This window comes from Pelobates fuscus, chromosome 1, assembly GCF_036172605.1.
Source record: "Pelobates fuscus isolate aPelFus1 chromosome 1, aPelFus1.pri, whole genome shotgun sequence".
Classification (NCBI taxonomy): domain Eukaryota; kingdom Metazoa; phylum Chordata; class Amphibia; order Anura; family Pelobatidae; genus Pelobates; species Pelobates fuscus.
This window is the reverse complement of record NC_086317.1, coordinates 167,297,400-167,428,898: the sequence shown is the minus strand read 5'-3', so window position 1 is coordinate 167,428,898 and position 131,499 is coordinate 167,297,400. Positions and strand designations below refer to the sequence as shown.

At 41.9% G+C, this 131,499-nt stretch overlaps 1 protein-coding gene across 3 annotated transcripts; it reads right to left on the bottom strand.

Moving 5' to 3' along the window:
* Positions 1-14,464: 14,464 nt before the first annotated feature.
* SLC6A17 (solute carrier family 6 member 17) lies at positions 14,465-131,200 on the bottom strand. Of its 3 annotated transcripts, XR_010090772.1 has the most exons (13): positions 130,885-131,200; positions 87,249-87,613; positions 70,897-71,054; positions 43,157-43,283; positions 40,522-40,703; positions 35,684-35,794; positions 31,484-31,725; positions 29,608-29,800; positions 24,443-24,635; positions 20,027-20,186; positions 17,104-17,266; positions 15,918-16,518; positions 14,465-15,543 (listed from the first exon to the last, which is right to left on the bottom strand). XR_010090772.1 is itself a non-coding variant. In XM_063451982.1 (12 exons), the coding sequence occupies exons 2-12, from the start codon at positions 87,529-87,531 to the stop codon at positions 16,150-16,152; spliced, it is 2,181 nt and encodes a 726-aa protein (XP_063308052.1). In that variant the 5' UTR covers positions 87,532-87,613; positions 130,885-131,200; the 3' UTR covers positions 14,465-16,149. The 3 variants fall into 3 exon arrangements, 2 of the variants coding, with proteins under 2 accessions (XP_063308052.1, XP_063308063.1); XM_063451982.1 differs by having other exon boundaries at positions 14,465-16,518; XM_063451993.1 differs by lacking the exon at positions 130,885-131,200 and adding an exon at positions 129,921-129,952 and having other exon boundaries at positions 14,465-16,518.
* Positions 131,201-131,499: the final 299 nt, after the last annotated feature.

The window sequence follows — 131,499 nt, the reverse complement described above, 5'->3', positions numbered from 1 at the left end:
CAGCACCCAGTATACAGAGGTTACAACAGTAGAGCTCTGATAGGCAGCACCTTTATGGGGCTTCAACCCAGGGAGCACAGGGAGCACAGGGAGCCCAGGGAGCACAGGGAGCCCTATAGTGCACATATACCACAGGGACTGTCTGTGGGGACCCCTGCCTGGATGAGAGCAATGTTAGTTGATAGCAATCTGAAATAGTAAGGGGATATGAATGAACAACTGGATGTGACAACAGGCGGATTAACATAAACCTGAGCAGAAAAGGATATAAATATTTATGCTTACCTTGGAGATTCAGAGTAGATGCAGATCTCAGCAACCGAGTGTGTATGAGGCTCCAAGATGGCGGCCGCGGGTCTCGCGATTCGCGAGATCCAAGATGGCCGCCGTCACACTGAAAGTGTGGTAAAGTAGATCCGGTCCCCGGCCGGAGCGTTAAAATGCGCGGTTAGGCGGCCGGGAGTGGAAAGGGCTGTGTAGGCAAGGATTCCCTAGTGAAAGGGGAGAATAAAAAACGGCGAAAATGCCCGGAATAAAACGGAAACCGGGAGGAATAAGCAGGGTGCCCAGAGTAAAAAGGGGCAAAGGTAAACAAGGAGCCCCAAGCAAAATTAGAAAATCAGAAAAAGAGGTAAGAACAGTTAGGCAATAAGGTATAAGCAGTGTATACAGTAAATAACAAGGTTATAACAAAGTCAAATAAAACAAATAATGAATAAATATGAGGAGCTCAATATTCTGACCTGTCTGCTGATGGAGCAGTAAAGAAAGAGGGGGAGGAGCCTGTTCACTGGGAATACTATACCTCCTACTGTTGTTTGATTGGTTATTATTATCACTTTCTTTACTGCTATGGAGTTTTAGTAAAGAGAGATATGCAAAATACAAAGCCTCCTGTCATGTAATAAAATTGATAATATAGATTGACAGGCATGTAAATGGGGTCATTGACAGATTGGTATGCAAACAGAAAGACAGATAGATTCTGTTTAACAAAAATGTACGTAATGTAAGTCAAAGAATGCTACCTTTCAAATTAATATAACTAATGATGCGTAAAATACTGATTTACGTTAAACAATGTATTTGTATTAACACAACAGGATGGGATATTTACTGGTTATATAGATTGCAAACCACTGCCCTCTTGTGTTCATTAATATTATATATTGTCTAATATTAGTATTATGTGCTTTGCATAAAACATTGAAGATCACTTAAAACTTGGGTTAACCAATTTTTCGTGAGATGTGTTTTCATTTAAATTCAAGATTTTTCAAATTACATAATCCAATTCAGACAAGACAAAGCCAGGGCAAACATTGCAAATCTATGCAAAGGAATTATTGACAGGAAGCTAAGGTGGAGATGCCAAGATAAACAGGTGTCAAATGTCAATTTCTACATTTAATTTTATTTTTCATATTTGTTAAATATATGGAAAATAAACGATTTAAAAATCCTGTCAAGTGGTATCTATTGAGGGAAGTGACTCACTTGTATTTTGAATGAATTTTGAAAAAAAAAAAATAGATATTGAAAATGCAAGCATAAATTAGAGAAATTGTCACTTCCAAATAAGTGACAGTTCCCTGTTACTTCATCCCAGTAAAGGCAGTATTTATTGGGGAGAATAAAAAAATTTCAGTACATGCATTGCTGAGATGTTATAGTAATAATATCGCTTGTTCTGTCTTGATAAATACCCTAAAATGTGTTCACTCAAGCAGATTACAATTATTATTTTCTGGTCTGATATTTGCATAATGCTTTATTTGCATTTTTTAGATGTGGTAGATATTTTTTGCAGATTTTGATCCTTTGCTAATTTTACTTTACTGTCAGATTTTCCTGAGCAGCTGCTAAGTGCCTGTAAGTCAATACCCATCACGTTAATTTGTGGAATTATTCAGAAACCATCAGCCAGGACCTCTTTCATGCTGACATCTCACAGAGAATTGCACTTTGTTTCACAAATTTGACAAAATAAGGTAATCTGATACATTTATTTAACACATACACGAGGCAGTGATGCTGTCTGCTTCATAATAAGCATAAACAGTTCTTGAAGAAAATGTATATTTAAACTCTCGTGGGGCAGACTGAACATGCAAAACTAAACACTCTTGGGAACAGTTGACATATTTACAAGATCAATAAATAACATTACAAAAAGGCTGATTGATGGATACACCATCTTAATTACAGACATGTCAGAGTAACAATGCAATCAGAAATCCATCACAATGGCCTAGTCCAAGACGAAATGGCTGCAATTTTATACATCTCCTCACAAGGACCACTGAATCTAACACAAATTGTAAAATAGTTTTATTTAAAAACACCTCACCTAGGCAAAAAATAATGGGGGTTTAGTTACATTATATGATCATATTATTGACATTGTGGCAGGCTTATGCAATATATGATCATACAATGTAACCGCATTTGTGGAACGTCCTCCCGCACAAATTAAAATCTTCCCTAAGCTTAAAGTCCTTTAAGAGATCCCTCTCTACATACTTGGAAACAGAATGCACCTGTCATTGTTGATTATATATTTCCTACCTGTTCTGTTAAATTTTGTATATATTGTATATTAATATTGTATTTGTATTTTATTGTACACTAACTGTAACAATGCAATGATTTGTGGACCCAGGACATACTTGAAAACAAGAGAAATCTCAATGTATCTTTCCTAGTAAAATATTTTATAAATAAATAAATAAATAAATAAACTAAACCCCCATAATTTTTTGCCTAGGTGAGGTGTTTTACAAACTATTTTACAATCTGTGAGATTTGAAATCATTGTTTAGTGAATAAGCGAGTGCGCTGGATTGTGTATGTTGTATAAATTGGCCCCAGCAGCACCCTATAATGTATGCATGTTCAGGTGAGTGCAGCCCACTTGGTTTCAGGTATAAAGGAAAATGTATTCCTACTTACCGTAATTTTTTTTTCCTGGTCATAGGCCATGGCAGCACAACAATGGGTAGCTCCTCCCTATCCCTAACCAGACAGGAACCTAATTAAAACAGAAGGTATAAGTAACCACTCCTACCCCTCCCACCCTCAGTCTTGTTTCCAGCAATATCCCAGGGCGGGATCTTTGTACTGCTGTGGCCTATGACAGGGCCGTCTTTAGCGCGGGGCAAACGGGGCAGCTGCCCCGGGCCCAGTTGCTCCTGGGGGGCCCAGAGCAGCTGCTCCGTGGGCCCCGCAATTTGGGCAGCCCCCCTTGGACCCGGTGGTGCGGCTGCACAGAGCCGCACCATCCCGCATGCTAAAGAGGGCCCCCGGGTGGCCCATGCACTAAGGGCCACCCGGTGGACATGTGCCAGCAGGGGCCCAGTCGGGCGCTGTTACGCTTAAACAGCGCGACCGGGCCCCTTCCTGTTCGTCAGCCGGCTGGGAGGAAGTGAGTGCCGCGCGTCACTTCCTCCCACCGGAGATCAGAGCCGCACAGGAGGAGAAAGGCAGGGAGGAGGGGAGTTTAAGAGGAGAACTCCCAACTGCCTCAGCCTGCCACTGTTCCCCAGGGAAACCACCCTCCAGAAAAGGTAAGGGTGGTTGGAGGGTGGCTAAATGTATGTCAGTATGTTTGTGTGTGTATATCTGTCTGTGTTTCAGTGTATCTGTGTGTGTATGTCAGTATGTCTGTGTGTGTGTCAATACTTCTGTCAGTGTGTGTGTGTGTGTGTCAGTATGTCTGTGTGTATGTCTGTGTGTCTGTGTGTGTGTGTGAATACTTCTGTCAGTATGTCTGTGTGTGTGTGTGTGTGTGTGTGTCTGTGTGTGTGTGTCAGTATTTCTGTCTGTGTGTGTGTCAGTATGTCTGTCTGTGTGTGTGTGTCAGTATGCCTGTCTGTGTGTGTCAGTATGCCTGTGTGTCAGCATGCCTGTGTGTGTGTTTGTGTCAATACTTCTGTCAGTGTGTGTTAGCATGTCTGTGTGTGTGTGTCAGCATTTCTGTCTGTGTGTGTGTCAGTATGTCTGTGTGTGTGTCAGTATGACTGTGTGTGTGTCAGTATTTCTGTCTGTGTGTGTGTCAGTATGTCTATGTGTGTGTGTGTCAGTATTTCTGTCAGTGTATGTGTGTGTGTTAGTATGTCTGTCTGTGTGTGTCAGTATGTCTGTGTGTATGTCAGTATGCCTGTGTGTGTCACTGTGTCTGTGTGTATGTCAGTATGCGTGTGTGTATCAGCATGTCTGTGTGTGTGTCAATACGTCTGTCAGTGTATGTGTCTGTATGTGTGTCAGTGTATGTGTCTGTGTGTGTATGTATGTGCCAGTATGTCTGAATGTGTGTCAATATGTCTGCCAGTATATATTTGTGTGTCAGTGTATGTGTGTGTCAGTATGTATCTGTGAATGTTTTAATATGTCTGTCTGTGTGTGTGTGTATGTGTCAATATGTCAGTGTGATTGGGGGTTGGGCGTAATTGGGGGGTTGGTGGATTGAGAGGGTCGCAGGGCCGTGGGGGTCCAACAAAATTCTTTGCCCAGGGTCCTATTCATATTAAAGACGGCCCTGGCCTATGAGCAGCAAAATAAATTTACGGTAAGTGGCCATATCCATGGCAGCACAACAATGGGTAATACCAAAGCAATAACCAAGGGAGGGAAAGAAGTACACAAGACTTCCAAAATATGAATGCAAATTGACAACACACACACACACACCTCATAAGGACATTGGAAATGAAAAACTGATTGCCCAGTAATGGCACATTATCAAATTGACCAACTCAAATGTACCCAAAAAAAATTTTTTTCTGAAAATTGATTGAGGACCAAGCAGCCATTTACCTACACGTTCCAGGGAAGCTTGGCCACCGATGCTCAAGAGGGAGAAATGGCTCTAGAGCAAACATACCTTTAAGTACTGTAATCCCTAGGGCTTAGTAGCCTAAAAAACAGCCAAGACTATCCATCTGTTGATGGCTTATATAGAGGCTTGAAGACCTTTATGGTCTATTAGTAAAGATAATCAGAAGAAATCCAGAAAGCGTATCTATAAAAATAGATCTTAAGGCATCTATCTAGGACAGGAGAAGAAAGTGTTATTATGGACTCTAAATTCTATGCAAAATAGTGCTTGAGGATCTAATATCCTTCAGTCCATGCCAAAGTCACCGATAGAGCTAACTTAGTATTAAGCAATTGTGGAGAGATATACTCTCATGGTTAAAAGGGGTGAAGATTTCAGAGCCCTAAAAAAAATAAATGGAAGAATTCCACGGAGAGCAATAGATAACCGTGGGATCATATAAATACAACCAACAGAAATTTAGATACTTCCATATTAAAGCCCTTTCACGAAAAGAGAGATCAGAGAGTGCTGAGACATATATATCTGAGGTGATGTGGCCAATTCCTAGATAAGTCCTGGATTGAAGAACTTAGAACCTTTTTGGAAGAATGAATTTGAATGAAAATCTAATTAGAAATAGACCAGGAAAAAGGCATCTCAACTCTGTAAAGGTAGCCAAGGATATAAGTTTTCCATGGCCCTCAGAAGGGTATTAATTAATGTAGTTCAAAAACTCTTATATTTAAGCCCTTCTACATTATCAAAACCTTCAGAATGAGGAAAGTAGCACTGGACCTGATGGAAGAGGGAAGAACTATTTTGGGAGATCCCATGGAGGTACTGAAGAAGATAAGTAGAAGTGGAAACCATGGACTGGGTATTAATATGGAACTGTCAGGATGATTGATATTGGCTCTTGCAACCTATGCAGAAGAGAAATGTTGGATGTTAAGGGTGTCTCTTTCCTGAACATATTTGAATTTGGAGAAAAGTTCCTCAACCCCAGTGGATGGTATTCATGGTTATCACTGGCCAAAGGATTTCCATAGGTAAGTTAACCTCCGCCCTGTGACATCTTATCAGATCTATGGTGGAGGACCTGGATCAAAACTCTCTGTGCTGGGGTAATATGCTAGTCTGAAAAGAGCTGTACCGTGCCATGGACCATGCTGAACTGTATTCCCAGCTATACCCTGAACTGGGAGGGAGCAAGGTGACTACAGCAGACATTCATCTTTCACCACGAAGATGTAAAAATAAAAGTGATGTGAGGCAAAGGATACATGGCAATAAGCATCCTGCAATTCTATAGACATCATCCAATGTACTAGGAATACTACCTTAATATATAAGAATGTTCAAGAATCCTGTAAATTAGAATGGATCTCCAACACCTGTTAGAAACAGATTCTTTGTATTCTAGTTGCTTTTTAAAAAAATCTCACAATAGCTTCCTCTAATTGAAGGGAAGCCATGAGATTTACAAAGCATCTCTTTTTACCTTTTCTCTTCCTCTGGTAGAATAATGACCACTTACATCAAGGTTGAGATCTACCACACTCTCTTCCTGGTGTGAAATACCTTGGTCTGAGAAGGAAGTTAATGAGAATCTTTGGATCGAAAGGGTCTCCTTTAGGTCTTGAAGTAGACAAGCTTTCCTGCCCTCTTGATCCATTACTAGAGGAGGATGCATCTGTGGACCAGGTACTAAGCCAAAGAGCCCAGCTAATAGACACAAAGAAAGTCATATTTCTGGCTAGAATATAATGCAACCTATGTAGACTTCTTAGCTGAAGACTATTCCTGGATTAATGACTTGTAAATTGTCAAGAGACAAAGGAAATTTATCTCTGATATGCTCCACCAATTTATCCATACCAATCTTAGATCCTTAGAGATTGAGGTAAAACCTTTCAGCAAGATGAAAGCCTGTGCCAGCTGCCACATAGGCTTTAGAGAGGAGCAGGACCATGTATACTCCATGGAGTTTCAGAGAGATCCCGCATTGTTTACAGGCAGAGAGGAACATTTAGCCAGTCTAAGGACTGCATTTACTACTTAGGAGCAGAGCCCCAGGTACTAGTGTCTGAAATTCCAATGGATGAAGACTGAGATACTCCCTTGTGTTGAAAACCTCTCTCGGTGTAGAACCATTAAACGATCTTAAGGGGACCGGGAACTGGAGTTGTCTGGGTGCCCTTAGTGTCCCTTTAAGCACACTCTCTGACAGACACACGCATCCACTGACACACACTGGCAGATACACACTGACAGTAACACACACACTCAATGACAAACACACAGATGTCACTGATTTGACACACACACATTCACTGACACACACTCATTCATTGACAGAGAGACACACAAACACACTGACAGACACACACTAAAAGTCACACACACTCTAAATGACAGACTGTCACTGATTTGACAGACAATCACAAACATACACTAACATAAGCACATACACACATACACATGCATACACTAACAGAAGCACATACACTCACACACACATGCATACACTAACAGAAGCACATACACTCATACACACACACGTACATACGCTAACAGATGGCAATACACTCATACACACACACACTGACACAAACACACACTAACAGACATACACACACACACACATAAACTAACAGACATACACACACATACACTAACAGACACACACACACATACATACATCAACAGACATACACACACAAACACTAACACACATACATACATACACTGACATACACACACACACACACATAAACAGACATACGCACACACTGACATACACACACACATACACATACACATACACATACAGACATATATACAAATTATTAATATTATTAAAATTAACATTTCCCACCCAGCCTCCCTACCTTTTGGGAAAGCTGGCATGGACTTCAGTGAGTGGGACTTCAGTGAGGCAGGCAGCTGTCTCCCTGTCACATGTGTCGAGGGAGCTGTGTCCTCTCTGCTCTGCTCCCTCTCGCCGCACGGGCTGTCTACTGATGTTATGAGCCGGAATATGACATCATATTCCGGCTCCTGGCATCAGCAACGGCACGCGAGGCAGCAGAGCAGAGAGGACACAGCTCCCTTGCCGCGTGTGACAGGGAGACAGCCGCCTGACGGCAGGGTCCATCAGGTGCCCCCCCCCCCATGAAAGGGGGAATACAGGGCATTTGGGGCAGCATTTTTTGCCGCCCCCTGGTTAGTGCCTGCAGGGGAACAGCGTTCCTGCTGTGAAAAAAAGTGCAGGAATGCCATTCCCACGTGTTCCTCGAGGACTCAAGCCCTGGTTATATGCAAATGCATGTCTCCTTAAAAAAAATCCGCTCTGGCCGGCAGAGCTTGACCATCAGCCTGCACAGACACCATGCTTGTGAGCTCCTCTACACAAACACAAAAAAACGCAAATAACCCAAAAGTGAGAGCCCATCCTGACCCCAAAAGCTACAACAATCAACGACTCCTGAGGAGATAGATGCCCTTTTTTCAACAAAAGACCCAGCCAAGACGGAAGCGGAAAACTGGGGCCTACCCCGCGTTGTCCCTCCCGGGCCTGGAGACGCTACTCACGCGGCAAGTGAGCAACAACTACCCTCAAATCTTGCCCAACAGCCTGGACCACATGCCAGCTATGGGCCGCCGCTCGCAGAAGACGACGGCGATGGAAAACAGGGATATCGGGACTATGCTCCAACGGCCAGCACCACCCCAACCCGCTCTTACGGAGGCACCATGGTCTGTCACTACCCCGCGGCCTAATGCCCCCACTCACCCAAATGAGCAAACAGGGGCTGAACAATCAGTAGCCACTCACCCGATGGCGCCCGCAGATCCCACCGACTGCACACCGACGACCAGACATGACCTGAAGGTCCTATTGTCAGACTTCCACAAAATACTAGCGAATGAACTCGCTCCTATTAAAACTGACATAAAGGCCATCACAGACCGGGTACAGGCCTCAGAGAGGGACATTGCAGATGTCCAAACGCAGATGACTGAGCTCCAGAACACGGTGCAACAGGTCTGGTCCCATCAAAGGGCCATCACTGCTCAAATCACGGCCATGGAAGACCGCCAACGCCGCACCAATATTAAAGTAAGGGGCATCCCGACGACAGTCACGGTAGACGAACTACCCCACTATGTCAGACGATTGCTGACCTCCATCCTGTCCCATGCGGTGGCCAAAAAACTAAACATTGAAGGAATTTACCGCTTACCAGGGCCCACGGAGGCAACAACCACGGCGACGAGAGATGTCATTATCCGATGTGCCACAACCCATGACAAAATACTAATAATGTCGGCAATTAAGGGAAAAACACCCCTACAATTCGAAGAAGCATCCCTGACATTCTATCAGGACCTTACAAAAGCAACCCTCCTGTGGCGTAAAACGCTCACTCCTGTGACCAGCATACTTCGCTCAGCCAACATGAGCTACAGGTGGGGAATGAATGGATCCCTGACAGTGACCCGAAATGGCAGCCTACATACACTCACCTCGGTGGAAGACGCAACTCCGTTCCTGACGGCCCTGGGCCTGGAGCATTTGCCAGACAACACACAAGCGAGAGCGCCCATCCCCACTTCCACTTGGGACCCGGCACACGCACCATCCTTCGTCCCGAGGTCGGCAAATGCGGGGGCGGCGGTACCAGGAACAAGCTCAAGGGACAACCCGACATGAAGCACTACCTACCAGACCGGAGACCTACTTGCCTGGCCTGCCGGCCCTAAACTCATGGGACTGTCTGTCCGGGACTTTACATATGGCTCTCAACCATTAATGTTTACCCTAATGTTATCCCTATCTTTCCCTTCCCCCTTTTTCTAACTTACTTTTGCGCTTTTGTACACCATTCACACAAACACTGGGGCAACGACAGCAACCAGGCACAACAGCTAAGGTTGGGGACCCATTAATGACGAACCTCCTCACAATAGGGAGCGTTAATCTACCACCACGCACAGACCCTGGGGTAACCCTGAACCTCCTCACACACCTTCCTTCCCCGCTACTCCCTCGGTAAGGAGTAACCAAACCCAATACATAGTGTGACTGGACATCCCACGACCACCAGACCTTAGATTATCCCCAAGCGGGATACACAGCATTTAGGCCAGCACGACATGTATTTACCATAGCCACATCACACGTCGGTACCTTTACACAAGCTGACCACTCCAGCCACAGGACCCTCTGATCACAACCTCAGCGTATTGAAAACTCACGCACTTGACAGCAAGGGTACACCGCACCTGATCACCCAACATCCCTAGGCCGACTCACCAGCTGTCAGGACTTACACAAACACGTTTAAAAAAAAAAAAAAAAGTGCGAGAGTCTAATGTGAATCTGCTTATACAATAACTACATGCACCTTACGCTCAAGCGTAGTATTGCTCCCATTCAAGCACGCTGTATATTACTTTATTTTGTTTTTCAATTTGTTATCATCTACTGTCTGTCTAGATGGCACACCCTCGAGTAGATATGTATGACCTGCATAATCTAGACCGGTACCTATAGCTTGTAAACTAATCCTTTACTATAACAAATGTACACAGTATACGAAACCTCATTGTCTGATTAACGTTTAAAAAAAAATGTGCAGTCCTATCATAAGCCACAAATCTCATGCCTCTTGAGATGCCTGTTTTTTACTGTCGTGGCATGAAAAAACCTGTATGTTTGACTCTTGCACACAAAAAATAAAGAATTTAAAAATTTTTTTACAAAATCCGCTCTTTTGTTTGCTTTGAAGCCCTACGAGCGTGAGCATAGTGTCAATTAGGCAACTTTTTTTGCGTTTGAATAAGAACGTTCTGTTACACCGCATTGCTCTATATATTGTGTGTCCTTGGCAGTGCATGATGTATTATCATGGTAAGTTTACTTGCACACTACTGACTAAATAAACAATTCTAAAGAAACAATAAATTGCTTTTATCTCTCCTGGGGAGATATACCAATGTTTCTTTACTATTTCTATTTATTACTATTATTATTCTGCATTGCATTGGACTGGGTTCAGGATATACTTCTCATACATGACGAACTTTGTGCGCAATCACACACATGTACTTCGTAGCCCTGCTGCATATTTCTCAAAATAATGCCTAACTGTATAAAACATGCAAAGCCTAGTACATAATACGGACACAACTCAAGAACCACTCTACCAGCTTTTTATACTTACCCCTAACTTTACCTGAATATGTAACTGCATTGACCAGGACCTCATGATGCTTAAGCTTCACATTTACGGCTCTTGTTAAGTAACTCCACAACCTCCCACACCCTTATAATGTATATGAAATGTAAAAACTATACGTACCTTTAAAATTCCGTCTTTTATAATATTCTTTTATCAGCCCCAAACTCTTCACACAATTCACCTCCTGTATTACATACAATTGGACTTAGAATAAGTGGTAGCCTCTCTCACCTATCCTGCATTTTCAAACACATTGCATGGTTTTACTAATCACTTAGCCACAGTTACTTTCTCTGCTGCAACTATTTACAATATTATTAAAACCATAATCGGTTGGTATACTACTGGAGTGGTCTGGTAACATGGACTACTACATTTCTGTTTTGCAGTTCTGGAAGACCAAATGGTTTGTTCCTTGATTTCCAGTTTATATGGATTTCAAAACCAAAATATATACTAAACGCGCTCTCCATTGGTATCTGTTAAAAAGATAGGTGCTGGATCCAAATAAACAAACTCTACAAGTGTCACCATAAAAAAAAAAAAAAAAAAATTTTTTTTTAAATAGGGATCCGTAGGAATAGCTTTTTGTACTTTTTGTAATTCCCCTTTATGATTTTCCTGCATTGGTACCCTGTCTCCATTACAGATATCTTTCTATCACAGGGATAGATGTTTGAGACTACACCTCCCATGATGCTTTGCCAGCATTATGTGTGTAAGAGCATTATGGGGGATGTAGTCCACAACATCTGGAGAGCCGAAGGTTGCCTATCCCTGTTCTATCAGTATCCTTTTGCATGCATGTTTTATGTGTGCACATTCCAACTTAAAAAAAATAAAATTGATTTTGACCTGTGTAATTATGCATTGTGAGTTGGACTCCTCAGTATCCTGACACTGTACTAAAAAACTCGCAACAAACTGATCTACGGCATTTGAAATTAGCAGCACACCCAAATAGCAATGTACCAAAAGCCACGTTTCATGAGGAATACACAAGGCCTTGGTTTAAGGGGTTAAAGCCAAACTGTCTTCTTTATTAAAAGACTATCTGGCAAAGCCAAGATCTGGGGCCAAACTAATGCATTTTGTGTGTGCTTGCACACTTTATCATTCCTAAATACTTTTAATGCTAATGTTACCTCCCCTAACTTCCAACTTAACCCAACCTTACCCTTATCTCCCCCTATCCCTACCTTTACCCTAAACATTCTCTCATCACCATTTATATTCTTCAAACCAGTCATAGGGGTACTCCTAAAGATTCAATTTACTATTTGCTGTATATCTTAGAGGATATTTTATATAGGATATTGTATATATATATATATATATATATATATAAACATTCATGCAAATAACAGAAATAATTTTAAAGGGAAAGCATCATTAGAACACATGGGCTTTTTTTTTTTAAATTACTTTTATAGTGATTTAATAGGCAATGTGGTCCAGTTTACATTGATGTTTACATGTTCAGGTTTGACCTTCTGGAAAGCTACTCCATATTGTCACTTGATGCTGCATCCCACCAGGTAATGTTTAGCGATTCGGGTATCAGCTGTTCAGGACTGAATTATTATTTTTTTTTAACTATTAAAATCGTTTTGCAAATAAATAGATCCAAGAAAACAACGCAGCAAAAGAGATTCTTGTGTGAACAGAGTTTTATTTTATGTACGTCAGGACTGTTCAATCTATTATACACAATGTTTTCTAAGCTACAACATAGCACAGATAGGAGAGAAAACTTCTGAGAAAGGAACACACAATGAACAGGGTTTTATAACCGAATGCAGGTATACAGATTGTGCTACACCAGTAGTGCAGGTATACAGATTGTGCTACACCAGTAGCTATACTGCAGATTTTTCAAGCATTTTGAGGCTATAGCAACCCTGGAACATACACTTTCCTGTGGGAGAAGTAATTTCACAGAGCAGGAGAACTTTAAATAAATGGCTATATGTCCCCTTTAAATAACTAACACATACCCAAATACGAGTCTGTGGCATCCCTGGGTAGCAGTAATGAAATGAATAGTTAAGAAGGTATACTCTCTGATATTATGTAGATTACCTATCAGTCTACATACATGTGCGATTTCAAATAATGGCATTTATCACAATATAGTAAAGGGGCTTTGTGCATTGATCCCAAGCACAGGGCTTCAGGAAAAGGTTCAACTTCAAAGCAATGTGTCACATTTAGCAGCCTCTATCCGATTATCACTATAAGCAGAATATAATTTTGTTTTCTACATTATTTCTTCATGGCTTTTACCTAATATAATTAATATACAGAAAAGCATATTTTAGATATACACTAAAAAAACTACTTCTTGCGCTTATTGATAAGTTCTTTTTAGTACAATCTTCTATTGCCTTCTTACATCATGAAGCACAGTTTGTTAAATTATTGCTGAAATGCCTCTTTACCGTAATTATTCAAACTATGGGCATTAGACCCAGAGTTGCATTATTGCTGCCCCGATACGGTCCTTGCTATCGAGTTCCTCGAATGAGTTCTAATAAACAGATCAACTAACTTGTGCTATTTTTCTGGTGTATTAGTGCACTTCCATCTAGACACCAGTGTACTTTGCAACTAGCGAGAGCGTGGCTCAACTATTTTCCTCTTTGTGCTTCTCAGATTAAAATTATGTGCTATTTTAAACCTAGCTTTTCTTGGGGCGGATTTGATATGGTTTGAAATTCCCTTTAGAGACAGATGAGGCATTATATTGTGATATGAAAAAAAGCATCTAATTGGCCCATTATACAGCTTGACTTTCTCCCAGGCCATTCATTTCATGTGTTTGAAGAATATCAGGTATCAAAGATGCGACTGGAACATTTTCTTTTCTAAAGCTTTTGAAACGGGTTTAATGTTCTTTCTGTGTGCACCCTGATTCTCCTGCTCTCGGAGAGAAATTTTCCAAAATGGCCTAAAAATGGAGGTGGCCATACAGGTTAATCTAACTTTAACACACAGTGTTAACTAACCCTAACAGAAGCTTAATATGTAGTTACTAATTGATACACAAAGCCAATTCCACAAAACTACATATAGCAGTTCTTTTTCCGAAAGCGGAGGTTACATTCACATACATTTCACTAGAAAATTATAGATATTTTTTACATTATACATTGCAAAGAGATTTATACAAAATAATAAGAAGCATATGTAACGATTACTTGAAGGACATAATTTACACAGACATGTACAATGGAATATACAATATACACAACAACATAATATATAATTATACATAGAGTTCATTATTTAGAGCATTAGGCCTTGTCAGGTGTCATTGACTTAAATGATCAAATTAATGCTAGATTCTGAATTCCAGACAAATTTAAAAACGAAAAGTAACAAAATAATAATTTTATAATAGAATTGGGTTACTAAACCCCGAGCAGCAGAACAACAGTTGTCAGTTAGTTTCCTTCATGAGAAGTTCTAAAGCATGCAGTGATTACGATGGCCAAGGGAACTCAAACATTTCCATGTAAATTTGACGATTTCTCAAAAGAAACTTCTTAAAATTAGTTAGATAGGTTCTCTCAGGGAAACACTGCAAATAATCAATAAACTACTGTAAATAGTGTTATCAAACATCACAAGCCCACTTTCCACAGTATGTATATTTTTATGGATTTACAAACACAACATATCGACCCTGAGTTGAAATATTTCCACCTCCACTAAAGTGCATGGCATATTTTAAATAATCAAAAATAATAAGAATTATAAAGAGCTTTGATTGCTATACCTGGAGCAGATAGTGCTATTTTATGCCATGGCAGCTACTGTCAGTATTTTGCTATATTATAAATAAGATTATTTCAAGGAAGCTTTTACTACCCCAAGTCTGGTATAAAAACACTGTTTTACTGTCTGTCAGAATTCATTCTGTATGTTGACGTCTACATTGAAAAATATATTGGGAAACGCCGGAACTTGAGTTAATTTAGACATGTTGATACTGATTCAATAACATATAGCATCATAAATGTGTTGGCATGGCATAAAATGGTACCACTGTAAAAGTATAGATTAGAATACATTCTTAGTACAAAGACTAAAGCTGGGGTGTTATGGAAAGACAATAGAAATGAGCACAAAAAGTCTGTAATTTTTGTATCTTTTAGGAAAATGCCAATTATTGTCTAACTTTAGTGACAATTGCAGTGATTGTAATTGCAAAGTGTATATTGATAGGAAAGACACAGTAGGGGAAGTTACATATGGCAATCATCTCTAGAGATACGCTTAATTTTGAAATAATGTGGTGCACCTGTAACCTTAATTATAACTGAACACAATTCAAAGTCTCATGGAATTATATTGCAATTAACCCAAAATGAAAGGGTTGGTCACAATGTATGCAATGTATTCACTCCTGCATAGCAGATTCATTTGTTCTCTCTCGATTGTCAGGCTCCAGAGATTCAAAATAAAAATTGCCTAAAGTAAGAAAGAAAAAGAATACTTGTACAAAGCTTTTAAAAACCTATAAAATGCTTGTGTCTAATGAATCACAGTTGAATTAAATTGGCTGGTCTAGGAAGAGATGGCAGTAGGGTCTTGATCAAATCAAAAATGTTTTGTTGCCATTTCTAAGGCTGCTTAAATAATGAAAAAAAATGTGTTTTAAAATGATTAACCTTTGTGATTTGACACATGCCAAACACGAATGATAAATAGTGGTTTACAACCATATCCTGTTCTGTGTTTTAAAGCTTGATATACTGTGCAATCTAATAGTCTTCGTGACTTAAATACTTGTGTAAATTTACATTATAGCAGACTGTAAATGTTTACAAAGTAGACATTCTAACCCAAGTCCGGGAGTATCTTGAAGTGTTCTTCAGAGTTATGAGTTGTGCCATGGAGAAAATTGGTTTTCTGATTCCACAGAATCTTAACATTTGTGAAATTATAACTCTTTTTAATCAGCCTTTGCCAGAAGGTGTCTTGGAAGGTTTCACAAAATATATATATATATTTATAAATAAAATAATCAATCTTAATTGCATCTGACAATGTTGTAAGGATAATCAGAAGAACGGATCACAGTTCTGACTCAGGGGTTGTTGCCAGGACATAGCCACTTCCGTAGCGTCCATTAGATGCTCCTCCTAAATCTAAAGGACAAGCATTTTCAGGACCCAGGTATGAACGATGAGAGGGCATCGGAGATGGGGTTTCACTAGGCACTTTGCTCAATATAAAGCGTGTTTCATCATTCTCCTCCAGGTTGGAAATATCCTTCATCATACGACCTTTTTTATACGACACAGATAGTCTATTTGATCCATCAGGTAGGAGTTGAAATTGCCACAGGATGAAGATAACGGGGAATGGTAGAATAGCTAGTATTATAAGGCAAATAAGTAATGAAAGTGCCCATGGAGGGTACAATACATATTGTTCTGTTGCCTGAAAAACAAAAATAAAAATATACATCTGTAACAAAGGGTATACGGGCACCGGTTACAGTTCGTAGTCATGCGATTAGAATAAATGTATATTATATGTAATGGTAACAAACCATGTATTGAGGAAAAATAATACCACTGACTTGGGAGACATCATCATTAATCACAAAACCGAAGCATTGTTATCCTATAATAAGCTGTTCATTGAACACACATGTGCGAAAATGCGTTTAACCAATCAGTGTCTTCTTGTGATTTTACTGGCATACAACCTCACAGTATTCTCCCACAGTACTGTATACTAAAATTCAAAGAGTTTTAAGGAGAAAGACAAGACAAAGGAACAGAGGGATGTTGGTACTGAAAATAAAAATATACAGGATTGCTACAAAAAGGAAGTAGGAGAATGGAAAGAATAAAGACGTGGATGGGTGTACTTTGTTGTAGCAGTTTAGATGTAATATCGGAGGGTTAATAATCTTAAAAGAAAACACAACTATTTAGAATGTTATCACTATAGTTCTCAACATTTACTCTTAAATTAGGCATACCATGTTTAAATAATCTGTAATTAGGTTTCACGTACCAGTTCTCTGATCCATGCACTGTAACCAGGGGGACTAATGCCAAGTTGAATGACACTTGCCGTCAGCAGGATAGCCATAAAGATTGGTGAAACATATTTCCATGAGTAAAAGTAGTAGCTGTAAGGTCGAAAACCAAGCATCTCTGTAAGCTCCTGCATAAACCTAGATGGGCAGAAAGAACTAGACTTGTGTACGGAGAACTTAAATAAAAACACAGAACATTCTTAGAGGGTGCAGCCTATCTTACCAAGGATAAGACCCTGTGAACAATAGCTTAAAATAGTATTTTTTTAAAATTGGGGAAAAAAACAAAACAATGTTTCTCTGTAGCAAAGACTTAATATCTTTTTTAATCTTCCGATTACCAAACCCATAATTACTATGAGCTTGACGGCATGTTCCCACACATAGAAGCACACAGCAATTATATGTAAAATTTAGATGATTATCATCCTTCTCTGACACGGTAATAGGTTTGTAGTAGGGTGGTGTCTCAAATAGCTCTCTTCTTGGTGTCACAGACACTGCAATCCACAGGGAAGTGAATGAATACAGCCTGTGATTTCAGATAACAAGCTCTGTTAATCAGTTTTCAAGCTATGTGGTACAGTTATCTACTTAAAAGAAGAATGATTCAAAGCTTGCTTGATGCAGGGACTATGTCTGCAGTTCACAAGTTTTAAATATTCAGATCTTTCCCGTAACATGTGTCAGAGTTTTTGATTGTCTTTAAAACATTGGGAATAGGCGTACTTAAATTATTTGGTACCCAGGGATCATCTTTTGGTAATATATCCCAAATTATATTTTTTATTTGTGTTGTGACACTACTGGTATGTCTCTCTGAACCCAACTCACCAGTTATGTTACTCACATCCCCCTGGTACTCTCTCAGCCCCATTAACCATTGTGTCTCTCATAACCCCCTTAATCCCTGTGTGACTCAACTCTCCTAATCCATTTATCTGTACCTCCTCTGTTGCTAATTTATGTCTCTTTCAAACCTGTTCGTACACCCTGGTTTCTCTCTTAACCCACCTCTTGGGAATTTTGTGTCTCGTAAGATCCCTTACCCCTTACGTATCTCTTAATCCCTCTGTGTGTCTTTTACACCCCTACCCTTATCCGTCCACCTGCTGTATCATGGTCCTGTGTAACAGTGGTAGAAGATCTTTATGTTCCTTTGCCCGGCTTGACAGTGGGCCTTTTCCATATCAGAACTTCTTGACTAAATTTGAATTTCAGTTTTCATTCACTACAATTTGGCATATATCCCAAGATATATGGCTTTATATATATATATATATATATATATATATATATATATATATATATATATATATATTACGTTATGTGAATCTTCATTCTATCAGATTGGAACTACTGTGAAGCCTAAAAGAATATGAAATCTAAACCTGAATTAATCAGCAGACCTTTAGATTTACAGGGAAACTATACTTAGATTAGTTCTTCTGTAAATTGCAAACGGTGTGGTATTATATGAAGAAAGGGGTAGATTTATCAAATTGCGCTGTTCTAAAAAGTGTTGCGAAATTTAATGGAATGTGCCTGCTAGCTGCACTAGTTTATATAGTGATTACTCCACTTTTAATTCTTTAGACGACTTTTTAGAATGGAACCCTTTGATAAATATCCTGCATAGCATGAATAGTGAATTGCTATATAGACAAACCAAAGCATTTTCGTTACATTGCAAGCTCTGTACAGACATTTTATTGTAGTTCAAAAACTCTGCAGGATTCAAAGAATCTCTTCTACTATTGCTAGAATGTAATCTTCACAATCTATGCCTCATCATTTAGATGGCAAGCTATGTGTATACTTTTTTCTAGTACTCTGATATACACATTGCTGTGATCTTAATGAATCTCCTTGCAGATTGTAAGATCTGTTGCTCAAAGTGTATAGCAATTTTTTCAACTACTTTTTGATTTTACAGCCCTTGAATATGTTTCCATATCTCCCATGAACACTGAGTAATGTTCAATAAATATTCAAAATCGTATTTCTATTTAAGATGCAAGTGTTGAAAGTTTCAACCCTACTTCTTTTTTTTTTATACAGAGCTGCTCTTGGCAAAATAAAACAGCATATATTTGTACAAGATGAATAAGCTTTAGTACTTAAACTTTGTCTTAAAGGGTTACACAAACTAAAACCAGTGTCATATGAAAATACTGGTTCCCCGGTCAAAGTTTAAATCAATAAAATAAAATACTGCTTGCCGCTATATCTGAGCTTAATAGGAGAATAAGGACACAAGTTTCACTGTACAGCCTGTTCAAAAGTGCAAGGTCACAGGTTCATATTCCGGCAAGGTCAACTTAGCCCTTCATCCTTCTGAGGTCGATAAAATGAGTATCATCAATTGGGTAATAATAACCTCTATTACTATTCAGCTGCCGATTTGGTTAATTCCGAGAGCGTGCGCTGAAAAGCGCTGTGAGTCCCACTGGCAGAAAGGTGCTATATAAATACTAGTTATTATAGAACATTAAGTCATATAAACCAGTACTTTAAATCGAGTAGTAAATTCCTAAACTATATAATTCTCACTCTTATGAAAAGTGAGAGAAAGAGGAAAAAAAGTAAGTCAGTGAGAGAGACAGAGATAAAAACATATAGGGAGGGGAGAAAGAAATTGAAATTATAATGCCAATATTTATTTTACCTGTGAACCTAATTCAGATTAAGATTTTCATAAAATATTTGCTCATTTTAAAGAGAGAAACTTTTAAGTGAATTTCAGAAACTGCAGTGCACTGTTGACATAAATCTGTATACCTGATAGGACACAAGAGAACGACCATACAAATCAAGAATAAAAACAGTCCAAACTGGAGAGAGAGGAAAGGTCAAGGTTTGAGGTGAATGACAGACATGGGGTGGTTAGATTCTTACTTCTTCGTGCCATAAACCCAAGCTACTGCAATGTTTTCCAGGATGACCACAATGGTGAGTGGTAGTGTGGCAGAGTAATCATCAAACATGTTGACGAAATAATTCCCCGAACGCTGAACAAAGATCAAACCCAGCAGGAAGGCAAGGATGCAACAGCTGACTACAATTATTAGCAGAAAGAAGAATTATATAGTGCAATGATGTGTATGGCACACAGGTGCAACAGTATAAACGTGCAAATTATCCATGCAACCAGCATGAAATCAGTATTAACATTCCTTCACTGCAGATCCATTAGATATTGCTGCACAAAATACGTTAGCAGAGCTTAAGAGATCGAATACATCACCGATGTGCGGAGCCCCAAATTCGCATTTCATATCTGTTTCTAGCCTCACATTGAAGGCAGTTAAAATAAATAATTTTTAAAAAATTCTAAAGAATTTGTCTAATGCCAAATTTTCTTAGTATGTTTGAGTTCCAATTGTAGGTTTAAATTTGTTTGAAGTTTAATTGATTTATTTTGACTAAATATTTTTGTAAATGCGGATTTTTTTGGCATGTCCACAAAGTGTTCCAAAGGGATCATTTTGACAGAGTCACACATCTTTTATGAAAATGATGGTTACATTTTAACCCCCATGCTTGTTGGCTTGGATATGAAAGTTAAAATCACTAGCTAGCTGAGAAATATTTCTATGATTAAGCTTGGACGTTTTCTCAATTAAGTTTCAATGAAATGGATGACCTGCTCAGGAAAATTAGTACAATCAGTGCTAATTTCTGGATACATTTCAGGTAAACACATATGGTGACTGGACATTATCCGACTGCATTGGTACGTAACTATAAAATTGCCAGTATCAGAATAGCACATTTAAATTGATGGTGTTTCCTTTCACCTCTGCATTATTTTAAAGCCTTTTATATTGGCACTATTAAAATATCAACTGTCAGGGTGTGGATCTTACAGATCTGATAGATGACCATGCCAATAATATTTTAAAAACACTATAGAGGACATTTACTAAACAGGGAATTGTAGACTTTAGCTCAAAATAGATTTTGTAGGTACGATCTACACTGTATAAAAAGTTTTAAAGAAATCTTACAGTTTCTTACAATAACCTACTAGTACCATAACCACTACATAATTTAAAAATGTTATGGTGCTAAAATTGTCATTTTAATTGCAGATAAGGAAAATAAACAAAGATGTAACACTAACCGGAAAATGTGTCCAGAATGACCAATTTTACCTAAATCTAATTCCTTTTGTTGACAATTCTCCACGATTTCCAATTCAGTGAATAAACCATATTATGATGTGCATTAAAAAAACAGCACCATTACAGTAGTAAATCAGTTTAGACAGAATTACTGATTGCTTATGGATTGGTTTCTACCATTGTGTAAGTCATCACAAATGCATTTTGGAATACATAGTAATTTATAAAAGTACCAAATGTTGTCTATAAAAACTACCTTTAGCGCAAAAGTTAACCGAAACATACAGCATTAAATTAAAATGCACACAACTTTTTATCAGTCTCTTGTTATCGGTCTTCTTCTAATTTGGGGATATATAAGTCATTTGTTTTTCTGAACAAAACAATTCAAATAAATGTTATTTAATTAACTACATATGGTTTAGCTTTCATACTAAACATCTATTACACAGACACCATTCTTTATTTATATGATAATATAAAGCATATTAAGTACACTATTATCTGCTCTAGAATGTGTTTGGCCTATGCAAATCAGTAGTATTATTATAACTGGTGTTTGTATTTAATTAAACTGTGGCTGCCTGAATATGTTATTATCTTATCAAGGACATTACAAAAATGGCTCAAGAAAAGACAAGTGAGATGATGAAGGAGCAGAGGGAAACAATCAAGATGAATGCACAGAATGGAAAAAACATGAGATTAGGTAATTGCTAATGAAAAGTAAGAAAGCGTGCTATGTGTGATTGTTGTGGTTGGACAACGCATGGACAGAAAAGTGAAGTAGAAGACTGTGGCAAACATGTCTATGCCACGAGCTCCTGGAGAAGCGTGCTAGCTAGCCTCTTGCCCAAAGACTATGGACCGTATCCGGAATCCCCGTTTGGGAGTAAACCTGCCCGGCCTCCCCATGAGACTTCTTCTCGGTTCCCCTAGTGTTTTAGCTTCCCTCTCCCGAATTCACCCAAATGCTCACTCCCTGGCAGTCGTTCGGACGTATGAACCCGCGAACAGGCTTCGCTATGGAACCCTTCTCGGCTATGTGACTTTGTGGTTCCCGGTCATCTTGACTCGGTGTGATGACCCCCTCGCCAACCTGCCAGGAGAGCACTTTTTGGAGGAAAGGTGCCTGAGGCTGTGTGTAACAATCGCTCCCTGACAGCCAGGAGGAGCACCCTTTAGTTTGTTTACAGGAGCCCCTGACAGTTAACCGGCCAAAGTACTAATTGCTCTGGAACGCTTTTGGGCATGGACCACGTGTATGGCCGGTCAAAACTTTACCCCACTGGCATTTGGTCATCTCTCCATGGATCTAGGCGCTACTTTGACAGATTGGGCACTCGGAGACAAGCTATCCGGGGATATAGGACATATGGGGTTATATAGTTACATAGTTACATAGTTACGTAGCTGAAAAGAAACTTGCGTCCATCTAGTTCAGCCTTCCTCACATTCGTTTTTTGCTGTTGATCCAAAAGAAGGCAAAAAACCTAGTTTGAAGCACTTCCAATTTTGCAACAAGCTAGGAGAAAAATTCCTAGCTTGCTTTACTGTACGTATTGTTTTTTTTTTTGTATGTTGTACCTGTGTCCTGTAGATAATTAGGTTATCGGTTATCAACTCAATTATCTCCGGGACATATGCCTGGGCGGGGTTATGTGGAAAACAATGGAGACCCCATGCTGATGGTCTGTGTATAAATTCTGTGTGCCCTACCTGAATAAAGCAGTTCTTATTCACCTTTCACTCAGTCTTGGCTAGTGTTTGGGTGGGCCAGCTATACTCTATGCAGGAGAGCATAATCACTTGGAGCTGTACCCAGGACCCTGTTCCAGTACGGGAAGCTATGGAGAGACTACACCCAAGCTGAGGCAGCTAGGGGCTAAATCACTACTCTAGGGGCTGCAGCACTACTGGTCTAAGAAGTGTGCTTAATGGAGGTACCCAGTCGGGTACCTCCATCACAATCTAAGGGGACCAGAGTAAAATAAATACATATATCACTGTGAAAGCTGTTGAGAGGCTATAGGGTTAAGAACAGCGAAGGGGAAGATAGAATAAAGGGGGGGGGGAGGTGGTGGAAGGAAACAAGTATGAGAGCAGGGGAGGAAAAAAAAAGACTACACAGCATGAAGATGACTGGGATAAGGTATATATAATGAAAGTTGGGATGTAGATGAGTAAGTACAAAACCAATATGTTTAGGCTTTGCCTATTGTCATTGAGACAAAATTAGCATTAAATCCACACAATTCCCACTACATGTTTTCCTGTACATATGTTTTAACATAGTGTGCTGGTTAATACACTTTTGTTTGAGGACACATTTGATGACTAATGAAGTAGGAGATGAGCCATTGTATGCTTACAGCCCATGCATGTGACCTGCTTCCTACTAATACACTATTTTTATCTTGTCACAGTCACTGGTACTGAATATGCTGTTCATCAACAGCAAGGGCTGGGCATCAGACCTGCACAAGAAAGCACAATGCAGCTGAGGATAGTGCCAGGTATTAACCACAAAATAATTCATGTGAGCACAAGAGGTACTAATGGGATGTATTAATTCAGTGAATTTATAGTATATGTACAGATCCTTAAATAAACCACTAAAATCACACAAGCCACTTCATCTCATTGAAGTGGTCTTGGTGGCATGTCCATTTCCTTTTAACCCTGCAATGTAACTCACTGTAGTCATGGAGACACAGCAGGGTTAAATCCACCTCCAGTGGCTGTTGCACTAACAGACACTAGAGGTGTCTCCACGGCACTGACCAAGTAAAAATAGGAAAGTACTTATTCAATATTTTCCTGTATGAAAGCCTGGATAAGTGCATGGTGCTCACCGCACATGTGCATCAGGTCCCCGATGCTACTCTACAAGCTGGAGGAGGACATGCCTTCTTCAGGTCATTGTGGGAGGGGGAGCAGCAAAAAGTACAGATGGCACTTTGAAGATAAAAAAGGGTAAGTAAAACATTAATATTCTACAATGTTATTGCATACAGGGGAAAGAGGCACTCAAATACATATAGGGATAAGAACACTAGAACATAAGGATACAGGTTTGTATCCCTAACGTTTTAATGTTCCTTTAATTTAGGGTAAATACATTTTCAATTTATCTATAATACAGAATATACAGCAAATATTATAAATATGGTGGAAGTGTACTAACCTGTCAGTATTTCTTTTCGTACTTTAAATGTGTCTACAAGAGGTGTGATTATGCCAGACATTGTGCCAATCATACTTCCTAGCCCAAGGTTAATCAGCATGAAGAAAAACATAACAGACCAGAATGGCGAGGCAGGGAAATGAGTCATGGCCTCTGTAAATGCTATGAAAGCCAACCCCGTTCCTTGAACTGCCTGCAAAGAGAGACAATGAAACCCCTGAGTTGGCAAATATTACCAGTATATCAAAAGCTTCAAGAGAAAAAAAAAACTCACAATTTTAAATAATAATTAGCAACACCTTGTGTGTAATGCACTTTATAGTCATTCAGTTTAATCAATATTGCACAATTATTATTGCAAGCACTTTATTTGATATATTGTGCACTTTTTATAAATTCTCTGGACTTTCTGCCTGAGTTGTCAGGCAGGTCCTGCAAATTGTAATTAATAAAATGACCTAATTATGTAAAAATATTACATAAATATATACGTAGAATTATATATACAATTTTGTAAAAATATAGTGATATATATACATATATATTTATGTGTATATATATATATATATATATATATATATATTTCGTTCTAAGTTTATTTTGATATCAATATATATTAATATCAAAATACAGTTAGAACGAAATAACACATACATATATTTTTTTATTATTATTTTTTTATTATTTTATTTTTCATAAAAATAAAATTGGTCTTGAGGCCTTGAGAAAAGTCCCTGGAGGACTGAAACGTTGACACCATTTACTGGAAATTTGATGCTTGAATAAACAGCATGATTTTTATATAATTCGAGTCCTGTGAGTGCACGTCAAACAAGGATTTATATATTTGGAGATCGAAGTTTGCACCTGGGCAACAGACAAAACCGGGAGCAGTGAGTGCAGGACATTACGTTTTTTATATATATATATATATATATATTAATATTAAAATACATTTAGACAGTGTATGTATGTGTAAGTGTATATATAAATATATACATATATATATATATATATAATCTATATATATATATACTGCCTTGTGTAAGTCCGAGTTTTAAAAAGTTTCCTACTGCCAACCTGAACATTGTTCAGATCAAGTACAGCTGGACCACTGCCTTATGCAATACTGGACACTGTAATTTTATTGTATTTTAACTACTTGTATATTTTTAAAACAATGTATCTTTAACCACTCTTTCTTTGTCATTGTAACACACCTGGGTGTGCTTGTTCTTTATTATATGTGTGTATATGTTTGTGTATGCATATATATATATATATATATATATATATATATGTATATGTGTGTGTACATGCTTATTCATACATATATTTTATAGTTTGTCTCGTTCTGCATGCTAAAGCTAGTTGTTCCCTGCCCTACTCATCATTGTTGGTTAGTTAACTTAAATGTTATTTAACTATTTGTTTATCTCTAAAGACTTTCTCTGTTATTTCTGCTCCCCCCCCCCCTTATTTTATTGATACCCAGCCGAATGGTCTTGCTTAACCAATCCTCACCTTCTTGCATCTCCATTCCATAGGTTTATTGCAGGCCTTTTTTGACCCTATCCTCTCTGTCTTCCACAGTCTGTGTTTTAAAAAGTTTCCTACTGCAAACCTGAACATTGCTTGATCTCCATCATTTCTCCACCAAACTGCAAACTCTCCTTTTACCCATCTCAAATTTAACTTGCCCTAACTCTGCAACCTCACTCTACAACTGCACTCTCTCCTCTTAACTCAACATCATGGCACCTCCTACAATTAAATGCAGCAAGTGCCCCCAATTAAAACCCTGGCACAGCAAGCTGACCCGTTACCTCCAAAATGTCCCAGAACTGCTGAACGCTGCTGGAGAAAGTCTCACTTTGCATCTTACTTCCTCCACTATAAATTTATGCTGCGCTCCTACAGCCTGGCTCTTTCCGCTGCAAAAGTAAATTACTTTAACACCCTCATAAGAACATTGTCCCACCAACCGAAACACCTATTTCACACTTCTTTGCTCTTTTACTCCCTCTCCTTCTACCACCTTGTTCGCCACAAACTTTGCATCTCACTTCACTGAGATCTCTACAATCAGAGAAGAGATCTCTAGTTTATCTCCTTCCCCTACCAATAGTACCACTCCCTCCACCATTCTACACTCATTCGCACCTGCTACAGCAGAAGAGGTTTCTGCTCTGCTCCGGTCCTCCCGCCCCACCGCCTGTTCCCTCGATCCTATTCCCTCGTATCTCATCCGCACTTTGTGTCCCTCTCTTGCTCTTCCTCTCACTAAAATTTTCAATCTCTCCCTTTCTTCTGGCACATTTCCCTCACCCTTCAAACATGCAACTGTAACCCTGATTCTGAAAAAGCCCAACCTTGACCTCAACTCCCCATCCAACTACCGCCCTTTATCGCTACTGCCATTTGCCTCCAAGATCCTCAAGAGAGTTGTGCACACCAGATTGACTAACTTTTTCGAATCCAACTCTGCTTGACCCACTTTAGTCTGGACTCTGTCGAAGGTGACCAAAGTATCCAACAATTTAATTGCTGTTAAATCTCGCGGCCATTACTCTATCCTAATTCTTCTTGATCTTTCTGCTGCTTTTGACCCTGTTAATCATTAACAGCTTCTTCGCATTCTCTGCAATTTTAGTCTATGGGATACTGCTCTCTCCTGGTGCTCTTCCTAACTCTCCCTGCGCTCTTTCAGTGTTTCTTTCTCTGACTCTGCCTCTTCCCTCCAACCACTCTCTGTCGGCATCCTTGGTCCCCTACTGTTCTCTATCTATACTGCCTCCCTTGGTAAACTCATCAGCTCCTTTGGCTTCCTTTATCATTTCTATGCAGATGACACGCAAATCTACCTGTCCTCTCCTGATCTCTATCCACCCATCTTGACTCATATCTCTGACTACCTCTCTGCGATTTGCAACTGGATGACTGCTCACTTCCTTAAACTCAACCTGTCCAAAACAGAACTTCTGATCTTTCCTCCCTCAAGTGTTGCTACTCCCGTGTCTGTCTCCCTCCAAGTCACCGGCGCTACCATCATCTCTACCTCACAGGCTCGCTGCCTGAGTGTTCTTTTTGACTCCAACCTGTCCTTCACCCCTCATGTCCAATCTATCGCCAAATCCTGTCGCTTCCATCTCAAAAACATAGCGCGCATCCGCCTCTATTTAACGCCGCATGTGGCTAAGGTGCTGGACCATGCTGTTGTTCTCTCTCGCCTTGACTACTGCAATCCCCTTCTCAGTGGTCTTACGTGTTCTCAGATTGCACTGCTGCGATCTATAATGAATGCGGCGGTGAAACTCATATTCCTGTCCACTCGCACCTCCCACGCCTCCCCGCTCTGTCAGTCCCTGCATTGGCTTCCAGTTAGATATAGGGCTCAATTTAAAATTCTGTTGCTTGCTTACAAGTTCCTACATAATGCTGCTCCAACCTCCAAGTATGTCCCGTCAATGCCCCTACGCTCTGCCAAAGACCTACATCTATCCTCTGTCTGTACTTCCACCTCTGATGCTCGCCTCCAAGATTTATCCAAGATTTCTGTGGAACTCCCTTCCCTTCTCCATATGACTTTCACCCAGTCATTCAAAAAATCATTGAAAACTCACTTCTTCAAGAAAGCATATCTATTAAACAGGTTTTTATCCCCCACCACCATGACTCCTCTCTTGCAACTGTCAAAAATTACCTACTAAGCCCTCAGTGAATACTTTTCTCACAACCTAATTCATACCTCTACTTTTACTCTTAGTGTCACTATAACCCACTCCCTCTAGCATGTAAGCTCATTGAGCAGTGCCCTCCACCCCTCTGTTCCTATACATCCAGTTGTCTGGTTACAATTACATGTCTGTTAGTCCACCCATTGTACAGCGCTACAGAATATGATGGCGCTATATAAATAATAATAATAATAATATGATCTAAGTATATATTATTTAATTTAAACTGTGTTTAAACTTTATTTAACGCAGCAGGGGGACTACCTGTCATTCCAGGCACTTCCCCTGCTGGCACTGCTATGGACGGCTATTCTGTCCATGTGATTGTGAGGTCCTTGCAAGGACCTCGCGATCACATGGCTGGGGGGGGAGGGGGCGGATCAGCCGCAGGGCGACTGCCTGGGATGCCAGGCAAGTCCCCCCCATCGCGATCGCCGGCGTGGGATCGCCAGCGATCAGGTAAGTGAATAGGATGGCGGGGACATGCATATATATATATATATATATATATATATATATATATATATATATATATATATATATATATTTCCACCCTGCTGAATTAAGTTTTTTAGGTTATATTTTCTAAAAAAAGTTCATGGTTTAGACATCAATTATTATCTTAAATTTGACTTTTCATATAATATGTGCATTTTCAGCTGTTTATGCGCCTTTGTATATAACAAGTAAAATTATAATATATTTATAATAATACATTTAACTTGTATGTATAATAATGTTCTATTGTTTCTACTTGTATATATTATGTATTATATAGTTATATTCTGTAACTGTTGCTTTAGCTTTATTTGGTTTTGATTTCTGATAAAACTCATAAAGAATAGTGCTGCATTATAGTGCTGTATTCATGTTTCAAATTACTTTTTAGTAGCATAAATTGCTATTAGTTAGTTACCAAAACCACCCACACCCCTAAAAAACAAAGTATCCATATCTTTGTCCATTTGAAATGTTGGAAGGTATGCCATAAAGTATGTATAGAATCATGGAAGTTGTAGTTCAGCTGGAATGTATCTTTTGTAAAACACGTGTTTTAAAATTTTGTACACACTTTTCCCTTAGTTTCATTACATAGTTACATAGCTGAAAAAAGACATGCATCCATCAAGTTCACATCTCTTTGCTGTTGATCCAAAAACTGGAGCACTTTCCAATTAGGAAAATATTCCTTATTGACTCCAGAATAGCAGTCAGATCTCTTCTTGGATCAAAAAGCTATTACCCCACTAATTAAAAATGATATTCCTGTTTTTGCAAATATTCATCCAATTGCGGATTAAACATCTGTACAGACTCTGATAAAACCTATATTGGCAAGACAAAGTAAGTGGAGGTAGTACTGGAGTATTAATGACCATTTGGTTGATAACATGACACAAAAGTTGAGACAATGTTTATCATGAACACCTTGTTAAGTTCATCCTCCAGCAAGCAGGCATCAAGATGCAGATCTTGAAAGTGATCTTCTTTTACTGTTTTGATAACTTGATACATTTCAGCATAGTCAGCAGTCGTCAGGTGAGAGAAATTCACATGCGGTGGTATAAGATCATAACTTAGTATGTGAGAATTCAAATACCCAAGGATTTTCTCTGCATTACTGTGGGAGAATATAAAACAAGTATTACACTGTGGAAATTCAACACATTTAATTGGTTTTGTAGCTATCCTCTAGATAGAATTAAAAAGCTTTCAAGAAACTCTATAGTTTGTCTAAAATATTATTCAGCAGCTCATGTACATACCTGGCAGCCATGGCAGAACTAATGAATAGAGGAACTTTGGGTGCAAGAAATATTTTCAAAATGTTAAGTAGGTGTGTCTGAATGTTTGTGTTTTGAGTGAGGTGCCCAAAATAGAACCCAGGGCTGCCCTGACAATGGTGCATGTAGTGCTGCGCCGAAACACGCGTCGGGCTGTTGAGTTCGGGTTCTATTTTGGGCACCTCACTTTTGGTCTATTCACTTGTTTGGGATCATGTTGATTTAATCATTTCATTTTTTTCTATTCTATCCTCCTTTGTCTGTCTAGATAGTTTTGAAGAGAGAGAGTCTGTGTTAATCTACCTTTGCCTTACTTGTATAGGCATTAGAATCTTTATTCCCTCTTTTTCTCCATACTTCTAATACCATTTGGTAATTTGTATTTTACTTATATTTTAGTAGCCACTACTAACACATTGATACATTGGATTATTCATACATAGGCCATGTATAATAAAGCCTATTTTTTTAAATTTATTAATCTTTCAGCGTATCAGTGCTACTTGCCACTTTGCTACTGGCTTAGTTGTATTTCAGACATAGGAACTGCCTTATAAGGCTGGTTCAACACACTATCGATAGACTTTTTGTTCTTTGCCTTGCTACATGTTATTTACTTGGCATTTTTATAACATTTAAGTGTTACTGTTACTGCCAGGCAGTACATTGGTTTCACTTTAGGTGAACCAAAGTACTTTTTTCCTTTTTTGATACTTGTACTGCAGTGTGAACTAGAACTATTTCTTGGGCTCCGATACATTTGCCAGCAAATGAGCCTTACTGCAGCCCTGCCTCTATTGTGCGTCAGGAACTCTAGCGCAAGCAGGAAGGGCCCCATGGCAGCAGCAATCTAATTCTTGTGGCAGATGGCAGCAGGTTTGTCTTGGGTTCCAGGTTTAAAGGGGCATTAATATAAAATTGTTCTTATAGTCTTTTTAAACCTTCTGCTAACACTGAGATTCATTGAGTAAACCAGGAATTTTAGATAATTTAAAAGTTAGTGGCTCCATCACTTTCAGGGTCCATAAAGGGTCCAAGAATCTTGGAGATACTATGCCACCTTTATGTGCAGTAGTAAGGGGATAAAACTAATTGTATATGTACACACCAAAGTTCTACTTCACTGGCACCATCTTCATTAGCAAAGGCTCTGAGAATTAAGAAAATGTATAGGCAGAATCTCGCCTTTTGTCAACTTCTGCCTATTGACTTTAGCATAAAACAATTTAGTCCATGAACTGTATCAAGATACCTTTTGATTAAACTGTAATTTTAATGAAATTCCAACATAGCAAACATGTATTTTTTCCAACATTTTCTTGTTTAACAAAATAGTTTAATAAATAACCTCAGTTGTTTAGTTAGAGACATATTTTCGAGGATACTTTGCGTTCGATTAGCTATCTTGAGTAAAATAGATTAGGATATGTCATGGTAAGAATAGGAATTTGCAGGTTAGAAATAAAACCACAATCATGTATTGAATGCGGAACGTTACAGATCGGATTAGATATACTTACTGGACCACACATTTCTCATTCATCACATTGGCTTTAAAACCAAGAACAGCAAACACCACCAGAGTAGCCAGGACAGATGTGAAAAAATTTATGAAAGAGACAAGAGCTGCATCAAACTGGCAGTTGTTATCCTGCTTGTTGAAGCTTGAAAATGCAATGACCCCTCCAAAGCCAAGTCCAAGGGCAAAGAAAACTTGGGTGGCTGCCTCTCTCCACACTTGTGGATCCAACATCTTCTCAACCTAAAGAGGATAATGATGACGGAAGAAAAAAATACATCAAACACATCCTTCTATTTGCAATTGTATTTAGGACTGAACATTTTTTTTACACATGGCCACAAAAAAATGTCCTCTGCCCTTTTCTATGTTTTGCAAACTAAACTTTTTAAACTTTTTATAGTACATATGTGGTTGGAATGACTTTTGCACATGCCTCTAGTCCAGTTTCACACTGTTCTCCCTGCTCTGTATTGTCCTTATAACTTTAAACCATATTGTGTAGACAGCTGTAGACATTGTTCCCTTTACTTTGTGATGCATTCCAGTTTCCCTTGTGGATTTAGGTCCTTGGATATATCCTCCACATCCTAGCAACCAGAGGCGGCTCTAGACTTTATGAGGCCTTAGGCGAAACGCAAACATGAGGCCCCGCTAACAAAAAAAAAGTGTCACATATACACATTGATGCACTGTCTACCTGTGTATGTGCCTGAGAGTGTGTCTGACAGAGAGTATCCTTGTGTGTGTGAATGTATGTCTCTGAACATGTTTGCGTTTTTGTCTGAGACCCTATGTGTATGGGGTAGCTGCTTGAAGTGTGTTGTGTGTATGGGGGGGAGAGGCGGGTGATGGTGAGAGGGGGGTGATGGTGAGAGGGGGGGTGATGGTGAGAGGGGGGGTGATGGTGAGAGGGGGGGTGATGGTGAGAGGGGGGTGATGGTGAGAGGGGGGGTGATGGTGAGAGGGGGGTGATGGTGAGAGGGGGGGTGATGGTGAGAGGGAGAGGGGGGGCGTGGTGAGAGGGAGAGGGGGGGTGATGGTGAGAGGGAGAGGGGGGGTGATGGTGAGAGGGAGAGGGGGGGTGATGGTGAGAGGGAGAGGGGGGTGATGGTGAGAGGGAGAGGGGGGTGATGGTGAGAGGGAGAGGGGGGGTGATGGTGAGAGAGAGAGGGGGGTGATGGTGAGAGGGAGAGGGGGGTGATGGTGAGAGTGAAAGGGGGGTGAGGATGAGAGGGAGAGGGGGGTGAGGATGAGAGGGAGAGGGGGGGTGATGGTGAGAGGGAGAGGGGGGGTGATGGTGAGAGGGAGCGGGGGGTCGATGGTGAGAGGGAGCGGGGGGTCGATGGTGAGAGGGAGCGGGGGGTCGATGGTGAGAGGGAGCGGGGGGTCGATGGTGAGAGGGAGCGGGGGGTCGATGGTGAGAGGGAGCGGGGGGTCGATGGTGAGAGGGAGCGGGGGGTCGATGGTGAGAGGGAGCGGGGGGTCGATGGTGAGATGGAGCGGGGGGTTGATGTGAGAGTGAGAGGAGGGATAATGTGAGAGTGAGAGGGGGATAATGTGAGAGTGAGAGGGGGGTGAGGCTGAGGGTGGTGGGAGGGTTATGCTGAGGGTGGTGGGGGGGTGATGCTGAGGGTGGTGGTGGGGGTGATGCTGAGGGTGGTGGGGGGGTGATGCTGAGGGTGGTGGGGGGGTGATGCTGAGGGTGGTGATGCTGAGGGTGGTGGGGGTGGTGAGGCTGAGGGTGGTGGGGGGAGGTGATGCTGAGGGTGGTGAGGGGTGTGATGCTGAGGGTGGTGAGGGGTGTGATGCTGAGGGTGGTGAGGGGTGTGATGCTGAGGGTGGTGAGGGGTGTGATGCTGAGGGTGGTGAGGGATGTGATGCTGAGGGTGGTGGGGGGTGATGCTGAGGGTGGTGGGGGTGATGCTGAGGGTAGTGGGTGGTGAGGGATGATGCTGAGGGTGGTGAGGGGGTGAGACTGAGGGTGGTGGGGGTGATGGTGAGGGTGGTGGGGGGTGGTGAGGCTGAGGGTGGTGGGGGTGAGGCTGAGGGTGGTGGGGTGATGGTGAGGGTGGTGGGGGTGAGGCTGAGGGTGGTGGGGGGAGGTGATGCTGAGGGTGGTGGGGGGAGGAGATGCTGAGGGTGGTGGGGGGAGGTGATGCTGAGGGTGGTGGGTGGTGAGGGGTGATGCTGAGGGTGGTGGGTGGTTAGGGGTGATGCTGAGGGTGGTGGGTGGTTAGGGGTGATGCTGAGGGTGGTGAGGGGGTGATGGAGGGGGTGATGGTGAGGGTGGTGGGGGTGGTGAGGGTGGTGGGGGGTGGTGAGGGTGGTGGGGGGTGAGGCTGAGGGGGGTGGGGGGTGAGGCTGAGGGGGGTGATGCTGAGGGGGGTGGGGGGTGATGCTGAGGGGGGCTGGGGATGAGGCTGAGGGTGGTGATGGTGAGGGTGGTGGGGGGTGGTGAGGCTGAGGGTGGTGGGGGGTGATGGTGAGGGTGGTGGGGGGTGAGGCTGAGGGTGGTGGGGGTGAGGCTGAGGGTGGTGGGGGGTGAGGCTGAGGGTGGTGGGGGCTAGGGGTAGTGAGGCTGAGGGTGGTGGGGGGGTGATGGTGAGGGTGAGGCATGATGGTGAGGGTGGTGGGGGGGTGATGCTGAGGGTGGTGGGGGGAGGTGATGCTGAGGGTGGTGGGGGGAGGTGATGCTGAGGGTGGTGGGGGGGGGTGATGCTGAGGGGGTGGGGGGGGTGATGGTGAGGGGGGTGATGCTGAAGGTGGTGGGGGTGATGGTGAGGCTGAGGGTGGTGGGGGGTGAGGCTGAGGGTGGTGGGGGGAGGTGATGCTGAGGGTGGTGGGGGTGATGCTGAGGGTGGTGGGGGGTGATGCTGAGGGTGGTGTGGGGTGATGCTGAGGGTGGTGGGGGGATGGTGAGGCTGGGGGTGAGGCTGAGTGTGGTGATGGTGACTGGGGGGTGAGGCTGAGTGTTGTGGGGGGTGATGGTGAGCCTACCTTGATTTCCCTGGTGGTCCAGTGGGCTCCCTGGTGGTCCGGTGGCCACGCAGACCGTGTAGTCTCGCGAGATTTCAGAGCGTTGCCGTGGTAACCCGCGGCAACGCTCTGATTGGCCAATTCTCGCGAGTCACATGGTCTGCAGCTCTGCACACTGCGGAGCTGCAGACCAGTGTCTGCGATGGTGGCCGGGCAGCCAGGAGGGGCCTCGCACCCGGCGGCATACCGGGCAAGCCGCCGGGCCCCCTCCTGGTGTCAGGTCCTCGGTCACGGACTGAGGACCTGACACACACTGCCCACAGGCGGTTTAGGCGGCCGCGAGGCCCCAGCCAGCGCGAGGCCTTAGGCGGACGCCTAAACCGCCTAATTAGAGATCCGCCTCTGCTAGCAACATCCCTCAGTGACAGCACGTGTAGCTTGCGATGCACACGATGTCACCATTACCATGTGACTCCACATGACAACAGCGCAATGGTGGCAGAACACTGTAGATGATCTCTTATGGACTTTGTTTTTTGGGGGGAGATGCTGACAGGGTTGGGTTTACCCTCCTTGCTGCACCAAGTACAGTTTCCTCACTGTACCCTCCGCTATAGATATATATATATATATATATATATATATATATATATATATATACACACATTTGACAAGAAGCACTTGTCTGCTACTTAGCCTCTTAATTTCTATGGAAACAGTAGTAGATCTCCGGTTGTATTTACGTAGTTTTAAGAGATGCTAAGGAACAGATGATTGTTATTACGTCCAGATATGTAAAACCATACAATTCAAAGAAGGGGCAATTTATATAACAATGACTGTATATTACCCCACAACACACAATTAATTTGCAGGCCGATATGTGTGCTTTATGTCAGCTGCACGTAAGGTTTTTTTCCTGTGAATTTTTATTGATTTCCTTTAACTGCTGCATGCAGTACCTATTATCTAGCTCTTTGTAGCAGTTTTCAGAAAGAAAACAAACCATGCCACTGTTTTTGTGATTCTAACAATGAACATAAAATGTTTACAGGAGTTCCACAACAAGGCAGAACTTTGTAAGTCTGTAAGGACAGATCTTGACTTAAAAGTGGGTTACAAGAAATTAAGGGTGACAACATCCTTTGCACAAGGTGTAAATCTTATTCAATGAATGCCATGAATCAATAAATAAGAGGAATTAATAAAACCAACAACTTACTTTTGGTGTCAACATGTGAAGAATGCCATCCACAGATCCACGTAAGAGCAAGCCACGGACAAGGAAACATATCAATACCACATATGGGAAGAGAGAACTGAAGTACATCACCTGGGGCAGATCACAGATATTTATGAGTATTTGCTCTGCAGACAACACTACCAGTATCATGGCATAATATGATTAACACTGAACAATAACACTTGGCCCACACACTTTCTTTAAAGTTTAGTTCTAAAAATATTTTTTTTGCTTTTTGTTTTTTCTTCAAATTAAACAAAGCACATGTATCAGATCCAAGATATGTAACAGGGTTGATGTTCCAGGAGGGATAAGCCAAATGGCAAGTGATTTAGGTCAACTAGAAAAATGGTCAGAGTTGTGGCAACTGACATTTAATGTGGATAAGGTAAAAACCCAAGGGCAGAGTACAGAATATTTAATAGAGTCCTAACCTCAACATCTGAGGAAAGGGATTTAGGGGTGATTATTTCTGATGACTTAAAAGGTAGGCAGACAATGTAATAGAGCAGCAGGAAATGCTAGCAGAATGCTTGGTTGTATAGGGAGAGGTATTAGCAGTAGAAAGTGACATGTGCTCATGCCATTGTACAGAACACTGGTGAGACCTCACTTGGAGTACTGTACACAGTACTGGAGACCATATCTTCAGAAGGATATTGATACCTTAGAGAGAGTTCAAAGAAGGGCTACTAAACTGGTTCATGGATTGCAGGATAAAACTTACCAGGAAAGGTTAAAGGATCTTAACATGTATAGCTTGGAGGAAAGACGAGACAGGGGGGATATGATAGAAACATTTAAATACATAAAGGGAATCAACACAGTAAAGGAGGAGACTATATTTAAAAGAAGAAAAACTACCACAACAATAGGATATAGTCTTAAATTAGAGGGACAAAGGTTTAAAAATAATATCAGGAAGTATTACTTTACTGAGAGGGTAGTGGATGCATGGAATAGCCTTCCAGCTGGAGTGGTAGAGGTTAACACAGTAAAGGAGTTTAAGCATGCGTGGGATAGGCATAAAGCTATCCTAACTATAAGATAAGGCCAGGGACTAATGAAAGTATTTAGAAAACTGGGCAGACTAGATGGGCCGAATGGTTCTTATCTGCCGTCACATTCTATGTTTCTATGTTTTGCCTTCTATTTGATTTTACGTCCTATTGTTTTGTAATCTGCTAGACAGCCACTGGAGGGAGCTATTATTGACAGTTTTTTTTTTTTTTAGCAAGTTGTATGTATCTACAGTTGCACACCATTGATCAGGGAAATATGAGTTTTTTAACCAAATTGTCAGGTATCCACCTCTAGCCATCATTGGTTATCCACTTGATGCAATGCAGTGCGCAATTCTCGTAGAATTTGACACACTGTTTATCATCATGAAAATGACATAGAGCGCATCAAATATTACTCAGAATGTCTTCAAACTAACCAACATAGTAACAATGATGCTGAGCTTCATTCCAGTTTCAAGATTAATATTGTACACTTTACTCATACTTCCTTATATAGCTAAAATGACACAAACATGGCGTCAATCCAGAATCGCTCTTCCAGAACATCCTGAAACCATTCTGGTCATGTCAGACGCTAGCCCTATATAACTGAGTCCTCCAGAAAGCCTGTTCCTTGTCGTGGGCTTTTATAGCCCAAGAGTGCATTCTGTATTGTACACCGAACATTGTACAGCTCTCCAGTCCTGACTTTAGCTTGCTTGCTTGGCATTGTCTCTATTCTGTTCTCATTAGACCTTTCCCTGTTCCTTGACTATTTGATTTCTCTATATTACAGACCACCTTTAATGACTGAGAATACATACGGTCCTTTGTGCTGTTCTGTATATGCGTGTTAGGACACTATAACTTTAGTACCTAAAGACTTAAATCATTATTCCTGACCCTTTTGACTACACATTGTATATTTTTGCATTTGATGTTCTCCAATGTTCACACCTTGGAATTGGTTCCTTTTGTCTTGTTCAGTTAATTTTAATGGAATGATCAGATGACTTCCAACTCTTGCATGTTACTTACTAATGTGTGAATTGTAGGGAATGTAATGTGAATTTAAAAATGTAGTTAAACTGAAAAATAGATGACTTGGATAATTATTTGTATATGATATAAAAGAATATATATCATATACAAATACTAATATTATATATAAAATTGTTTGCCATATACATATACACACACAGCCACTACAGTGGAGCCATCCAGCCACAGGAGGTAAATGATTGTCCTAAAACAAGTCGTTTAATAGAATATTTCCAACAACTGGTCTTGACAATCAGTTTGGCTTTCTCTTTTGGCCAGAACAATAATGAAGTGCAGTTTGGTTGTGGTGGTAATGCAGTAGATATTGACTGACTGACATTCAATGATAACACTTTTCTATCTAAGTATATAGTTCTGTGAATGGAACCTTACATCATTATTATTATTATTACTGGTATTTATATAGCGCCAGCATATTCCATAGCGCTTTACAATATTATCAAAGGGGGGAGATTTAACAATGAATAAGAAAGTTACAAAAACTTACAGGAACAAAAGATTAAAGAGGGCCCCGCTCAAGCGAGCTTAAAGTCTATAGGAGTTTGGTTGTGGTGGTATTGTCATAAATATTAGGTATGATTTCATAACCGGCAGCCATTTTATAATCAGCAGCCATTTAAGTCAACTGGCATTTCATAAGCATTAGCCATTTTAAATATGATTCTATTTGTCTAGTGTATTGCTAAAAAGCTGTTATTTATTTAAAATAGCTTTTAGAAAGACAGAATAAAATATTAAGTATTATTTATTTGTTAATTAAGGTGTACTGTTGCATCTACAAACAGATGTTCTCTAAAAGGGGAGTATATGTCCAGCAAGATACTTTGAGGAGGTAACAGAAATATATAGTCTGCAAGATGATCAAATATGTTATAAAACAATGTCTACAATTAAACGAAAGGTGTACAATTATATTTTTAGAAAGTAGTGATCTGCCATCTTATCAAGTGATGTCTAGCTTTGGCCATGACCTGTCTACCTTGTGATCATTAACTAATTTTTCTGTCAATGATCCAAAATATTTGCTGAATTGCTGACTCTGTGTAATATGACGTAGTGCTAAATAATCATCTGCTATTTTTTCATAAAAACCCTGACTGAAGCCAATAAACTTTGAAATATGATTTTAGACATCCTGGTCTTGGTCTTTGCCTGTTTGTCATGTCCCCTATCTGTCTATATGCCATTTTCTGCAGTGTAGTTTTCCCAGTGTTCCCAGGTCCTGGAAAAAGCTTTGGTGGAGCCTCATACTCGGGCTGTGAGTATGTCCATGAGGTGGCATTCTTTGATCTTGTTAATCACTGTGGACATTGGGGGGGGGGAGGGGGGGTGTCTGGTCATAGCCAGACTTGGGCCAGGGCCCTTCTAGCTGCTAGGGTTATTTTATTAAGCAGTTGTTGGTCCGGTCAAGGCCAGTTGTCTAAGGGTTTGGCCAGCAGGAATGTCCATGGGTTTAGCTCTACCGGTCTGTCTAGGATTTGGGATAGTAGTGTTTGAATTTTCATCCAGAAAAGTCTAATTTTAGGGCAATACCACCACATGTGGGGGTATGTCGCTTTTTCTCTGCGGTTTCGCCAGCAGAGGTCGGTAGGTGTCTTTTTCATGTGGTATAATTGAACCGGGGTAGTATACCACTGGAACATCATTTTGTATGACTGTTCCTGCATTGTGACGCAAATGGAAGTTTTAGCGTTGGCCTCCCAAATGTCCTGCCAGTCAATGCCTTCTAGGGTCTCCCCTAAGTCGGTTTCCCATTTGTCAGTATAGTTGAGGGTGCCCCATTCCCGTGTGGTGGAGCAGAGGTGGGAGTAGAGTTGGGTGATCATGCCCTGTTGATATTGTTCCGCTTGGCAGATTTTTTCAAAAAAGGTCTGTTTAGTTTTGGCGGCGTAATTTCTAAGCTGCAGGTACCTAAAGAAATCTGAGGGGGTCAAGGTTCTGGATTGTACTGGATTGTAGTTCCAGGAAGGAAATTATTGTGTCGCCTATATACAGTTGGTGGACTCGTTGGAGGCCAGCTCTCTCGAGGCCTTTGAAGTCCCTAGGTCTCGTGCCTGGGATGAAAGGCCTGTTTCGATATATAGGGGTGAGGGGGGAGGTTGGGGATGTCAGTTCATATTTTAGGGCAAACTTGTCCCATATTGGATAGAGTTAGTGATGGCCGGGCATGTTGTTCTTGGGAGTGCTCTGTGTTCTCTCGGGGTCCAGATGTAGAATTGTGGGAGATCTGATTTAATGAGCAGTGATTCCAAGTCAACCCATCTTCTAGTTTCTGGGGGGGTGTGCCACAATGCTATTTGTGCCATTTGGGCCGCTATATAGTAAAAGTATAGGTGAGGAAAGCCCAGGCCTCCTCTCATTTTAGGGCGGTAGAGTATATTGCGAGACACTCTATGTCTCTTGTTCTGCCATATAAAGCGGTCAATTGTTCGCTGTAGTGGTACTAGGTTGTGCTTCGTTATGGGGATGGGCAGGGCTTGGAACAGGAATAGGATACGGGGTAGGACATTCATCTTAATTGAATGTATTCTCCCGATCCAGGATATAGGTTTGTCCGCCCAGGTCTCCATGTCCATTATGAGTTTAGTTATCATGGGTGTATAATTTAATCTATGGAGCACCGAAGGGTCCGCTGGTAGTTTGATACCAATGTATGTAAGAGAGGTGGGTGAGATGCGTATGTGGTAATCTGATGAGATTCGGGTAACTTATCAATAGATTTTAAAACTTTTATTAGTGTTTCTCTCTCACCTTGCCTGATGATTGGATGCCTTTTATCATCGCCATTCCAACAATGCTCCATGCAAATAACAGACACAGTGTCATTTTCCAGTTAAGACCCCCTCCTTCGGATATAGAATCTGAGATATCTAAGGCTTCCCGATACCAGAAATATGTTGTAGCTGAGCTTTTGTCACACTCTGGTTCCACCACTAAAACATAGGAAGAATATATTTATAACATGCATCTGTATCTTTTTTTGTATACCTTATATCCAAAAAAGTGATGTCTTAGTACTGGTCTTTGTGCAAACAACATAAGATCAATGAAACAGTTAAAGGCACACTCTAAGCTCCAAAACTACTACATCTTAAATGAGTGGTTTTGGTGCATTGTCCCTGTTCTTGCAGTCTAACAAAACTAAACATGTTTTAATACTGTTTACAAGGAGGTATCCTTCGTGATAAATGTAAACGATTTTAATGGTTGAAAGTCTTCACATTAATTCTCTATATCCAATGCTTCTTTGTTGTGTATATGGAGGACTGTTTGTGGTCTTGATGGTTTAATAGCGACACTGTGTTGTGTGTAGAGTTACTTTGTGTGTGTATTAGAGTTGCTGTATTGGGGGTACCTCTTATTAAGGGTGTCTGTGTGTACGACTATGACTGGATTTTCTGTGGGTGCAGACCATTTATGATGCACCCATTGTGGTGCCGGCTCTGTAGTCTGGGACCCCAAAAGTGACCAATTACTAACAATATTTGCCACCCAAAAACAAACAACTAATTTAATTTGCAATATTAAAAACCATGTACACACAATGTCAATGTATTGGTGCATACCCTGGGAGTTTTGGATTTGGTTGAAACTGATATTGCGGGTAAATGAAAGAACCTCCCATATTGTGTCAAACCATCAAAAAAATCTAATGATACAGGACTGGGTGATAGCACCATAACCATCAAATATAACTGTAGTGGTATTGGTGCTTAGAGTGCCAATTAGACTTATAGTAGGCATTCAATACAAAATACAAAATAACACTCAACAAGTATATGATAGCATGAAATCTTATTTTTATATACATTTTCCTTCCCCCGATTGTTAAAATCCGGGCTTAGAAGCTTTAAAAAATGTTAACTATTTGCATACTGGCACAACTAGGGCTGGCACGTCCATAAGGTGGCACAGGCGGCCGCCTTGGGACCCACCAGCCAGGGGCCACAAATGTCTGGGTGGCCGGCAGGAGGGAAGCGCACAAAGCTCCTATCCTGCTGGTCACTTCTCGTAGCATGGCTGAGCGCCAGCAACGCCATCCAGCCTGCCTTCCACTCTGCAATGCCACAGACTGTGTCGAGGGGGCGGGGATATGAACATGTCATATCTCTGCTCCTTCTGTAGCATTCAGCGCGGCTGGCGCCCAGCAGGGGCGGAGCTAACGCTGGCCCACTTATCGGCATGGGAGGAAGTGATCTCCCCTGAAGAAGACTGGAGCAGGAGAAGGCAGAGAGGAGGGGGGCTGAGCAGGCCCAGCTCCAACTCCCAACTACCTCAGGCAGCACTCTGGATCCTAGGTAAGCCACCCTCCTGAACCCATAAGGTAGGAAACAGGAGGTTGGCTATAAAATTGTATATTTTTGACCAGCATGTGTGTGTGTGTGTGTGTGTGTGTGTGTCTGTATGTCTGTCAGTGTGTCTGTGTGTCTGTGTGTATATCTATCAGTGTGTGTGTGTGTGTGTGTGTATCTGTATGTCTGTCAATATGTATGTGTGTCTGTATGTCTATCAGTGTGTATGTGTGTGTGTATCTGTATGTCTGTCAGTGTGTATTTGTGTGTCTGTATGTCAGTGTGTGTTTATCTGTATGTCTGTCAGTGTTTGTGTGTATCTGTGCGTCTGTCTATCTGAATGTGTCTCGGGAGAAGGAGAGCCTTTGGAATTGAAGCATTTTGCTGATTTTATCATTTTTTGTTGTTTTATTTATGGAGGGAAGAGATCAAAGGGAAAGACTTGTGTTAATACATAACTCTCTGGAAAAAGACGAAGGGATAAACCACGTTTGGGAGAGAAAATGGATTCTGGGACTTGTAGTTTATGACTGCAAGAATCAGCCTTAAAAAGAACAACAGCCAAGGAGGTTGGCCCCTCTCCTCTCCGCTCTCCGTCTCTTTTGAAGAGGACAGCACAGCAAGCACAGGTGACTGTCCCATACTACCAAGATGAAGGCGCAAGGGGAAGATCTTTATTTAAATGTCTAAGTATTGCCCTTTTATTATGCATCATTTGATTATGTACTGGATATGGTTATAATGTGTATATCCCTTTTTAAATCTGTAACAGTATCCTAAATCAATATAAGAAATACATTTTATTATACACTTGTGTTTGTGTCTTATTTGTCACACATTCCCTAAAAGAATATCCTTATAAGAGGGTCATAATTTCTTACACAGTGATGGAAAATTGACAACTGACAATAATTAAAGTTAGTCACTCTAAGACTGTTTTTATTACTCTAGCCTAAACCATTTGCAATTTGACTCTTGATGTGTTAATCAGATGCAATGCACTGTTTAATGAATAAATCCCTAATGCATAAATCCCTTACAATTTTTGTTTGAAAGCCTGTTGCTTTGAAATAAGTTTCAAAGAAAGTACTTACTAATTACTGTTTGGTTTTTTACTGTTGGACATTCATTCCAAGGTAGAGGATACTGGAACGACTGGAAGAAGTAAAATATGCTCCATCCAATGATTACATTATAGTAAAGGCCGACGAAGAAGCAGACCTAGGAGAACACAAGGAGACAATCACAAGCAAAACCAGAACATACGCCATGAAAATTTTAATTAAAATTTACACTTGATTCATATTGTTTAATGAAATTAGTGTTGTTAAGTGTTGATAAAAACAAAACTACTAATTCACCTCACACAAGCAATTAAGGACGGCAAATTCTTCCTGCATGACAATGCTGATAAGTAGAGCACAGACAACAGGAAAAAATATCTTAACCATTTATGGACCAAGACCACCATATGTCCTCATCAAAGCATGGTCCTGACAGACCCTATGATGACACAGCGTACTTATATAGCATCACAGCTCTATAGATTGCTGTTAAATTTCTATGAATACAAAATTACACATCAGAGGAGGACATTTAAAGCCATAATATTATCAGGACATAAACAATCTTTTGGGTTAAGGCGACCTGTTATGGTCCCTTTATGCTGAAAGTGGGCAACCAGGAAACAAAAGTAAGATGTCAGACCATTCTAAAACAGTTTGAAAATTACCCTGGGAGGGTGCCAGGGAACTCCTGGTACCATAACCACTACAGTGGGATGTAATAGTTACAGTGCTTGGAGTAATAGTTACAGTGCTTGGAGTAATAGTTACAGTGCTTGGAGTGTTCTTTCCATTTTTTTTCCCAAGTGTTTTTTAGGACTTTTTCCCCCTTTCTTAAAGGGATTCTATAGTGCCAGGAAAACAAAGTCTCATGCCACCCCTCCTGCGATGCTGAAGGGGTTAAACCCCCTTCAGTGACATACCTGAATCCAGCGCCGATGTTCCTCGGTGCTGGGTCAGGCTCTGCCCACACTCCTCGCCCGCCAACATCAGATAGCAATGGCCGCACTCGCATTAGGATTTCCCCATAGGAAAGCTTTCCTATGGAGAAGAATATGACGCTGGAGGTCCTCATGTGTGAGGACGTTCAGCATCAGATAATGGACCAAAGGTCCGTTTTAAATCTGGAAGTCTCTCTACTGGCTGTCTGGTAGACAGCCTCTAGAGGAGGAGTTAACCCTTAGAGGTAATTATTGCAGTTTCTCAAAAACTACAATAATTATCACTGCAGGGTTAAGGGACATGGGACATTGCACCCAGATCACTTCAATGAGCTGAAGTGGTCTGGGCGCCTACAGTGTCCCATTAAATACAGTTTGTTGTGATTTAATTCTCAGCTAACGGCGTGCCAGTAAAAACAGAACTCACACTGCTGAAACTGGTATTTCTGGTGCTTTTTATGAACTCAAACCAAGCGTTGTGTTATTGGCCTAAGTGTAAGTGTATTTTATTTACAAGCTTTTTTTCTTTACTTTTTTTTTATAGATGCATCGTTGATTAGTGATGTTTCGAACATAACATTTTCAGTTCGCGAATGACGAACGTGAATTTCCACAAATATTCGCGAACGGGCGAACCGGGCGAACCGCCATAGACTTCAATAGGCAGGCAAATTTTAAAACCCACAGGGACTCTTTCTGGCCACAATAGTGATGGAAAAGTTGTTTCAAGGGGACTAACACCTGGACTGTGGCATGCCGGAGGGGGATCCATGGCAAAACTCCCATGGGAAATTACACAGTTGATGCAGAGTCTGGTTTTAATCCATAAAGGGCATAAATCACCTAACATTCCTAAATTGTTTGGAATAACGTGCTTTAAAACATCAGGTATGATGTTGTATCGATCAGGTAGTTGTAAGGGTTACGCCCGCTACACAGTGACAGACCAAACTCCCCGTTTAACGCACCGCAAACAACCGCAAACAGTCCATTTGCACAACCGCAAACTCCCCATTTGCACAAGGCTGGATACCATTGAAGGTCTCTTCCTCCACCCAGCCACGTACAACACCAAGGGTCCCCGAAAGGTGACAACAAGCCCCTTGTATTTTTTTTTTTTTAAATGTACACTACTGTTACACCAGATATGAGTTGCACTCGTGTGACACTGTGCCCTGGCAGGCCCTGAAACGCACACGTGTGAAGGAAACTGACTGCTATTATTTCACTGTCAAATTTCTAGTTTTTTTTTTAATGTACACTACTGTTACACCAGTGATTGGCCCACGTCATGCCTACGCCCCCAAAACGTTCGTGTGTGGGGGTGCTGGAATGACGTGGGCCAATGGGAGCCTTGTAGCGGAGCGGCAGGCGTCAATCCAAGGGCTCTCCGCTGGTACTCAGGATTCATCATACAGAAGGCAGGACACACAGCATAATTTCCATTCCCAAGGACCACACGACACATAGCCTGGGAGTCAACTGACAATTTTTATTCACGGCTCCAGGAGTTAACTGTCAACTGTCAACTTTTAAATGTTCTGCAATGCAGTAATAGCAAGACATACACAAGGGAAAACCATCACAGTACATATTGGAGACACAAAATATAAAACCAAACCTCTAAATACTCAGGGGACATGGCACTTAGTGGCGATGTCCCGCCACATATCTCCCCCTTGTCCACTCCCAGCAGCCCCAGCCTGACTCACACGGGTCAGCTGGCTGCTGCCCGGAGTGGACACAGTCTTTTAGTGCCATGTCCCTCTCCATGTCTTCCTCCATTAATTATATTATATTACATTTACTGCCCCCTCTCCATGTCTTCCTCCCTTAATTCTATTATATTACATTTACTGCCCCTCTCCAATAGTCCTTGTATTACACACAGTATATCTGTATTACACACTGTATCTCTGTATTACACACAGTATCCCTGTATTACACACAGTATCCCTGTATTACACACTGTATTCCTGTTTTACACACTGTATCCCTGTATTACACTCAGTATCTCTGTATTACACACAGTATCCCTGTATTACACACAGTATCCCTGTATTACACACAGTATCTCTATATTACACACAGTATCCCTGTATTACACTCATTATCTCTATATTACACACAGTATCCCTTATTACACTCAGTATCTTTGTATTACACACAGTATCTCAATATTACACACAGTATCCCTGTATTACACACAGTATCCCTGTATTACACTCAGTATCTCTGTATTACACACAGTATCTCTGTATTACACACAGTATCTCTGTATTACACACAGTATCTCTGTATTACACACAGTATCTCTGTATTACACACAGTATCTCTGTATTACACACATTATCCCTGTATTACACTCAGTATCCCTGTATTTCACTCAGTATCCCTGTATTACACACAGTATCCCTGTATTACACTCAGTATCCCTGTATTACACACTGTATCCCTGTATTACACACTGTATCCCTGTATTACACACTGTATCCCTGTATTACACTCAGTATCTCTGTATTACACACAGTATCTCTTTATTACACTCAGGTTACTGGCTATGGGAGGATAATGTATAATAAACACAGGTTACTGGCTATGGGGGATAATGTATAATAAACACAGGTTACTGGCTATGAGGGGATAATGTATAATAAACACAGGTTGCTGGCTATGGGGTTTAATGTATAATAAACACAGGTTACTGGCTATGGAGGATAATACACTTACCTCTTAAATGAACACTATAAATGAACACTATCTCATCGTCGTAGTGAGGCTTCCCATCAAAGCAGGACATGCGAAGTAGATTCTGCCAACCCTGCTGGTCCTGCCTGAGTGCTGCAAGACAGTCTTGCTCCCCCATACTAGTAGGTCTCGGAACCTGATGCTGGGACTTTCATGGCGGGACTCTGATAAGCCCCTTCATGGTAAAGGATGATCTCTGGGCTGGGACTGGGATTCTCTCTCATTATCGCACTCCTTCTAAGCACACTGTGAGCAGTACCCTAGTCTTACTTTTTTTAACTTCATTATGGCTTGTGTGCTTGAGAAGTCGATGTTTTATGTTTAAAAAAAAAATGATACATATGTTAATTGCTGTTAAAGATAATAAACGGATTATACTTATACTTATGTTAGGTATGTCTTGATTTCAACCTAAAACAAAAAGAAATCCATAGCATAATACTGTAACATTTAAAAATAAATAAAATCGGAGGTAATGGGTCACTCACGATCTGCAGAGCCTTGGAAAGCAGGCTCTAGCTATAAAAGCATATGAATAATAAGCTTATTCCAGCTATCTCCACCGGTTCCTGGTGATAGGGCACTTTTTCACACCAACAGACACCACAGCGGAATATTTTAAAGTAGAAAAAGTTTTACTTGATAAAAAGTGGTATAAACAAAGGCACAACGCGTTTCGACCATAACAGGTCTTCCTCAGGTGCATAAACAATATACTACATTGGATTCTAATTTATACATACTTATTAATTATACAATCACAAACATATGTTGATTGGAGGACCATATAAGGTCCTTCCGATCAGCCTCCGCCATATTGGGAAGGTCAAAATTTACAAAGCCTAAAAAACTTTTACAATCTCCTACAAAACATTTCAAAATAAAGTTAAAAAGCCATTCCACATCTTATACTACATGGACATTAACATTACATAGAGTAAATGTACTTAGCAGGGCTCCAAATCTCCTCGAATTTTTTCTGTATCTTCCTTCCGGGATTCCAAGATGGCGGACGGATGTCTTCCGGTCTTTCTGACGTCATGACGTCGGCGTGATTGGTCCGGCGTGTCATGTGATCGAGAGTTTCCTCTTTTCACTTTGTAGTGTGGGCAAAAAGTCCTCTTTGCAGAAAATTGCCATAATGGAAGCTGGCATAAAGTCCACTTTGACAAAATATATTTGTAGAAAGCTTACTATTAGATAAAATAAATATAATAAATGTCACAGTGTTATTAATCATCTCCCAACGTACATATTTAAAAAGCCTATCACAAAGAGAGGTTAAACATCAAAATAGAAATAAAAATAAAAATAAAATTGGTTATTAGTGTATTTGGTTTGTATTTTGTCTTAGGGAAAAAGAGGTTTCAAATACCTTTAATGTAATAAAACTAAATTAAAGCTGCCATTTCAAAATCCAAGTTGAGCCCACCCGGAGATAGGGTTTCCAAATTGAAGATCCATCTCATTTCGCTACGATTAAGGGTGGACTCAACTTGGCCCCCTCTCCAATGGCAATTAATTTGTTGGATGGCAAAAAAGATAAGCCCGGTGGGGTCTCCGCAATGTACCTCAAGAAAGTGGGAGGACACATTGTGTTTTAGAAAACCTCTCTTTATATTGTATATGTGCTCACGTATCCTTGTCTTAAGACTTCTAGAAGTCCTCCCTACATACTGCAACCCACAAGGACACGTGAGCACATACACCACATTTTTAGTATGACAAGTAATGAACGACTTAATTCCAAAACTCTTGACACCCCTTTTAGACTTGAATTCTTTTACTTGTTTGGGTTTATTTTTAAAGTTGTTACAACCCATACAGGCTCCACAATAGTAAAATCCCTTCTTCGATGTTTTGAAATTACTCAAAAAATTGTCTTTTTGTTTGGGCACATCTAAATAGCTGGAGGTTAATTTTTGCTTTAAGTTTTTGGCTCCCCTAAAGATTAATTTTGGTCTTTCTTCCAAATAGGGTAGGATTTCTCCATCTTGCTGGAGGATGTGCCAATTTTTTGTTAAGACTCTTTTTAATGATTTATGTTCCTGATTATAGTTGAAAATGAAAGGTATTTTATCCTTATTTTCTGTGGGATTTTTTTGTTGGTATTCCAATAGGGGGTCTCTATCCATTGACCTAACTTTTTGAATTTCTTGGTCTAAATCTTCAGTACGATAGCCTCGATTAACAAATTGACCTTTAAGGAATTCCGCCTGAGAATCAAAAGTCTCCAGTTCAGTGCAGTTCCGTCTCATACGGAGAAACTGCCCTCTAGGTACATTGTTGAGCCAGGGATGAAAATGGCAACTCTCTTTGTGAATGTAACCATTTACATCCACTGGCTTAAAGTAAGTCTTGGTAACAATATTAGAGTTTTTAATAGAGATTTCCAAATCGAGGAAATGGATACTCTCTTGGCTAAACTCTTGGGTCAAATGGACATTCCACTGATTGGAATTTAAGAAATTAAAAAACTCTAAAAAAGAATTAGAGTCTCCTCTCCAAATAATAAAAATATCATCAATGTAGCGCCTGTATAGGGCCAGGTTCGCGCTCCAGCTATGTTGGGAATAGACATATTCTTTTTCCCAATATGCCATAAACAGATTGGCATAGCTGGGCGCGAACCTGGTCCCCATAGCAGTCCCCCTACATTGCAAAAAGAAATCCCCCTCAAACCAAAAAAAATTGTTCCGAAGGATAAACGAAATACCCTCCATCACAAATTCTACCTGGTCCATAGGATATAACATGGAATTTTCCAGAAAGAAACGGGTGGCTACACATCCGATATTGTGCTCAATACATGTGTAAAGGCTTGTGACGTCGCACGTAACAAAGAGGAGGTCACTTTCCCATTTAAAGTCTTTTAACACATGGAGCAGACTCATAGAGTCTTTAAGATATGAAGGGCTATCCTTTACTAAGGGTTGGAGGAGAGTATCAATATACTTTGATAAGTTGGACAGAAGAGATCCCACCCCAGAGACTATAGGTCTCCCTGGGGGATTAAGGATATCCTTGTGCAACTTAGGAAGTATATAAACAACAGGTATTTTTGGAGATTTGATATTTAAAAAGTCGTACTCTTTTTTATTGAGAATACCTTTGGTAAAACCTTTGTCCAGAAAATCAATGAAGTTTTTCTGGATATCGGCTTGAGGGTTTTTATTAAGTCTTTGATAGGTTTCCCTATCTTCCAATTGTCTATAGATTTCCTGTGTGTATTTTTCCCTGTCCATAACGACCACTCCCCCCCCCTTATCGGCGGGTTTTATGACTATTTGGGAGTCTTCTTTGAGGCTCTTAACTGCCAATATTTCTGCTTTAGTTAAGTTTCCCTTTTTGTTCAACTTGATCTTTCTAATGTCATTAATACACGCTCGTTCAAAGACTTTCATGGAGTTGGACTTTAGATAAATAGGAAAAAAAGAAGAGGGGGGTTTTAGATCTGTGTGAATGAAATCTCCTACATCTTGTTTAGGTGGATCTTCTGTAATTGTTTTTTTATCAAAAAAATTTTTTATACACAGTTTCCTCATAAAGCGGTTGATGTCTGTATAGGCATCAAACTGGTCTATGTGGCAACTGGGCACAAATTTGAAACCCCTTCCCAATACTTTCATCTGATCTTTATTCAAAGTTTTTACTGAGAGGTTAAAGATTTTTATCTCCTCATTACTTTTTCTCTTTGGTCTTTCCAACTTCTTTCCTCCCCTAATTCCCCTTCTTCTACCTCCCTGTACCGTCTTTTTAGGGGAATCGGGGTTCTTACAGATGATTCCTCCCATCCTTTCTCTAAAAAAGGAACAGTATTATTGGTGTCTATTTGATTGAGAGGTTCATATCTATTTGTAGTAGGGATCTCCCTGGTCTGTCTACCAAACGGCCTACGATCATTATGAGGATATCTGGACCCCTGGTCCACATGGTTAGTTCGATGGTTTTTTCCATCGTAGCCTTGGGTCCTGACATAATCCCCTCTATCCCGGCCATAGAATTTTCCTTGAGTGTTCATTCTCTCTTTATGTTTGGGTCTTGTAACCTCGGTCCACTCTGATCCCACACTCTGTCTCCTTTGTGGTCTATTAAAAGGTTGGTTGGTGATAGATGATTGTGTCTTATTTCTCTGATTGGTTTCATTTGATCTAGTTTTACCCTTAATGAAATCATTTGGTTTTCTGCGGACATTGTTGGTAGCATAGTCATTGGTGTCTCTTTGATATTTTTTCTTTTTATTGGTAATAATCATAGATTCTATTTTGTCTAGTTTCCCCATAATTGGACCCGATATGGATTCAAAATCTCTAGTTCCAATATAGGGTTCTAGTTTCATACGGATTTCACCAATGATTTTATCCAACACTTCCAAATTTCTTTTTCTCTGTTCTACTATGATTTTCATCATGGTTATTGAGAAGGATTCCAAAGCTCCCTCCCATATATCCATGAATCTCTTATCATCCCTGTCAAAGGTAGGATATTTAGTAAATCTAAGACCCCTGGGGGTTATTTGGTCATTTAGATATTTCTCCATAGTGAACACTTCCCATTTAATCCTTAATTCTTTAATCAATAATCTTTCAAGGAGGGAGCTCATTTCATCTAAATTATCAGTTATTTTATATTTTTCTGATGTTTCTATTTCAATTTCTTGAAAAATCTCAGCAGTACATTTTTGCATTCTAGTTCTTTTTTCAAAGATATTCATATTGTTATTTAATAGCAGCCCACACCCGGGTGATTTTAGGTATAGCACGTGAAAACAGTTATTTTCTGGAAAACCAGAAAATATAGGTGGGTGGATTGGCGCTACTACTGAAAGATGCAACAACTCCCAAGTGCTATATAATCACCAGAAAAGCACAACAAGCATACATAGAAAAATGGCAAATTGGATCCGTCCGCCATCTTGGAATCCCGGAAGGAAGATACAGAAAAAATTCGAGGAGATTTGGAGCCCTGCTAAGTACATTTACTCTATGTAATGTTAATGTCCATGTAGTATAAGATGTGGAATGGCTTTTTATTTTTATTTTGAAATGTTTTGTAGGAGATTGTAAAAGTTTTTTAGGCTTTGTAAATTTTGACCTTCCCAATATGGCGGAGGCTGATCGGAAGGACCTTATATGGTCCTCCAATCAACATATGTTTGTGATTGTATAATTAATAAGTATGTATAAATTAGAATCCAATGTAGTATATTGTTTATGCACCTGAGGAAGACCTGTTATGGTCGAAACGCGTTGTGCCTTTGTTTATACCACTTTTTATCAAGTAAAACTTTTTCTACTTTAAAATATTCCGCTGTGGTGTCTGTTGGTGTGAAAAAGTGCCCTATCACCAGGAACCGGTGGAGATAGCTGGAATAAGCTTATTATTCATATGCTTTTATAGCTAGAGCCTGCTTTCCAAGGCTCTGCAGATCGTGAGTGACCCATTACCTCCGATTTTATTTATTTTTAAATGTTACAGTATTATGCTATGGATTTCTTTTTGTTTTAGGTTGAAATCAAGACATACCTAACATAAGTATAAGTATAATCCGTTTATTATCTTTAACTGCACCTCCCTAAATCCAATTTGCCATTTTTCTATGTATGCTTGTTGTGCTTTTCTGGTGATTATATAGCACTTGGGAGTTGTTGCATCTTTCAGTAGTAGCGCCAATCCACCCACCTATATTTTCTGGTTTTCCAGAAAATAACTGTTTTCACGTGCTATACCTAAAATCACCCGGGTGTGGGCTGCTATTAAATAACAATATGAATATCTTTGAAAAAAGAACTAGAATGCAAAAATGTACTGCTGAGATTTTTCAAGAAATTGAAATAGAAACATCAGAAAAATATAAAATAACTGATAATTTAGATGAAATGAGCTCCCTCCTTGAAAGATTATTGATTAAAGAATTAAGGATTAAATGGGAAGTGTTCACTATGGAGAAATATCTAAATGACCAAATAACCCCCAGGGGTCTTAGATTTACTAAATATCCTACCTTTGACAGGGATGATAAGAGATTCGTGGATATATGGGAGGGAGCTTTGGAATCCTTCTCAATAACCATGATGAAAATCATAGTAGAACAGAGAAAAAGAAATTTGGAAGTGTTGGATAAAATCATTGGTGAAATCCGTATGAAACTAGAACCCTATATTGGAACTAGAGATTTTGAATCCATATCGGGTCCAATTATGGGGAAACTAGACAAAATAGAATCTATGATTATTACCAATAAAAAGAAAAAATATCAAAGAGACACCAATGACTATGCTACCAACAATGTCCGCAGAAAACCAAATGATTTCATTAAGGGTAAAACTAGATCAAATGAAACCAATCAGAGAAATAAGACACAATCATCTATCACCAACCAACCTTTTAATAGACCACAAAGGAGACAGAGTGTGGGATCAGAGTGGACCGAGGTTACAAGACCCAAACATAAAGAGAGAATGAACACTCAAGGAAAATTCTATGGCCGGGATAGAGGGGATTATGTCAGGACCCAAGGCTACGATGGAAAAAACCATCGAACTAACCATGTGGACCAGGGGTCCAGATATCCTCATAATGATCGTAGGCCGTTTGGTAGACAGACCAGGGAGATCCCTACTACAAATAGATATGAACCTCTCAATCAAATAGACACCAATAATACTGTTCCTTTTTTAGAGAAAGGATGGGAGGAATCATCTGTAAGAACCCCGATTCCCCTAAAAAGACGGTACAGGGAGGTAGAAGAAGGGGAATTAGGGGAGGAAAGAAGTTGGAAAGACCAAAGAGAAAAAGTAATGAGGAGATAAAAATCTTTAACCTCTCAGTAAAAACTTTGAATAAAGATCAGATGAAAGTATTGGGAAGGGGTTTCAAATTTGTGCCCAGTTGCCACATAGACCAGTTTGATGCCTATACAGACATCAACCGCTTTATGAGGAAACTGTGTATAAAAAATTTTTTTGATAAAAAAACAATTACAGAAGATCCACCTAAACAAGATGTAGGAGATTTCATTCACACAGATCTAAAACCCCCCTCTTCTTTTTTTCCTATTTATCTAAAGTCCAACTCCATGAAAGTCTTTGAACGAGCGTGTATTAATGACATTAGAAAGATCAAGTTGAACAAAAAGGGAAACTTAACTAAAGCAGAAATATTGGCAGTTAAGAGCCTCAAAGAAGACTCCCAAATAGTCATAAAACCCGCCGATAAGGGGGGGGGAGTGGTCGTTATGGACAGGGAAAAATACACACAGGAAATCTATAGACAATTGGAAGATAGGGAAACCTATCAAAGACTTAATAAAAACCCTCAAGCCGATATCCAGAAAAACTTCATTGATTTTCTGGACAAAGGTTTTACCAAAGGTATTCTCAATAAAAAAGAGTACGACTTTTTAAATATCAAATCTCCAAAAATACCTGTTGTTTATATACTTCCTAAGTTGCACAAGGATATCCTTAATCCCCCAGGGAGACCTATAGTCTCTGGGGTGGGATCTCTTCTGTCCAACTTATCAAAGTATATTGATACTCTCCTCCAACCCTTAGTAAAGGATAGCCCTTCATATCTTAAAGACTCTATGAGTCTGCTCCATGTGTTAAAAGACTTTAAATGGGAAAGTGACCTCCTCTTTGTTACGTGCGACGTCACAAGCCTTTACACATGTATTGAGCACAATATCGGATGTGTAGCCACCCGTTTCTTTCTGGAAAATTCCATGTTATATCCTATGGACCAGGTAGAATTTGTGATGGAGGGTATTTCGTTTATCCTTCGGAACAATTTTTTTTGGTTTGAGGGGGATTTCTTTTTGCAATGTAGGGGGACTGCTATGGGGACCAGGTTCGCGCCCAGCTATGCCAATCTGTTTATGGCATATTGGGAAAAAGAATATGTCTATTCCCAACATAGCTGGAGCGCGAACCTGGCCCTATACAGGCGCTACATTGATGATATTTTTATTATTTGGAGAGGAGACTCTAATTCTTTTTTAGAGTTTTTTAATTTCTTAAATTCCAATCAGTGGAATGTCCATTTGACCCAAGAGTTTAGCCAAGAGAGTATCCATTTCCTCGATTTGGAAATCTCTATTAAAAACTCTAATATTGTTACCAAGACTTACTTTAAGCCAGTGGATGTAAATGGTTACATTCACAAAGAGAGTTGCCATTTTCATCCCTGGCTCAACAATGTACCTAGAGGGCAGTTTCTCCGTATGAGACGGAACTGCACTGAACTGGAGACTTTTGATTCTCAGGCGGAATTCCTTAAAGGTCAATTTGTTAATCGAGGCTATCGTACTGAAGATTTAGACCAAGAAATTCAAAAAGTTAGGTCAATGGATAGAGACCCCCTATTGGAATACCAACAAAAAAATCCCACAGAAAATAAGGATAAAATACCTTTCATTTTCAACTATAATCAGGAACATAAATCATTAAAAAGAGTCTTAACAAAAAATTGGCACATCCTCCAGCAAGATGGAGAAATCCTACCCTATTTGGAAGAAAGACCAAAATTAATCTTTAGGGGAGCCAAAAACTTAAAGCAAAAATTAACCTCCAGCTATTTAGATGTGCCCAAACAAAAAGACAATTTTTTGAGTAATTTCAAAACATCGAAGAAGGGATTTTACTATTGTGGAGCCTGTATGGGTTGTAACAACTTTAAAAATAAACCCAAACAAGTAAAAGAATTCAAGTCTAAAAGGGGTGTCAAGAGTTTTGGAATTAAGTCGTTCATTACTTGTCATACTAAAAATGTGGTGTATGTGCTCACGTGTCCTTGTGGGTTGCAGTATGTAGGGAGGACTTCTAGAAGTCTTAAGACAAGGATACGTGAGCACATATACAATATAAAGAGAGGTTTTCTAAAACACAATGTGTCCTCCCACTTTCTTGAGGTACATGGCGGAGACCCCACCGGGCTTATCTTTTTTGCCATCCAACAAATTAATTGCCATTGGAGAGGGGGCCAAGTTGAGTCCACCCTTAATCGTAGCGAAATGAGATGGATCTTCAATTTGGAAACCCTATCTCCGGGTGGGCTCAACTTGGATTTTGAAATGGCAGCTTTAATTTAGTTTTATTACATTAAAGGTATTTGAAACCTCTTTTTCCCTAAGACAAAATACAAACCAAATACACTAATAACCAATTTTATTTTTATTTTTATTTCTATTTTGATGTTTAACCTCTCTTTGTGATAGGCTTTTTAAATATGTACGTTGGGAGATGATTAATAACACTGTGACATTTATTATATTTATTTTATCTAATAGTAAGCTTTCTACAAATATATTTTCTCAAAGTGGACTTTATGCCAGCTTCCATTATGGCAATTTTCTGCAAAGAGGACTTTTTGCCCACACTACAAAGTGAAAAGAGGAAACTCTCGATCACATGACACGCCGGACCAATCACGCCGACGTCATGACGTCAGAAAGACCGGAAGACATCCGTCCGCCATCTTGGAATCCCGGAAGGAAGATACAGAAAAAATTCGAGGAGATTTGGAGCCCTGCTAAGTACATTTACTCTATGTAATGTTAATGTCCATGTAGTATAAGATGTGGAATGGCTTTTTAACTTTATTTTGAAATGTTTTGTAGGAGATTGTAAAAGTTTTTTAGGCTTTGTAAATTTTGACCTTCCCAATATGGCGGAGGCTGATCGGAAGGACCTTATATGGTCCTCCAATCAACATATGTTTGTGATTGTATAATTAATAAGTATGTATAAATTAGAATCCAATGTAGTATATTGTTTATGCACCTGAGGAAGACCTGTTATGGTCGAAACGCGTTGTGCCTTTGTTTATACCACTTTTTATCAAGTAAAACTTTTTCTACTTTAAAATATTCCGCTGTGGTGTCTGTTGGTGTGAAAAAGTGCCCTATCACCAGGAACCGGTGGAGATAGCTGGAATAAGCTTATTATTCATATGCTTTTATAGCTAGAGCCTGCTTTCCAAGGCTCTGCAGATCGTGAGTGACCCATTACCTCCGATTTTATTTATTTTTAAATGTTACAGTATTATGCAATGGATTTCTTTTTGTTTTAGGTTGAAATCAAGACATACCTAACATAAGTATAAGTATAATCCGTTTATTATCTTTAACTGCACCTCCCTAAATCCAATTTGCCATTTTTCTATGTATGCTTGTTGTGCTTTTCTGGTGATTATATAGCACTTGGGAGTTGTTGCATCTTTCAGTAGTAGCGCCAATCCACCCACCTATATTTTCTGGTTTTCCAGAAAATAACTGTTTTCATATGTTAATTGCTGTATATTAATCTCCTTGTTGTTAAAATTCTTGCTAAGGTGGGGGCGGGGTCTGACCACCACGCTGAGCGGTCGCACTGTCAGTATATTTATATCGGCAGACATTTTTTGTGCTAAGATAGAAATTAAAAGTGTTTATTGCCAATCACACTTAGAACATAGGTGACTCCATATTGGGATTTCCAGACTGAGAAGATACAAAATGTATATCTGTAACTCTAGTCACAAGCCTGAGCTAAGGAATGTGTTATGTAAACAAGATATGTGATAAGGAATGAAGTCTCACAGCAAGAAGGGGGGTGGAATACAACCCAGAAACAAGTATATACATTGTATACACACATCTAACCACTATATACTTATTTTACTATTATATTAAGTACATATGATTAGTATTATGTTAATAATATAGACCATTCATGGATAAATATTCATGAAAATATCATATTATTTAATAAATGTTAGTGGAATAGACATAATCCTACACACAGCTTCACACAAGAAAGCCAGTTATAGATAACACCAAGTAATTAATTTTACTTTCTAAATCTTACAAAGTCCCATTGTAAGCAAGGGGTGAAGTTAAGGTTTAGACATGTCAGAAAGTAGATTTAAAGGTATATGGTCGACGTTCTGTCTGGAATAAGACTGGAAAAAACAAAGAAAATGCTTTGATGTGACACATCTTGTGATTTACGCAGGCCATATAGATAAGCCAAAATTACCTCAAAATCATCATAATTTTTAGTTAACCCTTTCCGGGACAAGAAATTTTGGTGATGTAATTGTGCCATCTACTGACCAAAAACTAGATAATACTAGATAAAGGTGGACACACCTTCAGTTTCCTATTCGTCAGATCAACTAATGACGTGCAGAAAGTTTGGCCATTTAAAAAGTAAGGACAGCGAGAGATCCAGGACAGACATTCAGGAGAGAGATTCAGGACACACTCTGGTACTAACACTCAACTCTCAAACTTTCTTGGACACAACTCAAGAAACACTTCCTGGACACTTAAAATTGTACCAACACCACTTTTCTATTACTTACACACATCACATCCTATACACTTCAATAATACTTCCATTCAAGTTCCTGGGACTATCTAATCATCTGATGAGAACATCTACATAACTGGTAATTATGTTGGTTTTATTTAATTAATTTAAATTAATTACAATTTTACATAGCAGAAATATATGCCTGGATAAATTGGTCAGATTTCAAATTAGTAATCTTAGGTAACTAAAGAATATATGATTGTCGAAATTCCATTACTGCAGGTGGAATAAACTATAGTAATATATTAATGGTAATATTTACCAATAGATTAGCATGCCACATTTATCCAGATTATTATTATCACACATGTTACATATTATTATTTTATTATTATTGTCACAATAAATTATATTTTTATAAAGAATTGTGATTTACTGTATGGAGTAAAAATCCTCATAATGATCGTTTTCTGGGATCTAAGAGAATGAAATAGTGGGTAATTGTCAGGATATCAATTTTGATATAATAAAAATGATTAAATTCATTTTTGATAATTTTTATGACAATATTATTTTAATATTTATCCCCCCCATAAATATCCCCACAACACTGAGACCGAGATCTGGGCAAAAGCCTATTCTTCTGCTATTTTTCTGAATTAGCCCCTAGCAAATCTGTAAAAATAGTGCTACTGGGAACCAGCTGGCATTCCCATACTCAAGATGGCGAATGTGCAGAGGGCCTCATTCACAAAAGGCCTGCTGGAAAATACTATGCAGCAGCTGGACAAGATATTCGTTGAATTCTGGGTGAAACTAGCTGCAAAACAGAATCTGAATGTAGAAAGCAGGCAGACAAACAGCAAACTACAGCACTCACCTCATGTCAACCAGCGACCCCAGCATTGCTTCCCCAAGCGATCAAAACCAGTGCTGAAAGGCAAGGAGAAAATCCCCTGTCCTTTGCACGCTCGCCTGGATACCCAGGAGACTGCTAACCACTCTTGCACTTCCAGACTAAGAGCCATGGAGGACCGAACCACAGTGCATATCCGACACTCCCAGAGGAAACCTCATCGGCATTACACTACATCAGAATCATCTTGGGATATGGTTCAAGGTGCTGGGAGCAACAAAACCAGCAGGAACGGCACGAGGAACCCTGCAAGAGCCTGGAACCAGCAGAGTGGACTGTTTCAGATCACTGGGACTTTCTTTAACTGTGGAGGTCGGAGGCTTACCTTGGGAATAGGCTGAATTACGGGCACTAGGCATCAGATATGTGCAGTTACTCTAGGCTTTAGCTTGTCATCCTCTAGTTAAAAAGCACGTTATGTTAGTGCATGTCAGGTGCCACAGATAATCTGGGTTCCTTGTTCAAACGTTTAAGCTTAACCCATCCAGAACACTGATGTACGATTCTTACTCTTCACCCCAACAAAGTATAACTATCACCACGTTGATGTTTCACCCTGAGCTTATGTTTTTCAGTTTTACTTTAAGATTACTTTATTGCCCTTTAAGTAGCAGCATCAGGAATTATGATCCAGCCCCAATTTAAACATGATGTGGTGGTGGTGGTCATTCCAATCACTCACCTTCACTGAGACCTTCATTGCTCATTTAAACCTATAGGCTATTAAGCATATAGCTATATGTCACAGTTCTAGCTTGTTTTATTATGACGCAGCTTGTCATATTCATGTCTCTATGAAGCCATAAATCCTTACAAGTTGTATTTAGACATGAATGTTTTACTCTTGATGTTGATTTAAAACAAAACGTGCAAATCTCTCGATATAACTTGTTATGTACCTGCAATTTATCAGCCACATTTACTACTATTGTTATGTCTTTGCAAGCTTGTACACCAATCTAAGCACTATAAAAATAAAGAGTTATAAAATGAAAAAAATAATAAATAACTATTACTAAACTATTAAAAATATTACTAAAACAATAATACATATTGTTGGAAGAATAGAGGAGGGAAGGTATTTAGGACCCAGAATCCTTCATAGTCTCTATTCACTCACTTATCCCTACTAAATTAATTAGCAGCAGGGACATTTTCAGTAGTGTTTTTTGTTTGAACTGCTGAGTGCAGGGCAGCAGTGAGCAGAGAAACGTATCAGAGAAAACTGTTTTGTTTATTAGGTTATTCTATCTGGGATAATAAGGATCACTGAATGTTGAATTAGTGCTCTAAAAGAGCTAGGCTTTTGTTTATAGTATTTTTGAGTCACCTGTAAATGGGATTTAAAGCAGAGTGTGGCATTTGCTTATTTATAGAATGAACCTGTAGAAAGATTTCCAGTCTGCAGCTGTTTATACCATAGAGCAGGGGTTTTCCAATTAATTATTCCCGTGGAACCCTCTGACACAGTATACCAACATCGTGGAACTACCGAAAAACAATTTGCGCCATAGCACAAACCTTTTAATAAGTGTTTTTTTTTTTTATTATCATTTTTAAATATTTTGCACATAAACTGTTTAGTCTTAAAAAAGTAAATGTCTTTCTTTGTACTCTGCGTGGTTTTGCTCAAAATGACGATGTCATTTAGCAGGTGCTAACAAACTGTTTGGCAATATTTTCTTGCAACGTAAGCATTGTGCTTGAGGATTTTTTTTTTTTTTTTTGGCACTTGTGAATCCAAATGATAAGTAGCTGTCATTATATTTACTTTTAATTGTTTGAGAAGAAGATTGGATGGCATTGTGGGCTTTTCTTTTTAACTTTGACTTGTCACTTGTCTATTTGAGGAATAGTAAATTCAACTATTACTACTGGGATCTGTTTTCTTGATTTCTTGTTGTACCTTTTTTCTCAGTTTCTTTAAGTGACGAACAGTTACATAAATTTGTCTCTTGATAGTTCCTTGTTTTAACCAGATGTCCAAATTCATGGTTGTCTGTTGGTAAAATAAACAAAACACTTCTCTAACCTTAAAAAAAAAATCAGATTTCACAAGCTGGCTGCAATGGATGCTGTTTCTTATAAAGCTCTTACAAAGAACTTAAAGGAGCACTATAGTGCCAGGAAAACACTCGTTTTCCTGTCACTATAGTGCCCTGAGGTTGCCCCCACCCTCAGGGACCCCCTCCCGCTGGGCTCTGGGGAGAGGAAAGGGGTTAAAACTTACCTTTCTCCAGCGCCGGGCGGGGAGCTCTTCTCCTCCGATCCTCCTCCTCTCCTCCCATTCGGCTGAATGCGCACGCGCGGCAAGAGCTAGGCGCGCATTCAGCCGGTCTCATAGGAAAGCATTATCAATGCTTTCCTATGGACGCTTGCGTGCTCTCACTGTGATTTTCACAGTGAGAATCACGCAAGCGCCTCTAGCGGCTGTCAGTGAGACAGCCACTAGAGGATTTGGAGGCTGGCTTAACCCTATTATTAACATAGCAGTTTCTCTGAAAATGGGTTAACCCTAGCTGGACCTGGCACCCAGACCACTTCATTAAGCTGAAGTGGTCTGGGTGCCTAGAGTGGTCCTTTAATGTAAGCAGGATTTCTAGTCAGTCTTGGAGCAAAAATATTAGCACACTTTAAAAAACAGTTCTTACTACCTGACTGAAAAGGATGTTTTATAAAGCACTTAGAACTTAACCATAAGCAGGATTTAGAGTCAGCCTTGGAGTGTAAAAAACACTTTAGTACAGATTTCACTACCTGACTGCAAAGGATGCTGTTTTCTACAGATAGTAAGCAGAAAAAAGTATATGTAAATAAGTTTAACCAACAAAAAATATAAGAAGCCCAACCCAGTAACTTGTTTTCAGCTGCACACTTTTGGCACAATCTCTACAAAAAAATGTAAATAAATAAACCTATCCCCATATACCACAATGGGAACTACTCTAAAGGGCAGTTATCTATAAAGGCAGTAAAAGAAAAATCCTTTCACTTTCCATGCCATGCTATTTTATGTGTTATATATGCGGGAATTACTTTCTTTTACAGAAAAAAAAGTGCAGTATTTCGGACATCTACTACTGATTTTCTCTGTCACTCATATTCTTACTGTTATGTTTAAACCAGCTTGTATGAATAACACTGCACTGACAAAAATAAAGAATGTAAAAATAAATCCTTTCTCCTGTGGCCAATATTGTGAGCTGAGCATCTGCCTGAATGCTTCCACTCTCTATCACTGAGTGGATATGAAATGGCTGACGGAGGGTGGGCTGATAGCAGGCATGCATAACAGCAGTCTTGCTATCTCTTAAAAAGATTGCGGTCGTGTGATCTCTGCTGTTTCCGACCTTCCGGGAACAGCAGGGAGCTGCGGCCATCTTGAATGTGGCAATTCATGGTGGAACCCCAATTTTGTTCTTGCGTAACCCTAGGATTCCACGGAACAACAATTGGGAAACGCTGCCATAGAGGACTGTGTTGTTTTGGCTGTAAACAGATATCCTGTATGGTTGCTGTATCACAATATATATACTTTTTAGAGTGTTTCTTCAGTTGGATGCTTAATTATTTGAGAGCGAGAAAATAAAAGTACATAAATGTGACTTGTGCATTACAGGAAAATAATTACATATTAAAAGGTTTTGGAGACATCATAAACCACAAGACGAAAGGTCAAGTGTTTAATGGATGACTTCAGAACCCAGGGATAGCATTATTTATTTTTTTCTCAAGATACATTTTACTTTTTATTTACTTTATAAAAAACATAGGATTTTTTCTTTTGCTGGTTCTTTAATTTAGCTTCTCAACAGCTGGCATGCCAGAGATTATTTATTCATAGATATTCCCTCTGTTGTTTATGACCTTATTTCTCAACCCGGGGTACGCGCACCAAAGGCAAGGGGTACGCCTAGAGGTTGCTGACTGACCAACTTAGCTCCCCCAGAAGGCAGCCGGCTTGAGGACAATGAAGGTGGTGAGGGAGCTGTACTATTCATGATCTTCTAGCACACCCTGCAGTGATGCCGGGAGTCAGGTTACAATGTCACTCTGGCACCGGCATCACTATACAGCGCGCAAGGGAGGAGTGCTGGAAGAGTGCAAAGACGACAGCAGCCATACACTGGACCCCAGGGAAAATGATCCCCATTGGACCCCAGGGTAAGGATCCACTCCAGCTCTCCCAAAGGCAGGGAGGCTGGATTGACGTACATAAAAATAATTTAAAAAAAAAGAAACACTGCTGTATGGAACACACAAAGAAATGAACACATAAGCAAACAGACACACAAACACATATTGTTGTTTGAGCTGCCTTTCAGGCTGCAGTTACTGAAATGCCAGAAAGGCTCCTGGGAACAATGAAATAATCTGTCCAACTAGCTGGTTCACCTGACACGTGAGTGAAGAAAGTGCAATGGAGGGTTACTCCCACCAACTCCAGTCAGCCACAGTGAGATTAAAGCCAGTAATAAAGAAAAAGAATTTTATAACATGACAGGAGGCTTCGTATTTGCTTAAGTCTCTCTTTACTAGAACTCCACAGCAGCACAGAAAAAACAACCAATCAGAAAAAAGTTAGGTACTATAAAACTCCCCTCCCCATGCATCATTTCCTCTTTCTTTGCTGCTCCGCATCAGTACAGGTCAGAGTACCACTGCCTCCTGCTTATAGTGGGTGGCTTTGGGTTTTATTATGATTTATTGGGATTTATATTTGGTATCTTAGTATATTTACTTATTTGTTGTCTGTACCTTTTATTTAGTACCATGTGTTCTGTACTTCTATATATTATGTAATTTTTTTGTGTTATTGTCTGCTTATATATATGTCCTTCTTGCCTTGCATTTGCTTCCCCTGTCTTCTTAGGGATTCCTTCCCTTTCAGGTGGTAGTTTTAGGGGAGTTCTTGGGGGTTTCTCTGTTTCGCCCTGCCTTCCCCCCCCCCTCCCCTCACTGCCCACTCTCCTTGCCCGCCATTTTCCGTGGGCTGCCTGCGCGGTATAGGGGTTTCAGGAGACTAGCCTCTGGCTGCCTCCTGATTTCCCCGTTCCCCTAGTTCCATTCCGGCAACCGAGGTACTCGCGGTCGGACGCGAGTACCCGGCGGCCGTTCCACTCACCCACGTGGCCGCCCCGTCCACCACGTGGCCGACCGCCGCGCTCAACTTCTTCACAGAGCCGCAGGCGGCCGACCGGGTGGAGGAGAGTGCACCTACCCGCGGCCTCTCCTCCGCCCACGGTGGTCGGATCGCGGCTATTGTTGCCCCACTTTTTCCCCGGCGGATTACCTTCAGTTTTGATTGGAACGGAAGGCAATGTACAATATCCTATGTACTTTCTCCTATGTACTATATATTTACAGTGTGTATCTCAGATTACTGTGTGTCTTAGGGCATTTTTTCACATCAGATATATAGTACTGTGAGTTTTTTAGTGGATTATATATATCCTATCTGCTGTGAGTTTTTATTGGCTAATATTCTGTCTTGCTCTGGTTTTCTCTGACAGTGTAGATCACATATTAGTTTTTACTGACAGTGTAGATCACAGATTAGTTTTCTGACAGTGTATATCACATATTAGTTTTTCTGACAGTGTATATCACATATTAGTTTTTCTGACAGTGTATATCACATATTAGTTTTTCTGACAGTGTATATCACATATTAGTTTTTCTGACAGTGTATATCACATATTAGTTTTTCTGACAGTGTATATCACATTAGTTGTACTGACAGTGTATATCACATATTAGTTTTTCTGACAGTGTATATCACATTAGTTTTACTGACAGTGCATATCACATATTAGTTTTTTCTGACAGTGGAGGTCACATATTAGCTTTGCTTTGCTGACAGTGTATACCACGTTCGTTTTACTGACAGTAGATATCACATATTAGTTTTGCTCTGCTGACAGTGTATATCACAGATTCTGTGAGTTTTACCGACAGTGTGTATCACGGTTTACTGTGGGTTTGTTGTCGGTGTATATCGCGGATCGCTGCGTGTTTCTGTTGACTGTGTATATCGCAGATTGATGTGAGTTTTGCTGACAGTGTATGTCACGGATCGCTGTGAGTTTTCTGTGAGTGCCTGAGGGGATATGTCACAGGTTATTGTGAGTTACAGGTATATATGAAATCAGTTTCACTGACTCTGTACAGGGTGTTTACAGTGCCAGTTAACTCTAGGATTCATCTCCTTCTCAGTATATTTTTTCTGTCCAGCTGGAGGTCTCTATGAGACTACTCTGGTATGATTTCTCTGTCCATGGCTTATATTTCTCGCTTACAGACCTGGCTCTGACTCAAACTGGTATAGGAGACCAGTCTACGCTGTTACCATAATTTTTTACCAGATTCCCGGGGGAATTCATTGAGTTGGCTATCGTTAGCCCTACTCCTGGAAGTGCCCATGGTCTCAATACCCTTCAAGTGGTATGATGATGGTAATCTATAATATGATAAAAAAATTTCCAACAGATCTGTGTGTACATGAGCATACCAATTCACAGTTTATTGCTCAGTGTATCTTACATTCATGGACATTATAGCCTCTGGAACAACTTCCACTTATACCCAATACGGATGGAATACCACTATTTGCCTGCTGGGCATTTAGGGACTGCCAGTCCCGGTTCAGGTTATTCATACGGCATTACACTGCCTATGGGTTGGCGTCTAGAGGTCCTATGTCACAGGATGCTCTGAGGATCTGCTATTTTTAGGGACCTCTACTGAAACTCGGAGGTCCCCATTACTCACTCCATACCCATTGTAACGCGCTACGGAATCGGAGGGCGCTATTTTGAATAACATGTTATCATAATATAACAATAATACACAACCCAGGATTGGCCTGCTATGTCTGTGCCCATAAGAACGGCCTGCTATGTCTGTGCCCATAAGAACGGCCTGCTATGTCTGTGCCCATAAGAACGGCCTGCTATGTCTGTGCCCATAAGAACGGCCTGCTATGTCTGTGCCCATAAGAACGGCCTGCTATGTCTGTACCCATAAGATCGGCCTGCTATGTCTGTGCCCATAAGATCGGCCTGCTATGTCTGTGCCCATAAGATCGGCCTGCTATGTCTGTGCCCATAAGATTGGCCTGCTATGTCTGTGCCCATAAGATTGGCCTGCTATGTCTGTGCCCATAAGAACGGCCTGCTATGTCTGTGCCCATAAGAACGGCCTGCTATGTCTGTGCCCATAAGAACGGCCTGCTATGTCTGTGCCCATAAGAACGGCCTGCTATGTCTGTGCCTATTAAGACGGCCTGCTATGTCTGTTCCATATTAAGACGGCCTGCTATGTCTGTTCCATATTAAGACGGCCTGCTATGTCTGTGCCCATCTGTATGGCCTGCTATGTCCGTGCCTAGTTGCTTGGCCGACTACCCTGTGCCCATTCGTTTGGCCTGCTGGGCCTGTGCCCTTCTGACGGGCCTACTCTATTGGTGCCGAACCCCTTCCAGGCCACAGGCCTGGGGGGAATATCACTGAGGAAATGCCGATGCCCACCAGTGACATGGAAATAGACAGGTGCCCGGACAGGCACCATTGCCATTCTATCCAAGAGGACACCAGTATACGGCCATCTGAATATGGTGGGTAGGGTGTAGGCCCTAAACCTCATGCCTGAAGGGCAGGGTTTTTTATAAGGACCCCGGTCATACATCTCCAGGGTAAACTTCGCACAGGCAAGGATCGGTGCTCAGACACCTAAGAAGAACGCAGTGTTTTTCCTTGTCTTTTACATCCACCTCCGTATCTGCTTCCCGGTATCCTTAGAGGTATAGGTAGTTATTTCCCACGTTAGGTTAGCTCCTGGCTCTGTTCAGTGGGGCTTACCTGTCTTACCTTCCGGCCTGCTATTTGCCTTCTATCTGATCTAGAATTTATGTATCTTTCTCTTGTCTACGTTATTTATTTATTTTTATTTTTTTCGTTTTCGCGACTTCTTTTTCCTTTCGCTCGGGTCGTCGAGAGGCCTGACTTGACCTCCCCCGACCTCCCGGGCGCTTGTGGATTGCGGAGAACGTCTCCAGCTTTCCTTGGACTACCAACGGTCGTCCTGGACCCCGCGCGCGCGCACGGGATCCGGGTGGTCAGTTGGTAGTTTTCTTTTTCAATTGTTGTTTCTTTCCATAGATTGCCACCAGCCTTATACTGATATTGGTATTTGGTGTACCCTGCAATTGGTCACCCTGAGTCTCTAGGGACTCTAGTTTGGAACACAGGAGGGTGCGACCCTCCATCATCTCGGCTCTCTCATACACTCGACACTCTACGGGGCCGGCCATTTGCTCATCAAACAGGCTTGTACCTGTGCGAGACATCGATGACTACATAGAGGGGCGTCCCTCCTGCATTCAATTGGATCTGACGTCCGTACTACTGATTTCGTTATAGAGGACTGCCTAGTCATACAAGATATAGATATTAGACTGGATCTCTCTATTCTATCTCCTGTTATGGATCTACTGGATCCAGACCGCTCTAACCCACGCGAGACATTCTCACTGAGGTATAACGGGGGGAGTCTCCCACTTATTGGCACACACTCCTGGTGATGATATAGCTAACGGATGGTCCTCAGGTATTACGTGAGTACAGATTTTGGTATATTCTGCACCATATAAACAGAGGATTGCTTTCTGTTTTTGGATATCCAGACCATTGCGGAAAACTGCGCAGACAGTTTCTCCCATATTTAGGTCACAGGAGACACGGAGACCTTCATAGAGCGAATGGGCACTGCCCTGCTCGAGTAACAAGATTAAGGAAGGCCTTTTATCTGGTCTGAAGGTAAATCGTTCGCATGGATCACATGGCCAGACCGGTAGCCCCGGTTGTAGTGAGTACTCCGGCCATTACGATCTTGGGATGAGATGACAGGATTACCCCATCTCCTCGGAAGCCATACCTGGCGATCAGGGTTCGGAGATGGGGGTCCTCCGTCTATACTCTATTTATCCCTCACGGGAGCCGTTCGGTTCTGGATTTGCACTAACCTACTTTTCAACTACCGTCATGGAGACCTACAAGACTTTATGGGGGTACCTGGTGTTCCCCGACTCCTACTCAGACACCTTTCACTCCTAGACGAGGACATATCTGGTTAGAAATCTGCACTCCGGTTTGGCTCTGCCCATCACTTTGATTATTCCTTGGATTCGCTACTCCCAGAATAGTCGACCACCGTTCCTCCACACAAGTTCAGTTCGGATCCCTGAATGGACGTCCCGTTTGGAGTCCTGCAGCTACTGCGTCCGAAGATTCCAATATTCCAAGTGACCTGTGTAATCACTTTGGATACGGCTAGTTTGATCACTCTCTTGCCTGCATTATAATTTATTCTCGGAGGAGACATCTTACCGAGTAGGCCAGGAGGAATTGACAGGTCCCACTCGGTTTTATTGCGATTGGGTGGTGGTCTTAGACGCATTACTTGAGATTGAAGATCTGCCTGCAAGGCCACATTGCCAGGTGACCCTGGCACGATCGGTGGAGCAACCTTATACATCAAGAGTTGAGACATGGTGGCAGTGTCTTATCGCGGCTCTAAGTCCGCAAATGACCTTCGAAATTTTATGACTGCAAGGAAATGGCTAATAGGTTCAGTTTGCCAGCTCAATGGACCAGCTGGTAGGTAACAGGTCGCGACCCCATGTACATTGGATCTATCAGCAGAGGATGTTTTTCCGTTTTTTGGGATACTTCATCAACTGGCATTCCCATCGGTCGCTGCATTGTCATCTATCGCAGTTGGAAAGTCCATTTCGGATTGCTCGGGTAACCCCGAGTATAGGTACCAGCGAAACAAACAGCGTTGGATTTGTTGACTGGGCGTTAAAACAGCAAATACGAAGCCTCCTGTCATGTTATAAAATTGTAGATTATGCTAGCTTTAGTGTACCTATAATCTTAATTTTATTAATGACAGGAGGCGAGTATTTCCCACCCATTCTTTTCCCTCCCTTGTTTTATGTTAAAAATTTGGATTAATCAGGTACGTATGCAACTTTGTTTGTTGTCTCTACCCGTGCGCTACCTGTCGCCTTTTCTTATATCTATGTTTATTTTTCATAAGTAGGGTTGGGATATCTACATATTAAGGTTAATTTTAGTTGATACATTGGGTACCTACATGTTTATTCAGATTACATTTCATTGGATAATCAACCTGTTCGATTCTGTTTTTCTCTCGTTTCAGTTTACAGTCCATCAACACTATCTAGTTTGACGGTTACTCTCGGATGGTGGACGTCGTTATATTCATCGTATCTAGGACTTCGTTTCTTCCCCATGATGTTCTCTGCCTTTTATTCTGTTTTGTCGCAGCTTGAAAGAGGAAATTATGCATGGGGAGGGGAGTTTTATAGTACCTAACTTTTTTCTGATTGGTTGTTTTTTCTGTGCTGCTGTGGAGTTCTAGTAAAGAGAGACTTAAGCAAATACTCGCCTCCTGTCATTAATAAAATTAAGATTATAGGTACACTAAAGCTAGCATAATCTACAATTGTGAAGAATGTGCATGAAAAATCAACTATATATATATATATATACACATACATGGTATATTAAATTATATCATCAGAGAAGACACCATAACAGAAACAATTGCAGGCATTATCAGTTGGATTATGCAGCAACCAATGGTGAGTTGCACTCATGTTGCATCCAATGAGTAGCAAGTTACATTAGATTGAAGCCTTTTCTGATCGAAAAAGCCTCTTATTAAGACTAAATGTGACTGGAAGACATTTCTAGCTCTCCTTTGATCTATACTTCTATATATTATATTGTCGACTTGTGCACAGTTGAAACATCAGGATTATTAAAACTAAGGAGATACTGTGCACTGTGGACAGTTTACTATCTAATTATGCATATTACAACTTTGCCTGGAACAGAACCTTTCTCAACGAAAATTCTGGTGAGATCCACCCAAACATCATAGTGTGTACACACTGAGACTGTATATACATTATTTCTTTTTTCATTTTTTCCAGTTTTTTCATATTTTTCTCATTTTTTCTCATTTCTTGTTGTTTTTTCATTTTTCATTTTTTTTGCAAAGATATCTATCATATAGTAATCTGGGCTCTCAAATACATCAATGCAGTTTAGCATTATTGTTAATAAGTAAGTTGGATTTTGTAGGGATTTATATATATACATGGAGTAACATTGGTTGTCATAGGATATATCATTTCCACAGAGTTTATTTTTACCATATTTTCTTGTTTCTTTTTTGTATATATCTAAATATTTCCATATTTGTAAAATCAATTATTAAATAGAGCATTATATTCAAAATCATTGAGTGCGGTATCATTTGTTGTCATATGTTTGTTAGGAGGTAAATGTGCTACCTCGATACCTTGCACCAATACGGATAGAAGAGTGCCTGTACATAGAATTACTGAAAAATAGTTTAGCTGAATCCAATCATACGAAAGAAGTCCTAAGTGCGAGGGCCACATGAATGGGCCCTTTGCAGCTTGCGGGCCCCAGTGTGAGAGCACTGCTGTAATCTGACACAGCTGTAGATATTCCTGTACACGTTTTAAAATTTTCAGCAACTATGGTTTTGTGCCCTTTTTAAAGCTATTGCTGTGTGTTTTGTGCCTTTTACAGACTGCAATGTAAGGCAGTTTTTATATCATCACCACAATAAAGGTGTCTTTAAGAAGTCCATGTTAACATGTAGCTTCAAAGCACAAAGCAATGTTTGGTTTTAGACATAAAATCATATTTACAAGTTACAGCGCTAAACATGAAATATAATTGTAACGTTTTATATGAGTTTATATTGTCTCTAATCAAAGAAAGCATTATAGAATGTTCTACGTACAACACAACTGGCATAGCCGATTCCTCCAAGTCGAGGGCAAATATAATTCCACACTCCAATACTACCTCGGCGAATTCTTTGCCCCACAGCCAACTCAAGGAAGAACAGAGGGATGCCAATTAAAATGAGTAAAATCAGGTAGGGGATCATATAGGCACCTGTGAATACAAAATAAATACATTAACTTATTTAGATACAAATATAATAAGACGGGATGAATAGGTTTAGCACTGCCCACCTGTACACCATAAACATTATTTATCAAATATCTCTATGCTTTAAATTGTTGTCAAATAAACTGCAAGGCAAATTAGCTTCAGTAAAAAAGACAGATCACGCTTAACCCCTTAAGGACACATGACATGTGTGACATGTCATGATTCCCTTTTATTCCTTATTTGGTCCTGAAGGGGTTAAAGGAATACATCAGCGTTAGGATTACAAATGTATATTCCTACTGCTATAGTGACCTGGTAGCTGTTTGGGTACCAGGCCCCACCAGTAGGGGGTAAACAGGGTCTTCCACTTACCATTCTCCCTCACAGCACCAGTGTACACACTGCCACCCTGCCTTCTTGGCTGAGATAATCAACATTAATAATCGCAGCCCAGAGGAGTAGTTAGTTACCTGGTAGCCCCTATTTATTCTTTATGAAGTTCATTATGGCTGGTGGTAAAAAGGTCACCATTAGTAGACTAACCTGCCTACTGTGCTCTCATTGGTAGTTTACACCAGGGGGTGGAGTTGTCAGAAATTTACTTTCCCTGGTGCAGTTGGATCTTGTGTTGATGGCTCCCTCCTGCTCTCCCTCTCCGTTTCAGCAGCTCCCACAGCTCCCTCTTTCACCTCAGAGCACTAGCAGCTTGGGCACTTAGACTAGTGGCAGGCACTGCTTTATCACCGGGTGCCTGCCGCTAGTCTAAGTCAGCTAGTCTAAATCAGGCCCGGCCGCCCTGGGGTCCCCTGCGACCGGGTACCCGCCGCCATGTTTTGCGGCCCCGCCCCGCGCAGCAAACCGCCGGGGCCACCTTTCAAGGGATCCATCGGATGGCCCATGCTGTTAGTGCGACCGGGCCCCCTGTGATGATATCAGACAGAGCTGGGAGGAAGTCACAGCCCCAGTCACTCCTCCCAACTATCAGAGAGCCGCGCGGGAGGAAGGAGAAGGGAGTCAGAGTGGGAACTCTGACTCCCATCAGGCTGAGCCCCCACTGGACACCAGGGAAAGTCACCCTCCTGAAAAAGGTAGGAAACATATTTTCTGTCTGTGTGGATGTGTGGGTCTCTGTATGTATGTGTCTGTATGTGTGTGTGTGTCTGTATGTATGTGTGTGTGTGTCTGTATGTGTGTATGTCTCTGTATGTATGTGTCTGTACCATACAGACACATACAGAGACACACACATACAGACACATACATACATACAGACACACAGACACATACATACAGATACGCACACATACACACACACATATACAGACACATACATACAGACTGTATGTATGTGTCTGTGTCTCTGTATGTATGTGTCTGTATGTGTGTGTGTCTGTATGTATGTGTGTGTGTGTGCATGTATGTGACTGTGTGTATGTGTGTGTCTGTCTGTGTGTGTGTGTGTGTGTATGTGCGTGTCTGTATGTATGTGTGTCTGTATGTATGTGTCTGTGTCTGTTGGGGGGGTGTGTGTCTGTATATATCTGTCTGTATGGATGTGTGTGTCTGTCTGTGTGTATGTGTCTCTGTATGTATGTGTGTGTGTCTGTATGTATGTGTCTAGGGGGAGGGCCCTCGGCGGGGGGGAGGGCCCTCGGCGGGAGGGACGGCACAGATCGAGGGGTGCCTATGGATCAGTTTTGCACCGGGGTCCCATGGATTGTGTGTACGCCACTGCCCCTGGCTCCTTAACTACAAACTAACCACAAACTTAAGTGCTCTCTATGTGTGGCCGCCATTCGTATAACCCATGGGTCACTTGGCAGATATGGATTGACACCTGTCCTCAGTGACCCTGATACACACTGGGGGGGGACCTACTGTCATCCCCCCGCCGGAGGGCGGGCGGGTGCGAGCCGGCGGTTCCCCTGCGACCGGGTACCACCATCACCATTTGCGGCGGCGGGCCGCATATGGAGGGTTCCATCGGGTGGCCCATGCTGTCAGGGCCACCCGATGGATGTGGATTGTAAGGGGGCCCGGTCAGCGCCGGGCGCTTTAACAGTGCGACCGGGCCCCCTGTGATTACATCACGGAGCTGGGAGGAAGTGACTGCACGTCACTCCTCCCAGCTAACACTGAGAGCCGCGCGGGAGGAAGACCAGGGAGTCAGAGTGGGAACTCTGACTCCCATCCACCTGAGCCACCACTGGACCCCAGGGAAAGTCACCCTCCTGCACCTTAAAGGTAGGAAACAGGGTGTCTAAAATATTTTATGTGTGTTTGTTTCTGTATGTGTCTTTGTATGTATGTCATGTGTGTGTGTGGCTGTCTGTATGTGTGTGTCTGTGTCTGTCTGTATGTATGTGTGTCTGTCTGTATGTGTCTGTCTGTATGTGTATGTCTGTCTGTATGTGTCTTTGTGTGTATGTGTGTCCTGTCTTGACTTTGTATGTATGTCGTGTGTGTGTGTGTCTGTCTGTCTGTATGTGTCTGTATGTGTCTGTCTGTCTGTATGTGTGTGTATGTCTTTGTATGTATGTGTGTGTCTGTATGTGTGTGTATGTGTGTCTTATGTATGTGTCTTTGTATGTATGTGTGTGTCTTTGCATGTGTCTTTGTATGTATGTGTGTCTTTGTATGTATGTGTGTCTTGTCTTTGTATGCATGTGTTGTGTGTGTATATGTCTTTGTATGTATGTGTGTCGTATGTATGTGTGCCTTGTGTCTGTCTGTGTGTATGTGCCTTTGTATCTATGTCTTATGTGTGTGTGTCTGTATGCATGTCTGTGTGTGTCTGTATGCATGTCTGTGTGTGTCTGTATGCATGTCTGTGTGTGTATGTTTGTATGTATGTGTCTTGTGTGTGTATGTCTGTATGTGTGCCTGGCTGTGTGTCTGTATGTATGTGTGTGCCTGTCTGTATGTATGTATGTGTGTGTGTGTGTGTGTGTGTGTGTGTGTGTGTGTCTGTATGTATGTATGTGTGCCTGTCTGTTATAGTGGGCTATAGTAAGTAATAGTAAGTGGGATACCTAGCTCAGCCTTCCTACTGGGCATTGCTATAAGGAAGGTTAAAAAATAAAAAAAATGTAAAAGGGGGAAAAAAAAGGTGGGGAGGGGAATTGAGGAGGGAGTGGAGAGGAGCTGACGCACAAATGAGAAATCATATTATGCGCACATAGAGAAGTCGTCTGAGTATCACCAAAAGAGGAGACCTTAGTTTGTTCCTTACGAAAATCGAACCAGATATCAAATATTTAGTCTTGCAGCATCAACCTCAAGGATCTCATTAATCACTAGTAAAGGTAATTTCAATTTACTTTATTGTTTTCTCATTAAACTTTATAAAGTTAAAAACATTATAAACATGTATTAAGTAGAAATAAAAAGATAAATGTACGTACATTAAATTTTTTAAAACACCCTCCTTTCTAAAAAAAATCTGCACTTGCGCGAAAACTGGTGGGCGGTAAGGACATTTTTTCAACGAAAAAGATGCATTAGTGGGCGGTAGGTAGAAAAAGGTTGACTACCACTGGTATAACTGAACAACACGTGCTCTGGAAAATGGTGGCCGTCTCTCGAATGCAGGCAGCGGCACTCTTGTTCGTGGGATCTGAGCGCTATTAGCAGACTTTGGGCACTCAGACCCAGGCTATCCAGAGATATAATACTTGTGAGGGTTCCTATAAATGTTATGCGTATTTTGGGGTGTTTTAGTATAATAAAAAGTACTGTGTTGGTCTTAAACAGGAAGACATGAGGCCTTGACAGAAAGGACTGGGGCAAATTTATATTAGGAGGGTGCCCATGTTTAGTGATGCCAAGGGCAGCACAACACCAAAATACACCACTGGCAATTTTGAGGCTAAACTCAAATTACAGGTGTAATACAGAATGCAGCCACAAGATGCCACCAAAGAATTACTTTTTTTTAAAAAAAAATGTTTACCGTAAAACTAAAAATTGATTTATTAAAAATGAAAATGTGATCACTAAACTAAAATGAAAATAACTTTAAATACATTTTAAAAAGCCGCTGTAACGGATCCCCTATACTCCGACTGAGTATATCCGTTGAAGTCTCCCAGGTCCTTAAGTGAAGCAGTGATTATAACTCTGAGCTACCCAAACATCAACCAAGACTTGATGAAGGGTACAATGAACCGGTTTATTATGGCCCAGTGGCCTGCTTATATGCACAGACCTCCAGCATGGTGTCTTTGTTCATTTGTACAATAAGCCCACCCAGGCTCTGGGAGATAAGAGAGCTTGCTTTTCCTTAAACTAATGATCTCCCAGAGCACTGTGATTGGTGGGCTTGGAATCTAACCAATCAGAGTGCTCTGTGTCATTTTACACAGCGTGGGAAAGTTCTTTGGAATTTTCCCACGCTGTGTAAAATGACAAAGAGCACTCTGATTGGCTGGTTTAAGCCTAATTGCAGGGCGTGGCAAGGCTTTATAAGCCTTCCCCCGCCCTGCAGAGCTCAGTCTGCGCGGAGCCCTCCATGGGTGAAGATGGATTTTTTTGGGGGGCGCTCGTTTTTTTTTTTTACATTGCGTCGGTTCTTATGGCTTTTTATTTGGCCTTTTTTGGGGGCTGAAAAAAGAAGATTTTAGAAAAAAGAAGACGTCAAATGGTAAGTTGAATTTTTCTTTACAGGTTAGTTATTTTATTCTCCCTTCACTATTTTTTAGGGTGAGGGGGGTAGGTAGGGGGTAACCTTTTTTGGGGTGGGGGGTGGGTGACTAGGGGCTTAGGGAGCCCTAGTCACCTTTGATTGGGGGGGGGGGGTTTATTTATGGCCTCCACCCACCACGCAGGGGAGGGGGCGGGGGGAGGACAGTAGGTCCTCCCCCCATTGTGATTTATGGCCCCCACCCACCGCGCAGGGGTGGGGCCAGGGGGAGGACAGTAGGTCCCCCCCTCATTATTTTTATGGCCCCCACCCACCACGCAGGGGTGGGGGCGGGGGGAGGACAGTAGGTCCTCCCCCCATTGTGATTTATGGCCCCCACCCACCACACAGGGGTGGGGGCCGGGGGGAGGACAGTAGGTCCCCCTCTCATTATTTTTATGGCCCCCACCCACCACGCAGGGGTGGGGGCGGGGGGAGGACAGTAGGTCCTCCCCCCATTGTGATTTATGGCTCCCACCCACCGCGCAGGGGTGGGTGACTAGGGGCTTAGGGACCCCTAGTCACCTTTGATTGGGGGGGGGACTTTTTATTTAGGGCCCCCACCCACCACTCAGGGGTGGGGGCTGGGGGGGAAAAGTAGGTCCCCCCTCATTATTTTTATGGCCCCCACCCACCGTGCAGGGGTGGGGGCCGGGGGGGAGGACAGTAGGTCCCCCCCTCATTATTTTTATGGCCCCCACCCACCGCGCAGGGGTGGGGGCGGGGGGAGGACAGTAGGTCCTCCCCTCATTTTGATTTATGGCCCCCACCCACCGCGCAGGGGTGGGGGCTGGGGGAGGACAGTAGGTCCCCCCCTCATTATTTTTATGCCCCCACCCACCACGCAGGGGTGGGGGCGGGGGGAGGACAGTAGGTCCCCCCCTCATTATTTTTATGGCCCCCACCCACCACGCAGGGGTGGGGGCGGGGGGAGGACAGTAGGTCCCCCCCCAGTGTGTATCAGGGTCACTGAGGACAGGTGTCAATCCATATCTGCCAAGTGACCCTATGTAGGGGGAACAGTCCCTATTCCGCTCTGCGTCAGTGTGCATCAGGGTCACTGAGGACAGGTGTAAATCCATATCTGCCAAGTGACCCTATGTAGGGGGAACAGTCCCTATTCCGCTCTGCGTCAGTGTGTATCAGGGATCCTTAGGATAGGTGTCAATCCATATCTGCCAAGTGACCCTATGTAGGGGGAACAGTCCCTATTCTGCTCTGTGTCAGTGTGTATCAGGGATCCTTAGGATAGGTGTCAATCCATATCTGCCAAGTGACCCTATGTAGGGGGGATTGTCCCTATTCTGCTCTGTGTCAGTGTGTATCAGGGATCCTTAGGATAGGTGTCAATCCATATCTGCCAAGTGACCCTATGTAGGGGGAACAGTCCCTATTCTGCTCTGTGTCAGTGTGTATCAGGGTTTCTGAGGACAGGTGTCAATCCATATGTCAAGGTGTCAATATGTCATATGTCAGGTGTCAATCCATATCCATTGTGATTTAGGAATGTTAGGTGATTTATGCCCTTTATGGATTAAAACCAGACTCTGCATCAACTGTGTAATTTTCCATGGGAGTTTTGCCATGGATCCCCCTCTGGCATGCCACAGTCCAGGTGTTAGTCCCCTTGAAACAACTTTTCCATCACTATTGTGGCCAGAAAGAGTCCGTGTGGGTTTTAAAATTCGCCTGTCCATTGAAGTCTATGGCGGTTCGCCCGGTTTGCGAACATTTGCGACATCACTACTGATGAGTTGAAATAACAACGAAACCGCTGTCCATGAGTGGTTCACTGGCATTACACCTCTTTCTGAGTTGTGTTTCAAAGCTGTTATATGCAGCAAGCACATACTCCAAGGAATCCATGTATATAGTGGAATTATGAGGCAAAAATGTGGTTCTTTGTTGAGGTCATTTGCATATGCCTACCCAGAATCCTTTGCAGAATTGAGAGCACTTTTAAAGTGAGATTTCTGTGGTAAAAGCAAGTCTTATGGCTTGAGTTGCGTGTGTGTTTAACATTGCATTAACTCTCTCTATATATATATATATATATATATATATATATATATATATATATATATATATAGGAAACATGGGGGGATATATATATATATATATATATATATATATATATATATATATATATATGATTGTAGATAGTGATCAGCACTCACGGACTTGGTAAAGTTAAAACTTACAGTTTATTGAATTTCCATATTAAAAGATCAACGTTTCAGTTCCCACTGGAACTTTCATCAGGAAACGTTGATCTTTTAACCCCTTAAGGACAGAGCTTCAGAAGCTTGACTTACGCTTAATGACACAAGCTATTTTTGCATTTTCTTGCTGTTTTCTTGCTGTTATTATAAAAAAAATACAGAAAAATGCAAAAAAAATAAAAATATTGTTTTTTTTTTACAGTTTTTGCAATCCTAATGTGTGCATAATTAGTGCAGGTTAAGGAAAGTAATTAAAAATAAATTCATTTATTTGTTCTGATTTACAGAATATATAATGTGTCTAGGATTTTAAGTTTTTTTTGGTAGTTACAGGTCACAAAGCACAAGGAGTAAAATAAAATTTTAATGTGGAGCGATTTTAGAATTTGGTATGTTTGTCTTGTAAGCCTAATAGCCATAAAATAAAACAAAATTGCCACACAAAAGTATATATTTATATAAAGTAGACATCACAGGCTATTTACCTAAGGTTGTTTTGACACTTTCTACGTAGCCATTTTACCGCCAACCTCTGCTAAATATTGGAGTAAAATTGTGTTTTTTGGGGGTTTTCGCACACAAACGTATAACAAAGAACTTCTCATGTGTATTTTGTAAAGTTGGTGTGTGCTATTCCTGTACAAAGTTTTATTATGTGTTCAGTTACTTCTGCTGAGTACAACGGTACCCCCATTGTATGTCTTTGGCACTATTTCGTGAAGCTACAGTGCCGTATAGGAGACCTGTCCTTTTCAGTATTCACAGTAGAATTTTGAGAGACGGATTTAATGAGCCTATGCTTCCATTTGGGGTATTATAACAGTTTGACTGTTCAAAAACCCCCACAAAGGCCTACCATTTGTAAAAGTAGACACTCCAGGGTATCTCATAAGGTGCATATTGTGCCTTAACATGCCCCCATTTTTTTACCATTACATGCCAAAGTATGTGGTAAAAAATAATTTTGTGCATTTTTTACATACGGATTGCATTTTTGCTGGGCATTTTGTATATTTCATATGTGCCACTAAGTTCAAACCCCCCAAATTATGCTCACAAAGTCTTCTGAGTAAAAGGACACCCCCATTGTATGTCTGTGGCACTATTTCGTGAAGCTACAGTGCCATACAGGAGACCTGTCCTTTTCAGTATTCACAGTAGAATTTTGAGAGACGGATTTAATGAGCCTATGCTTCCTTTTGGGGTATTATAACAGTTTGACTGTTCAAAAAAAAACCACAAAGGCCTACCATTTGTAAAAGTAGACACTCCAGGGTATATCATAAGGTGCATATTGTGCCTTAGCATGCCCCCATTTTTTCACCAATATATGCCAAAGTATGTGGTAAAAAATAATTTGCATTTTTTGACATACGGATTGCATTTTTGCTGGGCATTTTGTATATTTCATATGTGCCACTAAGTTCAAAACCTCCAAATTATGCTCAGCTAAGTCTTCTGAGTAAAAAGACATCCCCAATGAATGTCTTTGGCACTATTTTGTGAAGCTACAGTGGCATATTGGAGACCAAGCCATATCAGTTTTTACAGAACTTTGAATTTTGACGCTGGGCCTATGTGCAATTTCCGAGCATCTTCGTAAGTTTTAAATTCAAACTACCCCACAAAGGCCTACCATTTCTTAAAGTAGACATCCCAGGGTATTTCAAAAGGCATATTTTGAACCTTAGCGTGGGGTCATTTTTCCGCTAGCTTGTACCAGGTGTAGTGGTAATGAGCGTTATTAAATTAATTTTTTAACTTTTTAAAACTTTTTTACTTTTTAAAACTATTTTTTAAACTTTTGTTTTGCTTATTCATTTTTTTAAAGTTTCCTAAACTTTCGTAAAACTTTTTTTTACAGATTTAACATTTTTCTAAGCTTTTTCTTTTACCGTTAACCCCTAACTAGCAGTAAGCAGCACTAACAGTAAATTCCCAATTTTCCCATAACTCCCACCCACCCCAGCTAGCAAAATATTTAATTATACAATATTTAAATTAGTTAATTACATTAATTTAACCCCTGAGGGTTAAAAAATAAATAAAAGTTAATCGTCAGGGGTTAAAAAAAAAATTAGATCACAGTATAATACTGTGATCTGTATTTTGATCACTGTAGGCAGTGATAGACTGGCAGGGAAGGGGTTAATTTTTATTTGGACTGGGTAAAGGGTTTATTTTTTTTTATTTTTTACTTAAACGTTATTAAAACTTTTTTTAACTTAATTTTTTAACTTTTTAAAGCTTATTTTAAAACTTTTTTTAACGTTAACCCCTAGTTAGCCTAACACTAAATCCCCCAATTCCACACTAACTTCCACCCTCCCCAGCTAGCTAAATTTATCATTTTAAAATATTTAAATTAATTAATAAAATAAATTTAACCCCTGAGGGTTAAAAAAAAAGAATTAACCCTCAGGGGTTAAAAAAATAAATCAGATCATATTAAAATGTAATCCCTGCCAATTGATCACTGTAGTCAGTGATCAATTGGCAGGGAAGGGGTTAATTTTGTATTAAAATGGTAAAGGGTGGGTAAAGGGGGGTGGGATTTTAAATAAACTTTATTTTTTTTTCCACCAGGGGGCAGGATCAGCACTGATCCGTCTCCCTGCACTTCACACTGAACCCGGAAGTGCAGGGAGGCGGAAGGTAAGTATACAGAGCACATGTGCCCGCTCTGGCATGCTGTCAGAGCGGGCACATGTACTGGGACAGCCCGATCCGGTGCTCCCGGTCTGCCTCTAATACAGAGGCAGACCGGAGCACCATTAACCCCACGATCGCCGCGATTGCGGCGATCTGGGGTTAATTTTACCGCGTGACGGACGAGGTCCGTCATCCGTCGTTAAGGGTATCCCCTGGATGACGGACCTCGTCCGTCACCCGTCGTGAAGGGGTTAATATGGAAATTCAATAAACTGTAAGTTTTAACTTTACCAAGTCCGTGAGTGCTGATCACTATCTACAATAATATGCTATTCCCTGGATTTCAAGCACCCAGCTAACATTTACTGAGAGCGTGATTTTTAAAAGACCGGTGAGCAGCTACTTTTTGGCATCTCTTGTATCTTTGGAGTCCAGGCTTTGGCACCCGGCTAAAAAGGAACTACTAAGCTAGAGTGCATGGGATTTTTTTCTTTATATATATATATATATATATATATATTTAGTCCAGACTCTGGCACTCAACCCCAAAGAAACATATATGCAATGTATATTACCAGGGTGCCTCCAGGCCAGTAGATAGAAAGTAAGAATCAGGAGCACTCGCTTGGATTTTTCAACAGTGGATAAAGTGTTTAATCACAACTTCAACATCAACGTTTCGACCCTTCAGGGTCTTTATCAAGATGATAAAGACCCTGAAGGGTCGAAACGTTGATGTTGAAGTTGTGATTAAACACTTTATCCACTGTTGAAAAATCCAAGCGAGTGCTCCTGATTCTTACTTTCTATATATATATATATATATATATATATATATATATATATATATATATATATATATATATATAATATACATACATACATACATACATACACACACACACACACACACATACATACATACATACATACACACACTAGCATGGCACAGTGACTTATGGGGCTGGCATACATTTTTTTCCAGGGCTGATTTGCATTCCCAGTCCAGCCCTGTATATATATATATATATATATATATATATATATATATATATATATATATATATATATATATTCTTCTCATCCTCCGCAATATCAGTCTACAAGATATTGCTCTCTCCTGGTGCTCCTCCTACCTCTCCCAGTGCTCTTTCAGTATTTCTTTCTCTGGCTTTGCTTCTTCTCCCAAACTTCTCTCTGTTGGTGTCCCCCAAGGTTCAGTCCTTGGTCCAATACTGTTCTCCATCTATACTGCCTCCCTTGGTAAACTCATTAGCTCCTTTGGCTTCCAACATTTTTATGCGGATGACACGCAAATCTATCTGTCCTTCCTGATCTCTCCCCGTCCCTCTTGACTTGTGTCTCTGGCTGCCTCTCTGCTGTTTCTAACTGGATGGCTGCCCACTTCCTTAAACTCAACTTGACCAAAACTGAACTTCTGGTCTTTCCTCCCTCAAGTGTTGCTACTCCTGTGTCTGTCTCCCTCCAAGTCAACGGTGTTAACATCAGCTCCACCATGCAGGCTCGCTGCCTAGGTGTTCTCTTTGACTCCGACCTCTCCTTCAGTCTATCGCCAAATCCTGCCGCTTCCATCTCAAAAATATTGCGCGGCTCCTACTTAACGCCAGATAGGACTAAGGTGTCGGTCCATTCTACTGTCCTTTCTTGCCTTGACTACCGTAATCCGCTTCTCAGTGATCTTACATGCTCCCAACTTGCACAATTATAGTCCATAATGAATGCGGCGGCGAGGCTCATCTTCCTGTCCGCCCGCACCGCCCACGCCTCGCCCTTCTGTCAGTCCCTACATTGGCTTCCTGTAAGATATAGGGCTCAATTTAAATTCTGATTCTTGCTTGCAAATCTCTACATAATGCTGCTCCCACCTATCTATCCTTCCTTATACACAAGACCTACGTCTATCTTCTGTCCGTACTCCCACCTCTCCAGGGCTGCACCGTTCATGTGGAACTCACTCCCCTCCTCCATTAGATGCTCCCCCAATCTCCACTCCTTCAAAAAGTCATTAAAAACACACTTCATAAAAGAGTATCAATTAAACTGTTAATAGCTCCCGACTGATACCTCTCTTGCAACTGTCATTCGTCTAATACTATCCTTACCTTTTGTGTCACTTTACCTCACTCCCTCTAGCATGTAAGCTCATTGAGCACGGCCCTCAACCCCTCTGTTCTTGTGTGTCCAACTTGTCTGGTTACAACTACACGTTTGTTCGTCCACCCACTGTAAAGCGCTGCTGAATTTGTTGGTGCTATATAAATAATAACATAATGATAATAATAATAATAATAATATTGTATAGATTAATTAATTGGAGTGTTACTTTAAGGGAATAACCAAGTATGCACATTGTGAGCTCAAACTCAGTACTAGATCTTGTAACATACAAAGGAAGCTATAATAAGAATTCCACTACTCAGTTGCCCATAATAGCGCATTAAGCACAACAAAATGTTCACGCAGGCCCAGAAATACACTGCCAAATGCATTTTCTATCCCACAGGGCACGTTATCAAAGGTCTTTAATAAAGTGCCCTTAGTGGTATGAAATGTGTTCGGTGTTTTGTTATTATTATCTTATATATTTAAATCTCCATGGCTGTACAATACCTATTTTTTACCCATTATTAATAAACTACCTACAAAATACTAAATTAAAAAAATGTAAGAAAAATAAAAAAAAGTAATGGAATGCACCATAAGCTATGCAAGGAACATGGTTGGTTATGGCGCTTGGAATGTCCCTCTTAGGCTGACTTCAGTTTGCATCCATTCATTATTTTTCCATTAAACTCAAGACGGATTCTTCTTCTTATCTGCAGCACCTGACTAAAGGTAGTTAATTATGTAAGGCAGCCGTCTGGATTGGACTACAATTGTTCCTTTCCACAGAGTATCACACTACACTAATAGCAACAGGCATACTACCGTTCAAGGCAGACGCTTGAAAGATCTAGCATTCAAATCGAGTCACAATAATACATGGGTGATTACTCAATAAATACAGAATTGTACTAAAAAGAAAATGGAAGTGCAAAATATACCCATACACACAGACATAGACACATGCACGCACGCCCTTGGCCACTCCTTACATGTGTATTGAAAAATGGACCCAGGAGACTCCAGCTTTCATCTCTGGCAGGTCTTCTCTCAAGCCATGACTGTCAGAGCATTACCGTGGGTTTCACTGCATGGGCTCACAAGAGAGGGAGGGGACCTGCTTCAGGAGGAAGCTGGAGTCTCCTGGGCCCCTCTTCATTATACAAGTATGCTGGACTTAGCGACCCTGCCACTGGACCACTAGTGAATGTAGTGTCTCCCCTCCCTGTTCAGTGGCATACTTACCATGGTCACAGGGGTCGCAGCCCTGTGACCGCAGTGCCCAGCCAGCCATGTGCAGCCCCTGACAGAGTGGTACAACCACAGGGGCTGTGCTTTCAGGGACCCATCGGTTGGCCCATGCTCTTAAGGCCACCCAATGCATAGTATTTCTAGGGGCCCATTCAGCACTGTGGCGCTTTAATAGCGCGACCCGGCCCCCTGTGATGAGGTCAGCATGGGAGGAAGTTACAGCCCCAGTCACTCCTCCCAGCTTACATAGAGCGCCATGCAGGAGGAAGAGGAGGGAGTCAGAGCGGGAACTCTGACTCCCATCAGCGGGAGCCAGCCACTGGACCCCAGGGAAGTCACCCTCCTGCACCTAAAAGGTAGGAAACGGGAGTATGACTAAAAAACATTGTGCATGTGTGTGTTTGTGTATCTGTGTGTGTATGTCTCTGTAGGTTTGCAAGTTTCTCTGCGTGTATGTGTATCTGTGTTTGTGTATCTGTATCTGTATGTGTGTCTGTATGTTAGTGTGTGCCCCATATATCTGAATGTTTGCCATTAAGTGTGTATCTGCGTGTGTGTCTATATATGTATATGTCTGCATGTGTGTCTGTGTATCCATAAGTGTGTCACTGTGTATCTGTGTGTCAGTGTTTGTATCTCTAGGAGTGTCATTCTGTGTATCTGCATGTGTGTCTGTGTGTATAGATGTGTCTGTATCTGTGTGTTAGTTTGTATGTCGGTGTATTTGCATGTGTGTCAGTGTGTGTGTATCTTTAGTTTGTGTCTGTGTTTCAGCATGTGTGACCGCATATGTATATGTATGTGTTATGTGGTGTGTATCCTCATGTATGTCCGTGTGTGTTTGTCTGTTTATCAGCATGTGTGTCAGTGTATGCACCTGTGTATCTGTGTAAATGTCACCCCACCACACACACTGTCACCCCCCTTCACCCTGCCACACTCACAATAACTCCCCCAATCCTGTCACTCACACATGCAATACACTCCCATCGCTCTGCCATATTCACCCTCCCGCACTGTCCCACTCACCCCCAATCCTGTCACACTCATTCTCCATAACTCTGTCACACTCACCCCCCCCCCCCCAAACAATGCCACAATCACCCTGCGGGGCGTGAATGTGACCCATGGAGGGGATGGGAGTGGTGAGAGGTATCAGGGGGTTGGTGGGGGGGGGGGCAATTTTGGCACCGGGGCTCCTTGCTTTTTAGTTATGCCTTTGTTCCTGGCCATAGGTAAGAAGCAGGGATAGTGTCATAGACTTAAAATATAATGAATATTATTTAGTTACACACACACATACTGCATCCACTACTTAAACACACATTATACATACATACACACACAAACACTGCATACACTATACACATCTGGAGCACTGAATGTTGCCTACTCCTGCACTATACACACACACACACACTCACAGTATCCACTAAACCCACACTACAACAACTTTACATACATTACATCTACTTTACAAACGTCATCCACTATATACATACTCTGCAACCACTATACACACACACACACACACACACAAATCCTTGTGGGTGGACACAGGGGGCCTAGTGGGTGGACTCAGGGTGGGCTTCGTGGGCCTGGTTTTTGAACTGTGAAAGGTGCCCTAAAATTAATGATGGCAGCCTTGGCCACACAGACATAAGAGTGGACAAGTTAACCTAAACACAACAGTGGTGTGAGGTAGGAGGCAATATCTTCATCTTCGACTCAGAAAGCATAATGTATTGGGCTGGATCTGATTGTCCCTGTGGGCAGGGCCGTCTTTAACGTGTGGCAAATGGGGCGGCTGCCCCGGACCCAGTTACTCCTGGGGGGCCCAAAGCAGCTGCACCGTGGGCCCCACTGGCCTTATCCATTTCTTCTACCCCTGACCGGTAAACCACACACTAAGGAGGCCCACCGGGTGGCCCATGCACTAAGGGCCACCCGGTGGGCTTCTGTCAGCAGGGGCCCGGTCGCGAGCTGAGGCGTTTTAACAGGTCCCTTGCTTTTCCCTTCCACCCACAAAGAGAGGAGCGCGCGCCGGAGAGAAGAGTAGGCAGAGTGGAGGAGGGCTGGCCGAAAGAACCAGACCCCAATGCCCAACACCTTCAGCCACCAGCAGGAAAGCCAGCCTCCAAGGTAGGAAACTGGAGGGTGGGTTTATAAGTGTACATTTTGTGTTTGTGTATGTGTGTGTGTGTGTGTGTGTATATGTATGTGTATGTCTGTGTGTGTGTCAGTATATCTGTGTGTGTGTGTCAGTGTGTGTGTGTGTGTGTGTGTGTGTGTTTGTCAGTATGTCTGTCAGTGTGTGTGTCAATATGTCTGTCAGTGTGTGTGTCAGTGTGTCTGTCAGTTTCCGTCGGTATGTCTGTGTGTGTGCCAGTTTGTCTGTTAGTGTGTATATATGTGTGTGTATCTGTATGAAGTCTGTGTGTGTATCTGTATGTTGTCTTTGTGTGTTTTGGTGTATCTACGTGTGTGCCTGTGTATTTACATGTGTGTCAAGTTATGTATCTGTGTGTCAGTGTGTTTATGTGTCTGTATATCTACATGTTTGCCAGTGTGTATATCTGTGTGTCTGCATGTGTTTCAGTGTGATATCTTTGTGTGTCTGTATATGTGCATGCATCTCAGCATTCACACACTAACACTACACATAAATACATCCCAGCATTCAAATTTCCCTACGTACAAACACACGTCTGTGTTACACACCAAAATTATAGGTAAATACACCCCTGCATTAAAAAACTAACACTACACATAAATACATGCTTGCAGTCACGCCAACACCACATACAAACATATTCCATACAAAAACCTGTTTAAATTCAAACACACAAAAACTGCTTAGTGCTAAATACAAACCTGCAAACTTGGGTAAATGGTAGAGCCCTAGCTGTCAATGCACTTTTTTGAGATGGGGATCTACCTTTTAATCACCTGTGCAATAGGGAGGCCCAAAAAATTCTTGCACCTTTCTACTTTAGGTCCGCCAATGCATTGGGGTGGAGGACGTGATTGCATGCCTGGGGAGGGGGGGCAGGTCCACAGGGCCCAAGCAAATGCTTTGCCCAGGTTCCAGTCAATTATAACGATGGAAAAATATCTAGAAGGTTAAAAGTGTCACCTCAGATGCATTTGAATCATGAAAAATGTTCAGAAACATCTGGGAATCCAGGGCTAATCTAGCTATAAACAATACTATCATTCTCAATAAACATTATCACTATGAAACTGTGATGAGCAGCCACTTACCTCCTCCATTTTTCTGGCACAAGTATGGAAACCTCCAAACATTGCCCAGGCCCACTGAGTATCCGATTTGTGCGAGAATATACTGTAATTTGTTATTCCAGGCTGGTCGGTCATCTTGATCTCCTAGGTCTTCTAGCTGTTTTCCTCTGGATTCTTCTCCTGACACATTTAAAGCACTTGCCTTGTGATCTACAGGCTCTTCATGGGCCAATAAGTCAGCCACAGATTCTGTAACATGCTGGTTGCTGTGCTCTCGCTGAGTTACTTTACTATTTTTAGGCATTTGGAGATGTGTGTGCTTTCTCACGTTGTACGGATATGGCCAGACTTTAAAATACTCAACAATAGATTCCAAGGACCAAAATCTGGAAAAATAAAAATAAAAGATTATGATCCACTCTCAAAACCATTTTTAAGGAAAAATTTTGATTAAATATGATTTTTAATATTATATTATTATAGATCAGATCTGTGTTTGTGAGGTGCAAAAAATAAAATTAAAGTCCACGCCTCTCTACCTTGTCAATCATTGTTATAATGTCCATCCTTTACAGGTGGAAGTCAGCACTGAGAAATCATACAGAGAAGAAGAGAAATTAAACAAGGTTTCTATAACCCCTTTTCAATTGTCTGAAGAAAACGAAGAATCACATGGAGATTGGAGAAGGTCAACTCAAGTTATAGGGGATTTTCAATGTTTCATTCATCATCAGTTATTTAATTCTAAAACTATACATTTCTCAGTCTATTAACCCCTTAAGGACAAAAGCATTTGTTCAAGTTCTGAACCACAACAAAACCTAGAATTTGAGTTATATGTGGGTTAATTCACCCCTTTCATATTAAGTGCAACTACACTTCTATATCCCTTTCTTCAAGAGAAATACGGCTTTCATTTCACATCAAATATTTATGTATGAAACATAATTTAACCCCTTAGGACAGAGGCAATTGTACATGTTCTGATCAAAACAAAACCTAGTATTTGAGCCAGGGCCGGACTGGCCCACCGGGATACCGGGAAATTTCCCGGTGGGCCGCGGCACCTGGGGGGCTGGAGAGTGAGAGGGAGCCCTGCTGTCTAATAAAATCGCGGCCGCCGGCCGCATGTCAGTGCCGCCGGGTGGCCGGTCTGGCGGCACACTCTGAGGTGATTACTCACCTTGCGGCCGGCAGCCCCATCTCCTGTGCTGACAGCTATGCTGCTGTCAGTATCAGTGAGTGTGCCGGGCGGCCGCCTAAGCGATGCAGCAGCACACTCACTGATACTGACAGCAGCATAGCTGTCAGCACAAGAGGACTGAGGGAGGGGGCGGAGCTAACTACCAAGCTCCCTCGCGGTTCCCATAATTCCCAGCATCTACACATCATAGAGTAGGGATTACTCTATGATCTGTAGATGCTGGGAATTATGGGAACCGGGAGGGAGCATGGTAGTTAGCTCCGCCCCCTCCCTCAGTCCTCCTGTAGCAGCAGCAGGTACAGAGAAAAATAGGGGAAGGGGACAAAAAGAGGGGAAGGGGGGGACAAATAGAGGGGAAGGGGGGGACAAATAGAGGGGAAGGGGGGACAAATAGAGGGGAAGTGGAGGACAAAAAGAGGGGAAGTGGAGGACAAAAAGAGGGGAAGGGGGACAAATAGAGGGGTAATAGAAACACTGGGGAAGGGGGGACACAGAGACTGAGGGGTAATAGAGAGACAGGGGATGGGGGGGACAAAGAGAGGGGTAACAGAGAGACACCAGGGAAGGGGGGCAAAGAGACAGAAGGGTAATAGAGAGACAGGGGATGGGGGGACAAAGAGAGGGGTAATAGAGAGACACCAGGGAAGGGGGGGACAAAGAGACAGAGGGGTAATAGAGAGACAGGGGATGGGGGGACAAAGAGAGGGGTAATAGAGAGACACCAGGGAAGGGGGGGACAAAGAGACAGAGGGGTAATAGAGAGACAGGGGATGGGGGGGCAAAGAGATGGGGTAATAAAGAGACACCAGGGAAGGGGGGGGGCAAAGAGACAGAGGGGTAATAGAGAGACACCAGGGAAGGGTGGGGGGACAAAGAGACAGAGGGGTAATAGAGAGACAGGGGATGGGGGGGGGGCAAAGAGATGGGGTAATAAAGAGACACCAGGGAAGGGGGACAAAGAGACAGAGGGGTAATAGAGAGACACAGGGGATGGGGGTACAAAGAGACAGAGGGGTAAGAGAGAGACACAGGGAGGATATGGGGAAGAGAGACTCAGGGAGGAGATGGGGAAGAGAGACTCAGGGAGGAGAGGAGGAAGAGAGACAGGGAGGAGAGGGAAGAAAGAGACACAGAAGGTTTGTTGGCTGGGGCTAAGAACAACACAAAAGGGGCTAGGGAAAGAGAAATACAGAGGCTGGAGAAGGGTAAAAAGAAACACACAGGGACTGGGATGAAGTAAAAGATGCACAAGGGTCGCTGTAAGAGAAAAAAAGGAGACAATTGGAGACAAGATACACTAAACGAGGTAAAGGTAATAGACGTAAATTGATGTGATCCTGACAGTAATACACACACACACATATATATATATTGATGTGTGTATTAGTAACATATATTTATGCCTATAATATTTACACATATAGTAATATACATTTATATATGCATAATACACACATAAATGTCATTAATATATATATATATATATATATATATATATATGTAATGAGCACGTATTGGCCCAGTCTTGTTGCTAGTTGCATACTCATGCACCATAACATATTTAAAGTGAAGAGCGCACCCATAGAACTTCAAAATAAACAAGCTAACTTCATTTTTGTTTAGTTGTGCAATTGCAGACATTCAGCATTTCAGTATCATTACTAAAATGTCCTTAATAGGCCAAAGTAGTTGTACTGAAACATTGATCACATGCAAATGTACGTCTACTTAAAATAAAGGCACTCTTTTGTTTATTTTGAAGCCCTATATGCGTTCTTTCGTTGGAGTAAGAGTTTTCAATTTCAAGTTATTTTTTCACCCTCTATATCAGCACACTATGCTGGCGCGACGCATTATTGGGCTGGTATAGAATTTTTTTCCAGGGCTGCTTTTAGTTTCCAGTCCGGCCCTGATTTGAGCTAGATGTATGTTCAACCATAATTCACCTCTTTCATATGAAGTGCACCCACACTTATTATGTCATTTTGTTCAGGAGAAATAGGGCTTTTATTTCACATGATATAATTCTTTGTGAAACAAAATTTAATATGAATAAAGTCTAATAAAGTGTGAGAAATTAGGACATTCTGCTGGGCATTTTAACTATTAATGTCATTATACTGTTTTTTTATATAGCTTATACAGCAATAAAATACACATATCGGTGTTCAGTGATGTCTCACAAGTACATCAGTACCCCCCATGTGCCTATTTTATGGGGTTTTGGAAATGTGAAATATAGAGCTTTCCCTTTTCAGTTTATACTTATTGAAATTTGCAAGATTGGTTTGCTGGGCTTATGTTGCTTTGAAGACCATATGGCAGCCCAGGAAGGAAAATTACCTCCATTATGGTATACCATTTGTAAAAGTAGACAACCCAGGGAGGGTATTTTCTGCCCTGACATTTTCATCGATGATATCATCAGCATTATACATATTATGACTCTGAAACGCTCATGTTTATGTTCACCGATGTCTCACGAGTCCATCAGTACCCCTCATGTACAGGTTTTGTAGGGTTTTGGAAAGTTATAGGGTCAAATATTGCATATTAAATTCTCTGGACTTTTATTTCCTATTTTTGTTCATTCCAAGAGTATTTTGATATTAATATATATGTTTTTATTTGTGCATAATTATTTCATTGTATTAATTATATTTGGGGGGATATGCCTGACAATCCAGGCTGTCCCCCTGCAGACAATCTGTCAATCACGCTGATCCAAGTCATTTGATCGCAGTGCCAACGCAATCAAGTCTTGGATCAGTGGAATTGGTTGCATGGGGATATCCTCTGTTGTCAGGCTGTCCCCCCATTTGGATCTGGAGAGGAGGGTAAGTAGTTCTGTTGCAGGGAGGGCCTGATCGTTCGAGTGTGCTATGCCGCCTTTGCAATTTTAAAGCCCTCCTTTTGTTGGACTGCAAAGCATGCCCTAATGTTGGGAAAGGGTTAAATAACATGCCAGATTGTTTACTAAATTGAGAACTGCTAGGAGTTCAAAGTGAATTGCAACATGTAGACCAAGTTAATTTAGAAACATTCTGCAAGCCATTTCTGTTTTCAGTTTATTTTATTTTATAGTTGCTATTGAAATTTACTTTAAGTTCCCCCAATTCTCTCTTGAAAAACCCTGTCAACAGTAGAGAATTGTCAATGTAATTAAGATTATTTCAGGAAATGTTTTGGTCCATTGTCAATTAATCATTCAATTCTGTGTTTTGTAAATAAACCCTCTTTATCTCTGCATTACTGCAAAATCGAACATATTTATTAATTAAACACTGAATTGCAGTAAATTCTAAATCAAATTGTTGCTAAAAATCTAAACTGTGGCAATAGTTGAAATTTCTTTTCAAAACAGCTATTTGTTGCCTAAATTTTGCAATTTGTCTTTCAGGTGTACTACAATTCATTGATTAGTGAATAAACTAATGAATTATTATCATCATCATAATCATTATCATCATCATCAATATAGCGCCAAGATATCGGGCAGAGCTCTGAAATTATAAAATGGGGATACTTGACAGCAAGGCATTTACTCCTAAATGGCAGAGGATTGAGCAGTGAGGCTGCAGGGGCATGTTCTATACACCAAAACTGCTTCATTAAGCTAAAGTTGTTCAGGTGACTATAGTGTCCCTATATAAATAAAGCTCCAGGGCCTGACGGTATCCATCCACGTGTACTTAAGGAACTAAGTGTAGAAATAAGTGAACCTCTGTTTTTAATCTTTCAAGATTCTTTTCTTTCAGGAAGTGTTCCGGAGGATTGGAGGAAGGCAGATGTGGTTCCTATATTCAAAAAGGGTTCAAAATCCTTTCCTGGAAAATTATTGACCTGTGAGCTTAACTTCTGTGGCTGGGAAAATATTTGAAAGGTTATTAAGGGATAATATTCAAGAATTCCTTGAGAAGGACATGGTTAACAGCAAAAATCAGCATGGTTTTATAAAGCACAGGTCATGTCAAACTAACTTGATTGCGTTCTACGAAGAAGTGTAGATCAGGGTGTTGCAGTGGATGTGATCTATTTGGATTTTGCCAAGGCATTTCATACAGTTCCACACAATAGATTAGTGTTCAAACTCAAGGAAATCAGTCTAGATGAAAATGCTTGTTCTTGGGTAGAACACTGGCTTAAAAATAGAGTACAAAGAGTTGTCATTAATGGTAAATTTTCAAGCTGGACAGATGTGGCAAGTGGTGTCCCTCAGGGTTCTGTTTTGGGACCCCTTCCATTTAACATGTTTATAAATGATCTTGAAAAAAACATTGAAAGTCATGTTTCAGTGTTTGCAGATGACACAAAACTCTGTAAAGTAATACAATGTGAGCAAGAGATTAATTTGCTGCAGAGGGATTTAGATAGACTGGGGGACTGGGCACTCAAATGGCAGATGAAATTTAATATTGAAAAATGCAAAATTATGCACTTCGGCGTAAAAAATGCACAAGAAACGTATGCCCTTAATGGAAGCGAATTAGGGATAACAACGCACGAAAAGGACTTGGGAATTGTTATAGACAACAAACTATGCAACAATGTTAACCAGCAGTGGCTAAGGCCAGTAAGGTATTGTCATGCATGAAAAAGGGCATTCATTCTCGGGATGAGAATATCATTTTGCCTCTTTATAAATCACTGGTAAGACCACATATTGAATATGCTCTGCAATTTTGGGCACCTGTTCTAAAGAAGGATATTATGGCACTAGAAAAAGTGCAGAGGTAGGCTACAAAATTAATAAAAGGAATGTAACATATCAGCTTTGAAGAAAGGTTAATGAATTTAAACCTCTTTAGTTTAGAAAAACGTCGCCTGAGAGGGGATATGATAACATTATACAAATATATTCAGGGCCAATACAAACCCATTGTGTGGAAATCTATTCACAAACTGGACTTTACATAGGACACATTGAGACTGGAAGAAAGAAGATTTCGTCTAAGGCAAATGAAAGTTTTTTTTTACTGTAAGAACAAAAAGGATGTGGAATTCTCTGTCTGAAGAAGTGGTTTCATCAGAGTCCATAAAGATGTTCAAACAGCAACTAGATGCATACTTGCAAAAACAGAATATTCACAGATATAATTTTTCAATGTAGGGTAATAGCTGCTTGATCCAAGGATAAATCTGACTGCCATTCTGGGGTCAAGAAGGATTTTTTTTCCTAGTTTGTTGCAAAATTGGAAGTGCTTCAAACTGGGTTTTTTTGTCTTCTTTTGGATCAACCGCAAAAAACATATGTGAGGAAGGCTGAACTTGATGGACGCAAGTCTCTTTTCAGCTATGTAACTATAGAACTATAGTAGAAGCTATGATTTTTTTTCATGAGGAATAACAGGACTCTGTCCCTCTCCATCTTCTTCAGAGAATTCAAACCGCTTTGTCAGGGCATTTATATCGGCAGACATTTTGTGCTATGATAGAAATACAAAGTATATATTCTGAAGTCAATCTAAACAGACCAGACTCCATTTTGTCATATTCAAGTTAACAAAGAGACACAGAATTTCTATTCTTTCTCTAAAACTGACCGCTTTGCCTGAGCTGAATGGAATGTGTAGTATAAACAAACCAAACAGATAAAGAAATGAGAACGGGGGATGGATAGACTGTCTAAATGCTAATGGAATAGAATACATTCTAAACCCAGACATAGGTGACAGAGAAGTTTAAATAATTAAATTTTTACTTTCTATACCTAACAGATTCCCATTGTATTTAGGGGTCATTTGTAGTATTACAAACTGTCATATTAGGAATTACTACAGAAAATGCAGACACATAGTCTGAGAAAGACCCTTTGATCTGAAAGGATACTTAAAATTATGGCACTGTAAAGATAAGCCAAAATGACGTCAAAATAGCCACCAGGAAAAGTTAACTCTTTCCTGGATAGGTATGTTTAGTGGGACAAGACTGCCATCTAGAGTCCAAATACTAAAATGGTTACCTGGAAAGAAACCACACCCACAGTGTTGCTATTGGTTATCACCTAAGGAATTTTCCCTTTAAAAAGTTAAGACAAGGGAAGAGAAGGGGAAATCGGGCAATCAGAGTAATCAAGAAAATCAGGAGGGATAAAGCAGTCGGGGGCAAGACACTCCATGCAGAGCAAGAGAGAAACATTCCTTGACACTTAGCTACCTGAGAATATCTGATGAGAAAATATCTACTTAACTGGTAAATATACTGGCTTCCATTAATTAAAATTAATAGCATGATATATGACTGGATAAAAGCACGTTCAGATTTCCATATTTAGAAATCTTATTAATAAGAAATACATTATTACACTTTTATTCTGCAGATAAAACCCTAATTCTGTATTTATGTGAAATATCACGTTAGCATATCGTGACATTTATCGAGCAGTATTGATTTGCTCTAAAATAAGATAAAATATCTTTTAGACAAATTAATTAAAATATCAGCTTATATAACATAGTAAGATTTCTCATTGGATGGATCAAGGAAGTGATTAATGACTGGTTTAAATGTTATTTTATTTAAAATTACATAAGAGTAGATCTTAATTGTCTAGAAGAGGTCTAGCCAGTACTGAAAGGGTTATTTCTAACTGCCAGCTGAAAGTTTTTATTGCTCTACACTGCAGCTCTCTGTGAAACTTTCACATTCCTTCTCTGTGAAGAAAGTCGTAAATCAGTCTTGACAGCTATGCTGTAGATTCTAAACTAAGTTAATTGGGAAATGTTTTTATATTACCATATTGTATTGCATACTCATGTTATACTGAATATTCATTGATTATTATCATGCATGTTATTCATTATTATTATTTAAAATGTCACAATAAAAATTATCTATTTTTATAACAAATTGTGATTTATTATATGATATACATTTCACTTATAACGATAAACGTTCTTTGGGATCTGAGAGTTGAATTAGTGGGCAACTTCTCAATCTGTTTACAATTATTATCCCATAAATATCCCCACAGCTTAGACAATACATCTGCTTTAGCATTATTTGTAACCAGTCAATATGTGATCAAGAAATTGAAATGAGAAAGTAAGAGAAACCACCTAGCCAGATGGAAAATCATCTTCTTAGCCTCTCCTATACAAGACAGGTTTTTCATTATAAATCAGTAGGATAAACTTTAAAAAAACAGGTCTCCATGATGGCTAAGAGTTCTCCATTTCCTATGCCATAATTCCGTTCAGCATGTGACAACTTCTTGGAATAAAACCCACATGGATGTAAGGATTCGTCATATCCTACTCCCATCTCTGAAGCATTAACTTCCAAAATAAAAGAAAGCAAGGGTTCAGTTCATCTGAGTATAGGGGCAGATACAAAGGCAAAGGCATCTTAATTTCTAAAAAAAAGCTTCCATAGCATTAGGTAGCCATACGTGCTAATTGGACCATTTTTTGGTAAAACTGGTAATGGGGGATATTACAGAAGAAACATCCTTAATGAATCGTCTGTAATAGTTAGCAAAGCCTATAAAATATTGAATACTTTTGAACCCTTGAGGCAAAGGCCAATCCAACACAACAGACAGTTTCTTAGGTTCCATGTGAAATCAGATTACCTGATTTCCACGTCACCCCTGCAACTCTAAAAAGTGCAGAAACAAGGTCGCCTGATGATGTGATGTGATCAATCCAGAACTCGAAAGGACGTTCTGCGAATGTTCAGCATTTAAGCATGCACCATTAAAACAGGTAGTATCCAAGCGGCAGCATCAATCAGGTAATTAGTAGGTGAAGATGAGAGAGATAAAACACGGCTCCATTTTTTACATAAGGATATCAGTGGAAAATCATCAATTGATTTTAAATGAACTTTATACATCTGTTAATGAGAACTGCTTTGCACCATCTGAAGTTGTTTTAGTGCTTTCAGCATTACGAATTTAAGCAGAAGAGAAGTATTGAATGGCCGCCTTGATTTGAGTACAAACATATATTTCTGCTAAGTGACACAGCCAAAAAAAATATTGCGAAATATTGGAATTCAGTTAGGAGTTTGTCAGTTTCGTTAGTCATTAGAGCACTCAAATGAGCCAAACGCTATGAAGAGATGATACAGGAGGATCTAGGGTCCATAAAAAAAAGGTTCACAACACTTTGAAAACATGGGAAGAACACTACAATAACTAACCCAAAAAACTACCCTTGGCCAAGACAGAAGGGACTCCATTTCCCCTTTCATCCCCCATATGCGTCCCTATCTTTTCTCCTTTTTTAAAGAAATGATTTTATTGCTCTCTTCTTTATCTTTGGTTTTCCCATCTCTCAGTTAGCACATGATGTGGTTTACTCAAAAGAGAAATAAAAAAATAATAAATAAAAAAAAGAATATGTACATATTGCATCTCCAAGATAACAACAATGAGACATTGTTACAACATTGATTTGTTGCTACGTTATAAATGAAAGATTGTCCTCTAAAAAGAGATTATGTACAATAATAATTTCTCTTTTTTTGTTAAAATGCTATTGAAATTGTGAAACATTAAATACAATGTAACCTCTGTGAAATACAATGTTACCTCTGTATTATATATATTTATATATAAAGATTACACATTAAAAAAAAAAAAAATCTAAAACACCAGGAATATGAAGCTCCTAGAAAAGAAGAACATTAGGATAGGAAAAAAATGTCAGAGGGATTTGGGCCAAAAATAGAGATTATTAACAGACAATGTATTTTAGTATTGAGATTAATGGCCCAAAGGGAGGACGCCCATTTAGGTGCACTTTCCCAGAAACATAACTGTCTTAGATCTGCATACTAGATCAGCAGGGCTCATTTCTGCATAAAACAATTTTAGATATTGCAGACTAATGCTGGCGATGCAAGGGAGGGGAGAGCAATAGCTGTTTGGTGGAGCTGTTCTGGCATTTCTGGAGTTTGGGAGCAAATTTATTATAGAATAAAGACGGCCATGGGTATCTCAATAACTTTCACTCCTAAAACCAGCCATTTAAAAAAATAAAAATAATAATAATAATAATAATAAATACACACATATATATATATATAATCATTATAATTATATTTTTAATGCCAAGTCCCTGATCACATTCGCTGAAAACCACTGGTAGATCAATATATCCCTGTAACGGACCGTTTCAGCAGACAAGGGGTTAAAATCCGTTTAGGCGATATGCCCCTTTCTGAGAGACAGGCACAGCTACTGCAGAACACCAAACTCCCGAACTGGATACAAAATAGCACTCCAAACTGGAACCTCACGAATAGCTGCTAGCAGACAAACAGGAAAAGCATACATCAGCTTACACTCCTAGCAATCAATCTCCAACAGCATACAGTGAATCCCCCCAAGAACGAGACAAGGCTCCGTGTTAAGGGTCAAGCAGTGGTCTCTGGTCTGGAACACCCAGCCTGCTTTCTTTTACAGTTGTGCACATACAGGACACACCCAGGGGGAGGCATAAAACAACCAATCAAGTAACAGTACAACCCACACATCCCCTCCCCTCAGATAAGCAATTAACATAATTATTACATACAGTAAAAATACAGTTTCCACACATACTCGGTAACTTTAAAACCATACATCACATTCACATAAAAATACATATCCAATCAATCCATTCAGGGGAACAACATATTAAAAAATGGTATTTTTTGGAATCAGACCAGGGGTTCAAAAGTTAGTAAAGTATATTTTGTTCCCCCTGGCTGGCAGTATTTTAATTTGGCTCAAACAGTAAAAGTAAAACATCCCCACAATGCATCCTGGCTTCCTCCCTTCTGCCCTGGAGATAATTGGAGAAGTAATCCAATTATCTCCCAGGTCAAAGACAAAACTCCATTACACATGTGGGGACCTAAATACAGGATTATGTTTTAAAATATTTAAAGTCACTTTTATTACACCAAACACAGACATGTTACATATCCCCAGATAGCTCAGGTCTGGGTGCACATTATTAGGTGAATGGCACCCAGACCACACGAATACAGTTTAATCGCCATGGAGCTAAAGTCTTTCCCATAGTCTTTCATTATATGAATAGGCACCATGGCATAGCTATCTGGTGGTATCACCGCTCACACAGGGCAAGTACCGAAAGGCCCCACTGTGTTTAAAGGGCCAGAATGAGTGACATGCACTCTGTTAGGGCCGAATACGTTTTTTAAAAGGGCCCAATCTCCCAGGGACCATAATCACATGGCAAGAGGCTGGCAAGCAGTCCTCTCCAGGCCCATGTGGCGAAGGGCACTTCGTCACAATCCCTAACTTAGAAGTGCAATAGAGGAGAAAAGGAGTAAAGGATTTGCCGGTCTCTTTGTGAACACGCAATGCATAAGTACAACACTATGCAAGTACTATGACATGTGCCATAGGATTAAAAAAACTTTCATTCATATTTGCCCTATTTATAGAAAGAGAGTTTGCACCCCACAACAAACATGCCCCTCCCATGATACATTTCTCTATACTGCACACAATCTTATCCTGCAATTTTATTTTATTTTGAGCCAGGGGGAGGAGAAGTAGATGTAGAACGACTGGTGTGCAATATTTTAACTATCTGTGGGGGACGCTTAATCTAAATAGCCCTTAAATCACTTTAATGTTAATCATTGTTATAAGCTCTGTCCTGTGCACTTGGCAGCCCGCATAGAGAAAACACACAGAGAAGATAGAAAAGAAACAATGTTCAGTGTTTGCCCTGACTTGTCTGAACTGTATTATGGCATAATTAGCAAAATCTTTAATAAACAGCGAAACGAAAATGGAGCATCACACTGAGAAAAAGCGTTAACACGAGTTACAAGGTGATTTCTCAGTGTTTTATTCAGTGGTGAAAATGACAGAAAAGTGACAATTTCCTTTTAAACGGTCACTTCTACCACATCTTAATGCAGTGGGTTTGTTACAAAGCCTAGGTTCCTGCGGCCTGACAAATGAAATATTTCCCTATGGAGACTTTCAAAAATCTAATATGTTCGTGTTTGGGGTTATCAAGCACAGTATGATGATGCTAAACTCTTATAATTCTTCTCATACCGAACAATTGAGATAATGCATCCAGTTAGCAGCGTGCAATGATTGCTGTGCATGCGCAATAAATCTCCAGTTTCTATAAGAAGCATAGTATTTGACCAGATATCACCAGACTGATGCCACCCCAGGTGATACGTGGCAAGGGTCAGCGCAGCCAGGGCCGGATTAACATAGGGGCTGATGGAGCTGCAGCTCCAGGCCCAGGCCCATGGAATAGGCCCATTGGTTTAAAAAAAAAAAAAAAAAAAAAATTTTTTTACATTTTTTTTTTTTTTTTTACACACTACTCTTAGGGTTGCCAGGTATTTCTCATGTATTTCTTAGGGTTGCCAGGTATTTCTCAGAAGTATTTCTCAGGTATTTGAGGCTGCCTAGCCAGTGCCGGTATTGCAGTAATACCGGCAATACAAATGTCTGTCTCAGTATAAACATAGATTATTCTGCAATACCAGCGCCGGCCAGTAGGGGTCGCTGTTTGTGTGGAGAGAGGCAGTGATAAGAAGTTACGGCATCTCCCTCCCTGCCTCTCTCTACTCACTGATCCGTGGGGAGCAGTTCTGCACAGAGAGTCCAGACAGCAGCTCCGAGACATGGGGACGCTGAGACATTGGGACACTGGGGAACATGGGGACCCTGAGCATGGACGTCCGCAGGAATTTTTCCGGGGGGGAGGGGGGACATAATTGTAATGACATCCATGCTTGGCCCCTTTTTGACAGTGTCATGAAAGGGAAGGAGCATAGTCATTTTCACATAAAGCAAGGATGAATAGCGTTTTCACAACTATGGTGTCAGGAATATATGTTTGTATTCCTTACACTATAGTGTTCCTTTCATCAAATTACAGGAACATTCTGGTCACCATAACAACTTAATCTAAATGAAAATGCTGTGATGCAAGGAGGCCCCTAGGTGCTCTTTCTTTGAAGGGGTGAAACCGCTCTCAAATGGTTTACCCCCAAAGGCTTCCTTCAGCTCGAGATCTCCAGGTCGCTCAGTGGTATTCGACTTCTGAAACAGAGTGTCAGGAAGTGCAGATTGACATTGGGCATGGGTGCCGCTGATTGGCTAGAGTGGTCAGCTGACACTCTAAGCCAATCGCTAGTTCCCGATTCATAAAAATGTTTTACGTTTTTATGAATGGGGAGCTACTGATTGGCTTAGAGTGCTAGCTGACCCATCTAGCCAATCGGCGGCACCCCTACCCAGCGGCCCTCTGTGTTTCCTGACACTCAGTAAATAAAAGTGAACACATTAACACTGATATTGTTTGTTTTTACCTGGGGAGATGAGAAGGTCCAAAGTTTCCCTGCCAGGCCCAGGTACCAACGCCTTATGTTGTGGTGTCCAGAATGAAGTGCTCCAATCTCATTTTCTTCTCCTTCATTTGACACAGTCTTCTTTGCCTTCTGAGGCTCCTTCACCTTTCTGCTACTTTCTGCTTATTTTGCGCCCTTCTGCTCTCTTTCTGATCCCTTTCTGCTCCTTGATGGCCCTTCCTGCTTCTTGCAGACCCTTCCTGCTTCTTACTGCCCTTCCTGCTTCTTTCTGCCCCTTCCAGCTTCTTGCAGCCCCTTGCTGATCCTTTCTGTTCCTTCTGATTCTTCCTGCCCCTTGCTGCCCCTTCCTGCTCCTTGCAGACCCATCCTGCTTTTTGCAGACCCTTCCTACTCCTTTCTGCCCCTTCTTTCTACTTGCTGCCCCTTCCTACTCCTAGCAGACCCTTACTACTCCTTGCTGACCCCTCCTGCCCCTTGCAGACCCTTTCTACTCCTTGCTGACCCCTCCTGCTACTTGCTGCCTCTTCCTACTCCATGCTGCCCCTTCCTACTCCATGCTGCCCCTTCCTGCTCCTTGCAGACCCTTCCTGCTCCCTCTTCCTACTCCTTGCTGCCTCTTCCTACTCCTTGCTGCCCCTTCCTGCTCCTTGCTGCCCCTTCCTGCTCCTTGCTGCCCCTTCCTGCTCCTTGCTGCCCCTTCCTGCTCCTTGCTGCCCCTTCCTGCTCCTTGCTGCCCCTTCCTGCTCCTTGCTGCCTCTTCCTACTCCTTGCTGCCTCTTCCTACTCCTTGCTGCCTCTTCCTACTCCTTGCTGACCCCTCTTGCTCCTTGCTGACCCCTCTTGCTCCTTGCAGACCGTCCCTACCCCTTCCTGCTGCCCCTTCCTATTCCTTGCTGACCCCTCCTGCCTCTTGCAGACCCGTTCTACTCCTTGCTGACCCCTCCTGCTCCTTGCTGACCCCACCTGCTCCTTGCTGCTCCTTCTACTTTACCCTCCTGCTCCTTGAAAACCTTTCGACCCCTTCCTGCTTCTTGCTGCCCCTTTCTATTCCTTGCTGACCCCTCCTGCCCCTTGCAGAACCTTTCTGCTCCTTCTACTTTACCTTCCTCTATGCGGTCTCCCCAACCCCATCCCTCACTTACCTGCTCTGTAGGCTGCCTCTGTGCTGCTCCCCTGCGGTTTCAGTCATGAAAGAGAGGCAGGGATAAGCTGTAGCTTCCTGCCTTTCTCCATTCACAGCGCCACCTACTGGCCAGCTGGTATTGCACTGTATTCTCACACTAAAACGAAAAATAGCAGCACAAGCTGAAAAATCCGGGGGGGCCAAGTACCCCCCTTTATCCCCCCATTCGGACGCCCATGACCCTGAGACACTAGGGACACAGTGGCCCCATGTCTCCCAGTGGCCCCTAGTCTGTGTCCCCATGTCTCCCAGCCACTGTCCCCAGTGTCTCAGTGTCCCCATGTCTCTAAGTGTCCCCTAGTGTCCTAGTGACATCAGGACACTAGGAGACATGAGGACACAGACTCTAAGGGACACTGGGAGACATGGGGATACAAACACTAGGGGACACTGGGCGACATGGGGACACAGAGGCATGGAGACACAGGGAGACAAGGGGACACTGGGCGACTTTGAGACATAGCAGTGTCCCCATGTCTCCCAGCCAGTGTCCCTAGTATCTCAGTATCGCCATGTGTCCCTGGTGTCTCTCAGTGTCTGTAGTGTGCCAGTGTCCCTAGTGTCTCAGTGTTCCCTAGACTCCCAAAGTCCCCTAGTCTCCCAATGTCTCTGTGTCCCCATGTCTCCTAGTGTCTCAGTGTCCCCTAGTATAAAAGAAAAAATCTCAGGCACTCACTGTGATAGATTTAGGCAGGTTTATTGGACACCGCAACGTTTCGACCTGTATCCAGGTCTTTATCAAGTCTCCAATGTCCCCTATGTATCAGTGTCCCCTATGTATCAGTGTCTCAGTGCCCCATGTCTCTCAGTGCCCATAGTGTCTCTGTGCCCGTAGTGTCTCAGTGTCCCCTAGTATAAAAGAAAAAATCTCAGGCACTCACTGTGATAGCTTTAAGCAGGTTTATTGGACACCGCAACATTTTGACCTGTACCCAGGTTTTTATCAAGTCTCCAGTGTCCCCTATATATCACAGTATCTCAGTGCCCCATGTCTCCCTGTGTCCCCTCGTGTCTGTCACCCAGTGTCCCCAAGAGTCTCAGATTTCCCAGGTCTCCCAGTGTTCCCTAGTATCTGTGTCCCCATGTCTCCCAGTGTCCCAATGTCTCTCAATGTCCCCTAGTGACATGGGGACACTGGGAGACATGAGGACACAAACACTAAGGGACTGGGAGACATAGGGACACAGACATTCCCCCTTTTTGTGTATGTTCGCCCTTTCGGACGTTCTGGTTATGTGATTTGTGTCAGTAGCCCACCCTTTACCGCATCCATAGACTTCCTGCTTTACTGGACACTGCTGTTAGGGGGTATGGGTTTACTTGAAAGATGAAAGCATGAGATTAGCAAAGGGAATGTGTTTTCTCATAGTTGCATCCTATGAGTTTCACTACAGCATCATCTCCATCAGATACATGACGCTTAGGAGGTAGGACTGTTTTAGTGTTTTTGGTCAATAAGATTTTGTAATTAGGCCCATCATAATTATCAGCACCAGGCCCACTGGGCTCTTAATCCGGCCCTGAGCGCAGCGAACCCACATCCTGCCAGAGCAATCACCTGCTTACTTGTGCACTGCTGAAGGGGCTTGATCTGCAACTGTCTTTTGTGTCTTTGGTGCAGGGTGGCGCCCCAGCCCCGGAATCTGCTCAGAGCTGCAATGTGCTGGGCAAGCAGTAAAGAGCCTGATCCCTGCAACTCCCCACTGGACACCAGGTATGAGGTTCCACTCCAACTCTCCCTTTAAAAAGGTAAAAAAAATGGAGGCTTCGTGAACCTCACTGTGAAATAAAATGAAAGTGTGTGTAGGGGTTTGTGTGTGTTTATGAATGTGTGTGTATTTCTGGTAGTCTGTGTATATGAATGTGTGTTTGTGATTTCCCTAGTAAGAGTATGCATAGTGAGACACAAAATTCTGCAGTCCAGACGGGGGTTCAAAAACACATTTGATGGGTGACATGTAACCTAGGTATGCCTCTGGTGCTGGTACAGAACTGGGTTGACATATAGCTCAACAGTTCCAGATCTGACCCACTTATCCCCGCATCTAGGGACACCAGGAGGCTGTCCCCGGAAGCTTCAGCATCGTTCTTTGCATGGATTTTCCTGAGTGATGTTGGCCAGAGAGGCTAAAATGGATGAATGCTGGGCTGAATGCTGGGCCCTAAATGGTGGACCGCCAACTTTATGGCCTGACCCACCCCTTTCTCAGGCAGGGCTGACCACTTATCACCACCCCCTTTTTTCGATCCCACCTCCTGAAAAGGTGGGAAGTATGGCTTGGAAACCACTGCTCTAAATAATAAACCTACGCCTCTGTATAGTCAACAAATCCTTATTTGTTGACCTGAAAATCGCACATGTCTGGCCTCATAAAGTACTCATATTTTATAAGTACTTGATATACCTTTGATGAAAAATATAATATGTCTGTCCTCTGGTCCTATGAAATAACTGCAAGTTTCATATGTATTTCGTAGAGCAAATGTATCAAAATTCATTCCCCAGAGGGCAAAACATGGTGTACATTTCAAAGATAACCTTGCTCTTGAACAAATGTCAGAAGCTCCATTTGCAACGTAGAGAGATCCCACATATTTATCCTGTCTCAGTCTTTTAGTTTCATGCTGTTTGACACTCCTGCATTCATGGAGCTATTTCTCACATTCACTGTTCTATTTATAAATACCATGTTTGGCTACGTGCTGTGGATATTTATATATGTTTATATCTGTTTTTGTATGCACCAGTATGTGTGCATCTCTGTGTCAGTGTGTATCTGTGTGTGTGTGTGTATTTCTCTGACACACAGATACACACACAAACTGGCACATAGTAGCACACAGATACACATTGACACACACCTTGACACACAGATACACACACTCTTTGTCAAACACACATACTCTTTTACAGACACACATACAAACACATATACACTCTCACTGACAAGAACAGATACATTCTCACTGACAAACACATACACTCTCACACACTCACCGACAAGAACACATTCACTCTCACTGACAGACACACAAACACATACAAATTCCCTAACAGACCCTTACATTTTACTCTATCCAGCCCCCCTACTTTTTAGAGTGCTGGCATGGAGTCCCTGGGGTCCAGTGGGACTGCTGAGCGGCTGGCGTGTGGGCGGTGAGGGGCAGTGATCTCCCTGGTAAGCTCCATTGCGCGCCTTTTAGTGATGCCGGAGCCGGAGTGACGTCATATTCCGGCTCCAGCATCACTGCAGTGCGCGCGAGGGAGCTGAGCAGTGAGATCACTTTTTAACTTTTGTCGGAACCCCAATTAGTGTTCAGGTTCCGCAGAACACCAACTGGGAAACGCTGTCTTATGCACTTCAGATGTCTGTTACCTCCATCACATTTCTAAATAATGTATAAATGTGATGGAAGTAACATATGTTGTATTTGTTTTGCATGCTGACATCTTAATAGTCTTTGCACAAAATAAATAAATGTTTTTCAGAATGCTGCACCATAAACCCAGGGCCAATACAAGACTATTTTGTGCCATAGGCAAGACCAGCTACCCCCACCCTCCCAATAACAAAAGTTGTCAACTTTGTGTCTCTCCCCCCCAGCCCCTTTGTTTGTTTTTCTCCCCCAAATCCTTTATGTGTGTCTTTTTCACTTTCCCCAGTACCTCTGTATGTCTTTTTGTCCCTCCCCAGTCCTTTTATGTGCCTCTTTGCCCCTCAGCCCTTTGTGTGGCTCTTTCCCCCACCTTCCCAACCCTCTGTGTGCCTCTTTGCCTCTACTCCGCCAACTGTATGTCCATTTGTGGTTTCACCCCCCTCATGCCAGATCCCCTCCCTCCATGTAGCATGACCGAGCCACTGACTGCAGAGGAGGAGCTTCTGTTTCCTCTTCCCTTCTTCCTGTCAGATCAGGTAGGGGATACAGATGATCCTCTACCGCAGTCTATGGCTTAGCCACATTACATGCAGTGACCAGCAGAATGGGAATGTTGTGCAGTGGGCTCCCATCCTGCATTTCCCAGGCCAGCGTGCACTAGGCAACTGCCTAGTTCACCTTGTGGTTAATCCAGCCCTGCATACAACTGTCTATTTAATCATGCTCCCTCATGCCAGCAAGCTTTTCTTATCAAAAGGTATGCATACATTTTCAGCCCCAACAGTTGTAGTGAGACTTTTTTTATACAATCAGGCTGCAGACAGCCAGAGAAACTGCAAACAGGTAGTGATATCCTTACTAAATGCGTCTAAATGTCCTCTCCATCTAATGCCAGTTATTTTGTTTCTTGAATAATTCATTGTGGTCAGTGACTGACCTGTATGCATACAGTTGATTAGGCATTAAATAGCATTGTTGCCCAGAGTGTCCCTTTAAGTGTTGATGTCTGGATTTTCCAAATGCCCCAGATAGATACAGATGATTTTTGAAAATTTGGACCAGAGCATTGAGACAGCAGTAAATAAACCTAATTTTTTCCTGCAGCCTCTTTCACAAAATAATTATTTTTGTGATCACCCTGCATGTTAATAAATTGTATATACGAAACACACACTCTCTCTCTCTCTCTCTCTCTCTCTCTCTCTCACTCACTCAAGGTTTTCCTTTTTCCTCTAATTTGCATTAAATGTGTCAAATTAAAAAGCATGTTAAAGTCAAAGCTCAAGGAGGCACCCTATTTTTCTGAACACCCCACTTATACAAACTAATGTACAACATAAGGAAAATGCAGCTCTGTAGTACACATATTCAAAATAATGCAGTAAGAAATCAAGTAATAAGTCAATGATGAATCCTGCAGCATATAACTTTTACATACCCTTAACGTGGTGCCTTTATGTGTACACATGAAATCATGGCAGAAATGGCAACCCTAATGCCATTAGATAATTGTAGGAATACTCAAACTTGAGTTTAATTTCTTTAATTGTATGTCTAGTATAAGACCAGTGATTAGTATTTTAATAAACAAGAAAAGTCATCCATCCACATAGCCTAAATTAATTGATTTGTTGATTAGTTAATTGATTTCCCTCTGGCAACATATGAATGCTATAAACTTCAGGGCAGTACTTTTCAGATGCTACCCAACAGTATCAAGCAGTATGAAGTATTGATATGTGAGCAGGTTGCCAGACAACCATACTTTTGTACAATACATATGACTTGTTCTTTTTTTCATTAAGGCATTGACAGTGCAGTCTGGAAGCCTGGCTAATCCATAAGATCCCAATATAAACGCTGCTAAAGTACTATAAAGTACTATAACTATCATGGTTAATTTAAACGATTTCACACTGGGAGCAGAAAAATCCCATATATTGGAAAATCATAGCGATCTCTCGAGAACTCAGGTTTGCAACTTAGTGCTGACCAAGCTGGTCTTGTACAGTTGATGGATAGATTTAATGATTTGTGAAATTACAGACAGTGACCCTAAAAGGCATAGTCAAAGCCCTAGTGTGCTGTAGTGGTTATGGTGCCAGGAAAGCCTTTGTATAGTAACATACCTCCCAATAGTAGAGGTGTCATTGGCAATACCTAAAAAAGGCAGTGACCCACTAAAGGTTACTGGCTGGCAGGCCTCAAACCTACAGGACCTTGCAGAGATTACTGCATCTGGTCACACCCCGAATTCACAACTGTTCTGGTGAAATCAGTACTGTTGGGAGCCCTGCAGCAAGCTATCAAACTGTTTACAGTTTCACACTTACTGTGTTTTGTGGGGTGCCCCAGGTCCTCCCAGTCTCTACTGATATGCTAAAGCAGAACTCATACAATGCAATATAAAGAATGGTTCAACTCCACCCGTTAAAGGGACACTCCAGGCACCCAGACCACTTCTGCCCATTGGAGTAGTCTGGGTGCCAACACTCATCCCTTAACCCTGCAAGTGTAATTATTGCAGTTTTTATAAACGGCAATAATTACCTTGCAGGGTTAAGTCCTCCTCTAGTGACTGTCAATCAGATAGCCACTAGAGGGACTTCCGGGTCTTAAAACACGAAAAATGTTTTAAATTACGCTATACATGAGGACCTCCAGCATTGCCAGGATCCCATAGGAAAGCATTGAATAATGCTTTCCTATGGGGAGGTCTAAGGCGCGGGGTTATTGCATTAGGAGCGTGGGCGGAGCCTGACCCAGCGCCGAGGGACATCGGCGCTGGATTCAGGTAAGTCACCGAGTCCCAACATGGGATGGGGCGTGGGAGCGAGTGGGGCACTTCAGGATTCTGCAGTGCCAGGAAAACGGATTTATGTTTATGTGGTTTAAATGGTTTATCCACTAAACTCTGAATTGTAGAGAAATGAAAGCTAAATTAGCTTATCTGGGGGAAAAAAAAAAAACTCCAACACAGCTACAGTCACAGCTTTTAGCCTTAATTTTGAAATTCACAGGGTTTTTCACTGAAGTGAGATTTGTCGGGAACTCAATGTGAAATTCAAATTTAAGGCCAAAGTAGCTGAACTGTACTTGGATGATTTTGCCAGTTTACCTGCCTGTACCTAATTATCATGGATACTAATCTAAGCAGTTAGTCCTATTTTAATCACAAACTTTATTGTTTTTTTCCCTCTCTACACTGTATTCACACTATTCACATAAAACCTTTTTTGCTGTTCGTCTTCTCATTAGGGATTTAATAAAATCTTTTTTTGCTCTGAAAAATAGGCATTACTAGCCAATCACTGATAGAGCAGCTTTTCTGAGGATACTAAGTCTGCTATTGGGTTCGCATGTTTAGCTTACCCTTTCCAGACTTTCCTTTTCCAAAGTAGTCCCTACTTTATCTTATATTTTAAAGGAACACTATAGTCACCTAAATTACTTTAGCTAAATAGAGCAGTTTTAGCGTATAGATCATTCCCCTGCAATTTCACTGCTCAATTTACTGTCATTTAGGAGTTAAATCACTTTGTTTCTGTTTATGCAGCCCTAGCCACACCTCCCCTGGCTATGATTGACAGAGCCTGCATGAAAAAAAAACCTGGTTTCTCTTTCTAACAGATGTAATTTACCTTAAATAATTGTATCTCAATCTCTAAATTGAACTTTAATCACATACAGGAGGCTTTTGCAGGGTCTAGCAAGCTATTAACATAGCAGGGGATAAGAAAATCTTAATTAAACAGAACTTGCAATAAAGAAAGCCTAAATAGGGCTCTCTTTACAGGAAGTGTTTATGGAAGGCTGTGCAAGTCACATGCAGGGAGGTGTGACTAGGGTTCATAAACAAAGGGATGTAACTCTTAAATGGCAGAGGATTGAGCAGTGAGGCTGCAGGGGCATGTTCTATACACCAAAACTGCTTCATTAAGCTAAAGTTGTTCAGGTGACTATAGTGTCCCTTTAACCCCTTCCCGACTGCGGACGTATCAGGTACGTCTGGCAGAAAACAGTCCATAATGACCTTGGACGTACCTGGTACGTCTGCACCTATTTTGAGCTCTGGAAGCTCTGATAGTATAGCAGTGATGTACTGCATGTGATGAGTGCCTTGAGGGGTCCTGGCACTCCGTGCATATAAAATAATATATATAAAAAAATAAATATAAAATAAAGAAAATGATCAATATTAACTCCCCCCCCCTTTTTTTTTTTTCGAAAGGCAGTGAATCATGGGGCTTCTGGGGGCGTCCCTAGCATGCCGCATCATAAGGGGCAGGCTGGAGTCATACAATCACAGCTTGCCCCATTAGCAATTTCATCCCAAGTGTGTTCCCCATTTCTCTGATTAGTGTGGATCTGCCTCCCTCTCTTCACTTGTGTTTTAGTGTGAGAGAGAGAGAGAGAGAGATCTGTGGTTTAGCTAGAGAGATTTAGGTATTTATAGGTAGGGATTTGTAAAATCTTGAGACCCAAAGGCTCTTTTCAGAGCCATTAACCCCTGTCTTGCCAGTGATCACTATAATCACTGGCTCTTGCACAGCAGATCTTTTCTGCTGTTTGTGCCTTTTTTTTTAGGGGTTCATTTTTTTTGTGATCTTTTTTGAGACCCAAAAGCTCTTTTCAGAACGATTAACCCCTGCCCTGCCAGTGATCACTATACAGATCACAGGCTCTTGCACAGCATCACTTATTTTGCTGTCTGTTCATTTTTTCAGGGGTTATTTTTTTTTTTTTTTGTGACAGGTCACTAAGTAAAGCAATTGTGATAATGGCACACGGGTCACGGAAGACAACCCGCGCTGAGCAGTCATATGCCACCCTTGCGCTAGAGTCTGACGCGTCTATGTCAGACTCTGACCCTGATTTTGACCCTGCCAGGTGCTCAGATACATCATCACTCGATACAGTGTCTACTGCTAGTGATGTATCTGGTGATGTTGTATCTGTGCCTGCTAGTCCCCCTGCCAGAAGGAGACGTGCTGCTCCAGCTGGCAGAACTGCTGAGGAGTGGGTAGTGCCTCATAACCAGAGGCCAGACATCCCATCCTTTACTGCAAATCCTGGCATTAATTTGGATGTCACAGGATTTAGCCCTCAGCAGTTTATGGAGGTGTTTCTGGGCGATGATGTATTGGGGAACATTGTCGCCCAAACTAATTTATATGCCCATCAATTCCGAGCTAAAAAACCGGACTCTTTTTTGGCAAAGCAGCAATGGGCCCCCATCGATGTGCCAGAATTTAAAAGATTCTGGGCATTGACTATGCTGATGGGCATCATAAAGAAGCCCTCCATCCGCTCCTACTGGAGCAGTAGCCCCATCTGCTCTACCCCCATTTACTCCCAATGTATGTCGAGGAAGAGGTATGAAATGATTCTGCATTTCATGCACTTCAGCGACAACAGCCTGTGTCCCCCTAGGGAGCATCCCCAGTTTGACAGGCTGTATAAAATCCGCCCCCTGATTACCCACTTTGCTGCCAGGTTTGCAGAGGCTTATACACCTGGAAGGAATATATGCGTGGATGAATCCCTGATGAAGTATAAGGGAAGGCTGGGATTCAAGCAGTATGTTCCTTCCAAGCGCTCTAGGTATGGTGTAAAGATGTATAAGCTCTGTGATAGCGAGACTGGGTATACTCAGGCCTTCCGGGTGTACGAGGGAAAGGATAGCCACCTTGACCCTCCAGGTTGCCCAGAACGTATGGGAACCAGTGGCAAGATTGTCTGGGACCTGATATTCCCCCTGATGAACAAAGGGTACCACTTGTATACTGACAATTTTTATACAAGTGTCCCTTTGTTCAAGCTACTGTACTGTTTTGATACAGTAGCTTGCGGCACAATTAAAAAGAACAGCACAGGTTTCCCAGGACAACTTGCACGCACCCGGCTACGGAGGGGGGAGACCTCAGCTCTGCGCCAAGAGGAGCTGTTGGCAGTTAAGTACAGAGACAAGAAGGATGTGTACCTTCTTACCACCATCCACACTGAGGGGACTGTGGAGGTCCCTGTACGTGGCAGAGCTGAGAGAACGAGGAAGCCAGTGTGCATCAAGGCCTATAACCGTCATATGGGTGGGGTTGATCTGGCAGATCAGCTGCTGCAGCCCTACCTAGTTATACGAAAGACAAGGGCCTGGTACAAAAAGGTTGCAATCTACCTAATGCAGATTGCAACCCACAACGCTTTCTTGTTGTTCAAAAAAGCAAACCCCGGGACGCAACTGAGATTTTTACAGTTTCAGCTCCAGATCATTTCGGGGATTTTGTACCGTGATGCACCTGCTCCCCGGGCGGTGATGGGAGAGAGCAGAGTTGGGGCTACACATTTTATTTTTAAAATCCCCCCTACTGCGGCAAAACAGAGTCCCCAAAAAAGATGCAGGGTCTGTTCTAAGAGGGGGCAGAGAAAAGACAGTGTATATTACTGTCCTGATTGCCCTGGGCAGCCTGGACTCTGCATTGGAGACTGTTTCAAACGATACCACACGCTGGCCCATTTTTAATTTATTTTTTGCCGTTCAGTTATTTTTTTTTGGTGTCTTTTTCTTTGGGGGGGTTGTTACATTTACCCCGTGCATGGGGGGCATGGGTGTCCTTAGGAGGCCTCGCAGAAAACAACCCTGTAAGGGGTCCGCGGGCGGCTAGTAGGGGAGGCTGCTCGCAACTCGCAGCACTCACCCTCAGTCCATCGCCGCCCGCGGTCTCCCCTCCTCCTACCTGTCGGCGAGCGGCGTCTCCTCTCCGCCGCTCGCATCCGTCACGCCTCCCAGCGGCAGCATGTATAACGCTGCACGCTGAAAGGTCGTTGATTTATGCAAACGCCGGGGTCACGTGAGTGACCCGGCGTTAAAGCAACAGTACCACAATCACAGTGGGAGGCTTAGATATCTCCCACATGTGATTGTTAATTCTGATTGGAAGTTATCCAATCAGAATTTAACCTAGGGTATTTATACTCACCTTTCCTGTTCCTCCCTGCCCTGTTGTGGTCTTTGCTGTATAGTATTGATTCTGAACTTGTGATTTGTGGTTACGTACTCTCTGGCTTGTTAAGCTGACTTTGTGACTTTCTCCTACCCTTTGACCTCGGCTTGTTTCTCGTTATTCTGTTTTCTGGTTCCCTTGACTCGGCTTGTCTCCTGACTATTCTGTGTGTGCTTAGCCCGGCCACTCTAAGGTCCGGTACGGCACTGTGTGTGTGTGTGTCTGTTAGCGTGTTAGGTTCCCGGAATCGTGATAAACCCGGGGTGTGTTCCACAGTCAAAAAGCGGTGTGCGTGTCTACGTTTCAAGTATGTACCCTTTTGTGGCGATATATAAAACTGGGGTATGTGTTAAGCCCCAAGCTAAAGATAGGCCTATCAGAAGACATACTCTCAATTTCAACTCAAATGGCAAGTCATTCAATTGTTACCGTACCTTCCCCAAATCCTGGCAGACCTATGCATGGGGGGGGCATGGGTGTCCTTAGGAGGCCTCGCAGAAAACAACCCGGGGTGTGTTCTTGCAATAACCAACAGCGGGCTCTCCTAAATCACAGTCAAATAGCGGTGTGCGTGTGTAAAATTGAGGATTGAACAGTTACCTCCACACACGTTCTTCAACTTGTTTTATCTTTTTTCTGGCTAAAAAAAAGTTGCATCAAAGCACTCCACATACATGCAATACCTCGGGGTGTCTACGTTTCAAGTATGTACCCTTTTGTGGCGATATATAAAACTGGGGTATGTGATAAGCCCCAAGCTAAAGATAGGCCTATCAGAAGACATACTCTCAATTTCAACTCAAATGGCAAGTCATTCAATTGTTACCGTACCTTCCCCAAATCCTGGCAGACCTATGCATGGGGGGGGCATGGGTGTCCTTAGGAGGCCTCGCAGAAAACAACCCGGGGTGTGTTCTTGCAATAACCAACAGCGGGCTCTCCTAAATCACAGTCAAATAGCGGTGTGCGTGTGTAAAATTGAGGATTGAACAGTTACCTCCACACACGTTCTTCAACTTGTTTTATCTTTTTTCTGGCTAAAAAAAAGTTGCATCAAAGCACTCCACATACATGCAATACCTCGGGGTGTCTACGTTTCAAGTATGTACCCTTTTGTGGCGATATATAAAACTGGGGTATGTGATAAGCCCCAAGCTAAAGATAGGCCTATCAGAAGACATACTCTCAATTTCAACTCAAATGGCAAGTCATTCAATTGTTACCGTACCTTCCCCAAATCCTGGCAGACCTATGCATGGGGGGGGGCATGGGTGTCCTTAGGAGGCCTCGCAGAAAACAACCCGGGGTGTGTTCTTGCAATAACCAACAGCGGGCTCTCCTAAATCACAGTCAAATAGCGGTGTGCGTGTGTAAAATTGAGGATTGAACAGTTACCTCCACACACGTTCTTCAACTTGTTTTATCTTTTTTCTGGCTAAAAAAAAGTTGCATCAAAGCACTCCACATACATGCAATACCTCGGGGTGTCTACGTTTCAAGTATGTACCCTTTTGTGGCGATATATAAAACTGGGGTATGTGATAAGCCCCAAGCTAAAGATAGGCCTATCAGAAGACATACTCTCAATTTCAACTCAAATGGCAAGTCATTCAATTGTTACCGTACCTTCCCCAAATCCTGGCAGACCTATGCATGGGGGGGGCATGGGTGTCCTTAGGAGGCCTCGCAGAAAACAACCCGGGGTGTGTTCTTGCAATAACCAACAGCGGGCTCTCCTAAATCACAGTCAAATAGCGGTGTGCGTGTGTAAAATTGAGGATTGAACAGTTACCTCCACACACGTTCTTCAACTACTGTGGGGTGTAAACTTTTCAAATATATGCACGCTCATGGCAAGAAAATACATTGGGATATCTGATAAGGCCCTCAAAACAAGATAGGCAAACAAGATATATAAAATTTGAAAAACGCATATCAGACATTTTGCTTTGCACCCCCCCAGTGAACCCGACAAACGTATGCATGAGTGTTATCGCTGTACTCGGGAGATGATGCCAAGTACATATTGTGGTGTCCTTTGGCAGTAACACCTAACAGGAGCTTAGAATCTATGCACAAAGTAGAATGTGTGAGTGAAAAATAACACCACAAAAACGTTTGACAGAGACTGGTGGTAGAATTAGTGCATGTAAAGTGTTCAAATGCCACCATGTGAAATGCCCTAGGGTGTGTACTTTTCAAAAACATACAGTTTGACTGAGGTGAATTACATTGGTCGGCTTCAGACATGTTCCAACTGGGACATGGGTGCATGATGGCCAGCTGTGTTTTTTTTTGTTTGTTTTTTTATCATATTTTACTTTTTTTATTCTAGTACATTATATGATATGATGAAAATGATGGTATCTTTAGAATGAACATTTAATAGCGAGAAAAATGGTATATAATATGTATGGGTACAGTAAATGTGTAAGAGGCAAATTACATCTAAACACAACCACTGCAGAAATGTAAAAAGAGCCCTGGTCCTTAACGGTAATACAATTGAAAAATGGCCTGGTCACTAAGGGGTTAAAGAAAACTAGGTCAGAAATAAATAAAAGAACAGATTCTGAGAGAGGAAGAGAAGAAACAATAGGAGAAAAGTAAGGTTGGGGTGTCAGTGCCGTGGGGTGTCAGTGCCGCTTTAAAGAAAGTTATATTACCCAACATTAACTATGTTCAACTATTTTATTTTAAACATTTTTTATACATAATTTATACAAGGTAAGACATGTTACAAAACATAGACAAATGTTACAAAAGAAAGATAAGCTATTTTTATTTTTTATAGGAAGTATGTTTTTAAGTTCCCCAATGTAGCTAACCGAAAATGAAACACTTTAATTTTGCCATGGAGTTTTTAATGCACTACAATTCAGGACTTCAGAGAATAAATCACTAAATGTAAACTGGGCAAAATAGCAGACTTGGAAAAAATAGCTTATTGTTTTTTTTGTAAGTATGTTTTTATTAGTATTTCCTTTGTTCAATTTCCATTATTTAGTCCAATATATTAGTTCAAAGCAGTTATACAGTGGGCAGCACAGGTCCCTAGCAACAGGAGTAAAAGTCTTTTACTCAGATAAGGTATTTCAATACAGTTACACATTGGGACACGCAGGTCCCTATCAAGAGGATTGGCAAGGCGGAAACATTAAAAAAAAAAAAAAAACAATAACTAATTGTAAATATCAATTTGATAAAGTATGTTATGACGAAACGCGTTATGGAAATTACTTTTTTTTTTTATCTGATACAATAAAGGACTTTGGTTTTACAACATTTTATTGTACCAATACCTTTTTATTTATATATTTTTCCTGGCTTTTTAATAATATTATATCTTATTACTTATTATTATTATTTTTTTATCTACTATTTTTTTACTTCATCTGCTACTACCCCAAAGGAAAACCAATGTGGCTTAGTAGAGAAGTAAAACAAGAGATTAAAAATAAGAAAAGAGCATTTAAAGCATTTAAATCGGCCAAATCAGATGCATCTTATAAAAGATATAAGGAAGCAAATAATGCGTGCAGAAAGGCAATTAGACTTGCTAAACTTCAAAATGAAAAAATGATAGCTAAAGAGAGCAAAACCAACCCCATAGCATTTTTTAAGTACATAAATTCTAAAAAAAAACAAAAATGAAAGTGTAGGTACACTAAAAACCTGAAACGGGGGTGTTAGTTAATGAAGACCAGGAAAAGGCAGGAATTTTAAACAACTATTTCTCCTCCGTATATATTAAGGAAGAACACATGGCAACAGATGTGCAAATGATTGCTACTAAAAACTTGCAGAATAATTGCAATTGGTTAACTCAAGACAAGGTGCTGCAGCAACTAAAGAAAGTTAATATAAACAAAGCTCCAGGGCCTGACGGTATCCATCCACGTGTACTTAAGGAACTAAGTGTAGAAATAAGTGAACCTCTGTTTTTAATCTTTCAAGATTCTTTTCTTTCAGGAATTGTTCCGGAGGATTGGAGGAAGGCAGATGTGGTTCTTATATTCAAAAAGGGTTCAAAATCCTTGCCTGGAAATTATAGACCTGTGAGCTTAACTTCTGTGGCTGGTAAAATATTTGAAAGGTTATTAAGGGATAATATTCAAGAATTCCTTGAGAAGAACATGGTTATCAGCAAAAATCAGCACGGTTTTATGAAGCACAGGTCATGTCACACACCCAAAATAGCTATACTCACACAATACCTCTTTAACCCTTAACCCTCCTAACCACAGCTCTTAAAAACACAGCACCTACTCTCCTACTAATGTTCTCACTTCTATTTTTCACTTTCTCTCTCACTTCCCTCATCATTAAAATCTCTCTATCATTTCACTTACCTGTTCCTGCTAACACCATCTTCATTGCTCCCTCCCTGCTCCCCTCATCTCTGTATTCATCACATGCACTTTACTCATATTTATCCAGCCTTTCTCCACACACCCCTCCTAAATCCCTTAAATACAAGCTCTCATCCCCAACATTTAAATCTTACTCGCACCTTCTCTTCCTTTCCATCCTACTACTCCTAGCAGCAGGTGATGTCTCTCCAAACCCTGGTCCCTCCACTACTCAGCCACCTGGTTCAAACACCAGAAACCACTACAACCTAATACCCATTCCATGTAATTCTCACTATAATTCCTCTTTTAAAGCTGCCCTCTGGAATGCACGCTCTGTGTGCAGCACCTTTAAATCTACTTCCATCCATGACCTATTTATCTCACACTCCCTAAACCTACTTGCACTAACAGAAACATGGCTCTCTCCCTCGGATACTGCTACCCCTGCCTCACTGTCCTTTGGTGGTCTTCACTTTACCCACAATCCAAGACAAGCGGAGATTAAAGGTGGCGGTGTAGGTTTTCTTCTCTCACCCCGCTGCTCCTTTAAAACCCTGCCCACCCCCCCTTCCCTCTCTTTCCCATCATTCGAAATTCATTCAATTCGCCTTTTCAAACCCTTCTCTGCTAACATTGCCGTCATCTATCGTCCCCCTGGTTCCCCTCTCCTCTTCCTTGACCACTTTGCTGCCTGGCTACCCTACTTCCTTCTTCCAACATTCCATCCCTAATTCTTGGAGACTTCAATATTCCCATTAACCCACCTTTAACCCCAGCAGCCTCTAAACTACTTTCAATTACTTCCTCCCTTGGACTATTGCAGTGGGCTAATTCTCCCACTCATGTAGCTGGCAATACCCTCGACCTTATTTTCTCCTATTCATGTACATTATCTAATATCTGCAACACTCCATTTCCTCTCTCTGATCACCACCTCTTATCGTTTGCTCTCAATTACCCCCTCACCCAACAACCTCAGCCTAACCCCCCTCAGCTCAGGAGGAACCTTAACTCTATTGACCTCCAGCAGCTGTCGGCTGACATTGATTCACAACTGCTATCCATCCCTTCCCTCTCCTGTCCCTCACTGGCCATCTCCACATATAACACTACCCTCACATCTGCCTTGAACACTGCAGCCCCACTCCAAACATGCACCACGAGGAGAACACGACCCCAACCTTGGCATAATAAATCAACACGCTATCTGCAGAGTTGCTCCCGCTGTGCTGAACGCTCCTGGAGGAAGTCTCGCACCCAGGCAGACTATCTTCATTATAGATTCATGTTGCTTTCGTACAGCGCAGCCCTTGCCCTCGCCAAACAGTCCTACTTTTCCTCTCTCATTAGTTCATGCTCCCGCAATCCCAGACGTCTCTTTGACACTTTTAATTCCCTTCTCCGCCCTGCTGTGGCCACCCCCCAAACTAACCTTACAGCTGATAGCTTTGCATATTACTTTACTGACAAGATTGAACAGCTAAGGAAACAATTCTCCCCTCCTTGCCGTTCTCTTTCTCAACCACACATAAATCATGCTTTCCCTACCCTTCAGACTTTCTCCCCAGCTACTGAACAAGAGGTGGCTGCACTTCTCCATTCCTCTCGCCCCACCACTTGCCCACTTGATCCTGTCCCATCTCACCTCATCAGATCTCTCTCCCCTTGTCTTGTGCCTATCCTAACACACATCTTTAACTGCTCTCTCTCTTCTGGCACTGTTCCTGCTGACCTTAAACATGCCACTGTAATACCTATCCTGAAAAAACCATCTCTTGACCCGTCCTCCCCCTCGAACTATCGTCCCATATCCCTGCTCCCTTACTCATCAAAGCTTTTGGAAAGACTTGTCTTTACCCGTGTGTCTCACTTCCTTAATTCCAACTCTCTCCTTGACCCTCTTCAGTCTGGCTTCCGCCCTCTCCACTCTACTGAGACCGCTCTTATCAAAGTGACTAATGACCTAATCTCCGCTAAATCCAAAGGTCACTACTCCATATTAATTCTCCTTGACCTCTCTGCTGCCTTTGACACAGTTGATCATTCTCTTCTCCTTCAAACTCTTCAATCACTCGGTCTCTGTGACTCTGTCCTCTCTTGGTTTTCCTCCTATCTCTCCCAACGCTCATTTAGTGTCTCCTTTTCCAAGGATACCTCCTCCCCTCGCCCTGTCTCGGTTGGAGTTCCCCAAGGCTCTGTCCTTGGTCCCCTTCTATTTTCTCTTTATACTGCCTCTCTTGGAAAACTTATTGCCTCTTTTGGATTCAACTACCACCTGTACGCTGATGACACTCAGATATACCTCTCCTCACCGGACCTCTCCCCGGCCGTCCTGCAACGTGTCACTGCTTGCCTCTCTTCCATCTCTGACTGGATGTCGTCACGCTTTCTCAAACTTAACCTCTCTAAAACTGAACTCCTTGTCTTTCCTCCTCCTAATACTGATCCTCCTCTCTCACTCTCCCTTCAAGTCAGTGATATCCACATAAGTCCATCCCTACAAGCGCGCTGTCTTGGCGTCATACTTGACTCTGGTCTCACCTTTGAGTCTCACATCCAGTTTGTTGCCAAGTCCTGTAGGTTCCAACTCAAAAACATAGCCCGCATCCGCCCCTTTCTTACGCAAGATGCTACCAAGGAGCTTGTCCATGCTCTAGTAATTTCCCGCATGGATTACTGTAACCCTCTCCTGATTGGTCTCCCCAAAAGCCGTACTGCCCCGCTACAGTCTGTAATGAATGCTGCAGCTAGACTGATTTTCCTATCCAGTCGGTCCTCTCACACCTCGCCCCTCTGCCAGTCCTTACATTGGCTCCCTGTATCCTATAGGAGTCAATTCAAAGTGCTAACCCATACATTTAAAGCACTGAACAATTCCAGCCCCTCTTATATCTCTTCACTGATCCAGAGGTATGCCCCTCCTCGTACCCTCCGCTCTGCCCGCGACCACCTCCTGACCGCTGCTCGCACCCGTACGGCCAACTCACGCTTGCAGGACTTCTCACGGGCTGCTCCTCTCCTATGGAATAACTTGCCTACTGCCATCAGACTCTCCCCTAGTCTTCAATCATTTAAGAAGGGCCTTAAATCCCATCTCTTCAGGAAAGCGTATGGCCTCCCAGAGTAATCTCTCCCTTACATACCTGTCCCTATGGAATAGTGCTTTGCTCTCTCCTCCAGCTCTGCTTCACTCCTACTTGATATTTCCTATCCTAATGTTTCTAATACCCCACCTCCTATAGACTGTAAGCTCATTTGAGCAGGGTCCTCTTCAACCTATTATTCCTGTCAGTTTTCTTGTAATTGTCTTATTTATTGTTACATCCCCCCCCTCTCAAAATATTGTAAAGCGCTACGGAATCTGTTGGCGCTATATAAATGGCAATAATAATAATAATAATAATGTCAAACTAACCTGATTGCGTTCTACGAAGAAGTAAGCAGAAGTATAGATCAGGGTGTTGCAGTGGATGTGATCTATTTGGATTTTGCCAAGGCATTTGATACAGTTCCACACAATAGATTAGTGTTCAAACTCAAGGAAATCGGTCTAAATGAAAATGCTTGTTCTTGGGTAGAACATTGGCTTAAAAACAGAGTACAAAGAGTTGTCGTTAATGGTAAATTTTCAAGCTGGACAGAGGTGGCAAGTGGTGTCCCTCAGGGGTCTGTTCTGGGACCACTTCTATTTAACATGTTTATAAATGATCTTGAAGACAGCATTGAAAGTCAGGTTTCAGTGTTTGCAGATGACACAAAACTTTGTAAAATAATACAATGTGAGCAAGATATTACTTTGCTGCAGAGGGATTTAGATAGACTGGGGGACTGGGCACTCAAATGGCAGATGAAATTTAATGTTGAAAAATGCAAAGTTATGCACTTCGGCGTAAAGAATACACAAGCAACGTATACCCTTAATGGAAGCGAATTAGGGATAACAACACACGAAAAGGACTTGGGAATTGTTATAGACAACAAACTATGCAACAATGTGCAATGTCAATCAGCAGTGGCCAAGGCCAGTAAGGTATTGTCATGCATGAAAAAGGGCATTCATTCTCGGGACGAGAATATTATTTTGCCTCTTTATAAATCACTGGTAAGACCACATATTGAATATGCTGTGCAATTTTGGGCACCTGTTCTAAAGAAGGATATTATGGCACTAGAAAAAGTGCAGAGGCGGGCTACAAAATTAATAAAAGGAATGGAACAGATCAGCTATGAAGAACGGTTAACAAATTTAAACCTATTTAGTTTCGAAAAACGTCGCCTGAGAGGGGATATGATAACATTATACAAATATATTCGGGGCCAATACAAACCATTGTGTGGAAATCTATTCACAAACCGGACTTTACATAGGACACGAGGCCATGCGTTTAGACTGGAAGAAAGAAGATTTCGTCTAAGGCAAAGGAAAGGGTTTTTTTACTGTAAGAACAATCAGGATGTGGAATTCTCTGCCAGAAGAAGTGGTTTTATCAGAGTACAACAGCTATTAGATGCATAGATGCATACTTGCAAAAACAGAATATTCAAGGATATAATCGTTCAATGTAGGGTAATAACTGCTTGATCCAAGGATAAATCTGACTGCCATTCTGGGGTCAAGAAGGAATTATTTTCCTAGCTTGTTGCAAAATTGTGCTTCAAACTGGGTTTTTTTGCCTTCTTTTGGATCAACTGCATGGTGTGACCAGGTTGCAGCATCTAGGTTAGCGTGAGTTGAGGTCTGGAGGTGGTAATGCGTCATGAAAAAATAGTCCAGTCGATAGTAAACTTTGTGAGGGTGAGAGAAGAAGGAATAGTTCCTTTCGTCTGGATGGTGAGCTCTCCAACAGTCAATTAGGTGATGTATGGCTAAGAGGGCCCTAATGGCCGTAAGGTATTGGGTAGGAACATGGAAGACCCCCGATGATGAGTCCCACATCGGCTCCAGGGGTAAATTAAAATCTTCCCCCACTATCAGGATACCCTCAGTGAAAGCCTGTAACCTGCAAAGAGTTTGGGAGAAAAACCTGTAGTGTCTGTGATTCGGGGTGTACAGGTTAGCAAAGGTGTATCTGTGGCCCGCTATCATGCCTTTCAGGAATAGGAACCATCCGTTTCTATCTGTCAAGACTGCCGGTATCCGTCTGTGTATGAGAATTGCCGTACCTCTGGCCTTGCCTCCTTGATAGTTACTAAAGTATCCCCGTGGGAAATGGTGATTTGTCATTTTGAGTCTGGATCCCTCCCTAAAGTGCGTTTCATGGAGAAAGGCTACTGAGGCACGCCTGTCGTAGAATCCATCAGCGCCCCTGTCCGTTGCTCGGGTTTATTCAGTCCCCTAGCGTTTATGGACAGTATGGTTAAGGAAGCCGGTGTCAGTGTCACGATAGCAAGAGGAATTTACGTTTCAGTCCATTGGTCCAGGGGGGCTGCAAGAAGGTCATGGAGCAGGAGCAAGGGTGAAGGGAAAAGGGGTAGAGATCAGTAGTAAAATAGAGGGAAAGGAGGGGGAGACAGTACAGTGGTTAAGTGCTTTGATAGCAGCGCACCGCCGCCCACTGCATCGGCGAGAGTTGGAGCATTGGGGAGCAGTGAACTCTGAGACCACCAGTGGTCCAAGAGTCCCGCGTACCTGTTCAATGATGCCTAGCTCCAATGGGAGAAGGTGTCTGGGGTCCGGAATCCCTAACTGGGACAGGCCTGCCCAACTCCGAATCGATCCTAAAGGGGGGTCCGCCCAGAGCGAGCGGGTTCCGGTCCAGTCAGTACCTGCACTACTCCCTATTTCGGCTCGCTGTTGGAACTGTAAGTCACATCGTTAATCCTCGTCTAAACACAGAAAATTGGCCATAGGGCCCAACAGTGCAGGATTCAACCTCTACAGCATAACCAGTGTTATAAATAGGCATGTAGGTAAACATGAAACTTTAGGAAAAACTGAGAAAACATGGCACACTAAGGGTGGTAGAACGGCATCCCCCCCAAACCCGCAGGGCCGGTGCTGCAACACTCTCATTCCCATTTCCCCATGAAAGTGTCCCCACCCCTCTGTAGCCCCCATAAGGGAAGCCCCCAGGCCCCCCCGCCTTCATACAGGATCGCTCGAGCAGGCCAGGGCGCCATCACATCTCTCGCTCTCAATAAGGTTGTCACGAGTCCCGCAGCCGCGTGGCGGCCTGGCCCGGTCGAAGCTCCCACCCCACCTCCTCCCAACCAAACCCAGAGTAACCTGTGTGGAGTGTGGCTAGGGGGTCCCCCAAATAATTGGCTGCAAAGATGACCCCCCCCCCTGTTGGTCATTACTCCCATTGATCATCACTCCTGCACCTCGAGAATTAAGCTGGGTGCACCCAGGCCGTACATAAAAACATATACATATAAACCGGATAAACCCCCAAGGAGTGTAGTGCTGGTAGAGAAAGAGGAGAGGTAATCAATCCCCCGTTCGAGCTGGGAATGCAAACATGGTACCTGCTTAGTGTCCCCATAGGTTGGCTGCAGTACAGGGAGCCAACAGAGGATCTCTCATCTCCAGTGGTGGGAAAGCAGGACGGGGGGGGGGGTGGTTAGTGGCTTTGTGGGGAGGCCTAGAATGAAACAACCCGCAGGAGGTGGCAAAAGGGGGCAAAACAAGTGCTACCCACTCAAGGCAGAGCATTCTCACAGGGTCCATCACATACTGCATTAGCAACTCTAATCGTGTTTCTTCTCCAAGAGTCTTAGCAACGAGTGGGTCACCATCCGGGGATCAGCTGCAGGTACCTGGTTCCCCACAGGCAAGGAGAGAAGAGACTTCCCAGGGAGATGCCGTCCATGTGTAGAGGTGAGTCCTTCAAGGGGCACCCGTGGGTCGAGCAGCCTGACTTTGCGACTGCCGTATCTGAGGTGTTTTGGGCGAGATTGCAGTGGCCTCTGGAGCAGGTAAGTAAAATGACAGAGGATCCGGCCATGGAAGGGAGACAGTGGGGAGTTGTAATTCCTCCACGAGAGTCGCCATGTCCCCAGCATCCTTCATCAAAAAGGAGCCCCTCTGGGTAAGCACCATCAGTCCTGTAGGGAATTGCCAGCGGTAGCGGATTTTATTCAATTTTAAAACCCTTGTTAGGGGGTGTAAAGCTCGCCTGTAGGCCAATGTGGCAGGAGACAAGTCCGGGAACAATTAAATGTCAGCCCCCTCATGTGTGATCTGCGGGTCCTCCCTGGCCTTTCGCAATATGTCCTTCAATTGGAAGTTGGCCATGCAACATATGGCACCCGCAGTGGGCCTTCAGGAGGGCCCCTGGGACGGAGCGCTCTGTGGGCCCGAACAAATTCCATAAGGCTATCAGGCGGCCTACTGAGTAGTCCACTGAAGACTGCCATCAGAGTATCTTTAACGGGTTTGGCCTGGTCCAGCTCCTCCGGTAGGTCTTGAACCTGTATGTTCTGTCGCCTGCCCCTGTTGTCAAGATCCTCAACGTGGTGGGCCATTTGGCGCATTTGAGCCCTCTGTAGTCTCAGGGCCTCAGTGTTGGCAGCTTGTGCGCTAGAAAAATGGATACAGTCCGCCTCCACTTGGGAGACTTGTTGGTTGAGGCCTTGTATATCTTCACGGAGCGCATGCAGCTCCACCGTGATAGACTTGGTTAGGTCAGTATTAGCTTCCCGGAGATCGGCTTTTGTGGGTATATTTTTCAGCAACAGGACCCAATCTGGGTGTGTGTCCCCCGTACCCTGAAGAGGTTGAGCAGCATTACGTTGTGCCGCTCGGTCGCCATCCCTCGACGGGGACGGGGGACAGGAGGGACTGGAGGCTCTCGAGTCGTTTAAGGCCTGTGACATGAGGTCCGCCAGGGTGACCAAATATTGTCGGAGCGAGGACGTAACAGAGCCCATTGGGGTGTCCTGTGCCCTCTGGGCAATCAATGCCCTGTGACTTTTACCCATTTCAATGGTCGGTGATTGTGTCAGACGAAGATTTTAGCAGAGCCAGCAGGGAGCAAATTGATTAAGAAGTCATCTTCCTCAACCTCCAGGACACGCCCCCTATTGTTATTCACTAAAATGTAAATTGTTGGCAATTTAAATTTAAAGCTAAAATAATCAAATTAGCTAGTCCAATTAGGCTTTATTTTGGCCTAACATTTGAAATTTTAATTTAAATTCCAGACAAGTCATACTTTGGAGAGTAATTCTAAGTTTCCATTTTTTCCCAGCAGATTTAAATTTCCCAATCCTTGTTCCTGGTCTGGCAAACAACCTTGCTGTATTGTATTAAAAAATGATCATGTTTTAAACTATGCTCCAGGGCACGTGACACATATGTACAAATACAATGATACATGTTTAGGTTAAAAAAAGTCTTATTTTAGTTTCAAAGCATTCATTTTTATTTTGTTTTTTTTCCCCAAAGAAATCTAAAACAAGGTGCAATAATGTTGAGAATGTGCTGCATTAAGAGGAATGCATGGTTGCAGAGCTGTTAAAGGATCACTATAGTGTCAGGAAAACAAATCTGTATTCCTGACACTATAGTACCCTGAGGTCAGCGGAGCGGAATGTGCGTGCGCAGCAGGGCCGTGCGCGCATTCAAAGTGTCCAAAGGAAAGCATTTTTCAATGCTTTCCTATGGATGCTCTGCGTGATGGAGGCATTAAATGGCTTAACACCAAATGTAAACATAGCAGTTTCTCTGTAACTGCTATGTTTGCATCTGAAGGGTTAAAACCTGAGGGACCTGGCACCCAGACCACTTCATTGAGCGGAAGTGGTCTGGGTGACTATAGTGTCCCTTTAATAACTGCAGTAAATTATTACATTGCTGAGGCTTAGTGTTAGAGGGCACCTCCTGTTGACTAGAGCTCACATGATTGATCCTTAGTCAGGTGAGATGTACAGGAGAATGGTTATTATTATTATTATTGCCATTTATATAGCGCCAACAGATTCCGTAGCGCTTTCCAATATTATGAGAGGGGATTTAACTATAAATAGGACAGTTACAAATAAAATTACAGGAACAGTAGGTTGAAGAGGACCCTGCTCAATCGAGCTTACATTCTATAGGAGGTGGGGTGTAAAACACATTAGGACAGGAATTTGCGATCAAATAAGGTGGGCTGCCCTTTAGGAGAGGGCAAGAGACAGGTATGTGAGGTAGGGGTTAGTCTTGGAGGCCATAAGCTTTCCTAAAGAGATGGGTTTTAAGGCACTTCTTAAAAGATGCAAGACTAGGGGAGAGTCTGATGGCGGTAGGCAGGCTATTCCATAGGAAGGGAGCCGCCCGCGAGAAGTCCTGCAAGCGCGAGTTGGCCATACGGGTGCGGACAACGGACAGGAGGTGGTCACGGGCAGAGCGGAGAGACCGAGAAGGGACATACCTATGGATCTGTGAGGAGATATAAGAGGGGCTAGAGTTGTTCAGTGCTTTATAGGTGTGAGTTAGTACCTTGAATTGACTCCTATAGCATACAGGAAGCCAATGTAAGGACTGCCAGAGGGGTGAGGTGTGAGAGAAACGACTAGAGAGGAAAATCAGTCTAGCAGCAGCGTTCATTACGGACTGTAGGGGTGCAGTACGGCTTTTGGGAAGACCAATCAGGAGAGGGTTACAATAATCCATGCGGGAAATTACTAGAGCATGGACAAGCTCCTTGGTAGTATCTGGTGCAAGAAAGGGGCGGATGCGGGCTATGTTTTTAAGATGGAATCTACAGGATTTGGCAACATGCTGGATGTGAGGCTCAAAGGTGAGACCAGAGTCAAGTATGACGCCAAGACAGCGCGCTTGCAAGGATGGACTGATGTTGGTACCACAAACTTGAAGGGAGAGTGAAAGAGGAGAATCCGTATTAGGAGGAGGAAAGACAAGGAGCTCAGTTTTTGAAAGGACGAGTTTCAGAAAGCAGGAGGACATCCAGTCAGAGATGGAAGAAAGGCAAGCAGTGACACGTTGCAGGACGGCTGGAGAGAGGTCTGGGGAGGAGAGATATAGCTGGGTGTCATCAGCGTACAGGTGGTAGTTGAATCCAAAAGAGGTAATAAGTTTGCCAAGAGAGGCAGTATAAAGAGAAAATAGAAGGGGACTAAGGACAGAGCCTTGGGGGACTCCAACTGAGACAGGACGAGGGGAGGACGTATCATTAGAAAAAGAGACACTGAATGAGCGTTGGGAGAGATAAGAGGAAAACCACGAGAGGACAGAGTCACAGAGACCAAGCGATTAAAGAGTTTGAAGAAGGAGAGCATGATCAACGGTGTCAAAGGCTGCTGAGAGGTCAAGAAGAATTAGTATGGAGTAGTGGCCTTTGGATTTAGCTGCGATTAGGTAGTTAGTAACTTTGATAAGGGCAGTCTCTGTAGAGTGGAGAGGGCGGAAGCCAGATTGAAGGGGGTCAAGCAGAGAGTTGGAATTGAGGAAATGAGACACACGAGTAAAGACAAGTCTTTCCAGAAGCTTTGAGGAGAAAGGGAGTAGGGATATGGGACGGTAGTTAGAGGGGGTGGATGGGTTAAGGGATGTTTTTTTTAGTATAGGTACTACAGTGGCGTGTTTAAGGTCAGCAGGGATGATGCCAGAAGAGAGAGAGCAGTTGAAGATGTGTGTTAAAGAAGGCACGAGACAAGTGGAGAGAGATCTGATAAGGTGAGATGGGACAGGATCGAGTGGGCAAGTGGTGGGGCGAGAGGAGCAAAGAAGAGCAGCCACCTCTTGGTCAGTAGCTGGGGAAAATGTCTGAAGGGTAGGAAAGGCATGATCTATGTGTGGTTGAGAAACAGAAAGGCAAGGAGGGGAGAATTATTTCCTTAGCTGTTCAATCTTGTCAGTGAAGTAACATGCAAAGTTATCAGCAGTAAGGTTAGTTTGGGGGGTGGCCACAGCAGGGCGAAGAAGAGAATTAAAGGTGTCAAAGAGACGCCTGGGGTTGAGGGAACATGAACTAATGAGAGAGGAAAAATAGACTGTTTGGCAAGGGCAAGGGCTGCACTGTATGAACACAATATGAATATATAATGGAGAAAGTCTGATTGGGTACGAGACCCTATAGATGTGTAAGTGGTTTTGGTGGCATTCAGAGCACTGGGAGGCGGGAGCCCTACAGATGTGTAAGTGGCTGTGGTGGCAGTCCTGGCACTGGGAAGCGGGAGCCCTATAGATGTGTAAGTGGTTGTGGTTACTGGTGGCAGTCCTGGTAGGGGCCGGACTGCCACCACAACCACTTACACATCTGTAGGACTCCCGCCTCCCAGTGTCCGGACTGCCACCACAACCACTTACACATCTGTAGGGCTCCCGCCCCCCAGTGCCCAGACTGCCACCACAACCACTTACACATCTGTAGGATTCCCACCTCCCATTGTCCGGACTGCCACCACAACCACTTTCACATCTAGAGGGTTCCTGCCTTCCAGTGCCAGGACTTCCACCACAATCACTTACACATCTATAGGGCTCCTGCCTCCCAGTGCCAGGACTGCCACCACAACCACTTACACATCTGTAGGGCTCCCACCTCCCAGTGCCCAGACTGCCACCACAGCCACTTACACATCTATAATGCTCCCACCTCCCAGTGCCAGTTCTGCCACCACAACCACTTACACATCTATAGGGCTCCCAGTGCCCAGAATACCACCACAACAACTTACATCTCTATAGGGCTCCCAGTGCCAGGATTGCCACCACAACCACTTACACATCTATAGGGCTCCCAGTGCCTGGAATTAGCTTATTGGTCAATATTCCTGTCATCTTTTACGTAATTTTCCCTCCCTCTTTCTTGTTTCGCCACTTTTCAGAAATCCGAAACACTTTGGAACTTCAGCAATTCGGAAGTTCGGCACTTCGGACATTCGTAAGCATCTGATGTCCAAATTTCACGAAATTCGTCAAAATTTACATTCGGAACTAAACGAATTGCACATGTCTACAAATAAGTACACCTTTGCCCTCATGATATGTTTGTAATGAAAGGTAGCTTCATTCAAAGATCATTGGTAAACACACAGGAAGCACCTGGCCAATTGCAAGCTAAACATTATCCGGGAGATGGTGAGGTGTCTTATGCCAGTGGTTGTAGCAGGTGAGGCTCAAGCTACATCAAAGTGTTCTGGTCATGGAGGTGTGACTATAGCTGTATAAGCAAGTAGTAAATTCACCACAGCCTGCTGTTTATTGAATTTACATTTTGTGAGGGAATGAGATGGCTCTCACATTTACTGATTATTCAACAAAAACTTAATTTTAACAGTGTTGGCTTAAAAGTAGTTGATTCTTTTTGTGGCACTGTACATAAAGAGTTTAGTGTTAATGACATTATACATATATCAAACCTTCCCATCAACACAAGCAAGTTGCATACAGCCATAGTTATCAATGCAAAACTGGAAAATGTATTTTTCAAAATGTTAAATGGGTACAAATGGTCCCTTGGCTTCCACAGAGATTGCTCCTTTTTTTTTTTTTTTTTTTTAGCATTTTTTTTTTTTTACCAGAACTGCTTTTTTTTTTTTTTTTTGCTTTAGTAAATATGGCTTACAAATACAAGGTTTACCAGAAGCAATAAAAAAAACACAATTGCAATATTATGAGAACAAGAGCTTCATGTCTCAGAGTTGTAATATTACACAAAGTAAATCAAATGTGTAGAAGACTATTACAGTTACCAAGCAACAAATTGGTGATAGCTTTATTGCTCACGTGAATTTACTACACAATGGCCTTGCAAGCAAATGAAGAAGCTACATTAACTTAGCAATCTTCTGCTCTTTCACTTCAGATTTCAGACAAGGTGTTTTAAATGAAACCAAAGCAAAAATTTAACAGTAGCTATTTTTTTCACTGACTTTATAACAATTGTTTAGATTAAAAAAAAAAAAATAAGGAACATTTATATAATGAAGAACAATATATATAAATAAAATACATACATGCAGATAATTCCATGGCTTTCCAAAACATATTACGTATACTTTGCACACTTTTCTGTTTTCTGTAGTACAAATTAAGCATGACACTATATAATATTTAATTTGAGAATCTACCATAAACCCTTATCTACCATACAGCTGTTTGGTAACCCAAAGTTAGCAATAGTCACTATACCTAGCTAGGTATGCTTCACCACGCCAGATGTTGTGAACTACATCTCCCTTAATACTCTTACATGCAGCCATAATGCTGGCAAAGCATCAGGGTAGATGTAGTCCACAAAATCTGGAGTGCCGAAGGTTACCTACCCTTGATTAATTTCCAAGTCCTAGCAGATTAAATCATCTTTCACTTACGTCTGATACAAGCAAAGTATGTGAAGATATGTCAACCTGGAGCAGCAATAATCTGACATTTGTATTGGTGGCTATTAAGCAATTTATCTGACAAGTTGAAGTACATCAGGTCAATCATGACTAGACCTCCCAACATTTATATTGCTACACCACCCAAGGAATGAAAAAACACGGGTTTTACATGGGTCTGAAAATGTGGAAGAACCTTACTAGGTGGTCAGAATCTATGTATAAGGAGTTTAACACAGGAGTGACACTGTCCAGAAGAAAGTGAATCTAGCCATCCTGAGTCTGAGGGTATCTATGCCTCATTTTGATGTTTTTATTGGGTAAAGCAGACATGGCATAGTATTTAAACACCTCTCCCACTGTCTGGCCTCCTGGTCTACAACATATGTCAACATTCCATTTTCGAGCGTGGGAATTAAATATTCATCATCACGGCTCAAAATGGAATTCAAGGTCAAACCCTGATCGCAGCATCAGAGGGAGCAGCAGATCCGGAGCCCGAGCTGGAGGCTGGGAGATGGCAGAGAAAGCAACTCCCCTGGCACTTGGAGTCTGACGTCTGCACATGTTCCAGGCAGCTGTGTGTGTGTGTGTGTGTGTGTGTCAGGTGTATTCCTGGCCTGCAGGTGAAATTTCCACACCGGCTGTGAAGGACCTAGTGAGCCCTTCTGGATCCACACCTGTGACCAACCCTAGCATCCCTTACCCCATGCCATATCCCCCGTGTGCCCTAATCCTCCATCATCTTTTCTAGTACTGGTTTGCCAGAGCTACGCACGTCCCCAGTGCCAAACCCTCAATGTCACCCTGTCACCCACTGACAACATCCTAGCACAGAATGGCCAGACAGCCCCCTCCCCAATCCTCACACTATTTAACCCATCATACACCCAGCATAGCCAAACCCCAAAGAAGCAACACAGATACAATGTGTCTAAATCCCTGGCAGCCTTACCCTCTGCATGTGATGCTGCGAGGATGGATGCGCTTGGATTAGTACAGGTAGGAGGGTCTGTGCTCAGGAATCAGAGCTGGGAGGGGAAGGGGGGGACCAGGGATCCATTCACCAAGAGCCAGCAGGAAATGCGCACGCAGGCGTGACGTCAGAACTCAGGGGACCCTCCCGTACCCCTTGACCACCGACCCCCCTGTGACGCCTGATAAGTGAGCTCAGACTGAACAGCCTCCAGGTCCCGGGCGTAGCTCTTCACCTGCCTGCAGTCCAGACCCGCACTATCCCCCTCAGCACCAGCCCAGGCTTTTTTGATGGATGCTGCTGACGCAAAGCTTGAGTCACCCAGAGATCTTTGTCATTTGTGAATGGAAAGGTGTGAAATAAAATGGGGAGGGGGAGCAGAGTCACGGGGTTGGCTTTGTACTTCTATGACTGTGTAAGTCATGTATAATGTACCATATGCGTATGGACCAATGACATGTCACAGCTATCAGCTTAACAATGGGTTTGCACAATTCTTTATCGAGAAGGGTATCATTTTTTTTTTCTTGAAGGGGGCTTAAAATTACTTTAATGAGTCATATGTACTGGGTTGTAAGGAGGTACGTATGTTGC

Bases quoted from the DNA above. Each gene is read 5' to 3' on its own strand.
- SLC6A17 (XM_063451982.1), bottom strand. From the start codon at position 87,531: ATGCCTAAAAATAGTAAAGTAACTCAGCGAGAGCACAGCAACCAGCAT. The intron at 40,704-43,156 runs GTAAGTACTTTC...CCTATGTTTTAG, and splicing joins AAAAAACCAAACAGTAATTA to TGGTGGAACCAGAGTGTGAC. The intron at 31,726-35,683 runs GTAAGTTGTTGG...TATCCTCTTTAG, and splicing joins TTCACATGTTGACACCAAAA to GTTGAGAAGATGTTGGATCC.